General features: G+C 40.9%; 1 protein-coding gene across 1 annotated transcript; it reads right to left on the bottom strand.

Annotated features, from left to right (window-relative positions):
- Positions 1 to 23,769: 23,769 nt before the first annotated feature.
- galnt9 (polypeptide N-acetylgalactosaminyltransferase 9) lies at positions 23,770 to 143,243 on the bottom strand. The gene is made up of 11 exons (XM_079567852.1): positions 142,864 to 143,243; positions 126,677 to 126,857; positions 105,850 to 106,016; positions 93,759 to 93,933; positions 79,092 to 79,289; positions 69,234 to 69,351; positions 39,743 to 39,928; positions 37,854 to 37,991; positions 34,613 to 34,708; positions 25,554 to 25,721; positions 23,770 to 24,693 (listed from the first exon to the last, which is right to left on the bottom strand). Exons 1-11 carry the CDS (start codon positions 143,102 to 143,104, stop codon positions 24,547 to 24,549), a joined length of 1,815 nt encoding a protein of 604 aa, XP_079423978.1. The 5' UTR covers positions 143,105 to 143,243; the 3' UTR covers positions 23,770 to 24,546.
- Positions 143,244 to 144,179: the final 936 nt, after the last annotated feature.

Genomic DNA, 144,179 nt, shown 5'->3' with positions numbered 1-144,179 from the left:
GCAAGGACACCAGGACTGTGTTGTTTGAAAACTTAAAGGAACAAACTGAAATATGTTCTTACCTGAGCTTAGACAACTTGATACATACCTGTCTGGTCTTTCAGGTACGAACATATCACAGTATGGAAAAACGGTGGCCTGTTCCTTTAACCAAGAACCAATTGTTCTGAGTGGCCCAGCAACTGTAGATTATGAACAGTAGTGGAGGCAGGACAATCCCCTGAGGAGATCCTGTGTTAGAGATGGACTCTGGGGACATCTGGCCATTTACAAGCAATTGCTGGATCCTGTTAGCCTGGCTAACGCCAGACTAAAATCACAACTGATACTTAGTCTGGGGACAAAAAAAACTGCCTTTGGGTCCAGACCACCCAGTTGAGATTCACTGGTCTACAGTATTTGGTGTCTGAACTGCAACGGATACATATCATGAACATATAACTTAACACAGAAAGGCCCGCCTTGCCTGTGAATCAAACTGCAAATAAATAAACTTAAAATCTTATTACCAGTTGGCAACCCCAAAAGACAAAAGTTAAAAGGAAAAAAGACCAGATACGGTTTGTTTACAACATGGACCTAAGTGTTTGCATTCAGGTACCGTATCTCCCTCTTAAATAGGGTCATGCTCTCATCAAAGATAAATGCTAAAACGTGATCCAGTGCACTCGTGTGTATACCCACAGTAATAGTTATTTTCCTACTCTCTCTGTTGTCTGAAGACCATAAGCCCGTTGTGCAATTGATCTCTGAGGCTGAGCCGGTGCATTTCCAAAGCAGATACAGAACACAATCAATTTGAGGCAGGAGCGGCCGGCGCCACCGCAGTTTGTGGGTAACTCAGGCTGCCCCTCTCTGTCTCTGGAGGAAACACACCATAAATCACTTCTATTGGACCATGGCTTCACCACAGCTGGTACCAAGAGGCCAAACCGGGATCAGGAATGCAGCAGTGGAGTTGGCAAATAAACCAGTGGGCAGATGCACTTTTATGACTTTGTTAAATCAAGAAGGATTTCCCAGAATTTACTCCAGGCTTCCTGAATACAAATGACATAAACACGGAATATTGTCGAGGAGAAAGTGCCTGTGCTATAGTCGCTCGCTCCCAACAAAGTTATTGTTATCATGATGCATAACACTTACAAAGCATTCCTTATTTGTTGCATAGGCATAAGTTGTCGACTCAGTCTAACTAGGTTGTACAGTACAGACAATGCTTTCAAATTGCGCAGTTTCTTCCACACACAACAAAAATCAGGCCAAAACAGCGCCTTGCTTTAAGATCCATTAATTTTTCATGAGGCAGCAGACGGCTCTATAGAGGGGTGTGATGTCCTCTTTCACGATGTCCTTGCTACACTTTCTCCTATGCTGACTTCAGGTAATAAATTGGCCGGTCTCTGTGTTTTGATGACCGCACACGGGACGATAATAATCTTTGGCACTGTGCTGCGTTGTTGATTAATTGTTGATTTTCCTTCAGAGGAGAACAAAGCGATGCATTTTACAACATTGTCCGTGATTACTGTGATTTACTGCCTGATTGCGAAGGTTATCTCGGTCTCTGATAAAAGCAGTCCTCTCGTGTGGGAACAACCTTGGACAGATCGCCGCTCAATTTGCAAAGGGGTGCTTTGAAATTACTCTTGAAAGAAACTTAGCTCTGGTTCATCAAGGCAGGCAGAGTACTTCCATGTATTAGCGTAGCGAATATCTATCCTCTATGAAGTACATCAAGGGCGAGGGGAAGTGCCCATGTTTGAGAAGACATGCGTGATTATTTGAAGAGATAAAGCGGCTCATTTGTATTCAGAGGCCGAGGGCTGAGTACATCCCTGCCGGACTGATACTTGCAAATGAAAGCACCCACAGGTCGAATCGATGCTGCACAATCACAGCGTAAAGAGGCACACCAAGGCCGCCAATATTTTTGATAACACCTACTGTTACTCCTATGCAGGGCAATCAGCAACACACACTTATGCAATAGGGGACCTTTTATTCCAATTGAATTCTTCAGGATTAAAAACAATCTCTTTGGCTAATGCACAGACTTTCTTTGTCTCTGCACTTCCTTTGTATTGAAACTTCCGGTCAAGCACAAAGTCTGCTCATTAAGCGGAGAACGAGGGACAATGTTCGCCGCTAAAATCTGATGTTTAGATTGATTGGTAACGCTTTATAATAAGGGAACATAAATTCATGCATGAATTCATCATAATTCGTGCATTAATTCATCATGTGAATCACCTGTGAGTTCATGATGCTTCATGATGAAATACTCATGAATGAAATACAATGAACTCATTAATGATAACGATTAATTTATCATGATCATGATGAATTTTTATGCAGAAGAAATAAACGGTGGCAAGGACCAAAAAGTGTATAAAGTAAAAATTATCTCATGATTAGTTCATCATGAATTCATTATGAATGTGCCCCTTAAAATGAAGCATTGGAGCTTTGATAACTTCTGTTTAAACAAACTAGCAAATAGTTTGGGGGTTCGAATCAAGACTCTCACTTGTGCACACTGTCATTGTGTCCCTAGGCAAGACACTTCACCCACCTTGCCTGTGAGAATGTAGTGTAAGAGTGAACGTGTGGAGGGCCGATGTTGCAAATTGGCAGCCTCGCTTCTGTCAGTCTACCCCACGGCAGCTGTAGCTACAACAGTAGTTTCCTACCACTGAGTATGGAGTGAATGAATAATACAATGTAACCTTAGTTTGCTGACGAAGCCTTTTGGATGAGAGGCGAAACGTTCGAGACTTCCATTACTGAATACAGAAGTTGACTCCACTACCTTCATTGAAAATGCAATGTAAAAGCACTCTTTATATCCAATGCATTATTTTTATGAATTATTCTTTTTATGTTGGTTGGGAACGCAGCTCTAATATATTTATGTTTACAAGTATTCAAAATGTTTGTTTTCTTTTAAATAAATAAATGAACAAAAAAGTCTAATATTTTGATTTAAGCTCTCTTCTGTTTGTAAGTGCTCTCCTAAAACAGGTTCTGTATCTATTAAGTTATCAAAGCTACAACTCTTCATTTTAAGGGGCACATTCATAATGAAATCATGATGACAAAGATTTTATCATGATCATGATAAATTAATCATTATGATTAATGAGTTAATTGCCTGAATTAATGTTGTGAAGAACATCGTGGCCAAGCGCAAGAGCTCCACCGCCGTGGTCATCTTCTACGGATTTCCCATCAACCAGTGCTCCTCATGTGACCAAAACAGTGAAGATGGCGGCCGCGACACAACGATCTTTCACCAAAAGAAAAAAAAAGAGTGGTGCGCACTGAATGGGTGCTGCTGCCGAATGCTCTCTCATCGAATGCAATTTCTCCATCTGTGAGATCAATAAAGTATCATCTTATCTTAATTCATGAGTATTTTATCATGAAGCATCATGACCTCATATTAATTCATCATGAATTATGATGTATTTATGCATGAATTCATTATGAATTATGATTAATTCATGATTAATTCATGTACCCTTAGTATAAAGCGTTACCAAAACGGTTTTATATTGGTGTAGTAATTTTATCTTGACCCATGAAAACCTCCGGAATAAGGTGAATAGGCTTTTGTCTAATAACTATAAATTTGGCAGTTCAAACTGAGTTTGAACTAGTTCTCTTCTTTGAACCCAAACAGAAAATCTACCAATGGTTAACCTGATCATAATTTGTTTGGGATTAGGTTCCCAAACCTGCCATATAGTCACCAAAATTGTCACCACTTTTGGAGACCATGAGGTATAATTGGACCTTTGAGTGACTTTTGGTCACACAAATCTGTGAAAAATCTGAAATTCGACAGTGACCATAGTTACCACCTCACTGGTAACTGACCTCCACTTCCAATTTAAACGATAGGTTGTTTTGAGTGTTTTGATGTCATGTGAACACCACCTATAAGCTAAACGTGAGGTCATTTGTGTTTGGTCTGTGGGGAGTTATAGTGCGCTAGCATTTGAGAAGCTTGTTATTCTCAAAACCGTCAATTTACTGAAAGGTGTAACTGTTACTCTTATCATAAACTCTAGTAATACAAGTTCATAATATTTACATCCACTGACTCATCGACTACTGATAAATAAACATAAACACATTTATTGAGTGTCTCGTAAGTGTCTCTTCAAATCACAAGGTCTCCTTCTCATTGAGCAACAGAACTGTTTCAACGCATTTATAAATTTTAGCGGCATACCAAGACATGTTTCTTTCAGAGCAACCCGTGCTTATAGCTAGTTAACACTGCAGTACACGACACAGACACAAAGCAAACAGGATCCTGAAGAATAAATCTATGAATAAATATTGTAGTTTACCGCTGAGATGAGTCACATCTGTGGAGGATTGTTTGAAGCTCTCATTTCCATTTCTCTGTGAGCGACTCTGATTGGCATTTAGACAAAGCTCTCAGGACTGAGAGGAGGACTGACATTTCAGATGCTGTTTATGGGGATCGTTGTGTGTGAAGCGATACGTTAACTCGGCGTTAACACAGCAGCAGTACGTTCTGTTTATATGTTTAGTGTAATTGTGGAAAAACAAACCTGTCACATGAAGAAGGACTTACAAAAAATGATTTTAAAAAATGATAACAATGTTTTTCCCCCTCAAATCTCCCCAGAAAACCCCCACATCATAAGAAAATAATAAACTAAACTAAGAAAGAGTAAGTTTTCCCAAAGCTCTGTTTCCAAATCAATCATTTCTGGACAACTTAAGAGTTCAGTGACAACAAGAAGTGTATTTGAAGGAATGCAATCTGAATCATTTGCGTTTTTCCGACCCAGTGCTCGTGTAAATTTGTTAATACATGTCTCATTATCAGTCGTCTGTGTCGTGATGATCATGCGTGACGTGAGAGGTGCGGGCCAACACACCTGAGCTCCGGCGTGTGGCACAGTTGTGTTTCTGAGACAATTCAATTACAGTTTCTGCCATCTTCGCACCACCTCTGTATGACCTGCACCAGCGCATTCTGCTGACAGTCGACCAATGGAGAGCAATGCCGACCGTGGTCTATGCGGGACTCAAACTGACTGAAACGAACAGAGGTTAATGGGACGGTTACAAGCAGCTCATTCCGATCTTCTCCACCTTTTTACTGTGCTTTCGGTGCTATACATGCGGAAAATTAGCCACAGTACGATTTCACAGAGCACAAAAGAACATTCAAATTGCAGGTCTTACCTCGATTTGCAGAGGAGGAGGTCGGAGGAGCACTTTGAATCGAGCCGTCACTGCTGGATCTTTCTCATAACCTGTAATTATATCTGCAGATTGTGCTATGGTTCACCAGGATAATGTCAGAGATTACAAGCTTACAGTAATCTTGCTTTTTCTCTCAGAGTGAAGCACCACTTGCATCGGGGCCGCCTACATTTCAAATATCACTTTTCCTTTTGTTGCAAATCTTGCTTAATCCATGTTTAGATCCCTAATTTGATTAAAAAGTAAAATACAAGCGTGCGCCAAAACTTACCACAGAAAAGTGAGCTGTTTGACTGAATCACAAACTCACATTTCAACCGAAAACTGAACACATTTTTTACAAAGTGTCAGCAACGGCTTAGGAAACTCCGTAAGCTTTAAGTGCACCAGTCAGTTTGGTTTGGATCCCTCAGCGCCATTGAGTGGATCTATTCTTCACTGTGCACCGTTGAAGGCGATGCTGCGCCACAAGTGAGGTTCCTAATACACTAATTAAGTTATTATCTATATTAAAGCTGCTTTGTGCAACTTTTTATGTGAAAAAAAAGTTGATATTTGTGCGTATTTGACCTGGTAGTGACCCAGCGGCTGTATGAGTGGTCAGCAAGGCGCCTTTATTTTCCATCACAGTGGTCTCTAATTGTTTGGAAGATTTTCACTGCTGACGGAGCCTCTCACCAGAAAACGTACAACCTAGAGTTCAGTTCATATAGGTTCACAATCATTTCGACAGTCCAACATCGGTCCATATGAAAGAGTTTGTAGAATCCAGGTACATAACTTGATGTTCAAGAGGTGAAGTTTTCACAGCAGTTTCAAAACAGTATAAAAAAGGGGGAGCGAGCATGCCATCAGGACCCTATTACAGTAAATTCCATATGAGACCGAAGCAAATGATGGGAAGGCTAATATTTCAGACTACGAGCTTACATACCAGGTGAATGGTTGCGTTGCGCTCTCCAGACGAGCTATTACGGGACACCGAGCATCCGACCCTGCCCAGCCTCCGGACCAGCGCTAGCAAGCTAAAAATAATGACCATCTATTAACGACCACCCAATCATTACAGCACAAACGCCATGGCACTAGCTTACCAGCGATGCATCATGGAAGTTGACTCCGACTCCAGCACGACTTGAACAACATGTAAACAACTCGTCCACTGCACACCTAGCCCGAGTGCTGCAGAAAGGGCTCCTTTTATAGCACCCCCTACATCTGATAACTGATAACTAATTAACTGAAGGCTCTTATCCCCCAACTTACTACACATACAAATTGTATAATGCACCTTTAAGCATTTATCCTTTTCTTTGAGGATCCAGAAGAGCAGTAATTGTTTTATTCATTATAATGCACCGTATTTGTATCATGCCTTTGGACACTGAAAACCACATTCAGCCACACCTTCCATGGGGCTGACCGACAGATGTGGCTTCCAATTTGTGCCAATGGCCTCTTGAACAGCCTCATTCATTCACCACAGTAATACTTTGGCTCGGTGAGTGCAGTGTCTTGCCCTTCTGACCTGGCATCGAACCAACACAAAACATATGGGCTAAGAGTTAACTTATTGTTTTTCATGCCATCAAATACACTTCAGTAAGAATGCCGATGTGAGTCTCAGTTACAGTGCTTAGTTGAACTGTCACATCCCACACATGGCTTTTGAAAGTGAGGTTAAACTCCTGCATGTCACTATATGGGTATGAATAATATAAATGCTTTTACATGTGCACTGGCATGACTCTACATCTCTTGATAGCCTCTCCGCAGCACACATTTGAGCGATGCATACACACACTGATTATGCGTTTTATGTAAATTCAAACGGCGCATACGTAAAACTCCCACAAACTCAACCATTCTTTTTGAACTACCCACACTTTCATCTGCTTTTGAGAAGAAAAAAAACAACAACTTCCATTTGATCTCTGAATCTGTTTTTACATAATATTTTATATCTCTTCTACGTAAACCCATCTTTTATATTTTATAACGATATAAAGATCATCTGTGCTCATTTCTTTAGGTTTTCACTGCTGATTGAGCAGTATCCATGGTTACATACTGTATATATTCTCTTCCGAAAACCTACCAGAAATCCTAAAATACCTGACATAAAATTGATCCTGAAGCACCATAGGAGCCACCGGGATGGAAAGTAAAGGCGCTAAGCTAACAATTCAGTCGCTGGGTCACCGAAAGGTCAAATACACAGTAATATCAACTTTTACGAAATGCTGATACAAACTTTTGACGGGTGCTGTATTTCAAGTGCCCCTATACATAAGCATCAATATTGTACATACTTTTCATACACATGTTTTAGTTAAAGTGCCCATTAACAGAAACACACACAACTTCAAAGTCTTCTTGACACTTGCTCTCCTTTAAAACGCTTCGTTTCATGAAATTAACAATCACTGAGGTCAGCACATGCCAAACAGTATTAAAAGTCAAAAGTGGATTTGCTACAATAGAGTTTTTAAATAAGCGCAAACGTATTAGTGAATATTTGAATCTATTTTATTTTAGCCTTAAAGGGGCTAGATGCAAGTTGGCCATTTTATACTTAGGTCATACGTGTAACTGTACCTTCTATATTAAGCTCGTGCATGACGGCACTTCGGACCCGAAGTAACAACTTTTTGAGTGACAGTGCAGGATTTTAGAGGCAGTTGTGGTGAACAGGTCTGGGCTCATTCTACACATTAGGACATTGTTGGAGCAAATAGGGGGAGGAAAAAACATCATTTTAACATTTTTAAACTCCGTATAGTCCCTTTCACAGAGAGGATTTTTTTTGTATATATACCTATCCTTATAGTACTTCACAAATTTCTTTCACGGAGTGGCAAGTTTTTGTCTAATCAATGGCCTGTGTAGGCATGTGTGCAGTACTTTGATTTGGTTGTCCTGCCTCATGTTCATTACGGGAGCCATTCAAGAAAAATTGGGCAAAAAGCCAAAACAAACCACTGGTGAAGAGTGGACAGCAGGGATCATGCAAAAGCGCAGTTTATGGCACATGAAGAGGAAAGCTCTTTACAAACTTCTGTGTCATGGGGACTGACATTCAACGGGCACTCCCTTGTTCTCCCCCATGTACCCTACCACTAAAAACATGCACAATATGCTTATCTTTATACCTTTGAGTCATTTACAATCCAATAACTCCAAAAGTAACCCACAAACTTTTATAATTATTATCCAATCGACCACTTTGCATGAAAAAAGGCTACTGCAGAACTTCAGTGTTTGAAGGACACCTTGCCGTAACCACTAACCTTAAATACTGCTCTGTGTACAGCTGCTCCCATTAGGTCATTACCCTGTTTAGTGGAATAGTACCATCAGAGTGATCGCAGATGCTTTGGTAGAGGACAGCGGAGCAGAAACACTGGGTGACCTTGTGGAGAACATTAGCATAAAGCTGCCCTGTGGGTCTTATATAATGGCCGTGGTGAGGTGTGTATGAAAGTACTCACTTCTATAACCTTGTACTACAGTAACCCGGTGACAAAGAGGCGCCGGCACTGCCCATTCTGAGTGATCTGCAGTCGTAATAGGAGAGCATAATATTTTGACAGGTGCAAATTTATAACACCTTATGCCTGACCATGTGTTATTATTTTTATCTCCCAATCATTTTTGTCAAAGCCGAAGTGAGGTTACTGAAGAGTCATCTGGAAAAGTTTGGAGAGTAAGAGAGAAACTCCATTACAATGTATTTGACAGTGAAGTTGCTCCGAGCATCTCAGCCCGTGTATCTATACGTTAAAGACTTTTAGCTTCATAGGCAGGTAAAAACCATCAAATAAATGCATGTATTGGAGAAGCCTTGCATCACATGTACGATTGGTTGGAATATAAAAAGGCTATACAAAAGAATAGATGAGGCACCAAGCAGGGGTGTCTCTACGAGGTGGCCGAGGGAGGCACGGGCCACCTTTGAAATCTGATTGGCAGTATTTACATTTTGCCTGTATTACCAAGCAATAGCAAATATAGAAACATTTCCATATACACAAACCAATGTGAGTTCACTAGAGTGAAATGTACATGTTCAAAATCCCAAGAGAAATTTGGCTTAAAGATTTCTTTTTTTCAAGTGGTGGAACCAAATTTGTTATGTCCTCCTTTGGTATATTGTAAACTCAGACATTTGTGGAAATAATACTGTGCATCTAATTATAAAGTATTCACATACATTTTATTGACATTGCAGGTTAGTTATCTAGCTTTTCTGTGACCCTGAAACGTGACCAGTTGTAAAATGTGCTTAGAGACTCATATCTGTGAAGTATTGGGATGCCTCAAAGGATTGAGTTTGAACCTCAGCTAACATGTTAATTTTCCGGTCTCACTCTGTCATTATTTATAATGAAAAGAATCAGTTATTGGGCTTTTAAGTTAAAGACAAGGGCCATGATGCCAACTTAGTGACACCTGTTGTGACAAGTTTAGTTAAAGTTAAGCTAGTAACCAAGCCGGCGCCATTCTGCCTGGCTCCCTGCTGGGTGACCAGACCGGTTTCTTCCTGTACCCCAGATGGACGACAGCCTGATGCATTACCATGCAAAGCGCCTTTTGGTGGCCTGCAACTGTATTACCATTTCTATGTGTATGCTGTGCTTCCCGTGTGGTGTGCCTTTGGTGTCTTTGGTGTGCTCACCTATGAAAGATGATGCCAAAGCTGAGCCGGGCAGAGCTTACCATGAACTCGCGGCATGTGTAACCCTCTCCGCAATGCATTGTGTAATAAACTTCACATGTTGACTAGAAAAACATCTCTTAAGCTTTATTAAGTAAGAAAATCCACAACACACCCCTGGACACCACTGTGAAAACATCAAGTTGGTATCAGTTGAGCAAAACAACCAATATTCCTGATGCTGTAATTGTAGATATTTTACAGCATATTACGATTTTGTTGCTCTAAACTGGAGACATTGTAACACAGGAGCAGTGGTAAACAAGCCTGCTGCATTGGTGTGCAGAGCTTGATGCTTTTGCAAACCAAGGCACGAGTTGATCAATAACAGATACACAATATTTATGCGCAGTCCAGGTGCCTGTGAGTTGCTCTGTGTTTTCTGACTCAAATCTCCCAACACATAACATGTACAGCGCATACATGCTTCATTCTGCAAAGTGTTTTTTTTTTTTGCTCTCATCTGCTTCTGTCATGAATTATTTACTGCAGTCAGATCGTACTCGCTCATTCCATTTTCATGCTCTGGTTCCGTGTAGAAGGCCAAAACAACTCAGTAATAAGTTGGCGAGTTCAGCTGTAAAGTACTCCCAAAATGTACTTGGAAAGTTTAATGCTTTACCTTTAGAGAAAAACATTTAACCGGGTTTGCAGCTAGCACCAGTAAAGACTGAGACAAATTGGAAAGTTGATTTTCAATTAACAATAAAAAAAATGGAGAGAAAAAGGCAGGGGAAATCAGAAGTAGAAAAATACAAATTCAAGTAGGCCTAAAACAAAACAAACCCTACTATATTTTTTCCACAGCGTCAGTCATGCAATAATGGTCACCAAATCAACATGACGCACGTGACACAATGTGCTTTAATCCCATCTAAACTTACTTGTCAACAAATGAGCGTACCTCTGCCTGCCGCCTGGGGGCTGCTCTCTGTACTGTGTTGTTTGAAATACTGGGGCGCACTGAACATTTGGGATTGCTTCAGTCCAACGCAGCAGGACTGGGACCACGCTGAGCTCCAACTCTTCACATCTCAAAGGCAGCCGCGAGCTTTGTCTGAACAAGCAAGGCAATTTGACTTCTCACGAAAAAATACATCTATATATAATTCAACCAATCTCCGAGGTCTAAACTCAACACAGAAATGTGCACAGAAACATTTTTGGAGAAAGGGCAAATCAAGTCATATTTTAGAGAGAGGGAAAAAAGAATGGAATTGTGTGGCAACCCCCCCCAAACAATAGGCACCTCCGTCGTAGGAGTAGAAGTAGTCATAGTAGTAATTGTGAAAGGTTAGCGCTCCTGCCTCAAAAGGTCCTTGGTTTGATTCCAGTGTTTGCATGTTCCCAACGGTTTCTTTGGTTGAGAACCGTTGACAACATGGGGTATACATGATTTTCTCATAGAAATCATAGAAATCCCGAAAATAAAAATGACTGTCAAAACACTTTTCCTGCAATGTATATTGGCCATAAGGAATAATGCCCGACCAGGTGTCCAATACTAGAAATAAATGGACAACGCAGAGGCGAAGTCTATTTATTTCTGATTATGGACACCTCGGAGGGCATTATCCCGCTTAAATACCATGGTCTCATAAACTCATTGGGGCCTGTTTACTTTTTTATTTTTTTGTCCTGGGCAGGAGTTATCTCACTAGCTAGTTTGTTGCAAATGCCCATATATGGTCATGTTTGAAGCAGCCAGAGGGGAAAAACAAAGAAAAAAGAACTGAACTGTCTCCCATTTCTCCACCATTACTTACAAATGCTGAATTTTGAATATATTTTTCTGCTATATAAAGTACAGAGACATGGAGAGGCGCAAAGGGGTTCAACAGCCCATTAAAAAAAAAAAAAGATGGACAATGCTTACTAGGAAGTATGCTAACCGATGCTAACGTTAACGAAGCGATACTAACGAGTGCCGTTTTTCACTTCTACTGAACAATTTGCTGAAAAAAAAAACATCCATAAAGACCCGAGTTTGGCTTGGCATTACTGGTGTGTGATAAATGTTTATATAGTCCAACAGAAAAGAGTGAAAAATTGTGATTTCTATGAGAAGTTTTCTTCCCCCTCGGCTAGGCCATGCCCCCTTGTTTGACACGTTGCCGTCTGTGTCTATAGAACGTGATTTAAAGAAGAACTAAGTAACTTGTTTACCTCAATAAATCCTTTTCGTAGTCCCTCTGGGGGTAATACAAGTGTTAATGGGATGATTGGGGGGTCTTTCATCTCCCCCTGGTGTCTCAATTGCAAATTCCCCAATACACACTAATGGAATCGCGAAGAAGCTAACAGGCTAATGGGCAAAGCTAACTGCAGCTAGCGCCACTTAAACAGTATTTACAGCCAAGTTTCTGTGAAAAAAATTACCTCCATTGTGTAATTGGATGAACAATATCCCTCTCTCCCTTTGCCTTTACTGTCAGCGTAGTATTTACTTTCACACGGACAATTAATGAGTATAAAACCGCAACATACTACGACACCTGCAGTGGTGTTTATGGCCTCTAGGGGGATGAGTTACTTCATTCTGCTTTAACTGTTGCCGGACTATATTGGTGTAGATTAACACTTTTTAACGTACACCCTGCAGCCAACCAGAATCGAGTATTCACCCAGACTATGGTATGAATTGTATTACTTTACGGTATATAATTTTGATAGAACTACAGTGCTTCCCAGGCAGCACAGGTTTTGGTTCACTCACTGGTCAAAACGTCATTGCGTGGGCTATAGATATAGTTAGCGAAATAGTGCATCATTTATTGCCGTTCTTAAAAGCTCTCCTCCTCCTCAGTCTGGTACATGTGCACATGGCAGCACCTCCGTTCTTTTGCAGGCAGAGCTTCACCGGGCCTAATTGTGTCTTGGAGCTAGTGCACGGCTCATCTCTGGAGAGCTCATTATAACATCCACAAGCAGCTCGGGCAGTGCAGCCGCGCTCCTCTCATCCCGTCAGCTTGTACAACATAACCGTCGAAAATCACCACTGCCCCTCTGCGCTATTGACGAGAATAAAGCAATTATTGTTGATTAGGAAATGTCTCTGTGCACCAAAAGACAGAGACATGAAGAAAAACTGTATACAGAGGATTTTGATCTTGCCGCTTGATGTTGACGCTAAGTGACATGTTTTGTCAGTTTCAAAGTGCTTGGAAAGTTTGGTTGAATTGACACAAATTAAAAATGCCCAAAAGCAAAAGTGGGTCTGATCCATTTGAGCAGATGTACAGTGACAGGACTTTGCCACTCATCTTTGCGTCTTGGTTAAGATCTCCAGCGCTGTGTTGAAAATGATATAATAAAAGCTGGTCACAGAGGTGCCAGGGAAACACAGGACCAGACAGTAGCAGTGAAAGCAACGATGTTCAGACTTCCCTGTCCCCAGGCACTCCCTCCACAATCCTGTTTTCAAACAAAAAGGAGCGTGTTACTTTCCAAAACTGTTCTGTATATGAAAAAAAAGTTACTTCTGGTAGCATCAAAGTGTCTGCCCCAAAAAAAGAGAAAAAAGAAAAGAAATGAAAAATCAACATTGTGTACATTATCCATCCATCACTCCAAGCCTCCATGGCCAGATCATGAGGCAGCAGTCTCAGCAGAGATGCCCACACTTCCCTATAAGTAAGTAAGAAAGTAAGTGCTTTATTTATCATTGTTCAATTGTACAGTAGCCCCGGACCCTAACACAGAGCATGCAGACGCTGAAGACTCCTCATTGGTAACTTTCACTTAAGTTGCGCGCACTGTAAACACTATGGGGAAACTAGCAAATAATACCTGTGGATTATTATTCTTCGTTTTTTAGACGACTCCTAGCAATAGGACTTTTTGCTAGCCACACAAGATGAAGTGAGGAAGCGGCCATGTGTTTATGGAGTTTTAATGAGGCTAAACCATTGGTTACACAGACGTAAGGAGGACGCGATGCTTCTCAGGGCTACGGGTGAGTCCATGTTTACACCATGGTTCACATCTGTCTGGATTCAGTGCTGTTGTTAACTTACTAGCGGGACATAACTCCTTTATGCTCTCATATCATAGTGTTGAGGGCAAATGCACTGTTAGGTCATCTGCTGTTTAGTAGTCCACTGTTTAAATTATGTTTTGGAGCTGTTTGACTGCTGTCTAGAGTAAACTTTTGCTCCTTGTTGTAGGTAAGATAAGGTAAGATATAAGACTTGTCGGTAACACTGGTGTCGTGGGTGTTTGCTGATATGTGACTACATGCTTCTTTTTAGTCTATCAAGATGTGGTAAATGCGTTTAGTAGATCTGATTGTAAAAATATGAATAAAAAACATAAACACCTTGTGCAATAGCCCCACCTAGAGTTTACATCACCAGCCGTCCCTGCTGCCTTCAGTGCTCCTCTGAAATGGTGCACCGCCTCTTGGGTTTGTCCCTGATCCAGAGCGTGGTGTCCCGCACTGGTCAGCTCCTCCATCTCCTCCTCTCTCTTCCTCCTGCGCAGCTCTCTCCGCACCACAACAGTCGCCATCACCCAGTTCACCGTCTTCTCCTCGCTGGTCCCTTTTCTGTAGGTTTTTTTGTAGGTTTCAAATGTCTTTAGCTCATAAGGTAGCTGTTTGCTTACTTTTTAAAAAACCCTTCATGGCAAATACGGACTCTGCAGTAAAAAATCCACTGATTCTCACAGAAACACAGCAAAGATGTACAAAAGTATCCAGTCATACAATATGGAACTCAGAAACTTAGCAATTATCAGAAAAAGACCGTTGTACCAAGAGAGAGATTCAAGTAAATATTCTCTTAGTATCTCATGACATTCCCAGGCCGAGAGACATGCCCGAAACACCTCCCCAGGGAAACATCCAGGAGGCATCCGAAACGTACGCTGGAGCCACCAGTTGACTCCTCTCACAGTGCAGGAGCAACAGCTCTACTCCGAGCTCCTTCTGGATTACTGAGCTCCTCACCCTACCTCTACGGGAGCATCCAGCCACCCTGTATAATTCCTGCAATGAGCGTTTGTGAGGCAAATCTATTACAGGCTGGTTGGACAAAAAGTGGAAACGTTTTTGCAAAAGAAGCACTAGAGAGAGACAATGAACTATTCTCACTTATGTTAAATCACTATTGGAGCAATTGAATGTCTTGTCTTTGCTTGGGAGAAGCCGAAGAAACCATTCCCATAAACATAGCAATTTTATGTACTGCAGAATTGTATTGTCCAGAATCCAGACTGTATTATGCTGATTTACACTCGCCGTTACCACCGGGGAAGTTGTTCAAAAATGCTTGGCACATTGTAGCACAGCAGTAAAGTAATATCAAGACCATACGACAGCAACTATGTTATTTCAAGGAAAGACTGATGTATGTGACAACTTTTCACACACACTGAATTTATGTGTAGGTTTAACAATTTTACAATTTTGTTCCATTATTAAAAGCATTGGCTGCGTCAAATTCCACAAGAACAAATGTAGAGTTGTCCTGAAGAAGATGGACTATTAAATAGGTGAAATACTGTGTTGAGAAACCATCTTTTTGTCTCTCAAGAAGGACGAATAAAAGCGAAGTTATAAATCTGGAGAAAAATTACCCACTCACCGTTCACATAAAGTCGCGCCACTCTCCAGGAGTTATGGGAAGGCGTTTTTACAACACCATTGATGTGTTTGAATAAAGACGACTAAAGGTCATGGTTATGATTGAAACCAGAAACCTAAACTTATTCAAGACAAGAGTTGGAATAATATGTTTGTGTAAATAAATATGACATAAGGGCCACGTAGTTGACGGATGTTTGCATACGGCTACTAAATGATAGGTTAGTTATAGTTCATATTAGTAACGACAGAGACATTATTCTGTAGAAAGAGACAGACAAGTTATGCTTCATATTAGGATTTCTCAGCCTATTATGGACACTGCATCAACTTTTTTGATGGAATACCTCATTTTGTATGTGATATGAATAAATGATTTTTATTTTGAACATGTGGCAACAGAATTCACCTCTACAAAAGATTTAAGCAAAAAGGGTGTTAAAATCAAAAAGAACTAAAGCAAACTTGAGCGTGAACTCTCTTTCAAAGCCAAATTTACAAACACACTTGTCCAAAAAGGAGCGGGAAGAAGTGTGAGTCTTGGTCAGGTTGAAATAAAGCTTGAGCGTAAATTCAACCGGGAAGTACCTGCAGCGTTTATTGCCTCATCTCTGACTACACCTCACCAATCATGTTTTAATTTCAAGCCACACCTCCGTGACTGCCCATCACTGCAGCAACACGTTCTTGTTTAACCCAGCTATTGCCCAGGATTCCCCTCTCAAGCCCCTCGTTCACCACCTCAGCGGCTTCCTGGCGTGCTGCAACCCTCCTCCGCCCCCCCTCCACCTGGCATCATCTCTACTCTGCTCGTCGTCCACTGGCCACCTCGGACCTCATCCTCTACCACCACCAGTGTCCAGACTCTACTGCGTTCATTCATAACGCCCATGTATTTAATATCTAATGATTCATGTCCAAAAAAACTCTTCTAATGCGGCTTTGTTTCTGAATCTTTTCAGATTGAAATGTGAATTATGTATAAAAAAGTCTGGCGACATATGGGGATATTTTGACTGCAGGCCTGTACAGGCGCATCGTCAAATCTTCTCTGTGCGTTCCGCCTTTTCCAAACTTTGCTCATTAAAACTTTTGCACTTTTTACACTTATATTGAGTTGGCTATCTGTCCACATCCCCAGACTGCAGTAATTGCTGTCAGGTTGTGCTCACACAAATATACCGCCGTCTGCTGTCCTCGCTCATAGAAATAAATATATATGTGTGAGAAAGCAACACCCATTGTTGAAATTTATAGGGGAATTTGCATATGTGTGCAATTACACCACCAAACCACTGATAAGTTTTTTTGGTGTGCTTTTGTAAAATTTTACAGATTCTGTGCTCCAAAGGATTAAGTTACGATCACAATCTGCTAGGGCTGCTTATAGAAAAAATAATAATCACGATTATTTTAGTAATAATTGAAATCATGATTAATCAAATGAAACGATTTATTTTATTTATTCATTTTTATTATTATTTTTAAAAAACAACTATGGACTACATTTTCTTTGGACAAAAAAAGCATTTTTTTTTTTTACATGCTCACGTTTCTAACCTAATCCTATAGGGATACCTGCCCCCTGCTGGCCATATATTTCTATATATTTCTATGGCCAGCCCTCACACCTGTCCAACAGAGCCGCGCGGCCTGATGACATCATCACACAGCGCTAATGTTTTTTATGTCAAACCAAAGCCTGAGCCTTTAGCTTGTGAAATGCGAAGGGAACAGAAACAATCATCTCAGTGGCATGAAGTAATAAGAGTTTGTTTGAGCTCCGTTGATCTGCTCCTGAAGAAGAGTTTTAGACTTTGCTACTAAACAAAACCTGCCTGAGCAAAGGATGCTGAGGCTTTTAAAGCAGCTGTTCTTCTGTCAGCACAAGGTGAGCTCTTAACAGTGGCGTTATCTCAAGAATTAGGTATAAAAAATATTAGTACGATATTATTTACAGTTCTGTCACGCTGCGCTGGTATTTCAGCTGATCAGACGCCTCACACAAACCACGCAGGACGGACTTTTTGCGCTTTGGATGGATGAATAATCGTTTGTTCTCGATTATGCTATTTTTGTGATCGTCTAGTCAGTGTAATAATCGAAATCATAATTGAATTTAGATTAATTGCACAGCCCTACAATCTGCAAACATTTTGGTAATGTTAAAGAATTAAGTGGATGTAAAATGTATTGGCAGCTAACGGTCCAGATTGCACTCTACTCAAGCATCCTCAAAACATAAGTAGTTTTTCAGCACTTTCACTCATGAGGTTAAGATAGTAATTTTGGATTTTTTAAATTAAGACACTTCTGTATTTGCTTTATTCCTCTTTAAATGGGAGCACGGGAACAGGTGGCTGTTGAAAGGTTCACCACTAATGTAACATTATAATCAGTAAATTAGAAGCAAATGGAAAAAAGTGTAAAAACTGCAGTATGTGTATTACTGGTGCATGGCATGCAGGCTTGGCGTCTTGTGTGTTTGGTATAAAACAGTTTGGTCACAACCAGAGGTGGATTTGCCTGGCCAGCCAGACACTTCTCTTTTCTGTTCAAAAGAAGAACCGTCTTTTCCCAATTTTACCACTATTGGTCCTCCCATGTAGCTGTCACCACATTAAAGATGGCGTGCACAGCTACTGATACATTGTTTTCTTCTGCACTTCTGTCTGTTCTAAATGAGAAACAGCCTTGCACTGGCAGACATGCCATCCCTTCCTTGTTTATTGTTTACTGAAAAGGCTTCATGCAGCTTGTTTCTGTGTCATATCCGCCATTTCTCTAATTGATTGTTTCCATCTGTCAATCACGGCCACTGGGAAATCGCTGAGCTCACGCTCGCTCCCAGACTACATGTCTTGTAGCATCTTTATGGAAGTAGTTTGTAGTTTGACTGGCCAGGCAAGAGGTACATAGTTAAATTACACATATGCACTTCTGCAAGTACATTTTTCATACAGTACTTTTATTTGTTCTTAAGAAATAATTAAATGAAATATCTGTACTCTTATTTGAGTAACAAAAATAAAATAATTATGTCACAACTGAAACATGAATCAAACTTTTATGCTTAAACAGTTACTCAGTTCTCACAGTGTAGTACAATTTTCTTTCCTTTTTCGTTTTTACTCTTGCTTGAGTAAGTGTTTGGGCCACTACTTTTTCCAACTACTTGAGTAGAAGTATTATAAAGTAACATTACTTAATTGGGCTACCCACCTCTGGTCTCAACCTGCCCTGTTTTAGACTTGTTTTGGTGATACACGCTGAAAACTAAATGTTTCAGGAGGTGGTTCTTGGAACCACTGCTCTAAACTATTGACTAAACTGAATATGGCTTCATTAATTAAATACGGTCATTTTGCTGTTCCTATCAGAGGATGGGATGGGGATTGTCAGGACCATCCCAGTGAAAAATTGAGTCACCTCTTCTGTCCTGGCTGCGCTCCAAGAGTAAAGAGTGGATTGTCAGCATCACAATGAACTTGAGTGAGGGGTGCCCCACTTTTGCGATGAATGCTGTGTCCTTGTAGATCCAGTCACATTTTGTCCCCCCTCCTTCAAAAGCTCTGTCCCATCACTCAGAGCCCCGGGGCACACTGACCTGCCGGAAGATGACACCTCTAATGCGGGCTGACCTCCCCCTCACCCACTGCAGGGGCGCACCAGCTTTTGTCGTAGGTACAGGCAGAGAGAGGCCGCTTTTGATGCCTTTGTAACATGATTCATCTGCAGGACACTGTGGGGGCTATACACAGTGTTTATGTAACTCAAATATTATAAAAGATTGGAGTCATGACTTTACTCAACCTACATTGTTGAAGCTGCCTGAGTGGTGTCCGTTTTGTGATCTGGATAATACTGCATCAAGTGGCTAACAAGCTTATGGAGAATGGAGAGTGATGTTGGAGCATGTAATAACTGATACAAACGGGACCATAGTCAATGAACAATAGTAGTTCTTTCGCAAAAACAGCCAGCACAGTGTAGGCTCTCAATATAACTCTTGAGCTCTTGCTACATTTTCTTGTACACACACAAGTTATCTATTCTCGAAATCCAATTAAGAAGAAGCAAATACACATCATTTTTTAAAATATTCTTCTTCTGTCATGGTTCCTTGCCCACCCAAAAAAGCAAAATGTAGGGCTGAAACAGAGTCATACGCAGATAGAAGACTGACTCCCATTGCCGAACACTTTCATCACAACCACGTCCAATCTTATTGCTTTTATACACTGCTGGTCAACAGGTGTTTCGCCCAAACCTCTGAGTCGTTTCTCTATTCTGGAGAACATATTGCAAAAAAGTAATACTTTCCTGTTTGTGCTATTTCCAGACAGAGCAGCGAAGCATTGCTTTGCCGTGTGTTTGTGAACCTTGTCGGAGGCAGAATGAGACATTCCTCTGGTGGACAGGAGCAGGATTCATTTGGAGGGCACGCACATGATGCACACTCATATGAAATGATTACGGTCAAAGAAGCATGACGTGGTGCGAGAGCGGGCAATCTCTGAGCTCAAACCACCCGGAAACCAAATTAAAACGGGCCGCTGGAAACGCACCAGTCAGGCAGCACGGCTAACCCCCAGTAAAAGAGCTTTTCACTTTTCATTGCATCCTAAAGCACGGAATATTGGGGTGTTAGGAAAGTGTAGAAATAGATTGGACACACGAGGCAGCTTCTTGTGAATGTGCAAGTGTGTTCAATGCAAGAGGCAGATATATCCTTTTCCAATATGTGTCTATGCCGAGGAGAACACAGTTTTATATGCAGTAGTACCGTGCAATCTAAAAATAACCACCTAATGTAAATGTCAGTTTCCTAGATACTCAAAGTAACTAAACAATAACATATCTTACTCGTTCCCCTCCCATGCCCAAAGAAACAAGGGCATTATGCAGTGGTCAGAGCGGCACCTAATCCACCATGGGGCCACAGAGGCTCAGTTGGTATATAAGAGCGTCCGTCTCTGGTTCCTAAGGTCAGCAGTCCTGTTGTTGTGTCCTTGGGCGAGACGCTTCACCCACCTTCCCTGTGTATGATTGTCATGTGTCAGTTAGTGGCTGGTCAGAGGAATCAATGACAGATTTCCTGCCTCTCTTCTGTCTACCCCAAGGCAGCTGAGGTTACGATAGTAGCTTAACACCACCAAGCATGTGAATGGATAATAAACAATGTAGCCCCCCACCCTACTTCATATCCACCGACAGATGCGATAAAGTTACTGGGAGTGATTGTATTGTACCCTAAACCGGTGTATTTCCCATGCCTTTAAAAGCAAAAGTATGTTGCAGATAGTGAATACATTTTTATACGGCGTGTCACGTAAAACAATGCACCTGCTCTTGAAAAAGTTTATAGCTTTTGATTTTGCACATAAAAGCCTGTCAGATGTCTCCCACTCATTCGTCCGTGCTGTTGAGCTGAACACAGATAAAAATGATAGAAATATAAAAGTTTCTCCGAGTGCAATAATTGGAAAGCTTTCAGAACTTTGTGTGGACACATATACAGTGGGTGGGAAGAACAATTACTGTGTGCAAGGCCAGAAACCTCAGCGCGGCTCGAGGTGATAGTGGGTGCACGGACAACAAAGAACTAGCCTTGGCAAACTGACGGCTAGGGAAGAAAATTCATGTTACGCGATAAAAAAACAATAAACATTAGACCTACAGGGGGGACATGGTGTTCCTGCTATAATGGGACATTGTTATAACCCAGTGCCAGCCTAGTAACTTATTGTGATGGTCCTGTATATGCTGCAAAACACTTTATGGAGTCTGTTTAAACCTGTGATTATCTTGTGTTTTCTCCCCCTGTGTCAAGTCAAACAGAAAAACAGTATAATATATAGATACTACTTATATAGATATGATGGAATAATGCATCACAAGTTTTGTTTTCATTGTGTTCCAACTCATGTTCTGTCACTGCAGTTTTCATGTCAATCTAATCATTGATCATCTGTCTGTTTTTGCTCTTTCCACTTTTTCGGTGGCCACAGCTTTTTTGTTTGCATTGTTTTTGTATGCATTTTGTTCACACCGTTCAAATATGCCAAGATGCATCGTCAATAGAATAGTGTGGTTATCCTGATGTCTGTACTTCTATCCACTCGATGTTAATGTGTTTTTATCGCAACTTGCATAGAGACACACACTCTTTGTATGTCATTTATGTAATTGAAATACTCAGAGAAAAATTCCCTCTATTCTGACTGGCCTGTAATCGTCACATGACAAGCCAATCAGTCCACATAAATACAGGTGCATCTGTGGCACATGTTCTCGTCACCTAGGTGTAAGCAATTAATATGTCTTTCTGCTTGGGAGTTAAGTAAGCTGTGCGGACTTTTTTTCTTGTTTCTAAGTTTTGTTTTTATGTAATGTTATGTTTTCTCACAAAAAAACAAAGAATTAAGCAGGAATGTACTGACAAAATATCTATACAATCTAATTCTGCCTTGTTTTCAAAGCTCAATTAATCAGGTTATAAATATTGAAAAATTCCTTGTTAAAAACCAAGACAGCTTGTTGCCAGAAAGTGAGAAAATGCATAAAATCAATGGAGACCAAAAATGATCAAAATCGGATTTCTGGAGTTCTCCGATTAGTGAAGAGAAATGCAAACAGCATAATCTGATATACTTTTCTAAAAAAGATGTAATCATTCTTTCTGACCTTTCACAATTCTGTATAAATTAACCCGGAAAATAAAGCAAAGAGGCCAAACTAATGTCGCAGAGATGGAAAGATATAGATACAACAACATTAAAAAAACAATAACAACAACAAAAAACTCAAAAGTTATCTGTGAAATAAATCCCATTTTTGTTTAAAGTGAAAACCCAGTGTGCAGCTGATAGTCAAGTGGTTATTGCTCCTTCCTCAGAGTTGCGGGTTCAAGTCCCAGGTCAAAATATTTACTAAATTCTCTACAGCTCTTCCCTTATATCCTGATTACAAGTTAAAGTTTGTGCTATTTGTATGTGTATGTGTATTGCACAATTGACGAGGTCTGAACTCTGGACCTTAGAGTTCCTAAACCTGTGCTGCCTCCACTGGGCTCCTGCACAGGAGGGCAATGATACATGGGGTACATCCGAAACGAGATCTCAGCCCAAACTCGATGTGTTTCCAGATAGGGCTGTCAGTGGGGAAGGAGGTTGGGAAAGGAGCCTCAATGCTTCCTATCATATCTCCTTAAGCACAGGGACCTCTGATGTTTCCTCACCGGTGATTAGGAGCCATGTGCCATCCCTTAATCACTGCGCCGCATGAAACGGCTGTTGGTGATGTCACTTCCTGTTGTTTGTCGTTGGGTGAGGACAGTCGGACTGTCCAAACAGCTCTGAAGCTCTAGTTCCTAACTGCATAGGGATCTAACAGTTGACCTTATCACGTAACAAGGGGTTAGGAGCTAGGATCAGGACATAGGTGCTATTATTTGAGGAATTCGCTTTGATTCCAAGTCCAAATATGGAGGTGCAATCACTTTCAATCATCACCTGGTTCTGCAGGTGGGTCTGAAGGGCGGGGTGGGGAGATACTTCTGTTGATCTAAAAATCCCAAAGTGCTCTGGCTCATGTAGAACACAGAGTTTTGGATAATCAGATTCCTGAGGATCCAAGCCTCGTGGAAGACCCAGGACGAGCTGGCCTGGTGTCGCCTCAGGGTCCCCCCAGAACAGCTGGATGGATGGATGGATAGATTCCTGAGGTGAATATAAACGCATCAAATCTGATTATTGGGTTATCTGATTGCTCCAGTTATCTGATGTTTCCGGTCATGTAAACGTATAGGCAGAGCAATAATTCCCTTTTTCTAACTGTACCAGATTTCGCCTGCAGTGTCTCCCTTTAAAACTATAATATTTCATTCACAAATTTGAATCATGTATAGTATATTATAGAGATTTCTGCAGTCGATATTTGAAATATAGCAACATTGTGGGAGGCAGACTGTACTTGTGATTGACACGTGAGCACATTACACTAATAAACATCTACATTAATGGAGAGACTTAAGTGCGCAAGTGTGGGAGGTAAGAACACGTGATAAAACATGAACAACCCTATATTTTAAAGAGCTATTGCATTCAAATGAATGAAGAAAATCAGAATAGGACCAACCAAATTTGCAGCAGAAACCCAAGACTCATCCTGAACAGTAGAAGAAAACCCCACAAAAATCTCATCATAAAAATGTTTATTATCCTAACTGTTATCAGAGGACAGATATCAATTGTTCACTTTTTACAATATATTACTATCATTAGACTGTTTTATTATACATTGTTTTAAATAATTATTTTCAAATAACTTTGTACATGCTTGCGGGAGTCACATTCCCTGGTCTGATGGAGCAGAAACATGAGAAAAAAGGCACTCGATTGCTCTGGTATTCGTGAGCAATACAGTCCAAAGTAACACTGAGTCGGAGTGTGGTTCGTGTGGGCGTGGGGTGAAAATCTCCACCATCACCGGACGAGAAGCCCCTTGGAAACCTAATACAGTTCTTCGCTAGGGCAGCACAATATGTCCAAAGCAATTTCCCAAATCATAGCCCAAAATAGTCACTTTGACATGGCGATCAACGGCAATTATTATTATTATTTTTTTATCTGCTCACAAAACAAGACACACACGTACTTTCTTTCTCTTCATTTTGTTTTTGCTAAGAAAATGGACCACAACCCATTTTCAGACTCTTCACAATGTCGTCTCATTATTTTGTACATGTAGCTTGCAGTCTAAGCTGTGGGTCATTTGAAATAGTGGTTGTACGCCGCACCTGCTTGAGCTTCAAATGCTTCTTAAGACGTCGGAGAGCTCTGTGGCCTGAGGGAAGCTTAGTGCGTGTGTGTAGAGTGAGATACCACACGCTAACAGCGGCGGCAGGACCCCCGCAGTGTGCAATCCAACTGCAACATTGAGCCCACAGCAGCGTTCCGGCGGCTCACACGGGCTCATCTGCGCCTCTTTGTCAGTGCCGCGGGTGCTTAATCCAGTTTCGGATCATCCACTTCTGGCCCGAGCAGCGCTGGACCACCAGGCGCAGGCCGAAGTTGGCATCTTTGGACATTTCCACCTCCAGGCACCGACCAGTGTCCCGGCTGATGATGGGGCCGTTCTGCAAACAGTGTGCAAGCAGAGAATAAGAATGAGAGAGCTTCACAGAGTCAAGTCAAATAAGATCAGAAGGATAAGGCTGTTGTGTATTACTGCTTATGTGTATATATTAACAAAATAAGACCTGCATTACTGCTACTTTACGTATTTCCTTCATGTCATGCAGTGCAATCTTTTCTGAATCTAGACTCTTTGCACACATTGTCTTTGTTTTAGGTACACAATGATTACACACATTCATCTCAATGCCCTTCACAGCCGTCTCCATTGATTTACATTTGCTCCAACAGGAGCAGATTGTCTTGTAACTCCTGGATGTGGAATTTGTAATGCATCAAGCTTATGCACGAGGTAAATGTAAACGATAAGTCCCTGCAATAACTGAACTCTATGAGAAAACACCGGATTTTAGGGATTCTTTGGGATCCGTTCATTTCAAAGATCCATTCATAAAACGGTATCTTTTTAATATAACATTTTAATAACGCCAGCCTGATAACTCACTATATCTAAGATTTGATCGATAAAAGGCACACTTTTTGATTTAAAAAATCTAAAATTACCATGGGACTTTCAGTTTAGTGGAAAAAGCTTTCACTTGAGTCACCTGCTCCGTTGTTGGGCTGATTCTTGTGTTCGGGGGAGTTCTGGGTAAAATTGACTGAAAGCAATTTTAGGTTGAGGTGGCGCAAGATTAAAAAACAAAAAGAATGTTCACCAACAAAAGCTATTATACAAAAACTTGAGCTTGAGCTTAACAGTTTACTCAAGCTTAAAGTTTTGAGGTTATGACCGACTGCGATATTTCCATGCAGTATTACGAGGATCTTTGAAGCTTTGAAAACCTCTCGTGGGACGCACCTGTGTGAAGTCCCATAACCGCTGTGAGACCCGGCTGACAGTCTCACACTTCTTGAGGCTTGGGGTGCGTCCTCTGCCGTCGTCGATCAGGCATTTGGTGTCCGGGAGGAAAGTGGTGGATCCCAGAGGTCCCAGCTGCAGCAGCCCCTCAGTGGAGTAACGGGCCAGCTACAACAGAGATCACACACACAGACAGGGCATCACAATCGCGTCGAAATGCAGTACCTGCAGGGAAAAGATTTTACTATTGCTTCCAAATTTTGTAAATTCAGACATATGTGTAAGAAGAACAAACAATTCTCTCCCTAAAAGTGGTGAAACATGCTCATAAACTCATCCCTGTGAAGAACTGGGCTGTAGGAATGACTTCGTATCAATTAACAGTTTAAACTTTTCTAATGTTATTGTGTATAAAAAAAGTGTACAATTCCTTTAATATATTTTGCAAGATTTGAAATGTATTTCGATTGAATGCAAGTGAACAAAAACGTATTATTCAGTCTGTTTTTATTTTATTGATACATATGGCATCTCTGGAATCACCCATATGGTCATGTTTGAAAACAGTTAAGGGGAAAACAATTTGGAGAAAAATCTAAACTTTCTCTAATTATTCAAAAACTGCTTTAATGAATGCTGAATTATGAATATAGTTTTCTGCTAAATAAAGATACAAAGACATGGAGAGGAGCAAAGTGGTTAAGCAGCCCATAAATAACGAGAATACTAACATGATGCTTCCTGTTAGCATCATGCTAGTGCTGGCTACGGCTGCCGTTTTTTCTGCTTCTACTGAACAATCTGCTGTGAATAAACATCCATATGGACCCGATTCAGACTTGACTTTATTTGTCTGTGATAAATAAGTTATATTAATTTTCACCAGAAAATGGCTAAAAAGAGTGAAAAATTGTGTTTTCCAAAAGATTCTGTTTTCCCCCTCAGCGAGGGCCCCCCCCCCCCCACCCCCACCCCTTCTATGGCGCAATGCCGTCTGTATCTATAGATAGATTTCCATTGACGTCTCTCGCATAGTTCCATATGGCGCCATCTTGTGTGTCAAGGGTCTAATTGTCTGTGTTACGGATCATTGATAATATGGTGAAGAAATAGTGCTCACACCTGTGTTGTGTGGGGCTGATCCCGACACGACGAAGAGAAAACGTCTCAATATCCCAAAAGTAATTCATCACTAAGGAACAGAAACAGAAAAACTTTCGTACGAGAGATTTAAACTATGGCCGCCTACCGCTCGTCCCGGGTGTCGAGTCTGACTTTATGGGGCAGCCTGTGCTCATTCTGCTCGGTGTCTGAGTCTCATGTCTTGGCTGATGTTCCCTGGTTTAGCCATGGTCTGTCACCTTTTATCTAACAGTTAAATTAGAAATAGTGGCATGAAACAGATTTGACAACGGGGCTAGCTGGAAGCATGAAAGTCTACGATGAACTCAGACTGGTATTATTTCATGCTGCTGCCATACGAAACCAGGGTACAGTTAGCAGCTAGCAGAGAAATGAGACTTGGACAAATCACGGAGGAAGCTCAGGTCCGTCCCCGTAAAGTGAGACCCGGCGAGAGCGAGCGGCGGCCGGGGAGAGTGTGAGGAGAAGGCTGGGGAGGCGAGTGCGCGGCGGCCGGGGAAGAGCGCGAGTCGGCCGCTGCTACTCTCTTCGTTCATCAGGAGGTAAACGCAGCACAGATTGGCACTGATACACGTTTTAAATACAGCCCTATCTGGACAAGTTTCAGTGCACGCTAGGGCCTACGTCTTTTACTGTTATGATTACCGTGCATGTGTACATCATGATGATTATGTTAGCCTACCCATCACATGGCTCATTGTGAGTGATAAAAGCCCAATAGCGACAACAGAACGCCCATAGTAGACACAATTATTCATTAAATGTGCTTTGTATCGAGAAATGGAATCCCATCTATAGAGAAAATAGCTACCGTTACTGTGTCAACTAAACAACCATACAACACGGTACCAGCCACAAAAATATAAATAATTTTGTATTTCTACTTCAATGTCAGCAATGGAAAAAGTTTAGTACATTTTTTCCGTCTTCCCATATTCAAGTAGCAACATTTTTGACTGGAAGTCATTTCTCTTTGTCATTACTACTTTGTCTACCATTTTCTCTTTTGTCGCGGCTTGTAGTGCTCGACCAATATCTCACAGTGAACTTTAGTGACTCTGAATACCAGGTGAGCCACTGAGGTCAGAACCCTTTTACTTATTTAAACTTTTAACAAATCAACTGAGTAAATTATCTTTCCCCCTTGGAATATGAGACTGGTTGTATAGGGGATTAGTGTAGGCCATCACATGGAGAGTTTCAATACTTGCTAGTGACAGTGCTTTCCCTAAACCCGAACTCGATCCTCGCTGGCTAATCCCGCACATGAAAGACCCAACGCAGATCTGTATCTGTTACGTAAGGATACAGTAGAGATAGCATTTATTATTTATTGACACCAGCGATCCTCTCTGAAAGATGATATGCAGAAGATAGAGAGGTCTACTGTACAGCCCGGCTCGGCGTATACTGCTTCAGGCCTGCATCTTATTCACTGTACTGGAAATCAATGTAACACAATGCTTCTCAATCTGTTGACTTATAAACAATGTCTTCTTTACTGTGTAATTCATTGGATACAATACATATTTTATTAAGATGTCAACGGTGGAATAGATTCTGTAAAAGCTCTTTGAGTGCTGATACGTGGAGTATCAGGTTTAGAGCGATAACAAGTACTCACAAATACTACGACTACTGCCAAGTCTACTATGAAATATTTAATATTACTAGCAGAGGTCGGAGTAAGTCACTGAATGCAAGTCTCGAGTCAAGTCCAAGTCGTGAAGGTCCAAGTCCCAAGCAAGTCCAAGCAAAGTCCCAAAGGCCCGTGTTTCTTCTTTTCAAAATGTGTTTAATCTACTTGAAAATATGCAACAAGTGCTTTCTCAAGATATAGTGATTTTGAAAAATTAGGCTAAAATCAAACTTTTTAAAATCGAATGAATAAATAAGATAAATATAAAATTATAAAAATTATAAAATTTACTGTCAGTTGTTCCCCTGCACAAACCCCTGTATACTCGGACTCACTCCTGCTCAAAGTGGATTCCATAACAGCCTTCAGTCCCGCTGTCACTGGGCTCTGTGTGGCTGCGGAAACCAGCTACTAAATGCTGCAACTTTTGTGTTTGTAAAACATCGAAAGTCCCCCAAGATTTTTGTCAATGGATCCAGATCTTACCGCATCGTAGTTCAGGAGGCCGCCTGTCAGCGCTGTAGCTACAGTCCATTTTTTTGAACAGTTTCTTGTCCTCAATAAACGTCTTTGAATCTTCACCTCTTCACTCACTTTAGAAAATGTTTAATGCATCCAAAGAAACACACATTTCTTGCTGCCGTTTCACGCTGTATTGATTAGAAGCACTGTGTCAGGAAGCAGAAAAAGCATGTGGCTAATTATAGATGTGCTGGTTTTACGAATACATTTAACGAATCCTCTCTTTCAACAGTTACACACAAATAATAACTAAAAAGTCACAGCAAGTCATTGAAAGTCATTGACCTCAAGTCCAAGTTAAGTCTCAAGTCACAAACAGCAAGTCCTAAGTCAAGTCAAGTCTTTTTGGAGCTTTGGTCGAGTAAGTCTCAAGTCCCGAAAATTGCGAAAAAGTAATTTGCCTCGAGTCTCCCACCTCTGATTACTAGTGCAGAGATCTCCAACCAGTAGCTCTCCAGCTATTTCTAGATACCCCACAAAAGGCGTTCGACATTTCTACATACACTTGAGGAGACAACATTTGGGTTAATAACTTAATATTGTAAATTATTCACCTCAATCCGCCCTGCAGGGTAATAAAGGCTGTTAGTAAGACAGCAGTGAAATGTTTATATCATGTCCCAGATTAATACTAATGTCATAACTGTGCAGAGTGCTACTCATTTCAAATCAATGTGGCACATAAAAAATAACATGCTACATAAATGTTTAGTATTTATCATAAGGATAAGGTGGTTCATACAGAGCTTTGCATTGCCACAGTGGGTCTGTTCGGGTCATAATGCTCTCCGCTGATTTATGCATGGCGTCAACTGGAACTGGCCGCAAACCCCACATAATCCCCTCTAAGACCTGTTTACAGCCTTGTCTGACAGCCTCCTTCAGCCTAATATATTTACAATGAGACTGCAGCAAATGATTAAGAAATGATTGGGCCAGGCCATTAATGCCGTGCCTTTGAAGCTGCCTAGACGCTGTGTTCCTTCACGTCTTTGTTAAAGTTTTGGAGAGGCTTCTGTTTGAAGGTCAAAGTCGTCACAGGTTTTCTAATTAGCTGCTGATTGAGCCTCGCTGCGGTCAGGGAAACCTCTGATTTGCCTCTAATAATATCTACATTACTCTCTTTGTGTGGCAATCTCCACAAAGAATACAGATTGGTCTTTATTCCATAGCTATGTGTTTTAGAAGGGTGTGACATAGTTAAAATGGTCAGTCTGGAAACAGCTATTAAAGTAATTAAAGTTAAAATGACAATAAAAACAATAAATCTAGAATGTTCAGCAGTCTGGTTTTAACATACGGTATAAAAAACGCTAAATAGGTAGATGGCGCGGCTACAAAATGGATGTCATTGTGCTCGGATACGAAGTACTGGCTCTAGTCGGAAATAGAGAAGCGAACAGTGACTGAACATACTTCTAACCAGTTATTTCAGTGTCTGAACGGCCTTTCTCAAGTGCACAATTAGATTTGTACGTGACCAATCCACTTGCCATTATCCCAGACTTCTGTTTGCTTGTCATACCTGAGCAGCAGGCCTCCCCACTTTGTGTGTTGAATTGTTAGATGACGATGAGACATTGCTAAGATTTAGATTTCCCTTGGGAGAGCCAGCATAAAGCAAAGCAATCCCTCAGACACACTATCAAGATTTACAACCCGCAATTACATATTTCTCCATAAGTAAAGTGAACATCGCTAAAAGGAATGCAAAATCACAACATTGGACTAAATTCAATTGATTCTGCTCGCCATAAAGCTGGGCATCGCTGTAATCTAATGACAGAAAGCAAGGAATTCATCTTCATTTGTTTATTTCCTTGGGGGATTTGAGATTAACAGACTCCGCTTTGGATTACTGGACCTTTTTTTTTTTTTTTTTTTTTTCACCAGTGGAAGAAGCCGATGCGCCCCCTCCCTTCATTTGACAGGTAACGAAACATGACAATTGCCGGCAGCACACGTGGTCATGAGGAGAGGAGAAAAATGTAAAGTCAAATGAATCATGAATAATATTTGCATGTTTTGTCTTTGGGGTTGCCTTTAGTTTTGTGTGTTTATACGCACGCCCACTAAGATAGATGCATTCTTCCTCCCACCTACAGCGCTGCTCGTTCGTGTCTATTTAGGTAAAGGTTATGCTGAGCAGGCAGTACGCTTTTGCATATTCATATAATTACATCAGCACTCACATGGGACCAACACAGATTGTTAGTGCATACAAAAGACCCACAGGAGATGTCTCTAGATGTACAATAAAAATAAAAAACAACTAGATGTATGCTAAAGTGCAGTTTTAAAATCACATTTAAGAATTACAATCTACAAACATTCTTTTATAACTCTGTAGGTTGTCTAATAACAGGCTTGTAGTTTTGAAGTTTAACAAACCTTTTGCACGAATACAACATGCTACTCCACCTATCCTGATTCGGAGAGAAACTATAATAACATGCATGAAAATAGATTAAACATATTCAACCTATAATCCAGCAGTTTTTTATGTTCAAGTTCACAATGGGCTATCGTGTGTGATATCGAACTTGTGTTGCGCTCAAGTCACCAAACGCACTTCACAAGGAATGATCTTTCATACCCTCCATACTTGGTGGTTATAAGCGATGTATGTAGCCACTACTGCCTTATTGGGGTTGACTGACAGGAGCAGGGCTAGCACTAGTCTGCGCCATCAGACTCTGAGACCACCACCAACTGCAGACTCCCATCCAGGTACTAACCAGGCCCTTCCAAGATCAGATGAGTTTGAGCAACGCGATGTAAGGCACCGTTAAAGAACATTTCTGATATACTGTATAATCACTCTAAATGGCACAGGCTTTATAACTATATTCAAATCAAACTTCCTTGACAATATAAGAAATCCATGAAGGTAATTAGTCTGTGGCTTATTGCGGTGATAAGTATATAGTATAAAAGCTTCAATTTCATGTTCTAATCACTAGGATACATTATATAAATCTCTTTTTATCTATATTTCATATGTACTATGTTACTATGTCTTGATATTTCTTTTCAATTTCAAATGTATCTGCTGAAGCATCTGTGTACAAGTTGAAATCTACCAGAACAAATTGAATTTCCTTTATTCACTGCTTTTGACAGATTTTCTAACTCTGTATAATCTATACATGCTTTTCAGTCATGTGACATTTGTTGTTTTGGTGGCCATTTTGAATACCGAAGTACAGGGACGTGCACAGATAGAGCCCAGGTGGTGCTCAAGCACCTGCCCCTTTGCCCTCTGCTCTTTAAGTGCCCCTCTCAAGACCTGTTTTTTTTTCTCCCCAATATTAAGTATTATTTATTTTATTGTTCTTAGATATTTGCCCTATTAAGCCAACATGTGCTGAAAATACAGTTTTAATGTTCAACAACTTCATATCGCGCTTCATTCCTCCTCTGCCTCTCGAGCCGCGGCGGCGCTGACGCTCCTGATCAATAAAGGGCAGCTTTGGTGTCCCCGCGTTTCCCCCTGTTTGAGAAGATGGTACAGCCCATCTCTGTGAGACGCGGGAGTAAAGTAAACTGAGTAAATTCAATAACTTTATGAACGAGCCAGCGCGACATGACTGGATTATTAAGGGGAAAGGAAACGAGAGGGCCGTCGGGGCGAGACTGTCAGCGCTGCGCGTGTCGAGGCCGTCCGGACAAAGTCCGCGGTAAGAAGTCAATCACTTTAGCGGTTCTGTTTGTCGCGCTATAAAATGTTCTTAAAATGAGCTGTATTATTCAGACTAAGTCAGGGCTGAGCGTAGACCAGGGCCAGAGCAGTGTGAGCTGAAGTAAGGGAGAGGAGGAGGAGAGAGAAGGGAGAGGAGGTGCCTGCGTTCTGGACACTGTGCATCTGTGTGAGGAGCACAGGAACATGAACAGCCCAGGATTATTGTTATTTATATAACATGGACAAAAATATCCATGTCATGATATTGACAAACCAGATGTTTTAGGTGTAGGCTTTAGTACCTTTGCATCATTTGTTTGTGCTAGACTTAAAGCCACACCGTGTAGAATTTTCCCAATAAATACAATTGAAATACAAGCATTTATTTTATGACCATTATTTTCATCATTGAAAAATACCTCAGAATTGTACAAACAAACATCTATGAGGCTAACCCCGCCTAAGATATGGCTTACTGGGAGTGGGTACGTCTCCAGCTCGTCTCCATGGAGATGTGAATAAAGGCAGTAGAATTTGAGATTTAAACAGGTTAGTTTCTCATCCAAATCCATTCTTTTATTACACACGGCAGTAACAGCATTATTTGTGTTCGAGCTGGTCATTAGGAGCATGTTTTGTTTTGCCACAACAATATAGTCCAAAATGTTACGCAGTGTGCCTTTAAGTGCAGAGCCTTGTGATAGTCCTACATTGTCCTTTAAAGTCTATGTAGTTTACTATTAGGTCCACATAGTAGGACATTTTATGTTGCTGTGTTAATCAATGGTGTGTTAGTGTCACTAATTACAGAAAAATCACTTTTTTGTCTTTTTTGGGGGGGGCGGGGGGTGGGGGGGTCGTGCCCTTTTGTCTTGGTTGAGCACCTGCCCCTCAAAATGTCTGTGCACGCCACTGCCGAAGTAGAATTTTGCAGTACTACAAATTGTAACAATATCTCTACTCAGGATGAAAATGAAAGACAACTGATTGACAGTGACATTTTTATGTACTCGTAATCATTGCTCAAGAAGATAACAGTAAAAACACGGCCCCAGAGAGCGCACGTTTATGTGAAGAAACCGGTGAGTCAGTGTTTAAGCTGCTCAAGACGTTAGCATGCTACCGGTTAGCATTTAGCTTCAACAACTCCGCTCTGACCTCTGCAAGAGAAAGCCCTGAACCACAAACATCTAGCCTTGGATACAACATGTGAAAGAGGTCGGAGCTGAGCTGTCACTCTAGTATTTCCTCAGTGTTCATAGATGTGAGCAGCACATGTGTTTATTGTGTTGAAACCACGACTGAAGCAACTGTCGCTCTCTGGGGTCGTGTTTCTTACTGTTATCTTCTTGAGCAATGATTACGAGTACATAAAAATGCCACTGTCAATCTGTTGTCTTTCATTTTCATCCTGAGTAAAGACATTGTTACATGTTGTAGTACTGCTTAATTCTACTTCGGTATTGAAAATGGCCGCCGGAACTATGTGTGATGTCATTGGAAACGCCTGTTTATATTGTGGTTCACTGCACTGCATCTGCCATCTTACCTTAATATGTTATGTGCATGTTCGTTTCACTGACTCTGCAATCAATACTCTATGCATGCGTGACTAATAGTGCCCACTGTGTCCATATTATTCAAAGCTGCACATAAAACCACAAATGTAAAATAATAATAAATGGCATTCATTTTCCCTGCCACCAAGTTGATAGATACTTAAAAGCTATGCAATTTGAAATAAGTATCCTCATCCTCTTAAGGCTTTATCTTAGTATGTGAGAAATCGATTTGTCCACAGCCACTTAGACATATCTTTGTCCATCTGGTGCCACTTACGAGACAACGCAAGACAATTGCACTTCTGAGGGGACTTAGAAGAAGAAGCAATTTCTGTAATAGGTTGGAATATGGTCAACGGCATATTCCTGGTAATGTATGCGGTGTCAAACAGGGCAGCAACGTGCATTATCCCTGCTTTTTCTTCACATTGCCATTACTGTGCTGTTAAGTAAAGTCTGACCACTGTTTTCAAATAATTGCCTTTAAAAGCTGAAGAACACTTTGTTGTACCTGTGACGACATGCCGTGGCAGGGGTACAGAATGGCCTTGTCGTCATCCTCTGAGCCCTGGTCCAGACAGTACCCACTGGCCTTGCTGTTCCTCACCTGAAGAGACAAAGAGAAACATTTAGTTTATGTCTGTGAAGAAAGTAAGTAAGTAATAGTAATAGTGTTCAGGTGTTAGTCCTGAGCCACTGTGACTGAGCCGCGCCGCCACTGTGGGTCAACCTGATCTGCATGTTTTTGGAGGTCGAGGAAACTGTAACACCCGGAGGAAACCAGGCTGGCTGCCTTCAGTACTCCTCTGATCCTTTGAAACAGTGCAGTGCCTCCTGGGTTTGTCCCTGTTTCAGAGCATGGCGTCCTGCACCGGGCAGCTCCACCTCCTCTTCCTCCTTCCTCCTGTGCAGCTCCCTCTGCTCCACAACAGTCTTTCACCATCTTCTGGGAACAGCTTAGCAGTTAATCTGTTTTATTCTCCAGTGAACGTCCATTTGCCAGAACAATAGAAGGCATGTGTTGCTCAGCTGTGAGTCACTCCCGGATACCTCCATTTTGTTTCCTGTAGAGCCTCCACGGTTCTGCAGGTGTGGGGGGCTCTTGGTTCCTCTTCATTGTCTCAGAAGTAGAAATTTGTAGGTCTCGAATTCGTTTAGCTGATAAGCTAACTGTTTACTTTTTAAAAAGCTGCTTTCTTCAGGACCATTATGGACTCTTTGCAGTAAAAAAAAAAAAGTCCCCCAAAAATCCACCAATCCCCACAAAAACATGGCAAAGAGGCACAAAAGTATCCAGTATAACAATGTGGAACACAGAAACCACAGATGCAGTTTGCAGAAAAAGGAAAAAAAAAGCAAAACAAATGCAGCTGTACCCAGAGAGAGGGAGGTTGCTGCATAAGTGCAAGCCCATATTGTTTTATTTTCTTTGTTTATCAAGAAAAGTTGGGGCTGAGACCAACAGTTTAATTTGTCTGTTGCTGGGTGACAATGGGCATATATATATATATATATATATATATATATATATACATTTACCTACATACATATTTTTTCAAAATTAAAATATAACATGAGAAAAGAATTGTAACATATCTCTGCCGATATATTGCCTGTGTTCTACCTTGTGCTTCCTTCCTCATACGCACATGCCTCGCCCCTAATAGTCTGATCCTCACGCAGAGTCCACTCCTCTGCCTCCCGCCTCCCCGTGGTGATGTGTGCAGCGACCATGAGTCCGGCTTTACGCCTGATTTGAATGTGCACCGCTCTGTTTCCAGGTTGTGACACATCGTTCATGCTGTGTTGTCAGGGAAGGCTTCACTCCGCTGCTTGGGTCAACATGGCTGACCACTGAGCTGATGTGGGGAGACAGGCCACAGCCACTTCCTCACGGTGGCACTGAGGAACGGCTAACTGTTCTGTTAGTAAACATGTCAGAAATCATAGCATGGCAACAAGAATCTGTGAGCAGGCTGTTTTGTCAGTGTTTGTCTGTGTGCCTCGACTAACATGAAAATATAGTAAAAGGCACCAAGGAGTTTGTGATTTTAAGTTCATGACGTATCTTGATATATCACAAAATTACTGAGGTCTTCTATCTGACGGAAATTTACACTATTTTAATAAAATGCTTTTTGGACATGGTTACTGATTTTGCTCTGCCCTATTTTGTTTAGCCTCGCAGTCTGTGAACAGATTTTGTGGGTATTCCGCCAACTGAGCAAAGTGCCAAGTTAGAGCTTCTTTATCTTCTTTTTCTTCTTCTCCAATCAGTCAATTTCAACATACACTTATATAGGAGGGGGGGAATCTTTTCTTACTAATCAAATTATAAAACAACGAACATAAAGGTCTAAGGCTTTAAATGTTGACACGTCGGTAAAAGGCTGGATTAGTCAGGCATTACCCTTGCAACTTGGAGCCAAATTTGCCAGGAACGAAGTAACTACTCCTGACTTGTTTACCAATCAAAACCCACAGCGGCTTTAAGTGGCTTTCTTCTGCATAATCCATTAGTCGCTGCCACAGTGAGAGAGCAAACACAGAGTAAGACAAATTCCCTCCGCTCTGATAGATCTCTCCTTTCATTTGTATACATTCTGACACTACATTTACAGCGCATATTGATTCCCCTCTATTTTTCCTTTGTCAGGATTGATATACGTAAAGCAGCACATTTCAGCATTCTCCCCGTGTGACTTGGGATCGTGTTCAATTCTTCGCCCTGTCATAATCCTATTCCTTCTCCCCATCGAGGCGGGAGCAGCACAGCAGCAAATAATCAAGTCGGAATGGAAAACTAATAAGTCTTTAATTAAAACTCATTATGAGGAAATCGCATCTAATCCTATGGTGATATTGCACTGACGCTTTACCAGACATTTTTGATTTTGAAGAAATTGGCTTTTATTATTGATGTGTGTATTTTCTTCTGCGCGTTTGATAAGCTGTCACTGTCTTTGACGAGCTAGTGAAAATGTGATTTGTAGTCATTACAATAAAGAGTGGAGCTGCAACGCTAAACAAGCTGGACCACATCGACATCCATTATTCGAAAGAAACTTAAATTGCATACCTGAGTCCAAGATAATCACAAGTATACAATTATAGACAATCCAAGGACAGGCATGTGAGTATTATAATCAAATTTGTAGTTATTTGTTAAAGCAGAACTAAGTAACTCATAACCCTAGAGGCCATACGCACCACTGCAGGTGTCGTAGCATGTCTAGGTTTTTTACTCATTAATTGTCTGTGAGAGTAAATTCTACGCTGGAGAGAGAGATATTGAACATCCAATTACACAATGGAGATCATTTTTCTCACTCAAACTTGGCTGTAAATACTATTTTAAGTGGTGCTAGCCCACAGTTTGCTTTGTCCATTAGCATGTTTGCTTCTTCTTTGTGATTCCATTAGTGTGTATTGGTGGCTCTGACCCGGAGGCAGGGAAAGTTGCAATTGTGGTTTTCTGGCCAGAGGCACCAGTGGGAGAAGAAAGACCCCGAATCATCCCATTAACACTTTTGTTACCCCCAGAGGGACTATGAAAAGGATGTATTAAAATAAACAAGTTACTTACTACTTAAACATACATTTAAACTTACCCATACTATAGTTTTTGTATTGTTATTGTAACTATAGTATGTTTATTGTCACTATAATACGTGAAAAATACATTTTAAAATCCTGGGAAATAAAGGTGTGACTTGCGTACTTTTATAATAAGCTGATGTGTGACCTCTGACCTCTCCATATGTGATGGTGTTATTGTAGATCCTCATCTCAGGATAGACGTGATCCAGGTACCAACGGAAACTCCGGCACTGCAGTCGCTTCCTCAGGGCCAGGCGCTCGGACACGTCCCCAAAATCGACACCCGGGTTCTGCCAAAAAACATGACAGGGGGTCATGCTAGTATCTTAAAGTCAGAAGCTGTAATCAAGTGTTTAATTTCAAGTTTCCTTGTTTGTGACCATCCCACCAAAGTCCCATTACTATGATCACTATCATTAGTTCAATTAATGCAACGGCTATGCTTAGTAATATACTTCGACTAGTACTATCGATTAATCATTTTCTTGGTTAAAGAAAGATTTTACAAAAAAAGACAGACTTATTTTGAATAAAAAAGAGTATTGAGTTCATCTGGAGAGAGATGGCGTTGGGGTGGAGCCTGGACGTGATCTGCACTGAACTCATCCTAATCAGCTCTTTAATTATGAGCGCTCACGGCTGGGGCTCTGCGGAGGTGGCTCCCAGATCGATAGGGAAATGCCTGAAGACTGCCCTGCCTGGCACTAAGGCCGAGTTCACATATATTATCATTTGTCGTATTTCATTAGATCTGATGCGTAGTACAATGGTAATTGTTGTACAGTATTTATAAAGTAAAAGGCTTTTGGAAATGGAAAACTGCACTGAAAACGCATCAAATGTATCATATGCTTTTTCTCCTCCCTTTGCACTGAGGAAAGAGTCGAGCAAAGCTATTAAAGATTCTCAACTTGTGGATTATAAAGCTGTTTGGAGGAACTATTTGAATGGTCTACTTCACAACCATACACTCCTTCTACCAGTTCAAAGCGCAAATGAGTGGGTTGAGAAATAAAATAGCAAAAAATGCTGATTAGTCGATAATAACTAAAAGTAAGCTTGGTGTAAGATTTTCCAGCTCTGAAAGTGGGAGCAAAATGCAGCATCACCATCAGATGACACAAACAAATGCATTTAATTTCAGAATCTGTTGTTGTTAGATTTTGGGCCCGGGGCTTGTGCTGTGCTGAATCATGAGCTTCCCCCAAAGCCACTGAAGTAATTTTCTCTTAGTGGTTCCAACAGACAATAACAAGACTCTCTTACTGTGTGTATGGGTGAGATGGGAGCCAGGGAAAAAAGGTAGATAGAATAATTGTTGTGTTAGCTTTTTGTACAGAAAACAAGATAACTCCACGCCGCAGGACAGCTGGGTAATAGCCAGCCATGCCACTGTGCAGGTAATTACACTGGAGATGGGATGGCACCTGATTGGTTTTTAGTCAATGCTAAGAACGAAATTTGCTCCGATATGATCATCCCGCAGCTCGAAACAATACTTACCTATCCCTGGTTAGTTCTATCTACTAGTGTTCAGTGAAACATTGTGATGATTGTGAGCAAATTTAAGGGGAGCAACAGGCAGCAGCAGCTCTACTGTGTTAAAGCCTTCAATAGCGTGGGCCATCATTTAGTTAGAGAAATCCATAGCTGAGGTCCTTCAATGACAATCATGTCATTTTTCACGCTTCTACAACCAATTACAATTCAATGTGAAACTCCTTAGGAAGCGGAAGCACTGTTTATTATTGTGCGGGCCATCTCTGCTGAACCTTAAAAGCAATCAAACTTAAGTGCAATATGAAATGGGCTGATTAGGCCCAGCCAGACACTGATGTGGAGCACCTCAGTCTGTTTGAAGAGACTGCCGCTGTGTTCAGCCTTCACTCTGCCAGACTGAAGGTCAAGTGGGACAGAATCTGAATTTTGAATTTCTATTGACTTCTGTCTCTGGAGACCACAGACACATTTCTGAATGAGCAAGTGGAGCGTGGGCTGAAAGGAGCAGGAGGTGCAGATCTTCAAATAAGTGTAAACTTACGTTCATAGGAATGTTCCAGGCCATGTAGACGTGGGATTTGTATTCATCCATCCAGACCTCAGCGGCCCGCAGGGCATTGCGTTTGGCGTAGTAATCAATGTCATTGTTGTAGGGCTTCTTAGTGCGCTCAATGTGGGCCACTCGGGCACAGGGCAACACCTCCATACTGCCTCCACACTGCCACACCTGGGACAGAAGAGAAAACAGCTGTCAAAAACTGACACTGAAGCACATTTTGTTTGCAAGACAAAGTGAAGGCAGCATTTATAAAACAGTTTAACATTTCGTGACGGAAACAAAATCACTGAAGTCGTTAGTTAATTTTTGCAGAGCAGCGATTTGGGCATTAGCGTCAGATTCCCATTTGTGTTATCGGGGCTTATGAGGATTTGCTGCGTCTTATCAGAGCCTGATACTGTGGCATTTACCTTATTCCGGTAAACACCTTCTGGAGCTGCCTGTACATTGTGTTTGTTTTGTGGATGCCTTTTTCTAAAATAAACACTTTTCAGTGGGGGAAGCTTAATACTGTATACTTAAGCAAACCGCTCACATTTTCACTTTGTGTCAGCTGCTAAAAACAAATTAAAGAGAGTTGAAGCCTGCGGTTAAATATGCAGCTCATTACCGCTGATCAACTTTTGGAGAAAGTTCAAGAGCTCGACCTTTGGTTCAGGGTCACTGCCTCCTTTCAATGATTAAAATGTAAGAATCCATCAAGCGTGACCAACTATGACTTTACATGCTACAAAACAGCCATCACAGCGTAGTTACTATAGATCAATAGGCCCGGTAATGTACACTAGATTTATGTTTATGACATCAGATAGTTTGTACAATTGTAGTATTCCAGCAAATACTAATAGGTAGTGATGCACCAATCCAGCTTTTTTCCCACCAATACCGATACTTGGATTTGAGTATCAGCCGATATCCGATATTTACCGATACCTAGAGACTTTCTTAAAAGTGGCTTTTTCTGAGTGAAAAATTGAATTGACTGTTTTCTCCATTTTAAGATCTATAAAGTCATATTTTATTGTCATGATGTTACAGATCAAATGGATTGATCTGATCATTACAAATATGTACTTGGCTTCAGCAGTGGTTAGTTTATTTTATTAGGCTTCTTTAGGTATTTCTATCATAGTTTCTGACCCAGCCTTGATTAGTTTTCATTAGCATGCACCTGCTAGCTTTAGCATGCTTTTACTAGCGTGGCATTTTTTGCGCGGCGATCAAAAATACATTTGCGAAGGTTAAATCAAACGATTGAATTCTCCAGCTTTAACACGATATACAGCATGCCCATTTTAAACTTAGATTTAGGTGGTAAATGTTGTGTTTTTAAGGCATTGAGAGCCAAAACTGGTATTAGTTCAGTATCAGATATTTGTAGCCGATACCCGATATTGTATTTTTCCAGTATTGGCTCCGAATAATAGGGCTGTGCGATATGAGAATAATAGTGACATTTGATAACTGTCTGCTAAAACATTATTGTGATATTTTACCAAAACATTTCAACACTCTTTTTGTTTGAGGCTGTTATCAAAAAATGTGTCATTCTCAGTAAGAACGAAGAAATATTGTATATATGTATTGAGGCTTCTTGTAGTACTGTTAATGTTGTGATATTCATAATTTGGTGATACATTGTCCTAACTGCTTTATGAAGTACAACAACTTTAGGAAGTCACTACATAATGATTAAATTGAATAAATGTAACTCAACATCAGTACAGCAACTATATAGCACGCTATACAGAGCTGCCACAAATATAATTGAAGTTGTCCGTCAGTGCGAGGCTTGTGTGATAAACAGCCTCTTATAGTCCTAATAGTCATAAATACAAGAGTCCTCGCAGAGCGGCCAATGACAAGCAGAAACTCCGATCTCTGCGTGTTTGGAGTGTGCAGATATATAAAGTCTCTGGCAGGAACGAGTTGACAGCTTGAAATACATCCGTCAAGGCAGAACGTATTGATTTTAGTGGCACTTCACTGTGGTGCTCAAAGTGAGAAAAAACGGTGCCAGCGCTTTCCCCCCGAAGCGTAAAAAAAGTTGCATTTTACACCCAGCTGATGTCCATGTGCAGCACTCAAAATGTAAAGCTCAGGGAGTCATTTGAATTCAGTGGCATATGTCAGTGCTGACTTTCTGCCACACAGAAAGGCTGTGACCGAGAGGACGCTGTAATCCAAATATGGTCATTTCCTTTGTGTGAGACAGCAGCGGCTAAAGAGAAATATACACTCCTTTACAACATCTCCACTTTAGCAGCTCCAACAGCACACTTCACAGGCTTGGACATAACAACATTTTTTAAATATAGGTATTTTTTTTCAGAGGGATTTTTAAATATATAATTCCTGACAAGTATATTGTGCTTTGAACCCCCCCAAAAAAGCAAGGAGGAACTAGTTTATTTATGTACAATAGATTCCCCTCTGGGGCCAGGACTCCCCTGAAAAAGAGATTCTTAATCTCAGTGGGACTATCCTGGTTAAATAAAGGTCAATAAAAATAATAAAATAAAAATGTAACGACTAAACAAGATCCAAAATCCCTCTGAGCAAATCCTTGTCACTAATAAGAAATGGAATATGTCCTGGTTCGATGTCCTTTAGCTCCAGTTCAGTTTTTGTCTGTATAGGCGGCTCGTGCTGCAGATGTGTAGATTCATAATTTAAAAAAAGTTTGTGACGAGAAGATGAATTTAGTAAAACCGAAAATTATCATTATTTCAGTAATATTGTTTCATTATTCACTGACTCAATGTTTCTCATAGAAACTCATATACACACAGTATACGTATCATATATATACTTTAATAATCCACATAGGAAATCCATCATATACACACACAAACAGTCACAAAAGCAGCTTGACCTTACAGACATTACATAGAAATACATCACTACTGAAAAAAATCTGTCTTATTATTATTGCATGATGGTCTATTCACTTGACTATATTGAGTGCATTGATACATAAAGGGCGGCTTCTTGAGTGTCTTCACCCTGAAGTGTAAAGGTCTTTACTGTTGAATGGAATAATAGTTTCCTTATGTCTGATCCGTTGTAGCAACATTGCTCACTGATGTTAAAGAGACTCGCTCTCAAACGAGCATTTCTCTTCATTTCCATGTTGCTGATGTGGTGGAGTACATTTTAGCCAAGAGTCCTGTGTTATTCCACCTGGACTGTATCTGTAGAGAGGAGAGAGCTCAGGCTTAAACACCTCCATTGACTGAGTGACCCCTCATCTTCACTGCTCCTGATCCACACTGACCCAGGACTAAAAATCCATTATCTCTTCAGAGCACGCCTTGCTGTGTTGTTGCTACAGCCAATGACTCGCTCAGCTCTGCCACAACACCCCGCCGCAGCTAAAAGGAAATTTCTGCATTCAATCTCGAAAGGTCTACATTTATAAAAGTCTTACTGGTATCTTTTCACAATCAATCGATTCTGTGTGAGACTGTGCACTCCCTGTTTCGACATACATTTGGGACACGCTTGGTTAATTGAAAATGTCTAATCGCAGTTAACACATTGCTTAGCCGTTAAAGTTAATTGAAGTGCTTTTTTTTTCAACCGCCATTAGCAGAAGGTCAGAATCCTTTCGCTAACTACGCTTGTGACAGGCTTTGATGTAACACAATGAGCTGCGGCCATGAGGAAATAAGTACAGATGTGTGGGGGGGAAATGTGCTGTTTGTCAATTCAGTTAAAGAGAGGATCCAAACATTTTTCCTATGAGCCCCTTTTACAAAATAAAACTGTGAAGAAGTACTTGAATTGTGAGTAACGGTTTGACTTTGGAGGAGCGCACCGTGGACAGTAAATAACCAAGACAAAATACATAAATAAATGAATACTATTATAGGTCACCGATTATAGGTAAATTGGTTGTAGAAAGACAAAATGCATTTAATGTCATGATTAAAGCTTTTAACCATGTTATAGAGTCTATACCATGTTTTTTTGTTCCCTCATTAAAAAACATGGGACATTTGATCTGTATTTCCTGGATTTTGTGGCGTAATAGATAAAGTCTGGAAGTGTCACCTGCATTTTCAAAGTCCATAAACCAGTTCTGAGCAGCAAAAACAACACTACTTTGTAGGGGTGAAACAATGCATTGTACGAAAGTGACGGTGCATGTTTTAGTCTATATTTCTTATTATTTAAGCTCTGTTGCACGTGCCATGTGTGTATGTGCTCATCCAAACAGACCGCGCAAGTGAAGATGAGTCTGCAAAACTATGTCCAAGTGAAGATGAACCTGACAAACTTGTTGAACTTTGGAGAAGTGCACCGTGGACGGTAAATAACCAACACAAATAATTGAATACTATTATATGCTCACAGATGATGTTCAACATAACTTGATAAAATTGGTTGTAGAAAGACAAAATGCATCTATAAATGTGTCATGATACTCGAGTTGTTTCGCCAACGCAGTGATCAAATTTGACGTTTATTTAGAAATATGGCATCTACCATGGACTGGAGTTCTGCCAATAGCAAAGAGATACATTGACCTAATTCAACAATATTAATCCCATAAAGGAAATGTTACATTTTGTCTTCCAAAGATGCAGTAAATATTAGACATATTTTACATAATATCGTTGCTGTTCCAAAATATGTTTGGATATTAATGGATGTACAGGCTATTTCTGTTTGTCATAATGTGAGCTGAGTGACCCAAATGTAAAGTCATTAATAGTCCTCTGTCTGAGATTCATGCACACTGAAAAAGGAAGCGAAGAAATCACATCTGGAACGGTGCTCAACTACGAACACTGTCTTCACACCAACTGTTTGTTATGTGATCCCCCATCGCCTCACAGCCACAGCTACAGGAGGAGAGTGTCTCTGCACATCCGAGGTGTGATTTGTTTGCAAAGTCACAAAAACAACTTCCACTGGATCCATCTCAAGTTTTCCAGTTTGAGATCGTGCACACTTGTTACAATGCAGGGCAATGACCAACGAACTGTTCACCACGAGAATCACAAAATCAACAATCTTCCACTCACTAAACTGGGACAAAACCAGAACTGGAGCCTATCTTTGCCAGGTCTAAACCAAGACAGAATCTGTGTCTCAATGAGGCGTAAACAAAGACAGAACCAGGACTAAACCAAGACTAATCCAGGACTAATTAATACGGTTTAAGTGCATGGCAATGGACCATGTCGTAGGGAAATTTATGAGCAACTGACCAATAAGCCATGATTGTGCATGATCTAGCTTTATAGGCCTAAATTAGGTCTTGTAGGCATGTCTATAAGCTATAAGCAGCTCAAATCGCTCAAATCATTTCGTTATATTACTTTAGGAGTTAGACAAGGATAGACTCGCATAACACCAGAGAAAGTGTGAACTTAAATGCGGATGTGACCCTTTTGGTGCATATGAAAAAATGATGATATGGAGAATAACAGGTGGTGCTCTGCAGACTGCTGGCCTGTTCAGTATGCCCCTAGCTCTTTACTGTAACTCGCAGAAAAAAACAAAAAACAATCCACCAACTGTTCCCATTTCTCGTAAACACAATATAGGAGCCAGTGCTCATTGGGGAAAACATATTATTATCACGCTGTGAGCATCTTCGCTAATGATCAAATCTCATGTGTTCCTTCATTGGAAAGTAATTGTGTAGTTTGTCATCTGAATAAATTTGAATGTGATTATAACACGCAGAAATACAAGAAAGGGGTGATGAAGGAGGATATGTCCTTCGTTCACATATGATAAAACCAAAGATAAGGACAAGAACACATTTAAATGGGACATATAATGCAATAGTCTATAAGTTTTTTGTTCCCTCAGCAAAAAACATGCGCCATTGATGTTTTCCTGCTGAATTTGGTGATGTCTATTGTAGAGGTATTTGATCTGTATTTTAGTGGCGTAGATAAACTCTGGAAGTGTCACCTGCATTTTCAAAGGCCATAAACCAGTTCTGAGCAGCAAAAACAACACTACTTTGTTCTGATCATCTATATAACTTATAGGTTTGGGTTATTCTTCGTTAGAAATCTATTGTGGCAAAAATTCTCAGAAGTGGTCGACGACATGTCAGTAAGGGAGATAAAAGATTAGATGAGATAAGACTTTATTGAACTCACAATGGAGAAATTCTCTTGTTACAGGACCTCTCAAGAACACTCAGGGGGATGCAAATAAGACAATGTGCAATCAAGTAATCACAACTATAGGTATCTTACAGAGGGAGGAAAAAGTGAGTGGAAGTTCTTATATTGGTTTTCCTAAATTGGTCGTAAAATGTGGTCTGATCTTAATTAAAATCACAAGAATGAGTGTCTGCTTTAAGTAACACCTAGACAATTACATTATCATATTTTAGCACGTGGATTAGAACATTTAGCACGTTGTCCAGGCCCTGAGGCAGCAAAGCACCCGCACACCACAATGCTCCCTCCACCATCCTTAGAATAGAATAGAAAACTTTATTGTCTACCATACAGTGATGGCAGAAGATAAGGAGCCGAGTCTTGGGTATCCGTACCCCATACTTCACAGTGGGGATAAGGTTTTGATGTCAGTGTGCTGTTCCATTTTTCCTCCACACATCACATTGTGTGTTCCTTTACAATTAAACAACAATTAAACTTGTGCAGCAATGTTTTTTTTAGACAGCAGTGGCTTCCTCCGTGGCGTTCTCCCCTGAACCCCATTCTTGTTCAATGTTATGTGTCAGCAGAGGTAATGGCATGTGCCAGTGATTTCTGAAAGTCTTTAGCCGACACTCTAGGGTTCTTTTTTACCTCACTGAGTATTCTGCGCTGTGGAGTCATCTTTACAGGACGGCCACTCCATGGAAGCAGTGCTGAGCAGCAGTGCTTAACTTTCTCCATTTATAAACAATTTGTCTAACCATGGATTTATGAATGTCAAGACTTAGAGACGGTTTTGTAACTTATTCCAGCTTTATACAAATCAACTATTCTTGATCATAGGTCTTCAGAGAGCTCTTTGAAGTGAGGGCATGGTGGACATCAGACAATGCTTTTCAACAGTAGACAATTTTTAACTAGTGTGTGCTTTTCCTCCCTGTCCTGTGAATGTTTACATGTTATGCCCATTAAAAATATGATAACATGTAATTGTTTGGGTGGTATTAGTTTAATCCGACACTGTTTACTCATTCTTGTGATTTTAATAAAGATCAGTGGTTTTGCATAGAAATTATTGCACATTAGTTACTTGCAATTAGTGATGTGACGTTCATGATCGACCGGCTCTTTTGAACGGTTCTTTAAGGTGAATAGATCTCAGTTGATCTTTTTTTAAGTAAATTTCACCCAGAACCTCGCCCGAACGAACACAAGAATCAGCCCAACAATGGAGCAGGTGATACAACTGAAAGCTAAATGCGCTGTAAAGGATTTGTCAGTTTTGACAGTTGCAGCCTCTTTTTACTAGTTGTGTCACAAGAAGTGCAAATATCAGTCCCATTGTCATTTTAGATTTTGTATTTGATTTATTTGATTTAAAGAAAAAAGTGTGCCTTCATAGATATTGCGAGTTATCTGGCTGGTGTTATTAAAATTTTACATTAAAAAGAGCCAGTCTTTTGAACGGCTCTTTGCAATGAATGGATCCCCAAGACTCAGCTCCCAGTAAAGAGCCATAAATCCCACCACTACTTGCAATCTAATCTACATCTCAAACGAGATTATTTATATGTGCTTGAGTCCCACACAATGGTGCATTTTGGTGAACACTATCTGGCAGTGACCCTTGGTAAAATTACAGGCTGAATCGTTAAGAGGCAGCACTTAACATGGAGCACTTTGATGTAGTGCTAATGTGATTGCTAATTTAATTTAATTGTCTCTGTACATGCAGTTAGTTAATTGCAGCAGGGCCATTTGCGTGATAAGCTGTGGGAGGGGAGGGCGCCAGAAAACATGAGCCATAAAAAGCATAAAGGCCATTTACGGCAGTAAACAGGTTTCCATCAGCGCAGTTACACAATATACAATCAATAAGACGGCAGAGACAGCACAGACTTGACAGGTGCGAATAGGCTGTGTACTGACAGCTGATGTGCTCAAACAGATTAAGGCCTTTGTTATCGCCCTATAATCCTGTTTGATTCCAACGGATGTCATTGTTACAGCACGGCTGCACAGTCGCTACTTTATTGGTTGCTGCTATAAAATCACAAAAGCTGCAGTCATTTCGGTCATGTGACATTATATATACAACAAAATATTCTGTCCCCATTGAGTGTTGTATAAAACCTGCTAACCATGTATAGTTCAGACTTCACTTTTCTTTCAAATGTTCGTGCTTTTATATCATAAACCACATAAATGACCACATAAATCATAAAGTGTTAACTAAGGAGAATATAAGAACCTGCTTACCATCGCTCACCCTATATTTTATAATGTTAAATACACCTGAACCCTATTGTTAAATGATATCGACTTTGCAAGATAAAACTTTATGTGCATAGTGCCTTTATTGAGTATTTACTGGGTGTACAAGGAATATAATGCAACCTTTATACACACTATTAAAAATGCCCTTTAATGGTGCAGTGCCACGATACAGAAATAAACCCGGTTTGAATAACAACTGAAGAACTTTAAACCCAACTTCGTCTCGTAGTTTATTTTTATTCAGTGCTTCAGAAGTTAAAATTGTCTGCAGGGCCCATCAATAAAGATGCATGTATAATGATGTGTCTTTTTAGTCTTTGCCAAACTCTACATCATTTAATACTGAAAACATGATCCCCAAGTAGATCAGACAGAATCACTTTATTTTAATTAGTCCTGCCTCTGCTTTGATCACTTTTGTATGAGGCACTTTGTATTATTTAAGTACTGTACACAGAGATTCAGATTCCCCAATGTGTGCTATAGCTGCGCTCTTGAGCAAGACACTTCTTTTTCGGTGAATAAAACTTGGATAGTGCTGTTACTCTAACTCTAGAAACTTTGCATCGAAGATACTGCATTAAAAGTTTAACATCGGGTCCGAGACAATTACCGTGAGGACGAGTGACGTTTAAACAAAAAGAACAAGGATTTTTTTTTTTTTTTTTTCAGCAGGTGTCAAGTGGAACGCTGTAGCCTCTCTGCTTCACCGAGTGCTATTAATTTACTGCCAATCTGGCGCCCCGATAAGGCCTTTACACAAAATGTCATAACCCACTGTCATTTGTTTCACTGCGTGCAGCACTGGAGACAATTACTAAACTGTCCACCGCCGAGACACTTACAATCAGCTATACAAGCCACTCTGGAGGGTCGAAATATGCTGTGGATATTTGTTATTCAGGACAATGATGCCTGGAGGAAGCGGCTTATATAAACTGTCATGGCAGCCAACAAATCTCTGAGTGAAGCTTGACAAATCCTTGCGCTTCAAAGACACACATCAAACGCGCAGTCGTCATTTTGCACATTTTTTATTTTTCGCTAAATTTCCACATCGTCACTGCGCCCACTGTTCATCCACAATTTTGTTCCTGACAGTTACCCAAGGAAACGGCTTGTACCACAAACATAAGTGGCTAGCACACGGTCAGTGAGAAAAAAAAATCAATTACATTTTTTTTCTTTCTTTTTTTTTTTTAAGACAATTTGTCCAGCGTTTTGAGATAGAATAAATTGAATCCCTTTTCAGTGGTATCATGGCTCCAGATATTGGCAACGTGACACACATAGTTTTGATGAATAAAAACATGAATCAAGATCCTTTGAGTGCTAGGGTTTAGTTTCCAACATACACGTACAGCTGAAATATCTGTAAACATTACGAGATTTGTTTTGTCTTCCATAAGTATCTTGTAAAGTCAGACATTTGTGGGGAAAACACTGTAGATAATAATTAGACAGCGTTTGTTTCAATTTCATGAACTTGTAGGTTAGTTTTCTTGTAGTTTTCTAGCATTCTTGTGAAAGTCACCCAGAAAAGTGACCCTGCAAGTTATGAAATGTGCTTATAAACATGTCCCTGTGAAGAATTGGGATGTGACAAATATGCTAGGAAGATTAAGGATGAGTTTGTTTTCCCCCGGCATTTCAATTTAGTGGCTCCCTCTTCATTGTTTGAAATGAAAAAATCAGGTGGAGGCCCTTTAAAGCAGATCTAAGTAAGTCATGCCCCTAGAGGCCACAAGCACCACTGCAGGTGTTGTAGCATGTTACGTTTTTTTACTCATCCATGAAAGTAAACGCTGACAGAAAAGACAAAAGGAAAGAGAGACATTGTACATCCAATTACACAATGGAGATCATTTTTTCACTCAAACTTTGGCTGTGAATACTGTTTAAGTGGCGCTAGCCCGCAGTTAGCTTTGCCCATTAGCCTTTTAGCTTCTTCTTTGTGATTCTTTAGTGTGTATTGGGGCCTCCGACCTGGAGGCAGGGAAGTTGCAATTGTAGTTTACTGCAAGGGGGAGATGAACGACCCCCCAATCATCCCATCAACTGTTGTATTACCCCCAGAGGGACAACGAAAACAATTTATTATGGAAAGCAAGTTACTTAGTTCTTGTTCAGGATTGTTTCAAATTAGCTTGATAAATATAATGTTTGGCAAAAAATACATTCAGGCTTCAAAGTCAGCCCTTTCAGTGTCCAACCCCTAACCAGGAGCAGATGACAGTTTAATGCACTGCAGGACTTTAGAGTGCGACAAAGACCATGATTCAAAGTTGTACAATAATCACACTGACAGCACACACTGGGAGTCTTCACAAAGTTCGGTTGATACATGCTTTAATCGTGAAGTTGTCAACAGTCATTTTTGGTGTAGGCCCCACTACCCACTGAAAGTGGTCCTGCAACCCACCCACTTTTGTGTTTCGACCTACTCGTTGAGAATCACTGATCTAAAAGACACAATGATGGCAAATGACACTCAATCACTCGCAATCAAGTCAACGCCCACGACCATCATGTCAACAACCAACCGGACCAAAAGTCTTACCACAGCTCCCTCTCTCAGATCTTAATCATGTGTCTATTGATCTGCTACTTTGTTGATATCATTCTAATCCATTTTGACAACAGCCTGCGCTCCTGCTGGGCTCTTGATTGCAGATCATAGTGCACGTGCCGGAATCAGCAGCTGTCATGCACACGAGGAACAGAGCTAACAAGGCTCTACTCACTGTTCTCTTAGGTGTTAATTAGAGCCATGCTCATGGTGCTGAAGCAGATGGGCTCTTTCCTTTAAAATGCTTTTCTTTTTTCTTTCCCCCGTCATGGTTTGATGCCGGTCCCTGTCCTGGGGAAGTAAAGAGAGCGAAGGGCATTGAAACTTTGACAAGGTTTCAGCAAGCTGGTGTGGGATGCTTTCCAGAATCGCATGCATCTGCTGTGCGTTTGGATGTTTTAGGGGGTCTGTCTGTGTCAAACAACATTGCAACCTTAAAGGAATAGGCCACCGTTTTTATATACTAAGATATGTTCTTACCTCACTTTAGTCGAGTTAATATATCCCCGTCTGGTCATTGTCCGCGCGCTCTGTCACGCAAACGGAGCACATACGCAGCCTCTCCCATATGTGACATAGCTCCGAAAAAGCTCACGATAGAAGCTACCAAGCTCTTCCACGTGTTCCCTATTTAAATAAAGTTACGTGAAGTGTTTTCATGCGAAGTATATTTACACAGAAATGTAACGTGTCGATTTTATAAGCAAATAAAAAGGGGGACTATATTGTGAGGCGTAATGATACGAGGAGTAAAACGTCCGCGCAGTAACTCCTAAAGGTTATTGACGGAAGTGAGCGGGGGGAAGTCTTTAGGAGTTACTACGCGGACGCTGTGCTCCTCGTATCATTACGCCTCACAATATAGTCCCCCTTTTTATTTGCTTATAAAATCGACACGTTACATTTCAGTGTAAATATACTTCGCATGAAAACACTTCACGTAACTTTATTTAAATAGGGAACACGTGGAAGAGCTTGGTAGCTTCTATCGTGAGCTTTTTCGGAGCTATGTCACATATGGGAGAGGCTGCGTATGTGCTCCGTTTGCGTGACAGAGCGCGCGGACAATGACCAGACGGGGATATATTAACTCGACTAAAGTGAGGTAAGAACATATCTTAGTATATAAAAACGGTGGCCTATTCCTTTAAGAGAAAATGGGGAAAGTTAAACCAGCAGTCGTTCCTAGCCTTTTCTATTCTATAAGCTAGTCTAGATTTCCATCTCAAAGCACAACGGGCAGAACTGACACATGGAGAAAGCAATCAGAGAAACGCATGACCCATCACAAAACCCCCCACAAAAACATAGCGGATAAGAAATTGTTTGAAACAGGGAGAATGAAAATCAAAAATACTTACTTAATACAAACTTATACAGCATGGACTTTTAGAAAAGAAACCAGTCACATCACCAGGCTAACGGAGCAGCATGAGTTTACTTTGCCACCAAAAACACTGTTTATGTGTTTAGAGATTCAAAATGCACACAAAAGCTTGAAAGATTTCACCACCCAGACATAAACCAAAATGCATTCGTTGTATTTCACTAAAAATAAGCAAACCTTCACAGAATATTATAAATAATCTTAAATAGGCATTATTACAGCCAGTTTAGAGCAAGCAAACTGGATTTTCTTTGTTCTAATTCGTGTTATTTGTAACCTCCCACAAGAGACTACCTGCACTTGCGATAATGACTTGGGATTGCTTTGTTGTGTCTGGGGAATTTAACCTGCTCTGTTTTTTTTTTTATACTGAAACACCCTCCGGTATAAAAGTATCATTTGCAGCACACTATAATTTCCACCAAAGCCACACCTGGGTACCACTATAAAACAAAAACAAAAAACAAGCCACAGATTGCTGATAAAACCTACACGAGCCTCGTAAATGAACAGTTAGGGAGATTATTTGGTCTCGCGCAGTGCTGTAGATGAGGTGATTATTAGCTATTTTTAATCAGGGGACATAGAGAGCAAAAGAGTGTGCTGAAGTAACCTTTGGATGCGTTTCAAATGAATCACCGGGTGCCGCTATCAGTGTCTCTTCTCAAATATGAGAAAGAGGCATTTCAGGAGACATACATGGTTTTGAATACAGCTATAAAGTAAAGTTTTGTAAAAGTTGACACTGGTATATGCATGCACTGACCAGAACATGAGTGACACTAAAATGGTCTTTTACTCCATAACAATCTACAGTCCACAACCTTTTACCCCTAGGTCCTGCTATATCTACCGTAAGGGCACTTTTTTTCATAGGTTGGCTGGCTGACTTATACTCTGGCGCGACTTATATATCAAAATATATAATTTCACATGCTTGTTATTTTCACACTGGCAGTCTCTAGAGGGCACTCAAGGCTTGTGTACTAGTATCTGCTACTCCTGTACCACTGAAGATTTAAAAAAGCAGCAGCAGAAAGAAAGCTTGGAGTGAGAAAACTTGTACGGGACTGGCAAAAAGCGAGGTTACTCTTACTGCAATGAAGAAAACAAAAAAAGCTAATCGTGGGCTAAAAGCTTGAACAACGTGATTCCGGGAGAGGCTTGTCAATGACGCAGTTACGCCTAAATGGACAGTAGCCACGGCTGGTGCGACTTACAGTATAGTTTTTCCTTCCTTCTTAAACCCTGGAGCAACTTATATATGTTTTATCCTTCTTCTTTATGCATTTTTTGGCTGGTGCAACTTAAACTTATAGTCCAGAAAATATGGTACATCCACTGAGTATGGAGCTCTGGTTGCGCTCAGTTATTCTCAGCACAGCTCTATTGTTTTTTTGTTTTAACTTTCAACTTGCTTCTTCAACAATGGTTACAATCCCATCAAGTCTCAGCTAAAAACAAGCTTTTCATTGCCATTGTATGTCCTTCGTTGGCCCAGCTGAACTCCTTCCAATAATGTTTCAGTCTGTTGGTGTTAAAAATGTCCAATTCACTGCTATAACATTATGCTCCGTGTTTTCCCCCCTGAAATTAGGCAATTTGGCAGTGAAAGTGTCTTCTCATAGCCGCGGTCATAAAAATGGCAGCTCCAGCCTTATAATGCTCATACTACAATTCTGAGATATGAATTTTTGTTCGGGTCCGTATGCTCAATGTCACTCTGCTCTCTCTCTTTCACCCCATTTCCTGTCTGTCCGCAGTGTCCCTGTGAAAGGAATACATAAAAAGCAAGGCCAAGAACATTTTTTGTTGTTTTTCCTTCCATAAACAGGCTGTGTCAGAGTAGTTAAGTGCATGATAATATGCTTTTAATCACTCGCAAAACACCATTATTTCCAATTAGCCTCGCTTAAGCTGCATTCGATTTGTTTGCCAATGTGACTTTCAAGTGCATGGATTTACAAAAAACGGTGCCCTGCCCGTTTCATAAAATCATTATTACTAAATGAGCATTCATATGTAAAAGTTATTCTCCTCAGTTTGACTTCTCTGGAACACATTCCCTGACGTCTACAGCGGAGGAAGCATTTTAACCCTATATATGGACTGAGTAGCTTATAGGGAGTTTCAAAGTTATCCTTATCTGCTTCCTTTGCCTCCAGTCTTCTGCTGCTATCTTCTTTCCTATACACTTCCTAAAGCTTTAAAAACAGGACAGCCCCTCCCCTCACTCCAACACTGGATACGATCTACTCCCGACGGTCCGACTTTTCATTTCATGCCTCTTCTGTGGAGCATACATCTATAAAACGCAGGAAGTTGATGCAGAGACTGATATCGAGGCCCCTTTTAACTGGTCCTGTCAAAAACTGACTCCAGCCCCAGCCCCTGTGTTCTTTGATGTGCCCGCGCGCTTCGTTTTGCTTGTGCAGCCAAAATGCTTCGCGCAATCACTCTGCAAGTTCTCCATCCCTGTCAGGGCATCTAATATCTCCAACAGAGGCAATTACGTGCCAAGATTAAGTAATGTTGAGATAACGAAGGCGATGAAATGACCTTACTTTACTTTTTTCTTGAGGCATCCCTGGAGGAAACAAGGCGTGCTTTTCTGTTGTATTTAATCACCAAAATGATGCACAACTTTGCTTGCAATTTTAATTAGGCTTTCAAACACTGACTAAATTAACTGGGGAAAATGGAAAAAAGCTGTCTAATTACATGTGCAACAACAGGTTGTCATGTTTTTCAAGAGATGTGCCCTATTTCTTTGTCAAGCAGCAACGATGCACAATGCAGTCTACAATGCGGAATCTGCTGCTCAGAAATGTGTTCAAATTGACTTGGAATTATGCATTGCAACCAAATCTGTCATGCTTCGTAGTTTGGCCACGATGGATAACATGCCGGTTCACTCGTGCTAGTTCTCAGCTTGGATAACTACAAATCATTGTGATATGAAGGGTTAGAGATATCCTGTTAAGAACTTATGTCAAATCTGGTCTTGTTCTTGTGGGATTTCAATGCTGCTATGTTGGCAACACTGACACAGAAACACCGAAATGGGACTTAAACTGATGGTGACTGCACTTATTTAAAGGTGGGGTATTGTGTTTTTTTCAGGCACATACCACTCTATAGCATACTCAAATAACTATGCTACCCAAAACTGTTTGGAAAATGCAGCAAACATCAAAAACAACTCAAAATAATTTTCCCTCATAGCAATACTGTCCTGACGCTGTGATTTTGCCTCCGTGCCTGCCTGGCACATCCATGAGCACTCCCCCTTCAGTATGTCAGTATTTCTTCTTCTTTTAATGCGTATATAATGAGTACAAGCAACATAAGCCAAAACAAAACAAAAGTATTTAAAATAGATAAATTAAAAGCTAAGTCTGCAGGGGCCGGTGCTGTGGGCTGAACTGAGGAAGAGAACATGAGAGGGGACGAACGGGGACGAGAGTTTAGGATTAAATGATATAGCATCAAAACAACTATTATCAGTTATTTCGTGTCAGTGACACGTCAATGACAAAGTTTTTGTTTTATTTTTTTCTTCTTGACAAAGGCTTGTTTGGAGCCGATAAGTGTGGAAGAAACCAGCATATTTAAAGATTTTAAGATTCATCAGCCCAGCACAATAAAGGCTTTTTAAATATAAATAGAGAATTATGATGTGGGAGGAGTGCCTTGTTTTTGTTTTTCTTCTGAGTTCCACCAGACTTTGGGGTCCCAAGGCAAATTGAGTTGTATGTATACCTCAATTCTTCATAATTACATGCAACTACAGATTTGATCCTTGAGAAGTGCTACATGTCATCGTTAAGCGGCAAACGTGTGCAATGCAAACTTGGCAATCTGTCACATCCATAAATCTCTAGTACAACACCACGAGTCTTAAATTATATATATGCTCCCAGCAGACTGACACGTAGCCTATGCAAATCCTGAACATGCTTTAAAATAGTGGCAGATTGAAAGCAGCGCCCATAGGGTACGTTTCATGGACAGACGGCATATTATGCAGCCTGACTATTCAAGGCCATATGTGGGCAATAAGTCAACATTAGTGGCAGTAATTTCAATAAAACAATGCCTGATGTGCGTTGACTATACTGAACATTACCAGGCTGCGTACATCCTGCCTGTCGGTGTGTTAGATGGATGTGGGTGAACATACAGAGCATGCAGTGAGTAAAGTTGAGTCCATTAAGCTCTTTGCCAATTGATTCAGCCACTAAATAATGCAGCGGTTGAATAAGACAAATGCCCGATCAATATCTACAGCTTTAGTAATCTTAACATATTAAGCATATCAGGCAGGAGAACAACATCTCAACATGTCTCATAATGTAGATAGTACTCACTGACCACATGCAGTGAGCAGTAAATGGCGGTTACCTTTGTCATACTTAAAGGCCCTATGCATGATTTTTTTTTTTATTACCATGGTTCCCTGATTTTGTTTTATTATCTGGTGCCACCAGAAAATCCAATTGGTAGCTCTGGTCCAAAGTCATTCCTAAATTTCCTCACATCTGCAGCATCCCAAATCCTGACAGGGATGTGCTTATAGGCACGTTTTTTACAACTTGCAGGGTCACTTTTTAGTGTCACAGTGTTACAGACTTGCTAAAAAAAATCAAGAATTAAAGGTATAAAATGTATTAAAGGGGGGGAATGGTTTGGCAGTCATGAAACTATATAAATCCAACAAAAGGGTAGCCAAGTAATGAGAAAATAAAGGTACTTTTGGACGAATAGGGTGCTAAAGGCTGAACCCAGTGTGCGGACCCTTCGTTGCCATGGAAACATTATTAAAGTGGCGCAGGATGGAGGGGAAAAAAACATCATAAACCGCATTTAGTTAATGGTTTAGTGCACGTCTGTCTCCATGGCGACTGAACACACTGCTGGGATTTTATCTATTAAGAGAAAGGACCTGGAACAAGTGGTTCTGATCAGCCACTAATGGAGTTTTAAATAGTGTGGAGAGGGGCAACACACTGGTTCACCTGGGTCACTGCTGATGCAAGAGAGCCAGGCTTGAAGTGATTTACTAGATCTCGAAGTTGCCCAATATCAAGGATTAATCATCAATAATCCAGCAAGTGGGTAGCATTGTCCACAGTATAAAACATGATTGAATCTGAACTGGTGGAATGAGTCTGCAATAAAAATGTGAGATTTTTTGATACAATATAAAGTTACTTGAACTATCAGCATCCCCTAGTAAATGGTAAATGGTCTCAACTTATATAGCGCTTTTCCACCTACATTAGGCACTCAAAGCGCTTTACAGCAAGGATCCACTCACTCATTCATACTCTCATTCATACACCAATGTACGCAGACACGGGGGGCAATGTGGGTGAAGTGTCTTGCCCAAGGACATGACAGTGTGCACCTTCAGGAGGTAGTGACAAAATGTTATCTGAGAGATAACTGAGTAAGCATCTGCGTTTTATGGAAGACAGCTACAGAGCTCAGCACAGATCCTTTCAAAACCTGATCTCGACTGTGATCAGGCAGGCATTCGACCAAGACACAACCAATATGGCTGAAACACCAGGCTAAAATCGCTCCAATGGTCTGTGCGGTACAAGCTCCCGACAGCACTTCTGCGTCTGTAGTCAACAAATCCTATTATTGTGAATTTTAATTGCAGAATGCCACCAGATTTGCGCCTCTCCATGAGATGATTCAGTTTGTTGGCCCGCCTCACATATGGTCAGCGCCCGGCGTAATTTGCTGCTTGATGGCCACAGACTCTGAGCTGAATTTTGAAGCAGCCAGAGAGAGGCCGGTGTGTGCAGATGGCCCGGGCCTGGTGCTGCTCCATAACGAGGCGGGTGCCCTTTTTGAAGGTGACTGTGGGAGCTGTGAGAGCTGTGAGAGCCGCAGCCTGGAGGGGACCCACAAACGGGATAATATGTAGTATAAGTGGTAATGGAAAGTTAAAGCTTTGTACTTTTGCTGAAAGATTAGTGCCATGGGCTGAGTATGCCACACACACAACATCAAATTATAACATTGTTCTCTGGGGGGAAATAACATACCAAGAGTAGTACAATATATGACTTCTATCATGCAATTTTGAGTAATCAAATTTTTTATTTGTTTTTTTCTGAACTGGGTTGGTCCAACCGACCATGCCATCACATCGCATTTGCTGCATTTCAAATCCACTTTGTTATTTCTGGTTATTCCAGCTGTAGGAGCTGAAAATACATATTTATGGAAAGGGCTGTTATTGTATTTTTTATTTTTTTATTGTCAGTATATTCTTAGTGGGGTGCTTTGCATGTGGCATCTGCCCCAAGCCACAAGTCTCTTAGCAGCGCCCCTGCAGAAACACAAACTTCCAAGCAGACTTTCACAACTGCTGTCTCCCTCATTTCACTCTTTTCACTGAGCTATGGCTGAAAACGGGGGCTTAAGAAAACAACATTGACTGTTGAGAATGTCTGGGAGCAAGTTCTGTACTGTTTCATGAGAACAGAGCTGAGGTATTTTGACGAAATAGGTTGCGGTGAGCGGCGCTTGCGTCTGACACCCAGGGTTTATTTTTAGTTCATGAAAAACTATCGGCTTGATGACGTCACTGGTCCGGGATTATGAGGCAGATTGACCAATCCCCATCACGCACATGCCTGCTTCTGAAGTACTATGATCTATAATTCACAAAGTGGTAACGCTTTATATCAAGGTGTGCTCATTAAGTATTAATAAGGTAGTAATAAGCATTAATGAGTCATTTTAGCTTGTTCGAGAAAAGTATTATTCTTCCCTATGAATTATTGTTAACAAGTTAACTTTATATAAGTTACTGGAAACTTTTAAAACTTTAGACGTGGATAAATCATACATTCTTTCGCTCCAATGGCCTAAAGCTGTGTAATTTGAATTACATCCATTTTGTGTCTAAACTGAGAAGTCAGAGGGCTTAAGCTGAAGACTTAAGGATTAAAGGCTGCTATGGAAACCTGGCCTGTTACAAAGCTACTGTGTGACAAATTGCTTGTACACTATTCAAAACGACCTCATTTCTTCTTGCAAATTGTTTCAAATGAACACAAGCAAATATAAACACAGCACAACTCAAACACACCTATGCATCCATGCTAAATGATGCTTTAGTAGAAACGTTTTTCAAAGAGTGGGCATCTGGACAGAGCTTATATAAAACTTAAGATGAGAGGTGGAAAGACATAATTTCTAAACAACCCAGTAGAGGTTATGATTTTTTAAAAACAACCTTTCCTACATGTTAAAGAATGCAAATCTATTCACCAATTGTGATGCAAGACCTAAAATCCACAGCTACGTTTCTCCTATTCCCTCCGTGCTTCTGCAGATGTTTGAAGCTTTTGTGATATATTTATTTTGTTGTGAGCTTGTATCAGAGAGGCATGAGCTTTTAACAGATTTATCTAAAATCAACACCTGAGTACATCTGCTGAGCGCTGGAGGCTGCACCTGTTACTGAACAAAGCAGTACCCGGTTCATTGTTCACACCATCTGGAAAATAAGGGCTTCTTTTTCCTTTACCGGAAATTAAAAATGTATGATTCGTTCTGATGCGCAGTTATACTTAGAAGAAAACTTGGCAAGTAGGACAATGGGATTAGAGAAGTGAATCTAACTTTCGAGAGGAGCAATCAAAATTGTTCAAGGATGGGAACTTCGGAAACAGCTGATGTTGAACAGGCTCAGTGGGGCTGGAAGCATCTGTCTTCACCACAGTCCTTCTGCTGCTGGGGTTGACTGAATGTAATGAAGCAATGAATTACGTTTTTTCTTATGTGTAAGGAAGGCAACACTATTTCCATCATCGTGTCAAGCCAGACCATGTGACTCTGACTTGGATAAAAGCTCAGGGGCTTTATATACATCATTTTGTCTTTTTTTTTTAATCCAGTTATTTATGCATGCTTATGCTTAATAGCTCAACATTAATAGCTGAGACACAGCTATTAATGTTGAGATTAATAGCTGTGTCTCGGACAGGATGACATTGATCTGTGGGGTTCCCCAGGGGTCGATTCTGGGGCCCCTCTTGTTCCATTAGGCCAACTAATATCCAGCAACAATGTGTCCTATCACAATTATGCAGACGATACTCAGATCTATGTTTCACTGACAGTGGGTGAACATGGGCCTGTAGATACATTGTGTCATTGTGTCAAACAGATTAGTATGTGGATGCAAAACAACTTCCTCCAGTTAAACACAGATAAAACTGAGATCATTGTCTTTGGCCCATAAAAACACAGAGATTGTCATTGGTAATCTTGAAGCTCTTTCATTGGAACCTAAAAGTCAAGTTAGAAATCTAGGGGTAATCATAGTCTCAGACCTGAATTTTAAAAGTCATATTAAGTAAATGACATCAGCAGCCTATTATCCCCTAAAAAACATTGCTAAAATAAAAAAACATAGTGTCTAAACCAGACTTGGAGAGATGCATTCATGCTTTTGTCTCCGGCCTGCACACTGGCCTTTCTAAACAGCTGCAGTATATTGAAAATACCACTGCTCAAGTCCTGACCAGAACCTGGAAATACACCCATATTAGTCCAGTGCTCCGGTCTCTGCACTGGCTTCCTGTCGCTAAGAGAATAGACTGTAAAATTGATCTGCTTGTGTTCACGCCTCTTCATTGTGAAGCACCAAAGTATATAGCTGACATGTTACAGCCGTATGAACCACCTTGGGCCTTAGTATCCTCAGGGGGGGTCTCCTGGTGGTTCCCAGAGTCACCACTAAACACAGTGAGGCTGTGTTTGAGTTTCACGCAGCAAAGGTCTGAAACAGCCTCTGTGAGGACGTGAGACAGGCCTCAACCCTGACTATGTTTAAAAACAGACTGAAAACATGGTTATTTACTGCTGCCTATGACCCTTGAATGTATTTTAACCAATTTTAATATATAATTTTAATATACACATATTTGTATTTTTATATTTTTGGGAATTGTATTGATTGATCTTTGCTTTTCATTGTGTTTTCATTGTGTTTTTCGGAGTTGCCTTGTGCATGAAATGTGCTGGATAAATACATTTGCCTCCCCTTTCCTTTCATTTGCCCCATTGCCCTCAATACGGAGAGATTATATGGCTGCAGGCATCTCTACAACTCAAGTGACTACAAACACACAACTTCAGATGTAGGGAAATAACAAACCTTTTGGTTCATTACTTAAGAAATTATGTTCCCTGTTGAAGATAACAAATGTGACAAAGACCACCTAGGGACGTGCGGATTCTTAGATGAGGAAAATTGTGATAGTCTCCTGATGATTCTGCTGTTAACCAGCTGCCATGTTGTGTTTGGCACACACACACACACACACACACACACACACACACACACACACACACACACACACACACACACACACACACACACACACACACACACACACACACACACACACACACACACACACACACACAAAACAAATCTCTCACATTTCAATTTAGCAAAAAAGAAGTAACTTTATTAGTTTGTTGCTCTGATGGATTGTAATTTCTATTGTTACACGGGGTAAGTGTAGTGAAAAGTACGTAGCTGCTACACAGGGCTTGGATTATCTATTTGTATTGAAGAGAATAAGCTTGATTGTCATCGCAACAACTACTGACAAAATACTTTAAATTCCCATTTAGAGCAAAAGATACTATAATGGCACAATGCGAAAAAGCCTTGATCTAATAAAAGCTTTCTATTACTGGCACTGGGATGAATAGTGTGAGTGATCAGAATTTTGGTGGAAACAACAAAGACGCAATCCCCAGGTAAAATCGATTTTGTCCCTGTGGTAAAATCTTTTCCCTGATTCACGGTCAGGCACCAAACTGGAGGACTGGCCTATTTGTACATGTATCGACTGGAAATATTTGCTTAGAATTTTCATTGCAGCTGGTGACCTTGTTCTGAATACTGAATATGTGCTTGTGTGCCACGCTTTAACACGGTCCGACTGAGTAACTCCTTTGTTAATAAGTCCATGAAACTCAATGAGGAGCTTCGATTATGAAATTAAATTGTTTTATTTTGTCCTGCGTCTGCGTCGTGTCCTTTCCATTCACTTCAACATTGTTTGCATCTGGAAAGAAAATGTGCAGAAGAATCCAGCAATACGAGACAACAATCCAAAACCTTTTTTCCGATGATCGATGCATCTTGTGTTTATCTTTGAATTGTTTTGTCTGATTTGTCAAATGCAGGCTGCGAAAAAAGAATTTGCTTTCTATTATTAAACTGTCACATTCAGTAACGCATGTCACAGCGGTAATACAAAACGTTTGCCACAAAAGATTGAACACATGACTGATTGTCATTTCTCCTGGCATTTCCCAGAGGTTTTAGAGGCAATTACAAAAATAAATAGAAAGTTAATACTGAGCTGGAGACGAACAAGCGGGGAGCAGAAATTGTGGGATGACCTCTGAGAGATTTGATGTAGTGTTTTATTTGACGACACAGTAAAAAAAAAATATAGAGAGAGTGCAGCTCTGAAATGAAGGGCAATGCGCTGGGCGGCTCCCGCGCTCTATCAGCCAAGACTGGGAGCAAGTGGTGAGTGTGGAGGGCTATTAGGAGATAAACTCATATTGACACTGGTGGTATAGGATTCATCACGGCTGTCCCTGGCCTTTTGTCTGTTTGCTGAGAGCGGCTGCAGCGAGGCACTGTGTCCTCAAATAGACTGTGAGTGCAGTCTGATTTATAAAAACGATGAGATCAAGATAAAGAAAGCGAAGCAGGTAGTCGGGGGATTTTAGAAGGTCCCTTTCTTGCATGGGAGTTGCCGCTGCGAACCCTTCTCATGAAAATGTGCTTGGAGGTTTCTGTTGCAACCAGGTGGATACTATGACTAGGAAGTTGGTTATGTGTGTCTTGTTTAGGGCAGGGTAGTGTTCAGTTGGTAGGTATATTGTTGTAGGTGTAATGTTTTTAAGCTGTCTCCACATGTGCAGCTGTGAGCCCAAGACAAATTTCCCACAAGGGACAATAAAGTTTAATCTAATCGAATCTAATATTCAGTTTTGTGTGAAGATTTTGTAAACATGACCTTGCTTTCAACAACACATGATATTGCATCTCCGAAGCTGAAAGTGATAGCAACAACCCGTTCTTGCTTTGAAAAGAGCTCCGTCATTCTGGGGAGCTGAGAAACATGAGAAAATTGGTCACAAGTCTGTGCACCTCAGGTCGTATTTTGAATGTTTTATGTTGCAGACTAGGAATGCACCGCTACATGCTTGTACTCGTACTCGTACTCATTAATGTGGTCCCGATACCAGTGGCCGATACCACTTGATGTGCAGCCGGCGCTCCTACAGGATGCACAAATAGCAACAAAGTGGAGAATTCTTTAGTGGAAATGCAATATTCCACAGAAATATAGAGATACAGCATGAAATGCAACGAAATTGAGCTGCAGCAAAACAATCAAAATGCTGTAGGTTACTGGCTAAGTTAAACAAACGGGAAAATCCACACAGAGCTGTAGTGATAAGCAACCATCTCAATACTATTGTTCAATAAAAATAGATAAATGAATAAAGCACGGGCATTGAGGAGCTTTTGGAAGTGGGCTGTTCTGTCTATGATGGACAGTGCAATAAAAATTCTAAATTATATTGGATGAAAAGTTTAAAAAAATGAAATGGCATATGTTCAAAACTTCTCTTAAAAGTGTAGCCTACTTTACTCAAGGAAATGTAAATGAGTAAATTAACTAATTACCAACCAATCTGCTGTGAAAAAGTCAGTCTATAAACCATCTATTCACTTCAAAAGTATGTTGAAGAAAGTGCCTTGTACTCTAACCCTATCGGTTTTAGAAATAGTGGTATCGGTGCATCCCTATTGCAGACTTTTGCTTATAATTTCAAAACCATAAGAGATAGAGACCGTTTTTTGGAATCTGCTGATTTTTGTCTTTCAAACAAGCTCCTTCTGAAGTACCTACTAAACACAAATGTCCTAAATAAATGCCTCTAATCAAGCGCCCCCCGCTGTCACATACACAGGATTATAGACAAGGATGATAAAAATCCGCCAAAAATATTGGAGGTGCATATTGGCATCGGCCTTAGAAAATCCTTTATCAGTCGACCTCTACCATCTTGTGTGATCCTGTAGCTTAAAGAGACTAGATGCAAGTTAGTCATTTTATACTCGCTACTGCCACCTCAGGTCTTATGCGTAACTGCACCTTCTATATTAAGCTCGTGCATGACGGCACTACGGACCCGAACACCTTTCTGAGTGACAGTGCAGGATTTTAGAGGCAGTTGTGGTGAACAGGTCTGGGCTCATTCTACACATTAGGACATGGCTGGAACATGTAGGGGGAGGAAAATACATAGTTTTAAAGGGGGGGGTATTATGCAAAATCATGGTATTATGTCATTCCCTGATTAAAAACATGCCTGAAGTGTTACCTTGGCACATTCACATATTTTTGAGTAATCTGTAAAAACTCTGATGGCGGCCATTTTAGGGATAGGTTTGCCTGAGTCCTCCTAGGAACGCCCCCACCTCCTGGAGACGCCTCCGAGCTTTCGTCACCAGCCGAGTAACCAACCACTGCTCCTCAGCAGAGCCCCTCCCCACTGATGCCACAGACAGCGTGTGGAGGGGGCGTGTCGGAAAGGGTCAGAGGTTCTTAAAGAGACAGAGGCCTATTTCAAGACATTTGCTACAGCCATTTTGAGAGAGCAATTTTATACAAGGCAGTTATTCTAATTTACTGCATTTACAGACCAACAGAAGGTTTCGTCATCATTTTAGTGTGGTATAGACTGGTGCTATGTGATTGAAAAAAGCATAATACCCCCTCTTTAACATTTTGAAACTCTGTATAGTCCCTTTAAGCCATATCAATATAACAATAAACAGAAACTTCTCATGTCAAGCTATTTCTGACTGTAACCCATTTCTTGCTCCAACACACATTTTGGCATCAGAAAAGATGATAGAAAAATGCAAAGGGCTTATTGGCGACTACGAATCCCCCTTATTCCAAATATATTCCGTTTTCATCTCAAAATGGCTGCCTTACCTCATTTCATTTACATCACAAGACAGCGGCCCACTAAATTATGCACAGAATGATACCATTTACCGCAAACAAACGTCTGCTTTTATGTCGCAAGCAAACCTTTCTCCCGTTGGTAAGTAACAAAAGCCTCTCTCGCTTCAGTCAATTATAACTCCAGCGTAACCTTTCGGTATGAACCCTGCTTTTCATCAGGCCCCCACTCTCCTTTCCGGCCCATTGTGAGCTGGCCCGGGCTAATTGTTAAACATGTCCATGTCAATCAAACCCAGCCTTGAATGGCAACTGCTCACCCATCACCAACAACAAGCTTTGCCTCTGGACCTCAGTAGCCTTACACAGGAGTAATTGCATTTTCCAGAACCCATCTCCATTCCATTAGTGAAATATGAATGGATAAAGCTGCTTGTTGACCGCAGACCTATATTCAAAGCTGTACTCAATAGCTTTATCTCTGGCATGTGTTTAATATCAAATGTGTTGACTATTTTTTCGCCAAACTGGGGTTCTTGAGTGTGGTTTAAAAAAGGAGACAGACGGAAAGACCACATCGTATCATGTAGTTCAGTAGAGTCCCTTTCAAGTTGATTCAGGGACTGCAGTTAAATTGATCGCCACAAAGCCGGTCAATCTCGCCTGCATGGTTTGTTGGCTGCATATAAGTGGAGAGTGAAAGGATTACACAGCGTAACCTTGGAGAGCAGTTATAGAGCTGTTGTCGAATGTATAAGTAAAGAAACTAAAGTTAAAGCTTGGCCTGGTCTTTATCGGCATCGGCCTTAGGAAAACCCATATCAGTCGGCCTCTAGTATGTTATTTCATGTTTTAAAAGTATATTTGTAAAGTTTTTTGAGGGAGATTGCCACTTGCTTCCATCACACTCACTAAATTTTTAGTATGAGAAAATGAAGTGCATCTAAATCTAGTCTCCTTTTGATACAATAAGATGATTTTTTTTTTTGATTGCTTTTTGACGGTTCTTTATTGTGTTTCCATCACGTTTTTTTGTGTGGTATTGTTGCTTTTCTGGCATGTTTTTGTTGCTCTTTTGTTGCTTCTTTGTTGCTTTTTTGTGGCTTCCTTTTTTTTTTTTTCAGCCTCGGTTTCGACACTGTTTTGACACTTTGTTCAAGACATTTTTAGATTTAGGAAACTGGAGAAAATGTGCTTGGTTCAGGTGGGGGTTAAGATTGTTTAAAGGAAATGGAACGCACTGTGTTGAAATGGTTTAGTAAAGTATTGCATGAATACTGTTATCACCATTTTTTTCATCTCATGTTTGTGCATATTCACCAACAATTCTTCACTATCCATTATAGTCACCATTAGGGATGGGACGATAATGAAATTTGGGGTCACGATTATCTTGGCCAAAATAATTGCGATTAACGCTAATATCAGGATATTTGCCTATGGTTAAAAAAAATCACTGAAACTGCAGAAATGATGGGGATTGGGCAATAATTAAATATTCCTCTTCATTGTCTGCTGTAAATGTTATATTGAGTGAGACATAAAGTATTTAAAGGCACACTGTGTAACATTTTGGACTATACTGTTGTCATCAAAACAAAACATGCAGCAAATGAGCAGCTCGACACAGAAAATGCTATTTCTGCAGTGGGTATGAGGAACTAACCTACTGAAACTTAAATACTGCTGACTTTAGTCACATCTCCATGGAGACGAACCCACTCCTGGTAAAGTTACCGGCACTGGTTGTCTGATGGATTTAGCGATTATCTTCTAGCACGATAATCAAGATAATCAAAAAATGTCGCGATCGATTAATTGCTGCATTTATCGCGATTAATAATATTATTGTTTAACGTCCCGTCCCAACCTTTTCTTGCAACGTGTGTTTGGTGGCTGAAAGAAAGTTTAAGAAAGCCGACTCTAACAAAGAAAATTGACATAACAAACTTATTGCTTCAAGGCAGGAACAGTGCAGTGTCTAAATAGTTTTTTTTTCTCTTTACTGAAATGAGAAAGAATGGCATAGAAAGTTGTCCTGAACAATAGACTGATTATGGTATGAAAGGACACAGTTAAAACAAAGACAGTGATCTAAGAGTCTGGCTCTCATCCACTGGATGAGTGCCTACTCTGAGTCAACCAAAGCTCAGAGCAACAAAGCAGAAGAAATGCTCAAAAGAAAACCTTATTCTATTTAAATATACAGTACATGTTTGTTTGTTATTTCACCATGTTTGATTTCTAACCATGCGGGAAATTGGGCAAAGTTTCACTCAGACATAAAGCGGTGGCTCAAATTTCTGATCAAAGGCCATAAATGCTGACGTCTTCAGACCGACTCTGCAGCAATTCATAAAATCAATTTTAAGGTTTTCATTTAAATACTTTTCATTATGGTGCGCCCACTCTTCTGCCCCATCGAGCCATTGTGCGCCACAGAGATGGATGTGACGACATTATGTGATGAAGCAGGCTCTTTGAAGCATTTCTCATTCCAATAAGCCGAGGAGTGCGTTCAGACCAGAATGGTTCCAGTCGGCTGGAGAGAACATTTTCTGAATTTCAACTCACACCAATTCTTCTTCAGTCCCGGCGCTCTCCTGAAGCGTTAAATTTTACTCAAAGCAGTAGCAAAGGAGATTTACATTTTGCGTATACAGGCATTGGCACCGTTGGGTTGGCTGAAGATTTGCATTTAAAGGATTTTTCCCTCCCCTTCCCCATCTAAGCAATTCTAAGTTTGCAAAGTTTAATCATGTCTTGTGTTGACGCCCCTGGGTTTTGTATCTTAAGCTGTTTCCCCCCGGGCTGGAAACAGAAGCCGACCTCATCATAAGCCGCTCCTGAGTCTGAATATAGATTTCTACAATCGTTCGTGCCAAGGCCGCTCATCGAAAAATTACCTCTTCAAATATTGGATTTGTAATTATGGCTTTTGTGTGGCCTTTTCTGGTGAATAAATGCTCAAAGAGAAAAATAGAAACTCCAGCTCCAAAGGAAAGGCTTGTTACAAAGAAGCACATTCCCTCTCCGCATTTCTCGGCTGCTGCTTAGATCATCCACTGTTACCTTTGGTCATTGATTGACTGCGGAATTCTTCCGCAGTCAATTATTGGTTTTCATGTTCTTTATTATTATTCCTCTTCCATCTTTTTCCCGATTTTCTCCAGCTTTCAGCACCTTCATGCTTTGTGCAATTTATGCAAGTTATGCATCAAAACGTTCCGCATGTTGAGGAGAAGGGTGCTATTACTTTTGGGACTTCTGCAATTTACGGATTTTCCGCAATCGGCCAAAATGTCGGAGATTTTTCCCATTGACTTATAATGGGGCTGCAGCAAATCCATGCTTTTCTGCACTTTTTTCTGCATTTTATGCAATTTCTGCACTTTGTGCATGTTCAGCTTCTGCAACTTGTGGGTTTTGAGGAAAAAATTGCCTTCTGCAGTTTTCCAGTTTTTTTATACGAGAGTTTGAAATTTTTGCATTCGTGTGTATGGGGTATCCAGCCAATCGGGAGACTCCAGGCCTTTCAGCCATTTGTGCAGCTTCTGCCAATCAAGCACTGAGGCCGACACCATTTCAGCAGTTTGACCAGTTTATGGAATTTAAAAAGTTTATGCAATATTAACAATTTATGCAAATTAACCAGTTTATGCATTTTCAACCGTTTATGCAACTTAAGAGTTAATGCCATTTAGGATTTATGAATTTTAAAGAGTTTATGCAATTTACATAATTTATGCAAATTAACCCATTCATGCATTTTACCACTTTATGCAGTTTATACAGTTTATGCAACATGACATTTTATGCATTTTACCAGTTTATGCAGTTTATACAGTTTATGCAAATTAGATTAGATTAAGCAATTTATGCAATTTGAACAGTTTATGCAATTTCTGCATTCGCTTCCCGCAATTCCGCAGTCAATCGCAATGGCGCAGCCATTGCATTTCTAGTTTTCATTGTTACAGTTTATTGTTAAGACCCAGGAACATAAAGGGGCTTCATCTGTGACCCTAAAGCGGTGATGCATAGTACTCACCCTCATTCCGAGCTCGATGTTCTCGCCTCCATAGACCTCCATGCCGGGGTCCAACAGTCCAATCTGCCCAAAGTAGTCCCGGTCCACCACGAAAGAGCAGCCAATCATAGCCGGAGTTCTGGAGGGAAACGCAGAGAAATAACAATGTCATGAGCCAATGTGCATGTTTAATAAGCAATGATGGCGTTAAATTTCCAAAAAAGGTTGTTGGCCTGCCGTATGATCAGGATGCCTTGAAAGGGCGAATAAAAGGAACAATTGCCTTACATTTTCTGTTATAAAAGTTAGTTTTGTTCAAATGAGTACAATTTTCAGAGGGGTGGAGGAGGGTCGCAGCACGCTGGGAAACGGGCGAGGCAGTGAACGCGGGAGCTTAAGAATCCTGGGCAATGATTGGTTGAAGCGGGAACGTGCTGCTGCGGTAATAGGCTGTCACGGAGGTGTGGCTTGAGATGAAGCCATGATTGGATGATTGGTGTCGTCGGAGATTATGCAATTTGGTCTTCCAGGTTGAATTTACGCCTCATTTCTCTACATCTAGCCCAACTTAATACCAAGGGATCTCCAGCCAAAGCAGCTCCTCAAAGCTTTCTACAATTCTACATAACTTTCCTTTGGTTGTGAATGAATTACGCAAACATTTAGGAAACTACAGTAGAAGCCCCTGACCTACGTGTTATATACATCCAGCAACTTGAACGATTTCAGTTACTAGTATGGCTGACAATGTAGATATAAACATCCCATCAATCCTCCTAAATATCAGCCTGGCCAATTCACTTCCAGCTTTTAAATTCAATCAATCAACTTGCTGGAGCTGGAGGGTCGGCTTTTATTTGTCTCCTACTCTTTTCCTCAACTCACATTTGGTCGTCTGCTTTGTTTTAAAGTGCTCATAAATAAAGTTTGGATTATTCAAAAGGAGCTATGTATTTGTTTTAATTCAGACTGTGGAATTGAACTCACAAGCTCGCCTGACAATTCCTTATCCCAACTTTCAACGGACAGATAGACACATTATGATGACAACAGTCAACCCAGTTTTGCCGCAAGACATGCAGTGTTCCCTCCCATAAGCGAGAAGTGCTACTTGTTAAAGAAAATGGTCCTATTTAGTTCCGCTCCCTTCGGGCCTGTTTTTGATGACCATTATCTCTCAGCTTAAAGTGCTCTAGATAGAAGCCACCCCACAAGAAGCCCATAAAGAGGCTTCAGTACAAGTTCTTTCATCCAAATTGGCCAATCAGAAAGCTTTATTCTCCTCCCTCTGAAATCATGCCTGAGGTTATGCAAGTCCACACACTGGAGGTGGTTGTTCAGTTCTGTGCGAGATATTACTGTATTGTTTCATTGGCCGTACATAATGAGAGGGCAGTGAGGCGTCTGTGCGAGAGGTTTGACCAAACACAGTGCATAACGTTGGTTTTAATAAAGGCTCTTCATCAGTTACAAGTGCTGATGTTGAAAAACCAATATGCTGCTTTACAGCCAGACAGTTGGAATAGTAGACCAGTTAGGGAAAACCAGACAAGCTTCATTTAATCAAGATGTGTCTAAATTGATCACCGATTGCAATTATGGGTCTGGGGGCCTTTTAATTGATAGGTCTATACTGTTTGGAGCAACAGTTTTGGAGTTCAGAGGAATAAATACAAATAGAAAGCATTGTCTATCTAGGCTACTCATAAACTATATTCACAGAAAGGGCATGTTCATTAGTTTTAAATAACAATATTTATGTTATTGATATTTTTCTTGTTATAAAGTATACTTGTTGTAAAGTATATTGTAAAAGCACTAATGTAAAAAAGATGCAACCTTATAAGTTTGTGACATTGTATAACATTTTTGTCAGATAGTGACACTGAAAGACAACCGGTATGGTAAAAAATCCCTCTTTTTCTGATTTTCATCCAAATCTGTCCAAGTCTAACGAGCCATAAGATAAAACAAGTGGATATTACTGCAAAGCATCTAAACTATAGCTAAAGTGTTCTCCAAACAATGGTATAAAGTTTACATTTTCTTGTTTTATTCAAGGTTTTCTGCAGTATAGTATGGTAGTGGTGACTTCTTTTTACTATGTATTCCCGTTATTATGCGAATTCACTACACTTTTTCTTTTTCTTCCTACATTTGCTAACATTTTTGTTCATTTTGATCATAATGTTTGTATATAGCCCTTAATCGAGAGCTATATAGCCTGGAAAACAAAGTTATATTAAAGCTACTTAATAAAAGTAAAATCATATGCCATATTTCAGAGATAAAGTGCCAGACATTTACTTCCTTGATTACTATAGTTTTGCCATATAGGACCCTCATTCATCACAGCATTTACGAGGAGTTTATATGACACTTTTACGCGGCCACAACTTGGGTCTATTATAATTTTACTGCTGCATTTTGTCTAAGAATAGATCCCAGAGAGGCATAAGCACCAACAAACAGTTCCTTTGCTCCCCTGCAGTCTCCCCCATGCTGGCACTGCCTCCTATAGCTGTGTGTGTTTAAATCCTAGCGGTGACAGGAGGTGTTGTGTTGTTTGCACAGATAGACACAGCCCACAGTGCTCGCTCACCTCATCACTCTCCTGTCGGCTCTGCTGTCTGGGTGCCGCTAACTTCAGTGCAGTTTGAAGAGTCGCCTTTGGAGAAGTCCCCTCAGACACTTTTAAAGAAGATTGCTCTGAATGTAAACACTCTTTATATGTGTTTAAGTCAAGAGGAAGCTCCAATCAGTCGGAGTAGATGAGCAAGTGGTCAGACGTCAAGGGGAAATTGGAGAGTTTTGTGTCTCCAAATAAAGTGATATAATCTGTTTAACCAGTGCTAGGTTCTCCTAATGAAGATCCTGGGACAAGAGCTTAAGATGGGTCCTCGGGCATGGCACTGTGGTTTAACAGCTACTGCCTCAGACATGATGCCCAGTGATCAAATGCAGCAAAAATGTTTAAAAAGCTACTTCTAAATGGTATTAAAAGTGAATGTCTGAGTCTAAAGTATTACAGATTTAATAGATTGTGTATGATTGACCTTCTAGGCCTGCATTTTGATGTGAAATAAGTAACAGGATTACACATGGACCACTGAGAGGAGCTCAACAACAAGGTACCTGACAATAGCTGGATTGATTTTGGAGTGTAGATTTTATTAGCACAGTGATTAATCTGGAACGGCTGGTTTCAATTGTTCAGGAAGAGGACGGACTTTTCGAGGTGTGCATTTGCTGCTGATTGGATCAAGCAAACTTTGTATTTGTCAAACACTGCTATGTCTCAAACTGCAGCTTAACAACAAATCACTAAAGCAAAACACATTTCTTGCATGTGTTTGCACACATTGTGATGTTAATTAGTATGGATAAAAGTGCTTGTTGTTGTCGGCTGTGTAAAACTCGCCTTTTCACAGCAGTTCTGCCGCGGGATCAGTCCGAATCACCAGGGTATTGGAGACGATTATTGGAGATTGGACTCTTTCAAGATGTATATGAGTTTGTGAAACAACAAATCTCAAGGGAATTTATCTTGCAGTGCAAGGTTACTGTGAAGGGGCTTTCAGGTCCAATCAGGAGAGGAGGTGTACTTGTTTACTTTTAAAATGTATCTCTCTCTCTCTCTCTCTCTCTCTCTCTCTCTCCATATTTTGCAATTTTACTTCTTCTTTAATAGCTTGACAACAGAGTCCCTGACCTTCCAGTCCAAGTTAAGTCCAAGTCCCTGACCTACAAAACCAAGTCAAGTCCGAGTCTGTGACCCCGCAAGTCCAAGTCAAGTCCAAGTCTCTGACCGCAAGTCCAAGTTAAGTCCAAATCCCATGGTTTCTATGTTTTACACTAATTCAAATCACGGTACAATAAAACTATTTTAAAATAAATTAACACCTGTAAATTTTAAACAACTATCAGACAAATACAGCCCAGGGCTTCTACACACAAATAATCAACATTACAATATTTCTATGAAGCATAAGGCCATTCACAGTCAATCCCAATGCAATGGTAAATTAGGAAATAATATGAATTATTTACCACTGTCTACAGCTGTAGCCAAAGGCAGACCCTGTGTCATTCATTCAACTATTCCTCCCACACCCCTACATTTCTTAGTTCAGTTTCGTAAAAGTAACATCAGTATAAATGAGTTAACACAGCTGTATTCTGTCACAAACATGTCTGCAGTATTAGCTTCAGAATGTTACTGAAGTGCCCTGTATCATACAGTAAAACTCCACTGTGGATAATAACTTCCATTCATACCTTGACCTTGACGCAGGTTTACAGATGTGTTGACATGAACAAAAGCGTGTGTAATAAGTGCGCGAGGGACTCGTAGTGTTCACGAGTCTCAGACCACGAGTCCGAGTCAAGTCTCGAGTGTTTAGGGGACAAGTCCAAGTCGAGTCGCATGTCTCTAAAAATAGCGACTTACGTAAGTCCGACTCGAGTCCGAGTCTGACCTGTGAGTCCCCATCTCTGCTTGACAATAAAACACACTTCCAAAATGTTACATATAAAGATAATCAATGTATTTCCGACTAATAATGTACTGAAACTACAACTAAAGCTATTGCTACTATAAGCTACAGAACCAAACACTGTTATACAAGAAATATAGATTAATTAAGTAGTAAAATAATTGTTATTCCACCTTTAGAGTTTGTAACCCTAAATACTGTATTTATTTCAGTGCCGCAGACAGGATTTGGCTTTGAACCAGCATTTTGATTACTACTACTATCACTATGGTAAAGTGTCCCTCCGCGGTTCACTTCATGTCCTTAGGTACTGCATGTATTTTTAGAGTGCAGATGGCCGGCCTGCAGGGAGAGTGCGTCCTTGTACCCCTAAACTGACATCCAGCTCAGCAGCTTTGAAATGTGACGCCTATAACACTTTTATTTAAGATTGCTCTCAGTGACCTGTGTTATTGCCAGCAAGAGTGCCAAAGACTCTTCAGTATTAGACAGCCCTCATTCAGACTGTGACCTTGCAGACATTTTAATAGGTGGCATACAGTAAGTTTGAGCGCACATAAAGTATTGGCATTTAAATTAAATGTTCTGTAAAAGCCTGCGGACACTTCTGAATACAGCAATAAGTAAAACTGCTCACGTGGCTGAGTTATAATAGCTGAGTGTAGCTTTTTCAGTAAATTGCTGCTTCGATAACAGAAATTATGACACTAAAGGTCTATGCACAACTAATAACACTCATATCTCATCTACTTTATGTAAAAAGAGTCAACATCCCAATTTTTCTCACAGAAAAAAACACAATCTTGTATAACACACAGCCACTATAGTTTTATTTATTTATTTCCATGCAGACCACACCATCTCTGCTATGCCCGATCCTGTCAGAGGCTAAGCAGAGAAGGGCCTGGTTGGTACTTGGATGGGAGACCGTTTGGGAACACCAGTAGGCCTGGGTGAATGTAGTGAGTGAGTGAGTGAGTGGTTGGTGGTGGGCCGAGGGGTAGATGGCGCAGACTGTTGCCTCACTTCCGTCAGTCTACCCCAGGGCAGCTGTGGCTACAATAGTAGCTTACCACCACCGAGTATGGAGTGAATGGATAATGCAATGTAAAGCGTCTTTGAGTGTCCAGAAAAGTGCTATATAAAACCAATGCATGACCACATCTTGTTCACTATATTTTTAATAGAAAGTGGCATATTGATCCAAAGCCTCCTATTCAAAGATTCTCTCTCTTGACTCTCGCTATGACGTGCGTTGCAAATCGGCCCTGTTCCTTTACCACCCTTCTCCCCTCACTATCCATGATAAACAAACAAGTTCTTCAGGGGCCGACGGTCCTAAAAGGGACTCTAGAGCGTCAGTTTTGGGTCAGTGTGAATCCAACCAGCACTTTGGGCCGAACTAAACCTTCGAACCGGGGCATTGTCTGCATAGGTTTCCTCCGGGTACTCCGGTTTCCCCTACCACTAAAAACATGTACAATAGATCCCCTCTGGGGCCAGGACTCCCCTGAAAAAGAGATTCTTAATCTCATTGGGACTATCATTAGTTAAATAAAGGTCAAATAAAAATAAAAATAAACAGCACTCTGGGGCGGAGCGGGTGTGGTGTGAAGGCCGAACTCGAGCCAAAATGGTTTGCTTTCATTCCTGTTTTTTGAGCAAAAAAAGGATTGAATACACACTGCATGACAGGACGTTTGAATTACTACTCTGACGAGGCAAAATGGATCAACTTTACATCAAGGCCCCCTTTCTCGGCCTGCTGGGCAGAAAAGCTTTCCTCTCTGAAAAACCTTTCCTGTGCCGATTTAAGTGCATTTCTTCTCAGTCTTGCACATCAGCCTTTCTGTATTTTACCACGACTGAGAAATGACCTGGGGCGACAGTGGCACAGATACTAGAGTGGGTTGTCTTATGACCAGAGGGTCGGCGGTTCAAATCCCACAGGTGCACACTGTCATTGTGTCCTTGGGCACCATGGCTCTTCGAAAAGTTTCATGAGAGGTTTTTCAAACATGTGGGAATGACTCAAAACACATATGTTTTGGGTGATGGATGAACATCATAGGTAGAAGGGTACAAAGCTCTGGAAAGTTGTTTTTGCATATTCATTTGGCATAGGATACTTTTTCGGACAGAACAAAGCGACCGGCGTGTGATGACGTGGAGCTGCACTGTTGTCACTGTGGCTGTCACTCAACAGTGCACTGATTTCTGATTTCAGTGATTGCCAGCGCGCATGTCCCTCTTTGCACTTCTGTATTGTTCAGTGTGTCCAGAGCGCTGTACAGGGAAGTCCATCAGAGCTGTGAATGCTTTTGTTGTAGTTGATGGGCACAAACCTCAGAGAAACAAGTGGGCCAATGATTTCCAATAGAAATCCTCCCAGCTGCCACACTTCAGCCAGCCCTCGAGGCGATCTGTCCATACGCACAGTCCAGTCGATGCCAAAACTCCAAACAGCATTGTGTCACTGTGGTTTGTATTTTTTCCCCATCTCGCACCTGTATGTCAATACTCAATATGTCACATTTGCTACTGTGAACAAAGAAAGATGCATCAAGGTATGAAAAAAAATGTGCAACTGCGACAAAAGATAAACAAAACCTGCGAGTCTTACATGTCGTTGTAAACTCATAGTTGTTCACAAAGTCCAGATGAAGGCTTTTGGAAAACATTTGATCAACACAAACAAATCCTCTGCCAAGGCACTGGGCTAGATCACAATGTTACGAAAGACATGTCGCAGTTGTATCCAGGTAGCACAAAGCGCCAACACCGTAGAAGAAGAAACAGCTCAAATAAACATTAAGCCTTTGACGAGGGAACAACATTATGACATAGTTGTTGCAAGCTCAAAAAAGTCAATTTTTTATGATTTGTCTCCTTTAATTTGATTTGCTGAAGCACTTTCCATCTTGTAATTGGCCTGTAATGTAGTTTCTACCAGCGAGAAGTAACCAGGAAAGTCACCCTGATCACTGCTGACCCCTGCCATCCTCTGCATTCACAATTCCAACTGCTCCCCTCAGGCAGAAGATACAAGGTCGCATTTGCAAATAAAAACCCTCACAAAAAATCATTCATCCCATCCGTAGAATCAGTAATAGTGTAGATTTGTAGGTATTGGTATTGAGTGTAAATTGGTTTGTTTTTTAATGATGTTGATGAATGACTAATCCACATTGCTTTTAAAACCTTTGTTTGTGCCTGGACTACTGAAAGCCAACACAAACATGCAGAAACAGCCGCTTGATCTATATCTCTTAAATAGTTGAGACCCAAACACTAATCTTAATCATTTTGTCCTCTTTGCTGCCGACCTTTTCCAACACAGCAATAAAATAAAACACACATTTATTAAAGCGCTGAAGTTGACGATATTTTCCCCCACACCTGCCTAAAAATTTATGCGAAGCGGTATAAGCTCTGAGCCATTCTTTTAATTGAATGACATTATTGCGGGGAAAGGCTCATATGCCAGGTTTAATTTAAATTCTGGTCGGATTTCAAGAGCCAATGCACTGAGCCTGCAGCTACATTCGCAATCCAGCAGTGTTTATGAATATGGAAGGGATGAAAACCAATAGAGAAGACGCCTCACGCTGCTAATATGGATTGACCCTGTGTACGGAGCTCCAGTCTTTGCCATTTAAACAAACAAACCCAGACAGAGCTGCAGGGGAAACAGAGGCCAAAGACTGACAGTGCGTCCCATGCCTCTCTGCGCTCCACTGTCAGATATGAATAAAAGCAATTAGGTGCATTTCCATATACTACGTTCCACCGAGAGCAAAGGATGTATAGGAATAATAATGGCCACAGCATTGAAGATGCAAAACATTATTCCCTCTATGTATTTAAATTGTATTCTCGAAATGTTTCATACTATTTGAGCTCAAATTTGAAGATTTTGGGGGTTGGACTCCTATTTGTGGTGATAATTTTTAACCATTATAGATACAGACGGCATCTCGTCATAGAAGGGGGCGTGGCCTCGCCGAGGGGGAAAACTTAATATTTTGGGAAACTAATTTTTTTAGCCATTTTCTGGCGAAATATAAACTTATTCACCACATACAAATAAAGTCTAAATCAGGTCCATATGGATGTTTATTCACAGCAGTTTGTTCAGTAGAAGCGAAAAAAACGGCAGTCGTAGATTGCACTCCCTAGCATCAGCATTAGCACATTAGCATTCTCCGTTATTTATGTATTTCGGCTGTTGAACTTTGCTTCTCTCCATGTCTTTGTATCTTTATTGGATGGAAAACTATATCAATAATTCTGCATTTGTTAAAGTAGTTTTTGAATAATTAGAGAATGTTTAGATTTTTCTCCAAATTGTTTTCCCCCTTAACTGTTTTCAAACAGGCAATTCTGGGCGATTCCAGAGATGCCGTCTGTATCTGTGTGTGTGTTAAATATAACATACATCATTGAGAGATGGGCACAAAATGGGCCAGGCATTAATAATAATGACTCGAATTTCCATACTGTACTGTATTATTCACAGTACTGATAAACTCTTCTGTATTCATAGCTGACGTGCGGCTGAGCCAATCTACACCAACAATTTCTCTGACGACAAATCATCACATTCACACAGACAAAGGCTCAAGGACGCAACAGCACAATGCAGCACAAAATATTTAAATGTGGACTTCAAATGCAATATAAAATCAGGATTGAGTTGTCATAATGCTTTGGTTTGTGTAAAAACAAAACAAGGTTTTAAAAAGTAAAAGAATAAATTATAATAAATGTAGACTGCACAGTATGCTAGTTGTAGGCTGTATCTCAGTAGCGAGCCCTGCATAACTTAAAACAGTTGTTCCATTGCTGTTTTGTGAAATGTTTTAATATTGTTGTTGTTTTATTACGTCCTGGAGGTTTCACCAGCAACGTTTGTATTTTGCCCATGATGTTCAATTCATAACATTCGATTTCTAACTATATATATATATATATAGTGACTGTGATTACCAAAAGAGCTCCTTCTCTTTTTCTTTTAACAACACTCCATCCCATTTAGCTAAAGGCGAAGCTATGACAGTGGATTTAGACATGCTTGACCGACACTATGTTTTGTGAAACATGGTACCAACCAATCAGGAGGAGAATTATTGGTTTACACTTTGCTCACATTAAAACACAGCCCTCTACAGCTGTGTGATCGCGCTCCAAATGACCCACATTCATCCTGAAAATGAGACCGCTTTGTACCAGGGAGATTTATCAGAATGTTTAGGTGGCTGCAGGTCGCTCTGCAGCTTCACCTCAGTTTGATGGTTTGGGCACATGAATAAGTCATACCCCGGGGCTATCCATATTTCATCAAACACTCTCATCTATAATGGAGAAATACGTCACTGCTCACCTGATGGGGGCTGTCTCGTCGCCCTTGTCCAGCCACTCCTGGGGCGGGATGATGTACATGCACCAGAGCCCCCAGTTGTAGCCGTGGGCCGCGTTGGCGTACTGCTGCACTTCAAACGTGTTGTACTTGATGTTGTCGATAGCGGGCAGGATGATGCGTGTGTGGTCCTCCTTCATACGGGTCAGGATGGGTTCAGCCCTGTGGAATTGAAGACGGTAAGACATGAGTCTGGTAGAAAACACGTACGGAAAAATGTATTGCTGTGATACAGCAATAGTGGGCAGTGTACATTTTTAGGGATGTTCAAGTGCATAGGAAAAGGGATTTACACGAGTGGATACAACCTCCACTCCGAATAGTCTACAACCATTATAATAATCCAAAACGGAGCAGCCTTGTATCGAACAGAAAGGTCAGAACCTCATTATGTTCATACATTCCCGTTCTGTGGGGGAAAAAAGTGTATCCACACACATTTGGTGATAAAGACCTAACCAATTCTTTGTAGAATGAGGTTTAGAATAGACTTAGCAGTGGAGTTACTGAAAAGTCAATACTGAGATGTTTCTGATTTGTTGCACAAATAAGACAGAGGCAATAACCATTGATTTGGCTGAAATAAAACCACAAAACAAAGCAGGACAATGTTGTAAACTGTTAAAGATCTAACAAGACAAAGGTGGCAATAGCACTGTCCCAACTCACTCGCTGCAGATGAAGATACAGGTGCAGGCTACAAGCATAATGGTTGTATATATCACGAATACGGCAAATTTATGAACTACAACATTTTACTATAACATAAGCTAAAAGGCTGAGAGGCAGGTCCGCTCCTTTTGTTGATTTTTTTTAGTTCATTGTATAGACACTTGGCAGAGAGTCTATGCACAGTGCTGTTTTAAAATAATTAATTTCACTTTGCACTTTTAAACCAAGTCTAGAAATTGAGAGAAGACTCGTCAACTGTTTCACTAGTGCGAGAATCACACGCATTTCAAAACGTTTGTGAAGAGGTTTGAAAAGCATTTGTTGAGAGGTTTTTTGTGTGATTGGCGAGGATAATGCATTACTTGCAATTTGGTCATTTGTAGCTATTTAAATTGTGATTTAGTTTCAACTGTAATTGTGTAGCCCTGTGCGTTATAAACGTGCCTATGCACCCGAAAACTTATTCATGGTACCAAATAGTTAAAGCAGAACTAAGTAACTCAGTAACTGAGTAACTGGCCATAACCACCACTCCAGGTGTCGTAGCATTTTTTACTCATTAATTGTTCGTGGGAGTAAATACAACTACGCTGACAGAAAAGCTAAAGGGAGAGAGGGATATTGTACATCCAATTACACAATGGAAATACTTTTTTTCACTCAAACTTGGCTGTAAACACTACTTAAGTGGCGCTAGCCCACAGTTAGCTTTGCCCGTTAGCCTGTTAGCTTCTTCTTTGTGATTCCATTAGTGTGTATTGGTGCTCTGACCTGGAGGCAGGAAAGCTACAAAAGTGGTTTTCTGGACAGAGTCACCATTAACACTTGTATTACCCCCAGAGGAGGTACGAAAAGGATTTATTTAGGTTACTTAGTTCTTCTGTTTCACACTGTGTAACCTATAACCTGTTTGAATCTCAAATTCTGCTGCTTTTAGTCACATCTCCAGGGAGACGAGCTGGAGACAGACCCACTCCCGGTAAAGTTACAGTCATGTCTTAGGAGAGTTTAGCCGCTCACAGCAAAGGCACACGTTTGTACATTTATGAGGTATAAATGCTTGTATTTCAATTTTATTTGTTGGGTGAAATTTTATGCGGCTTTAACTGAACCATTTTACTCTTTACCGCTTTACAGAATTCTAATATAACAAGGACAAAACACACATTTATATTTGGAACCAATTCTTGCACAGCTTCTCTGTGGAGGAATTTGCACAGCACTGATCATTTGGACCTATATTATACCACAAACCAACATGTATTATTTACAATGAATTCAACAGGGCAGGGCCAGGAGCAGCTAAGGCGGCCTGTGAGCCTTGCATCAACACTCTGCTCAGGGCACCATTTACCCAGCTTTAAACCGGTCTGTCGAATCAGCATTTAACCAACGCCCAAATGGCAGCTTGGATCTGCTCCCGCCACTGTTTATAATGTCAACTACCTGACATCTCGGAATTTTTAGCAGGACAAAAATAATACGATGTCATCATTTTTATTGCCTGCTAGTCAAAACAAAATCTCAAAATGTGGCACTTATCCCAGAGCGGGGATTGAAGGTAGGTAAAACCCTCTAAATCCAAGCAGTGGAAGGGGAAGCAGGAGATTTAGGGAGCTCCTGGGACCTACTATCCACCTTTAGACTGAACAGGCTGTGGCTCAAGTGGAGGGTTTAAAAGGCCATCTGTGAGAAACCTTTTCAAAATATATAGCACCTCTTGTCATCTTCACATTGATTTGTACACAAAGTCTTTAGGTTTTGTCACATAAAGGTCAGAGTGATGCTAGAAAGTTAAAAAGTGGGAACATATAGGCCTATTACTGAGGAGGGCGGAAGGTGAGGGTATTCAGGATCATAGAACGAGACAAAAGGAGGATATCCGAGGCACTCTGATTGGTAAAAGTCTTTTATTTAACGGGACATCTGCCGTCACATTTCATCGGCCTATTAGTGTTAAAAAAGTAAACAAGAGTAACTAAAACAAATGGGCAAATGATACAGAATATTACCCATAGAGCAGGGGTGTAAACATACTTTCTTGGGCCCTGGGCAAGAAGGTTTCACTATGGGCCCCCCTATTTTATATTCATTCCTCATCCTTGGTTGTATATTTGCAAGAAATTTAAGAACATAAAATAAAAAGTGATTGATTTTTCTGGAATCACTGGGAGCCCACAAACATTTTTTAGTTGTTAGTTTGTGACCGCACCTTTGTCCTTCTTCCAACCCAAATGAACCAACATCTTGATTAGACATACTGAATAAGCTCAGTGTTTTCTCTGTTCAGATCAAACTCTTGGATAATCAATGTAATGAAATACTAACAAAGTATTTCAACAGTTTTATCCAGCTTCCTGAGTGCACTTCAGGTTGCAGTGGTAAAATAAATTGACTTTGAGTGCAAGTGCCCCTCAGTCACTGAAATGCTTTTCCGGTGATGCCACATGAAATCTCTCTGCTATTTTAAACCTTGGCCGAGAGCAGTGGGCTTCAAATCCATATGGCACAGAAGGAAGTGAGTGCCACCAGCGACAGTTGTCTAATCTCCTCTGTGTGAGTTGATCTCCCAATCTTCAAAGCAAACTTTTATCCCCACTCCCCCCTTTCCCCCGATTCCCCTTGATACACTTCTAAATTTAACCCAAAAGCTGCAATTATATAATGACAAATGTTTTAGAGGAGGATTTATTGCTCTTTGATGGTTAGCCGAATTATCTGTTCAAGAGTGGCTCATTTTATATTGGTTTAGACACCTTAGCCTTGGTACTTGTTGTACAATGTAACTTATTGTAATAGCAGCATCAAGGAGAGAACCCTGGGAATGTTTTTAAACATTGATATATGAAATGCCAGCAGAGGGCGAAATCCGTCCTCTCATGTTCCGATGATGTGTGGAGCATTGCTAAAATGAAACTTCGAAAAATTACAGGTACTAGATTGTTGGCGTGAATGAAGCAGTAAGCCACTCCAGGCAGGTTTTTGATGAGGATAGAACTTTATGGGCCCGATCTTTCACCTGGTGCAGGGACAGCTTTGCTCCAAACATCATCTTGCATGTGTCACAGTCACTATATGACTGTGCCACAAGCAAGAGGGCGTTGTTTATTAAAAAAGAGACATTGACTGAGGCGTGGTTTATTACAAGCTTTATTTCTTCCTTTAACGCTTTTATAAGCTCAGGTCAAACTAAAAACTGTATTCATCCCTCCAGTGTCTCGAGGGAAAGAGATGTACAGCCAGTCCTGCTGTGGCCCAGGTCTATGTCTATGGTCAGTGCTCGGCCGAAACGTGAAAACAAATAAAAGCACGTTCTGTCAGTCTACCCCAGCTGAAACTGAAGGTACATACGCATCTTAAAACCACTGTGTGGAGTGAATGACGAACAAATCTTCGACACTATGTGAAGCTTTTTGGTGTGAAAAGCGCTAAACAAATAAAGTTCCATTCTATGTGTTTACCCCCACTTCCCCACCACTGTGGAAAGAGGCTGGTTGGAGGAAAAAGGCTGTTCTACATAACATCGCCATTGGCAATGAGCCAGGTCTGGAGCTGGAAGAGCTCACATTGCGCCCCTTCTAGGCAGAAAAGGTTGCACCATAATCTGTGTTAGCAACACATGATTGGGCCTTATAACTTGGTTATAAGATCCTTTAAGAACCCAAAATATTATCAGAGAACTAATCCCACAAATTCTGATTAAAACCACCCAATCCTACTGTGTTTTCTTTTTCATTATATGTATAAAGCTAACACTTGTGTCGCCTGTTCTGCTGTTATGCCGTTTCTTGGGTTTGTTCACCGTACATCTGCGTAAATTTGCTTGAAAACAAAACAAACACAGAAAAGTTCCAGCTCTGTTCACAAATGAGATCCGTTCAAACCATTTATGTTGAAGAGCTGTATCTAAGATCCAATTTGGTCATGAACTGGGCATCAATAAAATGTTTAGAGTTTGCGCTCTACGCCCGACTTTCCTTTTGTCTCTGCCCTTTCTGATACCATCTTCAAAAAAGAAAGTCGAACCAATTTATCAAGCTCCGTGATACATAAAAGAGAGGAGCGCCCATATGCTCTGATATATGCCTGATTTGAAACGCTTACTCAAAGATAGAGGGAGAGTGCAGTCAAGTTTAAAGCCGTGCAAAATTTATGGAAGATGATTTCTTTATATTACGCACTCTTCAGAAAGTCATGGCTCCCTAAATCAAATGTAACTTTCAATCTCACATCTGCCCTCAGCCACATTTAGAAATTCCCTTTCATCCCATACAATGAAAAACATCTGAACCCATCTTTTTTCATATGATTTCCGTACCTCTTAAGTTCTTCTTCTAATATTCATTTTACTTTGAAAGGTGTCTGACGAGCCTGTTACTTAACTGGCTGAGTCACGCTGTCGCCGTATTACTGAGGACAATTTGAGCGAAGGCCATTGTGTTTGATGTGGACGGTGCCAAAGACTTAGCTTTAACCTTCAGACTCTATCAGTGTTTAATCAGCCCCCTGCTGAGATGGAGGTGGCACCGCGGCTCGTCCTGCAGCTTTCCTATTACGCTAACCTTGTGCAGTCGCAAATCGTAAAATTAAAATGCAGATTGAGGTGCATCTACATATTGTTAGTCTTAAAGAGTACCTATTGAACATGTATTTTTCCGTGTGATTCATTCATGCCTCATTCATTTGGAAAATGTTGGTATATTTGTTCACAGACCCGCACAAATCCTTTGTGTGAGGCTCAAGCTGGTTGCATGATGTGCATGTTATTATTAAAGATTTTCGATCACTTAATAAGATAAGATCCTCTGATAGAAAGAATAGTTTTGTAATAGCTCTTCCAAGGTCGTGTCAATGTGTCCATCTTCAGACTATATACTAGCAAATGTGTATACGAAAGGTTTCTTAATTTAAAGCTGATTCTTTCAATATTGAGCAACTAAAAGATTACAAACATACTTCTTGTCCAGTCCATTTAATGCTTATTTAACAATATGTAGAAAGAAAATACTGTATTTTACAATATATAACTGTTACGGGCCCCGGTCCTTTTTGTTGTTTAGGCTCTGTATTTGCACTCTGTTCGTGATCCCTGGAGCACGATTGGTGGACTTCTTCCATGCCTCACCAGGATTGGATGGAACCGCCTCTCCCCGGATTGGCCAGGCCTGCTTCTGCTCCTCCAATCTGAGACTTCGACACCTGTGCGCCCCCCAATAAAACTGCTTGTTCATCGCTGGCTCTCAAGGGCGGCTGGATTCAGTTGGGGTCCAGTGCTCCACCCACTCTGTTGTGTCTTTCGTTAAGTCGTCACCCGGCTAGCCAATTTTATGTGACTTTAGCTTTGTTAAAGGATGCAAGTTGGTCATTTTAAACTCACTACTGCCACCTCAGGTCAACTGCAGTGTCTATATTAAGCTTGTGCATGACGGCAATTCGGACTTTTCGGACAATTCGGACAACATTTTGATTCTACATTAGGACATGGTTGGAACATGTTTGTAGCGGAAAATACGTCATTTTAACATTTTTAAACTCTGTATAATCCCTTTAAAACACTTGTTTCATTACTAGTTCCTTTATTGTGAATTCTGGTACTTTTGTTAAAGGAGCTGTGTTAGTTGTTTTCAGTTGATTAGAGTTCATTGTTTTGTTATCTCATTTTATGGAAATTGTTTCCCCTAATCATTATATCCTTTTGGGACACCTTTTGTTCATCATTTACTTGTTTTGTTCAAATTAAATTTACAATTTTTATTCCATTTTGCATCTTGGTGTCAGTGTTGCTTTCTTTCCCCTTGTATCTGATGTCGTAACAATAGCAAATGACATTCTTTTTTGGGTTGCAGCTTGTCATTCTATAGCAGGGGTCCCCAACTAAATCAGCTTGAGGTACCCTCGTGATAGTGGGTCTCAAAGCCGTACCAGCTGAGAACCACTGATTTAAAGCACCTTGGAGGTGGAAAAAATGTTTTATAAATACAGGTAATCAATATCACGTTTTTGTTTGTTTTCAAGTGCAAATAATTGAGCAGGTAACATTTATCTCAGTGCATGTGGGTGTAACGCAGAATCCAAGACTTACATAATAAACAGCTGATCTTTTTGTTGAACTGACAGAACAGAAAAGTGTCAACAAAAACAACCCTGTTATATTTATAGCAGTGAACATTGTCTTTCTGGTTGCATAACATGGCAAAACATAATTGAAAAAAAATAAAAAAAAATTGGAAGAATAAATTGTGTTGGTCTGAAAAAACAAGTAACATAAATGATATATTACTACAACAGAGAATACTGATGTAGAATGCACAAAATATTACAAGTGACATGGTGCTTTTTGGTGCGCTTGAGAAGCCATTTACAGATCCGGCTGCCTCAGTCACTGCCGAGATGCAGTGATAAGATAGAGACGTGTTAAAGGAGGACACATCTGGTAGTGACACTCTCTCCCCCCTTTCCCTGTATCTGCCGTTTCATCTGCGCTTCACTGTGAAAGGGTTATTCTTTCATATCACATCAAATCCATATTCAAATAGGATTTTCTCTCTCCTCACAGCCGCTATCAGACAGCTTCCAGAACCGCTCAATACACGTCATGTCGATTCTCATCAGGGCGGGAGGCTTATTTTTTAACTCTTCATTCCCCATTATTTGTCTTTGGATAATGGCAGATGGCCCTATGGAGCTGCTTGTCATGTCTAACACATACAATATTTGGCCAAATTCAACCAATAGAAAAGGAAATCCTACACTGGGTAAATACACTTAGCAATAAATATGACTGGATTTCGTCAGCTCTGCAGAATAGCCGAGAGTCCAGGCACTTCCCAATTTTTGGAGAGCCATGCTGACATATTATTATTGTCCAAATGGCAATAATGTCCAATGTAAAGATTGGCGTTAATCTCTAAGTCAATGTCAAATTAAACTCTTTTTTTTTTTATTTGAGGCAGTTCATGTTACATGTTTACCAGAAATACATATGATACGACACAATGTAGCCAAATGACTTGATAATAAAGTTGATAAAGATAATAAATAAATATTGACCTGTAAATTTGAGATGATGTGTTTTGCTTTGAACAGAAATTCAGAATTTCTACTAATAAATTCTGTTTTTAAGGTGGTAGCCTCCAGCAACAACCCTTCAGGTATTTGTGCAGAATGGTAATGCGCTTTTGGGTCTAATTAGAAAAAGGGATGTGTGAGCACAGAGACGGTGGTGACATTTTCATGAAATTATTTTCATCATGTGGCAGATATGATTCAAAAGCCACAGCGGCACATATCTGTTATAGTTATCAGTATATCAGGGCACTCTCAGACTGATACAAAAGTGATCCTACAGCAGATGCCTTAAACAGACCTGATTTACAGGTTTACACATGCAATGGTTTTATAAGTGAGATAAACACAGCTGTGGCTGCTCCATATGTTAATTGCAAGATGAACAAAAAAGCCCAATGCGGACCAGAAAATCACAATAATAATATGTTATGTTCACATTTCCACGAACTGTAAAAAAACAAAAAACAAAAAAAACTGTGGGGTTTTACATTTCCCAAAAGCCACATCCCCATGGAGCCAAATGGATACATTTTACTCAATATAAATTTCAGAGTCTGTGTACACTGGTATATGAGTTTTTCAGTGAGTGGTTCCTTGAGGTAGTAAAACACGACATGAGCATATTATTATTATCATTATTATATAGCTATTGTATTTTTTTATCTACCACATCATTTGTCAAAAAAGTACTAAAAGCTGTTGTTTACTTCAATCGTACATGTTTGAGAGAACCTGTATTATAACATCTCTGGCTGTGTCTCGCTTTGAGCCAGAAACACTTGGTTTTATCTGTGTTACTGATGTATCTCCTTAGATTACATGAACCTCTTCAAAGTTATGGTACAGATATGCTGGTGCTAGAACAGAGCTATAGAGGAAGCTGTGTGGATGTAATGAGGGAGGTCATGATTTTAGCTGAGAAGACGATGCAGAGACAGGTTTGGATAACGGCAAATAACTTACAGTGACGACTTTTAAATAGTACGGCCATGAGAACAAAAATAAGAAGTAACATTCCCTGCCACTTACAGTATCTGCTGAATTGGCTGTACAGAACTCAAAATGGTTATTATATGCAATGACTAGGAATAGATGAATGGAGTCTTTGGTAACCCAATGCTGATCAGTGATCACAATCGAATATAGTGTAGAGATAATTTATTTATAAGCCTATGGCTCGGTCTTATTCATTTTTCCATTTTAATTCCCTCATGCAATTATTATCCTTCCCCACTAGGTCACATAGCAGCAGAGCATTCAACATTGATCAGCGCCGCCTTGTGATGCATGTATTTCACCAAGACTTCCCTGAAAATGACAACCTTATCTCCAGCGCACACTCAGCAGGGAGCTCCCGTCGTCTACTCCAATCATTAATCCTTAATAACGTGATCGGAGCTGGCCTCGGGTTTCAAAAGCCACATAAATATCAATGTCTCCCTGTGCATCTGCGCGCTCAAGAGCTGAGCGCCGTGGAAGCTAATTACAACACGCTCCTATTTCCTGCTATTAATCCTAGTTATTTACCGGCGCACACAGGGAAACAGATGAGGCGGAATGGGCATCAGCTAAAGCTGCGATGGATTACAGAGGTGGCGAGTAAGGCGAATGCAATGACATTACGTTTTTGAATTCCAGATTACAGTGAACAGATCGCAAATTTTGTGTTTCAAGTAAAATACTCTCTTATGGCTACTCTGTAACGCATACACAGAGAATCAAAATAACGTTACTCTCAAATCTCTGGGCGCAAAAAGACACAAGATCAACACAATATCACATGCATATGAACACAATAAGGAGGCAGCAGAGGAACGGAAGGGGAGAGTTCAGCTTCCTTTCTTTCTTTCTTGCACTCTATAGTTTTACTTGATTTACTCCATTGGATTGCCAGTGCTCAATCATCTACCCAGGCTACAGACAGTAACAAAGAGTACTGTTAACTACCAGAAATGTCATATTGCATGTATAACTGCATGAACCCAACTGCATGATTAATTATAGGCATTTTAAAATAGCAATATCTTTTATCATGTGTTTTGTTGCCTTACCCAACTCTGACATATCGCGAACATTTAGCTGATGTAACCCAGGCTAAATGCTCGGCAACAATTTCATATCCTGAACATTAGCATAACAGCAAATGCAAATCTGATCGTATCACTCCTCTGGCCCACGGAGCCGACTTCTCAACTCACCATGAAGTGGCATGCTGCGAGGGTATAGGCAGCAGCTGTCGAGTGCGCTGGACAGTGTGATACAATTATGCTTGCTTTAACGCTAATGCTGTCCAGCAATACTTTTGTGCCATGAATGTCGAGCGGACGCTTGCTCGAGAATCACAGCACAGAGCGGCTCGAGGCGGCAGCATTGTCTCTATGGCTCACAGTGTGCAAGGTCATTCCCCGCAAAGTCCGCGGGCACCATCCATCTCACTTATCACCGTACGTGCCACACCGAATAATCATATTGTGATAAATAGCAGGCCTCTTCCACTGTAACAAATAGATACAGCGGGGCACAGAGCTGGAGTGAATCTATTTGAATAAAACGGGGATGTATAAAGGAATATGTCGCCACCTTCATCACAATAAGCAAAGCTATGTGGTAAATCGACATCTTTGGAGAGTGTGGGGGAAAAAAAGTAAATTACACTAGAATAGCCTAGGTATTAATGACAAAAGAGGCAGAGGATAAATGCTCATAATACTCTCTGACAGCAAATACGTATTCATTCTTTTTTTTCTAAATAGCAAGGATGGAAAACATATGTTAAAAATAAACACATTAACAGATCGGCTAGCTCGAATCGAGTCTCCACTCTCCAAAGTATGGATAGTGGTGCCTCATTTGCCTTTTATGCTTCCCAATTATTGAACATACTACCTGTCCTGAAACTCGTTGCCTTGAAACCTCACTTGTTCTCAAGCTTGACTCACTTTAAGTCAAGCTCATAAATAGTTTCAAGAAGGTCATTTACCGGTATACACTGTATACATGCGTTTCCAATGTAATCACGCATTGTTCCGGCAGCCATTTTGCATACCGAAATAGAATTATGCAGTACTACAACATGTCACAATATCTCTACTCAGGATGAAAAGGATGAAAGACAATTGATTGATTGCATTTTTATGTACTCATAATCATTGCTCAAGAAGATAACAGTTAAAACACAGCCCCAGAGACGCACGTTTATGTGATATAACCAGCAAATGTGGCACAGATGTAGCAGCTACAGGTACAGCAGGATTTACTAAAGATCTGCTTCACTCCTCAGACACAAATTAACACATTAAAGAGGAAACAGAAAACCTTTCTCTCTAATTTTTACAGTTTGTCATGTCAACAGTGTCAGTCTGAGCCAGTGTTTAAGCTGCTCAAGACGTTATGCTACCGGTTAACATTTAGCTTCAACCAACACAATAATGCCACACATGTGAGCCACATGTGTGGCTAAATGCTAACTGGTAGCATGCTAAAGTCTTGAGCGGCTTAAACACTGTTTTCTTCACATAAACGTGCATCTCTGAGCAATGATCACGAGTAAATAAAAATGTCACTGTCAATCAATTGTCTTTCATTTTCATCCTTAATAGAGCTATTGTTACATGTTGTGGTACTGCATAATTCTACTTCGGTATTCAAAATGGCCACCATAACAACAAAAGTCACATTGAAAAGCAAGTATCTGTAAGGTGGCAGGGGCATATCAATCAATCAAAGTTTATTTATATAGCACCTTACAACAACACAAGGATGACCAAAGTGCTTCACAGAAAGATAAAACAACTTTAAAAAATCATTTAATACTAGATATAAATAAGTGCAATCTAAGTCTTAAAAGCTAGTTTGAAAAGATGTGTCTTTAATCTAGACTTAAAGAGGGACAGATCTGTGAGAACATGCAGACAGAGGGGCAGGCTGTTCCACAGTTTAGTCACTACAACCCTGAAGGAGCGATCGCCCCACTGTTTGTACCGGGACCTGGGCACGTCCAGGTCCAGGGCACGTTTGATATCTCAAATAGTGCTTACAAAGAATTCCCACTCATTAGTAACAACAGTATTTTCCGGATAAATAGGAGCCTGCAAACCCGCAGAAAACAAGTCATCTCTACAGGAGCTTACAGCATGCACGGAGAATAGACATTACTGGTGCGTGAATTAATAATAATTTACATAATTAAAGGTCCTTGAGCTTGATTTATAATATGAGCTGCATTCATCCCGCTTTAGTAATTGAGGCAATCACTCTCCCCAATTTACAGGTGTTGACTGAACTTGTCCTGTCGTGAATATCTAAACCTTGTTACCAGTTTAATACATCTCCATTACTGGCTCTCTGCAGACGACACACCTTGAGCCTGCACTGGGCAGACAGACCTGCTGCACCGAGGAGGATTCCTGTATCATCACCTCTCTGTGCATTAGCCATGATAATTGATACCCCAGTGAGATCTGTTCTCCATCTGCTCAGCCTCAAAAATAGATGTGCCTTCGCTGCTCCCGCATAACCCGCTCACCTCAGCCGTGTTCTGCACTCGCCGCCTCCTTACTCTTCGTCACGCAGACAGCAGATTCACTTTGGAGTCTGTTCACCTGTGAGTTACATACTCCTGCTACATTGACCACACATTTCTCAAGCTTTCTTTGATTCCTTTGTATTGTAACACACATTTGCCTTGAGTATAGAGCAGACCTGGGCAAAGTACGGCCCGCGGGCCACATCCGGCCCGCGAGATGATTCAGTCCGGCCCATAACTTGTAGGACATAAAATCATAAGCATGTCAAGCTCATTCCTGTGCGGAGTTATGATTTTTTTTTTTATTACCAGAATGCTCACTCCAGCCACTAGGGGGCAGAGTAAATAAGATTAAAAGTAAAGAATTCCACAGGTGTCCAACAAAGGGCACTGGCATAATAAGATATAAGGATATAAACAACACATTGTAGACAAGTGGGAAATGGACAGTCTGCCCCTGGGCAGCTGTGGCTACAATAGTAGCTTACTACCACGTAGTGCGGAGTGAATGAATATTGACTACAATGTAGCAGAGACTTGTGACACAGGCTTGTAAAGTGTAAGCCGTTTTAATGAGGCTACAGTCCTGCCAGACTCATCATTATAGATTTATTGAAAAAAAGTCCTCAATGTATTTTCCCAATCAAAACATTTTATTTTTATTTTGGAGCTTTTGTTTATGGACCCCGGCGATACACTCCCGATATATTATACTTATATCCCGATATAAGTTTGAGTTATTGTTGGTGCGGCCCTCCGACTCAATTCAGGCTCCTCATGTGGCCCCTTATGAAAATGAACTGCCCACCCCTGGTATAGAGGGTACAATATTGTTTTTGTTCTGAACAGAAGAAATAATACAAGTGAAACCACCACACATCACCAGTTCAGTTCACATTCAATTCCAAACATCGTTAAATGCACACAATATTCTTATAGAAAGCGTATATGCTCCCCCACCCCACCCCAAAATTTCCTCTGATTCCCCTCCACCTCCACTCACTGCCTCTCGTGCCTTCAGGCTGCTCCCTCTGCTCTCCATCTCCACACACTGACAGGATGACAACCACAAATTAGCTGCCAATTACCCCAATCTGAGTGACTTGTTTGCTGGTAAACTTAAGCAGCAGGCAGACATTGGGCTGAGACTCCCACAAGTAATTCCATATCACAAAATAAGAACCGAGCCCTCGAGTAAAATAGCAACGCAGTTTCAACATTTTGGTTTCTCTTTTTTAATAACGCTCTTTTATTTGGTGTCTTTCGGTCTGTGAGACATCTTTTCCATAACCGGCTTTGCTGTTTATTTAATAGGACACAGAGGGGGGAGCTTATTAAAGATACATCATTGGTAATAATAAGGGTCACTCTGCAGGACTGCGCTGCCTCCATCAAAATGCTGAAGGCGGCCCACACTGCATTATACATGACAAGGCTTTATAAGATTCTCCCGAGGCATAACACTGTGACCACCAGTCCAAGACGCTGCTGCATATTTGACTGTGACAAACGCAATAACTTTGAATCAGAACAAGGACAATAGTATGTTTCTATCCTTTGGCATGTCCCGCTCTCTGTGTGTTGCTTTATCGGTGAGGCAGGTTGTCGGTCTCACAGGCTCCTCAGGGCGTGTTCGCACTTGAAGTGAACACGTTTGATAAAAGAAATTAGTTTTTTTCTGAGAAGCAACTTGAAACTAATCGTTGTTTGTTAGTGACTGGTTCCAGGAATATGTTGTGTAAATTTTGTGGCTGTGTGTGGTAGGGGTGGATCATATCGTATCGCAACTCGTTATTGTGATATAGAATTTTTTTGATATCGTTGTCATTTTTTATATCGTTGTGGACATGATATAATTTATGTTACACTCAGTTCCATCAGAGCAGCATGAAAAGTGATTGCAGAACACGGGGGCAGGTGCTTATAAAGTAACATTAAATGAAGGATGTAAACTGGTTGAGGAGATCATATTTGCGAGGAAATTAGTATGCCGTTAACAAAAAAAAAATGTAAGGCTGGGATTTTGAAGTAATTTGTCCATTGTCAATTATATCATCAAATATATTGTTATCGTGATATTTCTTTTTTATATCGTGATATAGATTTTAGGCCACATCCCTAGTGTGTGGTTGAATTACACCCCCACTTTGTGACGCTATCGTGACAGGGAAAACCTCCTTTCTAGTGTTGTGTTTACGGACATTGAGGAAAAAAAGAGGCCACCAGGTAGTGTCAGCAATGTACTGCACTGATATGAAGAATTAAGACTTAAGGAAGTTAGGAATGAATTTGGACCACAGCTTTCAATTTAAAAGGCTAACATGGTTTGAAAATGGCAAGGCTTTCCACCCGTGATATTTTCTTACCAGCCGGTGTTGAACTCGACGTGGGCATCGAAGAAGCCAACGACAGCAGCGGTGGCAGCGTTCCAGCCGTGGATCCTGGCTCGTATCAGCCCCTCACGTTTGCTGTTCCTCACAATCTTCACCAAACCTGGGTAACGCTTGTTCACATACTGGTCCAGGTTGAACTTAAGCTCCACTGAAAGAAAAAACACAGAGAAATTAGATTTTAAGCAGCAACTTAGGGTGTGTTTGGTCCTTTGATTATCACTGGTGAAAGAACTGCAGAGTACGGTTTGCATCTATTTAGTCTCTATGCTCAAATTTGTGGGAAATCCTCATGATAATGCAGTCTTTAGATACAGCTCTCAAAGGTCTACTCCATAGCCTCCTGCTGTATCTTTTCCACTGCACTCTGCTCTTCCAGCATCATTGCGACTAGATTATCACATCTTTCTTGGTTTGCGCTCACAAAGGCTGCGGCTGTCATCACTGGAAACAAAGTTGCTCTCCTAAACAGTCAGCTGCACAAATTGCTGTCTATGTCGGTTGGGAGGATAGATGAGAGCTGCTCCGCCGGGTTACTGCTGAGCGATCCACTTTCTCCACACGGATTATAATAAGGAAAACTGGTGGCGTCTGTACCTAGCTCCTCCTGACTTAGGGCTCGCCACATAAATCAGTCATGGCAGAGAAAGGAAGTGAAAGATGGCAGAGTAATCCGCTGTCTGTGAGTGAGGAGACAGAGAGAGCCTGGATTGTCTGCCGCAGATCGGGATCTAAAGAACGGGGGGAGTGCGGAGGAGGGATGGGAGAGAAAGGAGGAATACTATGGGTGTCAACTCAAGTGATCCAAAAATTACCACAGATTACATAACACTTTTGACATAGCATTATGTTGCATCTTCTTTTTTCACCATTTTGACAATTTAGCCTAGAATTTGAGAGGATATGGAGATTTTTCATTGCCGAAAGCTCAATCCACTCGGAAAAGTTTTTTTGTGTGCCTGTACACAGAGTAAAACTTTGGAACAAACTGGATATACAACTCAAGGAATGTGAAACTATTCATACATTCAAACTGTTATATAAACATAGAGTCTGGTCAAAATATATAGAGGAGGGTCTTTAATTTGAATTTAATTTACTGTTGTACTCTGTCTCATAGTGTTAACACGTGCCTGTCGTTTCCTCACCATTGTTGATACGTCCTGTCTTTACCATTGTTAGTTTTGTTCATTCTCTTTACAGTTGCTGGTATAACTGTTGTTACAATGTACAAACTATTTGTTACATGTAGTAACATCACCATGATATAACATCTGTATACATTTTCGTGTGAAGCTCAAAATGTCAATTACAAATTGAGAATTGGGGATGGGATTAAATAAATTGACTCTGTGCATAACTTCGAATCATAACAACGCTGCCCAAGAAGTTACTTCCTGTTTCAATCCAGCATGCTAAAATAAGAGCACACAGTTCATCTGATTGATTAGTTCAGCAGGTTCTTGCAACATTACAAGAATATAATTAAATCAAATGCGCACATTTGAAGTGCTTTGTCCGTTAAAAGTTAAAAGAGTTGAACTAATGAACTGCTGAACTAATGAATAAGATGGTGCTTTTGTTTTGGGGTGCTGGATCGAAAACATGAAGTAACTTCTTGGGCAATGTTGTTTTGAGTTCAAGTCATGCACTGAGTCCGTTGTCTTCTTCCCACTCCTTTTGTCAGAATTGTTCATTTTGTTAACTTATGTACTGTTGTTAATCTTTAATCTATTATTTGTGCTGATGCCTAAAATAAACTAATAATGAATTAAATGAAAATTAAATAACTTTGGTAAAACTTGACTCTCTTATAAAGCTTCCCTTTGCCTTTCCACTGCCTTTCCTGCTGCTCTTTCAGGATAATCATATAAATAAAACCATAGCTTGCTGTTGTAGCCTGAGGTTTTCTATTTTCTAGCTCCGAGTAAATAATGCTGTAATACAGGTCAGGAGCATCTTCCATCCATCGCCCTCCAAGGCGTGTGTGTGTTCAGAGAAATGGTGGCTCTAGAGGTTATTATAGGGATTGTATGTTTCTGTGCTAGCCTTGTGACTAAATTGCCACTGTTCAATATGTCCATGTCATTCCTCAATTCAAGTAGTGTCAAAACTGAACCCGCACATGCTCAGATACTTTGCATACTGTACATGCAGGGATGGTACGAAAAGTTACTGTGGTAGCGTATACAAGAACATCTTACTTTTAAAATGGCATCAATCTATTTTTACATTTACAAGTTACAGTTTAATATCTTCCTGCTAATAAACCCGAACAGAGCAGAGAAAACACATGCCAGACTAATTTCGGATTAATATTTAATTTGTCCGGTAATTATAGCTGGGACAATTTGTACAATCAAAGTGTGATGCTCTTATCAAATTTATGAAACTAGAAGAAAACGGTGAGCAGAAGAGAATGCACGTTAACACTGCAAATTAAGTAAAGTAATTAAAATACAGTCTGCTATTAGTGGAGATTTAAATATCGCCGACTGGACTGGGTTGATTTAGTTGAGGACGTTTCGCTTTTATCTTCAGAAGCTTCTTCTCGCTCTTGTCAAAATGCCTGATTGGTCCCTTAAAGGCGCTACTCTGTTTTTGCAAATGCATTCTTATCAGCACAGTTAACAACACAGAAAAATGATTGACTGACTTAGTGTGTGGAGACAGGAAGAGCATTTTGTGGACCACAGTCTGGTCTGTGGAGAGGGATGGGGTGCATTGGAGGCAGTGACCCTTCGAGTAAACAGGTCGACGCATTTGACACTGAATTAAAAAGTGCAGAGTCATTCCAACTCGGATTCTGCCTTTCAAGAGCGGTATTTTTTCCGCTGTGTTTAACATTGAATCTTCTCTCAAACTGTGCCAAGGTTATAGATCACAATCACCTTTTTATATTGCCCATAGGGGTAGCCTGTGCAGCTCAAGTTTTGTACAGCCTATAGATATGATGCATCGGTTTTCAAAGTTGCACAGGGAAGATAACGCAATCTACATTCAACAACGGCAGAAGCGGTAAACAAAATGGCCATGTGTGATTACCAGGAGCCCGTACCTTCAAAAGAACAAATCAATGTGCGATACAATTCAAGAGAGGCCTGCTTCTATTCAGAGTTTATGAACAAAAGAGTATTGGCTGGGTATAGATTTGTGCTGTCTTTTATAAAAGTGCAGCTATTTCTTACTAGTCTTAAAAGTTAAGACATCGAAATCAAATTTACACCATTCTACGCAAACACTGGAGGCAAGGTGGGTGAAGTAAATTACCCAAGGACATCATCAGGAACTGGGATTTGAACCTCTGACCTTCCGATCATGAGACGACCCGCTCTACCAACTGTGCCACCGACGCCCCAAAGGAAAATCCATATATCCTGAACTCTCATTGTCAGAAACAGTTCCTCCAGCAGCGATGACCTTCACAGGCGTTCCACGGTTGTCGTTTTGGCCCTGAGTTCGCTCAGCTTTTTCATCATCCCAATAATACCCTGCAGATACAATATGATAAAAGCTATTAGAGCGTCATAATTAGAGGTCCTGGCTGAAGAAAGGAGAAAATTTACGAGAGCGCCTGTGATCCGGGCAAATAAAAAGTTGGACTATTTCCACGGGTGAAGAGTTATGGAGCGGGGAACACATTTTAAAGGACTGGCACAGCAACATAGCACATGATAAATAAGTACAGCACTGGCCACGGCTTTAAATAACCAGCAGAAATCCTACGGCACGGCGGCTGATTACAGTCAGCTCAGAGGGGCCTTGTATTGTTGTTTGTTGCCTTACTATGCACCTACATGCCGCTATGCTTGGATTTCGTCCTCCCACGTGGTGCTTGTGTGTGCCCAGTATATAGCAGAATGTGATTTAAAGATGAGCTATGGGCTGTTGGGGACCGCGCCAGCCCCAGAGCAAGCAGTTTGTGTTTTGTTTTGTGTGTCGACAAAGCCCTGGTATTCATTCAAAAATACCCAGGTTGAAGAAACAGGGATTTGTAATGCTGTGCAAAAAGTGGTAGGTGGATTTCTGAAGGAGACAGCTGTGAAAAATCCCTATTCATGTACGTGACTGTAAAAAAAGAGATAAAAAATCCCTATTCATGTACGTGACTGTAAAAAAAGAGATAAAACCAGTGGCACTCGAAGAGTATAGACCTCTGCCAAGGCTCCTGTCCTTATCACAATGGTTAAGATAATGTGCCCAGATTTAGATTTGGAAATGATCTATGGCAAGGAGGAAAAAAAAAAAAAAAAATCTGTCCCCATAACCAGTGTTGTTCATGTTTTTAGTGGTAAGGGAAACAGGCCAGACGATAACAGGGAGAACACGCAAACTCCACCCAGTAAGGCCCCGTCCAGCACAGACATCGAAGCCTGGACCTGTGCCACTGTGTTGCCCTTTCTGCCCGACCAAACTGTTCCGATCTGGGGTTGCTGCTGTTGGTCAGGTCCAGGTTCAGCAATGCTATGTGCTTTAAGCATGAGATCAGCGGACTACATGAACATTCTTAATGACCATACTGAACTTTTTTATCAATGAATTTCTTCTACCCTGATAGCACGGGGCATATTCCAAGATGGCAGGATAGATACAGACGGCATTGCGACATACAAGGGGGCGTGGCCTCGCCGAGAGGGAAGGGAGTATTGGGAAGCACACATTTTCACTCTTTTAAGCCAACTTCTGGCAGAAAATAAACTTACCATATCGAGAGCTTGGTATGTTATGCCATAGTCATCTGAAATGTTTATGTTACGTTAGCATACTGTATGCCTATTCAGCCCGTTTTCTTCATTAGGCCTTTTTTCACTGGTGCGTCTTATACTCCGGAGCGACTTATATAGGTTTTTTTCTTCTTCATTACGCATATTTTGGCTAGTGCGTCTTATAGTCCAGAAAATGCGGTATTTATCACACACCAATAAAGTCAAGTCTCAATCCGGTCCATATGGATGTTTTTCACAGCAAATTGTTTAGTAGATGCAAAAAACGGCAGTCATAGCTATTTTTAGGATGGTGGGGGTCACACTCTCCCATCACCAATGCAGGATCTTGGTGAGAAATCAATGCAACGCTTCAACATTTGACATCGCAAAAGCTTATTGAAACAATGCCACAGTGAATGCGTGCTGTAATCAAAGCTAAAGGCGGTCCATTAGCGCGTGCTCTAAAAATAATCCACACTTAAATGAATCAGCTTCCCCCAAGGCCCATTATTGGCCTCCCCATGTAATTCAAAATAAATTCAAAATTTTTCAAACAATCAAAGCAAGCATTGGTATTTTTCATACCTGACCTTAACTTCTCGACTTTACGGATTTAAATACAGGCTCCACGCTGTTGCAGCCTGAGATCCTGTTCCCCTTCGCATTTGGACAAAGCCCTGGCACATTCAAATCCTCAGACAGGTTCAGAAATGCAACATAGATTTATTTGTCCAGCACGACCCACAGTGGCTACATTTGTCAGGCCCAGGATTTATGGACTTGTCTGGGGCTCTAATACAGAACCAGGCCTGAAATCAATGGCGTTTATAGATCACAACAAACAGAGCGGTGAAGTTACCTATTGGCCCGACCACCACAAGCAGTGAAACAGTCGATAAATATTCCTATTTCTGCAGTCAAATATAAAATGCTAATCATGAAATTTTTGTGCCACTGTGACTTTTATGAGGATTTTGTTTTCTTTACATGTTTTGGACTATTCCAATGTGTTCTGAACAGGTGTTGAGGTTGGTCAATAAACACCTGTCATTAAATGTGTTCGTAGTACAATAGCGAAACACATCAGTTAATGCACTGAAATGTTGAGTAAATATTGTACACAAAGCCCTTGGCTGTAATAGGTAGAGCTGGCGCCATGAGTTGGCAGAGACCAGAGCACATTGGGAATACAGTGTCCAGCAGTGTGTCAGCAGTATAAAGGTTACACACTCGCCGAAATAGCTCTGCGGTAAATTGGTTCATATTTTCCTCTCCTTCACCTCCGACCCAGAGTTAAACAGTGTTTCAGGAGTGTCCATTTAAAATTCCGCTTGGGTCATACTCGCCTTGATTCGCACTGAATTATTAAAAGATCATTTCGGAGAACAAACAGAAGGGATTCGGTCTTCAACACAACAGACCTTCAGTACTTGAATTATAAAACAGGACGACTGTTGCCAAATATTTTCTGAGTCACAGAGAAAGTAGCACTGTAGTCGCAGTTGTAATAGCGATGGGAGTTGGCCATGCCTTTGACATGACTTTTTCCTGGTGTGGACAGCATTTTGAAGACTTTTCACGTAATCAAACTTATCATTCTCATTTATTATGACAGTCATCACTTAACATGAATATCTATGAAACTGAAATGTGCAGAAGTAGTAGAGTTGAACTAGTATGAACAATCTTCCATCCATCCATCCATCCATCCATCCATCCATCCATCCATCCATCCATGCAAGCCATTATGGTGCCCTAAGCAGACTTTTTTAATGGTGCCAGTGGAAAGGTGGAAGGTGGCTTTAAAGGTACAAAATGCAACTTTTTTTGTGGAAAAGAAAGTTGATGTTTGTGTGCATTTGATTTTCTAGTGACCCAGTTGCTGTATGAGTGGTCAGCCTTTACTATCCATCACAGTGGTCTCTTGGACGCTCCAGGATCAATTGTTTGGAAGGTTTTCACTTTTCTCTCACCAGAAAACCTACAAAACAATTGATCCTGGGGGGTTGTAAAGTACAGGCGCCATTCTGACTACTGATACAGCGACTGGGTCACTATAAAATCTTTTTTCTGCATAAAAAGTTGCATAATGCACCTTTAAATATTGAATTAAAAAAAAATGACTTTGTACTCTGTTAGTACTTTTATTATTTTTTATTGACAGAGTTACAAGACAATGTCATTGAGTCGGCCCAAATGGTTCAGTCTGTGAGTCTGGCATAAAAAAACAAACAGTTAATTTACCAAAACAGTCTCCGCTTTGAATTTATGAAAAAAAAAAAACGTTTGGGACTTTTGATATACTCCACAGATGATACTTGTGAAACTTAAATTGTGAGGATTTGTCCAAGGACACGCCTTTATATTTTGATGGCACTAAAATAGCTCTGTTAATAAAAAAACTTTTACACAAAGAAAAAAATACGTTTTTGTTTTTTTTCAATTGCACATATCTGTTTTTATCAGGAGGCAGACTGTTCACAACCTTGATACACAGTACACAAAAGTCTCAGGCCTAGCCATCGACAGGCTGCCCTGAGGCACTGGTTGAGTGATGGGTCAAATGCAGAGGTCAGATATATCTCATTGGAGGAGCACAAAGGCTATGAGAAAACACAGAAACACAATAGGGTATGTTGCTGTAGATAGAGCGAGCAAGTCGCATTTGTTTGTGTGGCTGACTGAGAATGTGACTCAGCCTATTTTAGCCTTGTTGTTCTGTGGAATAGTACAATTAGCTTGTGGCACGTTCTAATTGAGGTGATAATGGGAGATCCCGCACCCAGCTCTGCACGGTCAAATGGAACAAATCGAGAGGGCCGAGCTGCAGTCACACTCCCAATGTGTCTTGGAAAGTGTCAGACGGATTTCCTGTTGCGTTTAGCAGCCTTACGCCGATTTGATATGTGCTGCGTTTAAAGACGTTCAGCCCCGTTTGACGTGAATATTACAAACTGTTCAAAGCTGTATTCTGTTTCCATGATATGAGCCATTACTTTATCAATTTGGTTGTGGTGAATTGAATTGTGAAGGCCTCATTAAGCCTCTCTGTTCAGCTAACATGATGAAATACAGAATGAGTGTCACCTTGTACAACACACGCCACATCAGCAGTAGCTGCAGTTTCTCTATTTATATTTATATGCTACTTACTCAAGTGTACCTGAGCATAAGATGAGAGTGATCACTTCAACCAAATAAATCAGAAAACGTAAATATGTATAGGAGGTTTTGGTTCAGCCGACTGTGCACAACAAGGAAAGGGAATTTACTTGTATAGCTGCTTCATTTACTCCATAAGTGGTGGTATTCACATGGCGGTGTTGAAATGGTAAATGGAAGTAGCATGATAAGTGGCAAGGGATAATGCATTTTCAAGCCCTGTTCTCATTTTAGTAAGAAAATACTTGGCATGGTTCCTGGTAAATTACTACTCAGATAAAAAGTAGAATGAAAGCTGTGTGTCCTGTTTCTGTGACTACTTAATGTTGCCATATTGAGCACGAAATGCAGTAAAGTTAAGGGCTACCAAGATTTGTTATGAATAGTGTTCAGTGTCATTGCTCAGTCTCATGATGTCTAAAATGATATATACTTAAATACGTCTACTGAAATATTAAATACATAAATAGAACTGGCAATGCATTTCTGTTTTGGTAAGCTATTATATCAGTCATGTAATGGCTACTAAAATAAAAACTAAAGAAAAAAAGAAAAAAAGAAAGAACGTTTTTTTTGTTTTTTTTGTTTGGACGGTATCCACCACTGGATAACACAGCCATTTTACAACATACAGTGTGATCTATATATATATATATATAGATAGATAGATATAGATAGATATAGATAGATAGACACGTTAAAAACAACTTTAAAGCCTGGTTTCTAATTTTCCTAAACTTTCTACAGCTAGATATTCCTCCTGGGTTACAATTAAAGAAACCAGGCTGGTTATCATAAGGAGCATTTACAAATCTTGTATATTAATGAGGGTCGGACTTTGATTGACAGACCGTTATCATTAGAGCTAATGGCGCGGGTGCGGCTACGATTGAACTACGCGCCCCGTGAGGGCCGAGTCTACAGTGATGATCCCTTTTTAGGAACATGCTCTGTCACAGCAGGGTAGGAGGAGTCTGTAAATCTGCCATGATTTCCCCCCTCGAACGTAGTCATTGTGGCAAACAGGGAGGAGTGAGGAGGAGCCTATTCTTTTAACGGTCTGTGATTTTAACTCAGAAAATAAGCGGGCAAAATGAGGCGTTATTCCTGTTAAAATGATGACATCACCACATGACTAGTCGACTCAACTTCGACTATTTTTGACAAAGAAGTCTTACAAAAATCAGAAGTCGTTCATGCACTCATACATACAGGTATGCAAAACATCATCGCACACATTTTCCGGACACTCTCTCTAAGCAGGGCTGTGGCTGTTGCTTAGCCATCACCTATACCGCCTGTTGCTTGAACACAGCTCTCAGGCACTAATAAATGTCAACGTCTGTTTGAGCTGAGAAATGTGTTGCACTGACAGCGGGCAGCTTCCTGTTACTGAGTCACCATTACTGTCTACGTGCCTGTCGTGTGTTGTTGAGCGTGCATCAGAATGTGTGCGTCTCTCTGTGAACGAGACTGGTTTAAATGAGAGCAGACAGTCAGACATGCAGAAAAGGTCAACAGTCCAGTCTGCATGTTAATAGTGTAATGTGTGAAGGAGCCCTCACATCTGCACGCTCCGCCATTGGTGTGAGCGAACCTGGAGACAGAGGTCATCCACTGACCTCAAAGCAGGTCCTGATTGACACTGGTATTTTTGGTCTAATTCAGGATTCAGGACCAGACTCACTGATCACCACACTGAATAGGATTGGTGTAATGTGGAATTGAATGGATTTAGCCGTGACTAAAATCATCTGGATAACAAGTAAAATCTATTTTTAGTTCAACTTTTCAACATGTTGTAACGTTTCTTCATCAAAAACCTACCCAGACCATCTCTGATTTTTTTGCATAATAAATAGAACAAGTCCATAAATCACCAAACCCGTTCTGAGCAGTTCTGCTTTCAAAGAGTGTACATTTTAATCATGTGTCATTCCCACTTCTGCCATAAAGGAATATTCATAAGCCACAATTAAGCTTTTTGTTATTATATGTTAGAAAATGTATCTCAGAAAAATGTCATCTGAGAGTTTTCATCATTCTAATAAAGAAACCCTGGATAAAATGAAGATGTGTCTTGTTGTTCAAAGCAGAAGTAATTGGGATCAGCAGTGAAGTTTTCTGCCTGAGGAGACACCGTCAAAAATTAGAGAAATTTGTGGGAGGTAATTAGCAGAATTGACTTGTTATCCAGCATGTTTTCCCCCCATCATGTATTTATTTATTTTTGTATTGCCCAAAAATCCTTCACTGCTATTGTATTAATACTTCTTCATGCAAAGCAGGAACGTCACGTCACATAGAGATTTTTTTTTCTTTCTATCTACTTTTCTTTTTGTGTGAATACAAGCCAGTGTTTTTTTGGCCAGACTAATGGACCACTGTCTGTAAATCACAGTGTCCCTCAGAGTTCAGTAAAAGATTTCACAGATTGACGCAAAGCCTTTTGTTGCCAGCTCTTTGCTTAATGATAGACCTTTAGAGTCCCAGCAGGGAGTGCCGCTACGCCAGTGGTGACTGCACTCTCTTCTGTAGCACAGTGTTATTTCAGCGTCCTCTGTGATGGTCCACGGTGAGGGGGACGTCTGTAACTGTGTGCAGGTGTGGGACGTCGTGTACCTAATACATAACCAAGAACAAGCTGGAACACGGTCCAGCAACTTGTGATCTGGTACTTGTGATCTGGCACTCTTTGGCTCGTTTTGGACTATCATTTGCAGGTTCAATGATGCAGGGTTTGTTCAGTTGTGGCAAAGTAATATGTATTTCAAATAAACAAGCCATTATACAGTTGATTATGCGCAATGTCTCTCATCACCTCCGCTCTTACAGCTGTACTACACTGTGTATTTGTGGCTCCTAAACGGTTGTGTGTGCTTTGTAGTAAGGTTTTGGGCATATAGCAAATACAAGCTCAAATTGATCTACGAAGTGTTCAGAGGCACAGTATGTAATGTTTAACGGGCTTCAGACGTTGATATATTATCGGGATTGAAATGGCGACTGGAACATCTCAAAAACTGCACTACCAATTTGAATACATTTTGGACCGTGACAGTCAAAGGTACTTGTGCATAAACTGTTTAACTAATTTCTTACTTTCAAAAGAACTCCTGCATATATATATATATACAGTATATATATATATCCCGATTGTTTACCTCAGTTAATTTAATATCCGTTTCCGGCATGTGAACAACTTTGACGAACAAGTGAAACAGCTTTTTTTGTGGTTTTGCCGCATTATATTAAAGGAATGTGCAGTGATTTTTTTTTCAACAACAATATATATTTTCAGTTATTTTATTTCTGTATCGCGTTGGATTATCGTCTCTTTTGCCTTTTCAATTCCCTGAGACGACAGTGTCACCCCCAATAAACATCGTAAAGCATTAGGGCCATTAGCACCGTCAGCTGTTGTAGACGTCACCGTGCGAAAACCCCCGACCCCCATCACCATGGAGACAAGAGATAACAGCGGTGCAAGTCTCCTCCCGTGCCCCTCTCTGGTTTTATAATCCGCTTTAAAGGCAGGTGTGTAAGTCCGCCCTTGGGGGTCCTATCTGTCTATAAATGTTCTTCATATAGATGCTCCTTTGAGGCTCCACATCACACCGTCACCTGTTTACACGCTCCCGCTACAAAGAGCACCTGAGCAGAGGAGGAGACTGATCCCCCTGGTATCTTTAAGCCATCTTTCACTTCAGACAGCACCAAGAGATGCACGACATGACTTGAACTTGCAGCTGGGTTCGCTTAATAGGGTTTCAAATTTCCTAAGATATTGACATGAAGCTCCAAAGATGAAAACGAATGGCAAAATATGTGGCTCTTAAAATAAACTGGGTCAGTCCTTCACATGCATTCAAATGGGTCCAGAAACATCAATACTAAGTTGCTCTACATCACATCTATTTGTCTTTCATTTGGTTTATGAAATAATTCAGAGATGTGAGGTGTTTGATGGCAGAGTAGTTAGCCTTCCTTCCTTCCTTCCTTCCTTCCTTCCTTCCTTCCTTCCTTCTTTCCTTCCTTCCTTCCTTCCTTCCTTCCTTCCTTCCTTCCTTCCTTCCTTCCTTCCTTCCTTCCTTCCTTCCTTCCTTCCTTCCTTCCTTCCTTCCTTCCTTCCTTCCTTCCTTCCTTCCTTCCTTCCTTCCTTCCTCTCACTGCCAGTGTAAAGGTATGTGAGATCTCACCACTGTCGCTGTTGTCGTCGACCAGTATGATCTCTTTGAGCAGATGAGCTGGAGTGTGGTTGACGACACTGTGCACCGAGCGCAGGATCACAGACAGAGCCTCGTTCACAAAGATGAAGACCACAGAGAGCTGAGGCAGGTCCTCCGGGTAGGTCAGCAGCTTACACCTGCACAGGTAAACAACACAGGGTTATCAACTTCAGGCAAAAAAAAGTATGTGGGTGTGGGCGTGGCGGTCGGAGGCGCTGATGGCCACATTGCCAGCGCCTCGCTTCTATCACTCTACCCCAGAGACAGCTGTGGTTACATTAGTACTGTAGGTTACCACCACACAGTATGAATATTGACTACAGTGTGGCGCTTTGAGAAATCAGGCTTGTAATTTAAGTGTAAGCCATTAATATCAACTCGCAATCATGTCCGTACCTCCAAATAGATTTTTTTGCAATGTCATTTAAAGGGTGTGAAATAATACAAAGTCATAGTCTGTTGAATAACTATATTCTTGTTAGATCTGAAAATGTTTGACGAGTTTTTACTCTATTGAGCTTAAATCCCAAGGCCGTTTCCCACCGGACCATGGCCTTCTGTGCGGCAGAGAACTAGATGAAAACATCTGTTAGATTTCCATTTGTTCAAGCTGACATTCTGTTCTGAAATTTCTTGTTGGAAAAAGCCGCATTGATACATATTCATCTGGTGAACATAAGAGAAGACACAATAAAATAGCTGTATTTCTCTCTTTAAATAAAAATCAACTATGAGTCATGGACATTTTGATAATATTTTACAATACAAAAGATTGTGATTCCCAACACAGGGGTCAAGAACCAAATGAGGGTCCCCTATGGTAAAGAGAGAGTAAAAGAGAAATTATAATGAAAACATAGGCTGGTGTATTGAGTATTGTCTGTCAGGGCATGTGCAATATTGGGTTTTTTGCAAAACAGTCGATGCATTTCCGTTACTGTTATCTATATTGTCCTTTGTTGTCCACTCTTGATGTTATTGTTTGTTCTAACATGATGTGATCACTGTTCTAGTCCTCGTCTCTCTGTACATAGTCTGTATATAGTGTCTCTGTATGTTTTTACTAACTTGTGTGTAAAACCAACCTGCCAGGGGGTCTGCAAATGGAAATTAGCCCAAGGCTATAATCTGGCATATTTACATTTGTGAAAATGTTCATTAATATGTATTGTCCCTCCTTTTCAAATAAATAACAGTAATTGCTCTATTTATTACCATGGGAATGAATGTGAATGCCTTTGATTTTCCTTAAATACACTAGTTAAATACAACTAAGTTATGCTGTATTGGGATCCATGATGTATTCACTGTACTAAGAGTTTAAGTTTCAATATAAGTGATGCTGAAGCTTTGTGTCCATACTATGAGTGCATCATCAAATTATCAGGAAATTGAAAACATGTTTGAATTATTATGACACCATGACAGTGTTCTTTCCATTCGAGACTTTTTGCTAACTTTCTATGGCTTGGCTGACTCACTTTTGTTCCAAACGAAAATAGCATCACTCTTAGATTTCATTTGGGCCTATTTCTGTTTTATGGAGAGCCGCAGACCTCGAGATTCATTGACTGCTGCTGCTATGGGACTAAAATTACATTTGCACCTAAAAAGTACATCCCCACTGTAGAGTCAGGGAAAGAATATATGTAGATCATTCTTGCTTTTGACAGCTTCAGGTATACCACTGCACTGCATTCATTTAAAATCACATTGCCGACATAGATTGCATGGTATGGGGCTAGATTGAAAGCAACAGGATCCGTAGAGAATATGCAGAGACAGGGAAAGTTTATGGAGAAATAGGACCTGTCTCGGCTTCATCTGAAGTGACAAGTGCCTCTGAACGCGACGACAACACGGCCGTCAGTCACTGAGTCCAATGGGGATTTTGACACCGCTTCACTACATGCATAATAACACATTTGTGTCTGTATTATTTATTGTAAATGACAATCTCATTATCAGTTCCTTAAAACAGTAAATAAAAAACAGACCATGGGCTGTTCTGTGTGGAGTTTGCCCGTTCTCCCCCGTAAAAGCGGGTTGATCTGATCTGCAGGATGAAGTATAGGCTAGGCTAAACATACAATCTTTCACATCTGAAGGCATAAACCTAAACGTATTGCTTATTGATACAACAAATGTATGACTTGCACATAATTGCAACATTCTTACTCAAAAATGTATTTCTCTCTGTTCAAGCTATAGTCAGAAACATTACATTCATTTACATTGAAAACATTGTATCCACCTTATTCCGCCCACTTTTGCCACTTTTTGCGTTGTCTCAACACTTCCGTTGTCCAGACACTTCCGGTCGAGCACGAAGCCCGTTCATTTTAACGGAGAACGAGGGAAAATATTCTCCGCTCAAATCTGATGTTTAGTCGATTGATTTGTGTAAAATGTCCAATGTTCATTTGCACCGACATGTCAACACTGCACCGTTTCTCTGCACGGCCTGAAAACGGCTTTGTTTTCGTGTAGTGACTGATTTTATCTGGACTTCTCCAGCCCCATGTTAACACATTGGAGAAAAGGGGCGGGCACAATTCATGGCGGCGCCCACGCGAGCCTCTGGAATAAGGTGAATAAGACTGAGCTGACTAGAGCTTATTATTAGGTTATTATGCAATCAAATGAAAAAAAAAAAAAAAGATTATCGACAATCCATTACCATCACTACCATTATTCTCCAGAAGAATAAAATAAATTGTGAAGTGTTGAAAGCTCCATGCTTCATCAAACTAACTTTCAGATGTATCATTAAAGGCCCTATACCTGATTTTTTCATTTCAAACAATGAAAGAGGAAGCCACTGAATTGAAATGTCGGTGGGGATACATCCTCATCCCTAATCTTCCTAACATATTTGTAGCATCCCAATTCTTAACAAGGCAAGGCAAGTTTATTTGTTGAGCACAATTCATACACAAGGCAATTCAAAGTGCTTCACAGTTGCATAAATATAAGAAAACAAATGCAATCAATAAAAACATCAACATAGAATTAATCAATTACAGTAAGAGGTAAGAGTGTAGATAAAATACTTTCAGTTATATGCATTTTTAAGTCTTGTTTGGACTCGCTCTGTCTTGAGCACTATTTTTAACAGGGACATGTTTATAGGCACATTTCCCTACTTGCAGGGTCACATTTCAGGGTCACTTTCACATGCTTTATAATTAGATCTACAGTGTTTTCCCCACAAATGTCTGAGTTTACAATATACTTAAGGAAGACAAAACAAATGTCATTCCATAACTAGAGAAGAAATCAGGTATAGCTCCTTTAAGCACCTGAGCTGCTCGGTAAACCTCTGAACCCTCACCTGAACCGAGCACATTTTCCCCAGTTTGGCTTTACCCAATCCAAAAGCTTCTTGAAAGAAAGTGTCAAAAAGTGAGGATGAAAACAAAACAAAAAAACAACAACAAAAAAAGCAAGAAAAGATCAACAAACATGACAAAGGCTGAAAAAGTGGCAAACATGTGAGGGGAAAAAAGGGACGACAACGTGGCAACAACGCAAGGAGCAAAGAATGCAAAAGATCCATTTATATCGGTTTTGTAGGTCTTGTTACCCTGGCCTATTGGCTGTGAACTCTCCAGTCAAGAAGCTTTAAGATTTGGGTAAAGCCAAAAAAAATCTGCTTGGTTATGGCAAGGGTTTTAATTTATACAGAGACATAACAGCAGCAGAGTCACCAGAGGTTCCATCAATAACAACTGTACAGTTCCTCACTACAAGACTTCATTAAGTCAGTCTGTTTTTACGTATAAAAGTGTAAAGTTGTCGAACTCACTGCCCACTGAATTGAACCATATCTAGATTCAAAATGTTCACCTCTCGGGTAAAGTTTTGAGTTGCCTTGTGTACCAAATGCGCGGTATAAAAAAAGTTGCCTTGCCTTGCCTTAAAGGGACTATATGGAGTTTAAAAATGTTAAAATTAAGTATTTTCCACCCCCTACATGTTCAAGCAAAGTCCTAATGTGTAGAATGAGCCCAGACCGGTTCACCACAACTGCCTCTAAAATCCTGCACTGTCACTCAAACAGTTGTTACTTTGGGTCCGAAGTGCCGTCATGCACGAGCTTAATATACAAGCTGCAGTTACGCACACAACCTGAGGTGGCAGTAGTGAGCATAAAATGGCCAACTTGCATCTAGCCCCATTAAGTCTTGGCTTAAAACAAAACAGAACAATACCCATTTGTAAATAGCACAAGGTTTTTAAAAAAAAATGGAGAATGTACAAATGGGGGGGACTGGAGATGAATATTCGCACTATGTGTGTGCTATGTTGAAGTGCAATGTCCCTATATCAAATGAACACATAAATAATAAATATGTTCAGCAGGTGTTGATATTTTGAACAATAGAGGGAGGGGAAATATCCTTGTCGTAGCATTGTCTTGCAGACTCTCCACGTACGGTATGTTCAGCATGCCAAGTGCGCTGTCTAGGTATAAACAAATAACTACACAATTGTCAGCAACGATGTAGCCCATTCTCACGACGCTAAGTCATTCTGGCACTGCTGTATGCGGGGATATTTATTATGCACGCGGTAAATCCATACTCATTGTCAGATGGTAAATATTGTATCACCGCTTAAGGCTGACTATTGCAGTGAGTGTCAAATGTCTGCCGTATGAAAAATGTTGAATAATTTAACAAGTTTAAGCAGATATTGCGCTTTTTCATCTAATGCGGTACAAAAACGAAATATTGAGCGTGGGTTTGGTTTCAGGGTGTTCATCTTGTTTTAAGTAGTTGAGGATTTATTTACTAATTGGAGCTGGAGTATTTAGCTTGTTTAGTGACATTTCTGACTGGTTTGCGAACAGTTTTTCCATACAGAGTTATGTTCTTACCTGAGTCTGGTTTGTGTGCCTGCCCGTGGAAGATCTTGGTTGCCTCTAACTTCACCCCGTTTGGAGCTATAGGAATATACTGGGAGAGGCCAAATGCTAACAACATCTTTGGTCCTTTTGCATGACTAAGCGCACACAGAAAGACCAGACAGGTATGTTTCAATTTGTCTAAGCTCAGGTAAGAACATCTCTCAGTATGGAAAAATGGTGGCATGTTCCTTGAAAACAAATCAAATTTAGATTGATATTCTGAATTTGAGTCACTTAAACTAATATACAATAGATATTCATGTATAATGTATCATTTAAATTGATATTCTGCAGTGCACAATAGACTGATGTCATTGTTTTGCGTCGCTCTGTTGCAAGGTCGCACCACACAGAGTTTATTCTTTATAAAACGTCTTGTCTATCGCCCACCTTTGTGCATTACTTGCTGCAATTTCCACATGTCGTCTTTAAGCTTTGAGTATTTCCTGATTCATGTTAAAAAAAAGCATATTTTTCCAACACACACACTAACATATTCCAAAGGCGTTTGTATGGATGTTGACAAAATTACTACCAGCATCCAGTGAATCTCCGTTTTGCTCCCAATTAATCCTAAACTCCGCGCGGTTTGACAAACGCTTCTCACTCGCCTCTGCTTCCCCGTATCCACAGATTCAGCCGCGAGTCATTTCCACATAATGAGGTGTCGCTAATAATTGCTGTGGATGAATTATTAACAGGGGATTTTTGGCGGCGACGCGTTTCATTGTTCTCCACGCAACAAGAACGACGGGCGCGAACCGATCTCCGCACAAGTCAAATCCGTTTTAGTCGGCGCTTGTTAGATCGTCGCGGCTTTTGATCAGCACGAGGGAGGTGAGGTGACAGGCTGCAGATGTTTACGTAACAGGCAATTGACAAATGTGATAATTAGACAATATTTTCGACTTGTGTCCTCCATGTAAAGACAACAGAGCCAGGTGGTTACATGTACTCGAGCGCTTGAGTAACTTTGTGTTGCAACTGCTTGGAGTAGTTTGATCTCACTGTTCTTTTGCTTCTACTTGAGTATCGTTATTTCAAAGTAGAGTTGCTTGAGTAGGACAGTAAAAAAAAGTGACTCATTCCACTGTGGCTAAATCTGCTTCATCATACGTCATACATAACCTTTTTGGCTACTCTACCCTCCTCTAAAAGACAAAACCGATAAAGGGAACACAATTATTACAACTCTCTGCAATGTTTTAATTCAAATCTGAATATGCTGAGTAACACGTACGGCACTCGACATATGAAAATGACTAGAAATGTTTAAAATCAATTTTCAGATGAACTCATTTGAACCAAATAACAGCTTTTCGTTTTGCCATTTACACATCGAAATGTTTCTGTTTCATCTCTTGCGGGTGCACATGAGGACAGATTTGTACTCCCTAAAACAGTGTTAATGTTAGTGAGGTGTTATTGCCACCCACTGCATTATTCTGAAAACCATAAAGTCACTGAAAATTGTGTCAGAAAAGGTGTTAAGTAACATACAGTGAGTGGCAATTGTGAGTCACAGCAAAAAGGTTTCTGTGTTTTCTGGATCTATTGTAAACCTGTAATAATGTGTGCTGTACATGACTGGGTTGGTCACGTTTGAATCACAAACACATCTTTGATCACAAGGATGTAGCTTTTTTAGAGCTTGAAAGCCTCACCTCAGTGTGAATGCAATTATTAGAGATGCACCGATTTTTTGATGCCGATACTGCGGTTTGAGTATCTGCCGATATCCGATATTTACTGATACTGAGACTTTCTTAAAAGTGGCTTTCTCTGAGTGAAAAATGTAATTGACTCTGCTCCATTGTAAGATCAATAAAGCCATATTGCATTGTCATGTTACAGATCAATTATAAATTATAGCTATTGATCTGACCAAGCCTTGATTAGTTTTTTAATTAGCATTAGCGGTTGCTCCCGCTAGCTTTAGCATGCTATTGCTAACCAAAGAAATGTGCGCGGCAATCAAAATACATTTGCAAAGGTTAAAACTAACTCAGCGATTGAATTCTCCAGGTTGTTAGCTTTACAATGATATACAGCATGCTCACATTCACTTAGATTTAGGGGGTAAAAGTTGTGTTTTTAAGGTGTTGAGAGCCAAAACCGATATCCAATACCAGCATCGGATCGATGCATCCCAGTAATTATGAGATAAATGTGACAGCAATGCAATCAGTAGACTTTCCTATAGGCTTTTCATCGTGTAAGCAACAGAACCACACTTGTATGGAGTCAGTTTCGGAGTTACACCTTGCTCGCTATGTCGCAACTTTTCTCGAGTTGGTTTCAAAGTCATGAGTTCAAATGCGTGCCCTTGACTTTCAGACTGTGTGATGTTTATCTGCACATGCTGTGATCTGTCTGACCTCCACCTGTGAATCGCTGCATCATGTGGAGTTAACTGCGTCGAGAAGGCCAAAGGCCACGGGACAGAGGGAGCAGCGAAGGGGCAGCTGAGAGGAGCAGGTGGGGACGCTGTTTGAACCTAAAGCTCTACACCCGTAACCTCCGCTTCTACAGTTTTGACAGAGCGTCCCCGTGTTCATCGTGTGGGCGTCTCCAAGCGCGGCATGTGTTAGCGGGTTCTCACCTTTCAACAATGAGAATTGGCAAGAGACGCACTGGCAATTATGTGGGACTGCACAACAGATGGCCGATTATTCACTGCTGAATTAACATCGTACGCAAAGTGCATGTTGAAAATAAATTGTAACTGTAAAACATCTCACTGCAAGTCTATAAACCGCTAGATCAAACAACCCCTAAACTTATAGCATGCTGTCATTTATTTAACTAGTTCTAATTATTTGAATTTGTAGGTTTATCTTTGCATAGGTTTCCTTTCGTTTCCCCATACCACTAAAACATGTACAATAGGTTAATCCTCCAGCCAGGTGCTTGTGACCATTAGCTTGGCTCCACAATATGAAGGGAAACAACATTGTGACTTTTATATTAGGGTAAATATAGAAAGTCTATATTTCAAGGGACAGTGTATTTATGGAAAGAGCAAGTCTAAACTTATGGGTTTATCTTGCTGATATCCAGAAAAGAGAAAGGGAGAGAGGGATATTGTACATCCAATTACACAATAGAGATTTTTTTTTTCGCTCAAACTTGGCTGTAAATACTGTTTAAGTGGCGCTAGTCCGCAGTTAGCTTTGCCCGTTAGCCTGTTAGCTTCTTCTTCATGATTCCATTAATGTGTATTGGTGGCTCCGACCCGGAGGCAGCAAAGTTGCAAGCGTGGTTTTCAGGCCAGAGGCACCAGGGGAAGATGAAAGACCCCCCCCCCCCCCCCCCCAATCATCCCATTAACACTTGTACCCACAGAGGGACTACGAAAAGGATTTATTAAGGTTATGAGTTAGTGCTGCTTTAATGTTATAACATCACATTACATGCTCTGCATCATTTCTACGCTAGGCCTTTCCACAAAACTAAGGTGCTTCTCTTGCCTGATACTTAATATTCTTTGCTTGATTGAGGACATCAATCTTGTTCGTAAACCAATATGTGATGAGAAATCCAATGCTTCAAATATTGCACAGATACCATGTATGCATGAGAATGAGTGACATTCCTTTGTAGGTGTATAGCACAACCGTCAGGAGCTACGGAGAAAGCTTTGTCTTACAAGCAGCTATCAATCACCCGCTCCAGAACATCTCTCCTGTATTAGACAGTAGAGGTAATAAGGTCAAACCAAACACAAGGGAGGCACTAAACGCATTATATACTGTTTTTGTTGATCAGCACAAGCCGTGTTTGTCATCTTTGGTTCATTTACCTTTGTCAATGTTTTTTTTGGAGATCCTTTTCCACTGAGTTTTTGCAGATTGTTTTCAGCAAATTCATAGCTTATTTGATGTGCAAAAAGATAGCGCATAAATATGACTTTATGTTTTGTTATTTTGTCGAGGCATTAAACAAAGTACTCATCTAGTCAATGTTTGCAGGAAGGAGCAACAGAAAAGACTCATCCTGAAGCTAACCATTCATTCTTACATTCACTAGCAGGTATTAAGTGATGCACCATTCTCACAAAGTTCCTGTTTCTGCATTTTTATTTGATGTAGGATACACGCATGCATAAGAAGGAACTGTCTTTGGTGCCAGGTGTATTGTGTATTGTGTCAGACTTCATGAGCAACGATCAATCACCTCCAGGATCCCAGCCCACATGTATTAGACAGTATAATGAAATATATACTGTACCTGGCCATAAAGATTCAGTTTATTATGGAGCACCGTGTGTATGCCTAGCTATACTCTAAACCCCACGCTCTCTCACTTTCCATACAGGCCTGTTTTGATTGATAACCCCTCCACTGTATCATTCGAGCTCTTCCTTGTGCATTTCCTCTCACTGGTTTCTCTATGTGCTCTCTCAATCAGCGCTGCCAGGTCTATAAATGCACTGATAGAAGCGAGTGAGTACACGGGGTATCTCAGGTGCTTCCTCTGAAAAGGGATGCGGCCTGATATTACTGTACTCTGTCACATGTGCTCAATAGGACTGTAGCGCCGGGATCTATAGACATTGTAATGAATGTGACTGGAAATGTCAAAGGGGCGAAGCAACCTCATCACTTCTGCCAGAAAGAGGTGTCAAGGAGGATTTCGGGATGGTGGAAAGGGATATTGTGGTTCCATTCGCCTCCTTCCTGGGTTTTATTGGAAGAAGTCTTGGTGTAAAGTTAAGGTTCGTCTAGGAGGAAGGACGCAACCACTAAAGCCATAAGAATCAAATTAGATCAAATTAGGTTCACTAATTCACAAACATCGACCAAGATTTCAACCAAGAGTTTTAAAGAGGAAGGAAGGAAGGAAGGAAGGAAGGAAGGAAGGAAGGAAGGAAGGAAGGAAGGAAGGAAGGAAGGAAGGAAGGAAGGAAGGAAGGAAGGAAGGAAGGAAGGAAGGAAGAGGGAAGGAACGAATGGAACGAAAGGAACGAAAGGAACGAAAGAAAGAAAGAAAGGATGGAAGAAAGAAAGATAGAACGAAAGAAAGGAAAGAAAGAAAGGAAAACATTAAAAAGGAAGAAAGGACAGGAAGGAAGGAAGGAAGGAAGGAAGGAAGGAAGGAAGGAAGGAAGGAAGGAAGGAAGGACCTTTGGTCAGAGACCTGAACCCCTAAATTAAAATTAAAAAAATACAGTCAAATTGATTATGAAGGACATTTATATTACAAACAATGCTACAGTGGTTAAAGGAATAGGCCACCGTTTTTACATACTGACATATGTTCTTACCTCACTTTAGTCGTGTTAATATATCCCCGTCTAGTCTTTGTCCGTGCGCTCTGCCAGGCAAACGGAGCACATACGCAGCCTCTCCCACATGTCACATAGCTCCAAAAAAGCTCACGATAGAAGCTACCAAGCTCTTCCACGTGTTCCCTATTTAAATAAAGTTACCTGAAGTGTTTTCATGCGAAGTATATTTACACAGAAATGTAACATGTCGATTTTATAAGCAAATAAAAAGGGGTACTATATTGTGAGGCGTAATGATACGAGTAGCAAAACGTCCGCGCAGTAACTCCTAAAGACTTCCCCCGCTCACTTCCGTCAATAACCTTTAGGAGTTACTGCGCGGACGTTTTACTCCTCGTATCATTACGCCTCACAATATAGTCCCCCTTTTTATTTGCTTATAACATCGACATGCTACATTTCTGTGTAAATATACTTCGCATGAAAACATTTCACGTAACTTTATTTAAATAGGGAACACGTGGAAGAGCTTGGTAGCTTCTAGCGTGAGCTTTTTTGGAGCTATGTGACATGTGGGAGAGGCTGCGTATGTGCTCCGTTTGCCTGGCAGAGCGCACGGACAAAGACCAGACGGGGATATATTAACACGACTAAAGTGAGGTAAGAACATATGTCTGTATGTAAAAACGGTGGCCTATTCCTTTAAGGCTGCAGCACTTGTGTACTTGCCAACCTGTGTGAGTATATTTTTATCTCTATTTATTGTTTTATCTACTAATTTAGTGGTGTTCTACTTTGTATTATTACATTTGTTGTATTGTTTTTTATGATCTCCGGCAGCACTATGGAAACATTTTTGTTGTTTAAATAAAGTGGATTAACAAGTCTCTTCACTTCCCAAACCAAACCGAGATATATCCTGTTTGTCTATCAAACATCAGGGCTTTTCATAATAGCACATGAGGTAGAGCCGGGCCCAATTCTGTTTAAATTTAAATTCTTCAATTGGCCCACTGATCCCCCCCCCCATCTTCCTCCTTAAATGTGTACCTGTCTGCAGCAGTGTGGGGTCCTTGTAAAGCTGTATCAGGATGAGCGATCGACTCAACTGTGCATAATGGCTCTGAGCACTTTGGCTAGCGCTCATAATCTGACCTGGAACAAGCTATGACAGAAACAGAGCGTCCGATTAAGACGTATTCCTCTCACAACCCAATCCACCTTTCCTTTTAGTACAGTCTTTCATTCCTGACTCTCTCGCCTCCCTCTGCCGGCCGCATTCATCCGCTGCAAAAAAAAAAATTCCCATTAACCTCGCATAACCCCAGACAAGAGCATGCAACACCAAAGCAACTTTCCAATCTGCGCGGAGTCCTCTCAGAAAGATAATAGTTTGCCTTGTCATTTCTCCCCTCTATTCGGGAGATAAACTCGGAGGAAAAGAAAGTGCAACAGACTGCAGCAGGAGCCTGAGCACCGGGGAGACCTTGTGATCCCATTTTGCCGCACCGGACCGCTACGGGTGATGAGGTAAGCTTGTCTGTTTTGCTTTCTTTGCACTGTTCTCCGCTTATTACTCCCACGGTCAGACAAAGACACGGAAAGCAATATGTGCAGTAGCCTATATATTGTTCAAAGATCTCGTGAAAAGTAATGTTCTTTTTGTAGGTTCAGGTGTCAATCTCACCTCCAACCCACGGCTTATGAGGGAGAAACACTTTGCCGGTTTAAAGACAAACTACAGTGTTTTGCTACATTTGTACAAAAGTCATCTCAAAGGCAATGTGGTTAGGTTAATGCCACCCCCTAGTTTGGTGATGTTATACTCAACACAAGGCAACACAACTCAGAAAAAAGATGTGTACCGGCAAATATCAGCGCTGGGAAGAGAGTTTGACCATGAACAGGATAAGAACAGGTTTGATGAAAATGTACACTGCCAAAACACAGAAGAGCTTCAAGGATATCTCTGTGTGACATACAGTATATATTGTCAAGGCCATGGGAACCTATGGTGCTGAGGGTGCTGCAGCACCCCCTGGTGGATAGTTTGCACTTTGCAGGCAATATTAAAAGTGCACTATGCAACTTTTTGTGTTTAAAAAGAAGTTCATATTAGCGCATATTTGACCTTTCAATGACCCAGCGGTTGTATAGGTGGTTAGCTTAGCGCCTTTACCTTTACTTTCACGATTCTGGTCTTTAGGAAATAAATGTATATGTAACCATGGACACGGTTCTATCAACAGTGAAAAACTAAAAAACAATTAATCCTGGGCGACACAGTAGCGCAGTTAGCGCTCTAGCTTCAAAGCTAGAAGGTCTGGGTTTGAAACTTGGACAGGACCTTTCTGTGTGGAGTTTGCATGTTCTCCCCGTGTTTCCTCCATAGACATAACAATAATAGACTCCGTCTCCTCACTCCTCCCATAATAACAACGTTCGAGGAGGAAATCATGGCAGATTTACAGACTCCATACCCTGCTGTGACAGAGCATGCTCCTAAAAAGGGCATAAGGGCGGGATCTTCACTAAAGATTCGGCCCTCGCGTGACGTGTACTTCAATCGAAATTTCCCCCACTCCATTAGCTCTAATGCTAACAGCCTGTCAATCAAAGTCCGGCCCTCATTCGTATACAAGATTTCGAAAATGTTTCTTAAGAAAACCAGCCTGGTTGTTTAAATTGTAACTAACCCAGTGTTATCACAGGAGAAATATCTAGCTGTAGAAAGTTCCAAAAACTGAGAAACCAGGCTTTACCGTTGCTTAGAACGTGTGTCAAGTGCAATGCTAACTAATGGAAAACTAGCCCACATATGGAGATACTGCAGCAATGGCGGGCAATAGCGGCCCCTAGCGTCACGGTCATATAGCAGTGCAACCAGCAGCCATTGGTTTCCTCTGGGTATTATGGTTTCCCCTACCACTAAAAACATGTGCAATAAGTGAATCCTTCAGCCAGGTGTTTCTGACCATCAGCCTGGCTCCACATATGGAGATGGGTCCCCCTGGCGCAGCACTGCCGCAGCCCACTGCTCCCTACGGGTCGTCCAAGCGGCGTCGAAGAATGGGTCAAATGGAGAGGACAAATTTTGTTGTACAGTTGAAAATGACAAATACCTTTACCTTTACCTCCTACAGGCCACTGATGGTAAGCAAAGGTGCTATGCTAACCACTCAATCCAGACTCTAAGAACCCCCTGACCAAAAATCTTCCTACAGCTCTGTATACAGTAGTGCAAACTGGTGTTTTGAGAGCGGAAGACATAAATATGTGGGATTACAGAAACATGCGTAAAATGAAACAAAACACCATGTTATTCAAAAAGATATAACAATCCAATTTTATTAAAACCACAAATGTTTGAGATTAATTACTGAACTTAATTTTCTGCAGATAATTATATATACGTGTACAGTATATTCAATGGATGTGTTCTAATAATATACATTAAGGGGGCAATTTACCAAGCTTTAGCTCATGTGCAAAATGAGTAGCTTGTGCAACAGTCGATCAGCAGCAGAAGTCAATTACTAATTTTTTAACTCACGCAGAATTCTCTCATTTTCAGATTCGGGGCCCTAAAACAGCGATAAGCCCAAATACAAATGATACATTCAGTGCAGCATGCCCACAGAGAGTCATATTCCAGCTTGCACCCCCCTAAAGTGTTTTTTTGAATTACAGTAACTATCATTAAGTGCCAAATCCTGTTCTGTAGTGTCTTTGTTTGTGCACATGAATGCTTTTTCTCTGCACAGCCCAGTGAGCTGCGATGGTTGCCTGATCCTCCCAAGGACAGGCAGTGGGTAGAGATGGAAGAATATAGAGCCTCCTTAAGTCCATGTGTGTGTGTGAGAGTCAAGACCGTCACTCCAAACGTCAAGGACATAAGCCGAATACAGGCCGCGCTCACAGAGGAGGGATTACTGAGGAGTGTGACTGTAATTATTATCAGTCACTTTAGCCGCACAGAGCGAGACAGAGGACTTTTGAGGTGCTTTCTGAGACAGCGGGGGTTATTGGGCAGTCATTTCAAAGGCGCACCCTGTTCTAAAACAATAAGGTAACACAAAAACGTGACTCGGTTCTATGTGATTTATTCCAAAGCCCATAAAAATCATCCACATTCAGCAGTTTGTATTAGGCGTATTTGTCACTTTCTTTAATGTTTTCTCACAAAAACTGCATTAAAAACATGGCAGTAGACTTCAGAGGCAGCAGCAATCTCTCTGAAGACTGTAACGCGCTATTGCAACTATGAAACTTAACGTGTGCATATTTCTCTAATACAAATCTGCTCAAGTGCTTCTTGCTGCGCTGCCAAGCTTCCCCAGGAAACGTAACCAAATTTAAAGTATGCCGCCAACTCTCTTATCATCCACTAGACAACATTTCTGAATTGCCTGGCTCTATTCTTTCAATTACATCCTTGTCGAACAACTCCACAAGTTGCAAAAGAGCACTAGACTAAAATCACTGCAAACATAAACAGTGCTCCGCCTGCCAACGCACAGCACAGCCAGAGGTGATGCTAACCTGGCAACACATCAGCAGCAGGATTCTTACCGCGGTTTCTTTGTTGAATTTATGATATTTTAGAGGTGGTTGACAACTATCCTGCGGTTAAACATTTCGCCCTGTCTAAAGCAACACAAGAGGGACATTGTAGTTGTCTTTTCAGCCACAACAATGCAACATGTAAGTGCTTTTCCATGAAGACGTCAGTGATTGTTCAGCTCTTCACCCTACTTGAGGGTTTTGTCATTTGGCACAAAACTTTCCTCAGCATTGTGGGTGCAAAGACTATATAAAAATATAAATAACCCAGATTTTAAATGTTTTGACCGTTGAAATCGGTAAAGAATATTCAATGTAGGGTCCATTTTCCAACAAGACAATACGAAAAGTTTGGAAACCTCTAGACCAGGGGGTCAAACTCATTTTGGGTCGTGGGACGAAATTCAGCCCCCACGGCGGGTCGGGGGCCGCATATAATAGAGAACATTTTCCCAATAAATGAATAATAATGAGCTGTGATTTGGTCAAAGCCCAACTTGACTGTAGCTTCATTAATAACAACGGCTTGCACTTGTATTGCACTTTACAAGCCTGTGCCACAAGTTCATCAAAGTACTACATAGTAGTCCTTATTCATTCACTCCGCACTCGGTGGTGGTAAGCTGTTATTGAAGCCACCGCTGCCCTGGGGCAGACTGTTCACTCACCACGTGGCTATATCATGTGCTGTTGTATCCTGAGCTCTTATTATGTCAGTGCCCTCTGCTGGACACGTGTGGAACTCTTTCCTTTTTTTAAATGTAATGCCCCCGTGGCTAGAATGAGCATTCTGGTTGTTCTTAAAAAAAATCATAACTCCACACAGGAATGGACTAAACCGACATGAAAGGAATGTCCCCCCAGAGGACCACATTACGTTCTATTACTAGTGAAAACTTTGGCTACTTTTAACAAGATGGATAGAAAATGACAAATCCCACAACAAAAGCCTGAGCTCAGTAGTGCTGTGCTGCTTGTACTTCAGAAAAAATAATGCTTCTCTTTCTTTGAACTCCCAAAACTAAAAGCGCTCCTTTCACACTTGCCATCCTTCTTCAAAGTGTTGTTATTGCTACGTAAACAAGAAAAAAGAAGAATATGGTTAGCACTTTTTTTTTTTTTTTCTGGTATTGATTTTTAGTTTGTGTGGAGCAGTGTCCTCGGGCTGTATCAGACCCATTGGTATCGGGCTTATCTTTGGCCATGGACCGTTGTTGGATGGAGCAGATCCATCTTGGCCAAGTCACTACTGGTCTGTCGAGGGGCTAACACATAGGCGCGCACACTATCATTGGCCGCGCACTCCCTCGCCTAGCTCTTTAGTGTATTAAAGGGGATAATTGATGAAGTTCAGAAGCACGTCTCGGACACTCCCATCCCGGCACATGTCGGTGTAACAGTTCATCTTGCTCAACGGCCACTCCTCCATCCCATTAATCCAAGTCCGCGCTTTACTGCCTATCTGTGCTCGTGTGCTTCAAAAAAGAGATGTGGGACGCAACAACAAATAGTCCCAGAGCAGTGGAAATTGTTGCATTTCTTTTAACGTATTTATCAACTGCCAACTTGAGTGAATTGCTTATTTAAATGAGACCAAATAAATGGATAAAAGTGTAAAAAATAAAAGGAAAAAACTGAAAGCGAGAAACAGAGGCGAAAAGCAGAAATACCAACAATTTTCACCGTTGCTTAAAGAAGAACTAAGTAGCTTGTTAACCTTTATAAATCCTTTTCGTAGTAATGCACCCTTGTTCCTTCCCTGCTCCGATCCAGCGGCGCAATACACACTAATGGAATCACGAAGAAGAAGCTAACAGGCTAACAGGCAAAGCTAACTGCGGGCTAGCGCCACTTTAACAGTATTTACAATCAAGTTTGAGGGAAAATAGTATCCCCATTGTGTAATTGGATGTACAATATCCCTCTCTCCCTTTGTCTTTTCTGTCAGCGTAGTATTTACTCTCACGGACAATTAATGCGTAAAAAAAAAAAAACGCAACATGCTACGACACCTGCAGTGGCGCTCATGACCTCTAGGGGCATGAGTTACTTAGTTCTGCTTTAAATTCAACTATAAAATCCTTTCACAATCCGCTTTTGTCTTTTGCAGCCCCCCAGTTGAATTAGTCAAATTACCACAAGACAAAAAAAAAAGCGACTTCCCTCAAATCTTTGCATTTCCTGCGGCTGATTTAATTAATGCGCCCGTTCCCTTTTAGCCCCGTCTCTTCGTTTCCTCTATTTTGTGGGCAGGGGAAAAGAAAAAGTGCCTCTGAACAAAATGAAATGGACGGTTATCCCACTAAAGCCCTGGGAAAGCTCTCTCGGTCATCAAATTGTCTGGCTGTGTCTTTGCCGGTTTCACATTGTTCCACTGACAATGTGTGATAGAAAACGCCACTAGCAGCCATGATTAGCCCCTCCGCCCCAATCTGTCTCCCACTGCTGCCACTGAATCACATCTGTGCAGCTAAATATAACATTTACAGGAAGAAGACCATTAAGCCCGCTGGCACAAGGTCCACTGGGTCTCCTTTAGAGACATTGAACCTAATAGTAAGTAATACAAAATGTCTTTTATCACTAAATTACAGAATGGTGCTCACGATATCACTAGTATCTTGTTCATGCTCTTTCATGTCGGGGATTAGGCGTGTTGAAAATCATTTTCTCTTGTGTGAATCCCCAGGACTGGAGATTTGGGATGGCTTATGTAGTTCACAAGGCCTGCTGTGGCAAAATAATGTGCATTTACCAATTTATATCTAAAGACGAGTAAACAATATTACATAATTTTACCACAAATACAATAAAGAGTTCATCCATATGGCTCACTGTTTCTGATCAACATAAAACTTGAGTTGTATAATTTACTGCAAAATGAAAAGTCCAGCCTGCGCTATTTTACTCTAGTTTCAAGTAGACGTCGACGATATTTGGATATTTTACACTATTGGCATAATCGGCTGATCTAACGCCGATAAAATGCCAATATCTCCAGAACCGAAAGTGGTAGAGACTTCCAGTTTTTTTTTTACCTTGCTTTAAAATGATGAAAATCTGAGACAAGTGTATACACCATGGATCGCATGTTATATATTTCATGTTGCAGACTTTTGCTTATAATTTCTGAGCCATAAGAGATTTACTGTTTTTTGTTTATGCCCCTAATAAAGCGCCCTCTGCTGTCACAGTTCAACACTGTCACATTTTACAGTTTCGAAGCATCATACACAGGGACATTTGGAAAAAAAATCATCAAAAATATTGGCTGTACATATTGCGTTGGCCAATCAAAATCGCTAAAAATCTGTGTCGGCCTTCGAGAAACCCATATCGGTCGACCTCTAGTTTCAAGGATCACTTTTACAGAGTAACATTGTATAAGAAGACAGCAGTATATACCATGTCTTGTATTGTTAATAGCAACATAAAGCTGGCTTTATTGAACACCAAGGGCATTATACTCATCATGTTTCCGACTCTGTAATTCAGGCGTGAGCGACTTTACAGGAGTCTGTCTGTCCCATATCACTGCGGGAAATTAAGACCATAAAACAACATATGTACATGAATGTCCCCCAGTGGAATTCATTATGTTTATACTGGGGGTATTTGCATTTCTAGCTTGCTTTTCAAGTAATATAACCTCTTAACCCCCACCTGAACTAAGCTCATTCTCTCCAGTTCAACTTTACCCAAATCTAAAAGGTTACAGCCTATAGGCCAGTGTAACGCCTCATTTTAAAGCCAAGACCCACAAAACTCATCTCAACTTTTAACAGGTGGTTAAAGGGATATTTTAGGATTTTTGATATAGGGCCTCTTTTCCTATTATCCAGAGTGTTGTTGATTTCTGGAGATTTTTTTCATTTTTTTTTTCATTCATGCAGTTATATTATAACTATATTTGAAGAGTTTAGTTCTAGGCTAGTGCATGTCTATGGTAACTAGTAGCCTCCATTAAAAACAGTCTAACCCAAGCACAGTGCATGAAGCAAATCACTTATTACGCCAGACTACCCATGTAAATGTCTGTGTTGACTGAATTATGTTTTAAATATAATCATTTTGCATTTAAAAGAACTTATATTTGAGCAGCATCAGATTCCTGGTTGTAAGCTACGCAGTGGCGGAGTGATCTGCTCGGTTAACGGATCTACAGTAGTTTGTTTACCTGCGGCCGGCATTACCACACGTGGAATTCACAAAGGAGCTTTCAACAAATCAGATATGGCAACGTTTGGAGGACGACCTGATGATTTTGAGGAGGTTTTTAATGCAGGCAACTAGTTACCATAGACCTGCGCTATGTACTATCCTAGTACTAGCTTAGCACCGCTAAACTCTTCAAATATAAGGACTGCATGAATTAGAAAAACAAAATCTCCAGAAATCAGCAACACTCTGGATAACTAGGAAATGAGGCCCCTTGTCAAAAATCCTGAAATATCACTTTAAGAGCTTAAACATGAGAGGAATTTTGTGCTTGTGCATCGTATAAATTAGCAAGTCATCTTTTCTGGTTCACAGAATTCAGTCTGCCTTTCAGAGAAATTCTGAAGGTATTTTCATCAAGCTGGGATTATGTTTACATTGTATAGAACTATTCAACATACACTGCACAACACCTCATTCCCTTTCATCCTTCAATGTCCTGTCCAATAAAGCCTCAGGGTTGGATCTGAACATGCTTGCTACTTACTATAATTTGAAAATCACACATTATCTAAATAGCATACAGTACAGCACAGTCAGTTTCTTTTTATTACACTTTCCAGCACAATTTTAAAACTGAGCGTTTTCATCAACTCTTAAACATGATTTGATTTTTGAATTTTTCCCATTTTATCTCCACCTCTGCTGTGTTCATCCTCTGTGCAAATCGTGACAAAATGAGCATAAGCAGATTACAGATCAAAACGTGTATATTTTCATTTGATGCTGTCCTCACACCAACCCAACAGTGATGCACTTTTGACCCAGCCTGAGCTGAATAATCCTACCATCCAGAGTTTAACTTTACAGCTTAATCATTCGTGACGCACCCCTCGATTTGCTGGCACTGCAGATGAGCCGGAAAAACATACCACTGCGCTTCAATATGAAGACGGCATTGTGGGTTTAACGAATAATAATGCCACTTTCCTGGCACTGGGTCTTGTCGCACAATATGTGCCTTTGACAAAAATAGACTCAATCGACTGCTGCAGGGGTTGAACTGGCAAGTGTTTCTGTCGTTCTCACGTTTTGTGCTAAAACAGGTGTCGGAGACAAAGAAGGTAGAATGCAGAATTAATTAAGAGGAAACGCTTTTTGGGAATGTTTGTGTTCTTATTTATTGTTTCTTATCATTCTTATCCCTAGGTAGTACAATTATAAATTAGTTTACTCCTTTCTCAAATGTTGCTGAATTGAAAAGAAAAAGTGTTAAGAACAGGAACCGATCCTACAATGTTTGATTTATAAAACTAGCGCCCTACGAGCTGAGCTAAACCTCTGTGGGCCGAAACGAGGTCCCAGCACGCCCCTGTGTAAGAGTTTTCCATTGTTGCAAAGTTATGCAAAAGGTTTGGACTTGTGTAGGTAAAAGGTTGGTCGAGAATACAACAAGGCAGAGCTGATACTTCCGCGAAATCAGATCAATAAGCCATTACAATCTAATTGGAACCAGGTTTTAGGGTAAATAACAAATAACAGGATGGAGCTAATGGCAGGTCAAACTCCGCCACACTGGAGGGGAATAAATGCAAGTTTTCCAGCCAAAAAGACAAGGGGAACTCTCTTCAATGAGAGGTGAAACGTCTTCTGTCTTTTGAAAACCTTGGGTGGTGCAAGACATTTTAAAAAGAGTTGCCATGATAACACTAAGGGGATCATTAATCAAGACAAATAGCGAGTGCAAGCTGGAAGATTACATATAACTATTTGTGGGCCTGCCGCACCTAATTTGAAATGTGCGCGTATTACATGGCCCCCAAACCTGATATGTCAAAAACTCTGCTGCTGATCCACTTTTGCACGTGCTATACTCATTTTGCACGTGAGCAAACTCTCGGTAAATGAAGACGTGCAATGAAGTACACACTTACTTCTTGGGCCTGTAGTCTGGGATGCTTCTGTCCAGAGAGATACGGTCGCTGAGCTGGGCGTTGTACCCATACTCCTCGTACTTTCCCTCAGCGTCGTGACTGTCTTCTCCCAGAGTGGCAGCGGCTCCCCCTTGTCCCAGACCCCCTGGACCCTCCACCAACCCCATGGGCTTAGCGAGACCTGAGTGGGAAAAGCGGAGACAGAACAGTCAAAAAAAACAAAAAACAAAGCCAGACCATGCTCTCGCACACACATATATAGACCCTAAAGAGAAGCAGACAGGTGAGAAGAGAGGCCACAGAGAGGGGCAGGAGGCTGACAGCTGAAGAAGAGCCGCCATGACACCTTTGAGGCGCTTTCACACGACATCATTACACTGTCTGTCAATGAGGGAGCTGCAAAATACTCAGAGACGTCTAAAAGATGTCTCGGGGAGGGAAAGAGGAAATATGCACTCTTTTTTTTTTTATCACTCACTCTGTTGGACCGTTAAAATGAATACAATTCTCCAAGTCTATCAATTATCACATTTCTTACTATGAAACCATTCTTGCTTTTTCCAGCTTTGATAACATGCTAGCATTTTCACAGTGGACAGGAGTGGACTATAACTCAAGTGCTGCTTTTTTTAAAATTTGGTTCACATCTAGAGCAGCCTGCAAAAGTGGGTCTTTCTCTCTTCCCTGATTCAGCAGATGGACGCACAGACAGACAGTAAACAGTGTTCAGCTCTCTCTCTCTTCACCCTTCAGGAAACGCGCACTAATCACCACATTTGGATGGTCGTTGTCCTCTGGTGCTACTGAAGATCTGTAATTGGGACTGAGTTGTGCAAACTGGATGTTCCCTCGTGTGGGATTAGTGATGCCCCACGCCCACAATCGTTGCTGCAAAGGTGGCATTGTGACAAGCACTCCAGACTCCTGGCACTGTGGTGGCCACTATGACATGCAACATGGGCAACTACTGTGCCCACAACTATTGCTACCAATACTAACTGTAAATATCATAGTAGGCACTGACTGAAGAATATAAAACGAGCACAGATGCCCCCTATACTAAACTTACTGTACAGCTGCTGCTACTACCATAGAGTGAATATTATGTTCAATCAACGCACTAAAAAAAAAAAGCTTCTCGTATTATGTGGGGTTTACTACTGGGTCAGACCAGTGGCAGCACAATGGATGGGTTAAATGCAGAAGACATATTTCCCCAACACATGAAGAAATACAAATGCACGTTACATACCACATTACTGAAACTATAACAACACTAATATGAAGAAGTATGGAATAGAGATGCCCCATACCCGCTGTCCATTTGGTTGTGCTTAGGTTCACAACAGGGGACGCTGTCTGGACCATTGCGGCTGCTGTCAAATAAAAGCTCCCCCCCCTCCAGCACAGACTCAGAGCACTCAGCCTCCGCTTGGTCTTGGAAATAGGACAATGGCTGCCAGCTTTGTTTTTTTGGCCCTTCCAGTGTCTCCACTTCCTCTGTCTTGATTGGAAGGAAATGCCATTATGGTCAGAGGATATGCTTAAAATTAGCCTTGGAAATTTGATTTGCCCTTGCTTTATCAGTGGCTTTCTGACTTTCCAAAGGCAAAATTGAAATGATGAAAATCAGAGCACTATAAAAAACTCTGTGCCATTGACATTTTTTTGATAATATACTGCGATGAGTTTAGTTATACTTTCATTGACTGATACTGATTGGGGATGTTTACATTGAAAAGACGATAAATTATAGATTATATAGATTATATAATATAGTGTTAGATATCTGATTTAAGATGTAAATTTATCTTATTCATATTTAACTAAAAAAAAGGACAATGCTGCAAAAACAGCATAAGGACTTGTTAACAACTTTCATTCAAAGAAAAAAAACATATATCACAATATCCTTCCGGCAGCACATTTTTCCCCCTGTACTTAGTAGGTTAGACCATCAGAGCATCCCTGAAATGGCCACTGTCTGGTTAAAAATGTATGCGCTCATATTCATGAGTCACTTTGTGTAAAAGCTTCACAAAGTGCAGATGTTGCAGAAGACGCTAAAGGCCAAGGACAAGCACCAGCAGCCACAACAATATTGTACACAGTCAGTAATAATACTCTCTGAAAGCTAGAACTATGCTATTATTAAAAACTACACTATATGAGGAAGAGCAACACAAATCATGTAAATTGTCAAACACTACATCTGATTATGCAATAGCATTATATTCTTTAGGTGTACCCAAAATGTTTCTTAAAGGGTCAAAAGTGGAATTAGTATTAGGCGAAGGGCCAAATGAATAATCTTCTGCATAAAACATTAAAGGTCCTATATCATGCAAAATCGACTTTTTGGAGCTTTTAGCCATGTTGTTATGCTATTTCCTTATCAAAAACACCCCCAGAGTGATTTGTGGCTTCATTCACGCAGCTCTCCGCAATCCTCCTGAATCCTGCTCTCTGAGCAGCTGCGCCGCCCTCTCCGGTTGAACGACTGAGTGTTCAGTTGTGTCGTAACAGCGGAACGGAAGTGCTCAGCGTCTGCAATGTAATGCCTTACAGCGTGATTTTAATTTGTAAAATCAACAAAGAGAATTCTTTTTTTTTTTTTTTTATAATTAAAAAAATTAAAAGGATGTGCCCGAGGTGCTTCCAGGTCAGCTGAGGCCAAAAGAAACACATCCCCTGAGCGTCTGAACAGATCAGTCATGTTTGCGCTGCAGCTGTGAAGATGGAGCTCGTTGCAACTTATTCTGGACATCTGTTCTTTATTCTTACCTAACGATAATGTCACAGAGAAAAAGAAGCGCGTTTGGCTACGAGGACGGGAGTTTATTCAACCTTTTTCAAGGAGAGGCCACTCGTCTAGCTGTTTTTTTTCTCCGGGATTCAGCGACTATCACCAAAATATTGTTTTTCTGTGACTGTCACTGATGGATGTTTGGTGAACCTTCACCAGAATCAAAGTGGATTAACTTTTATAACCAACGCAAGTCCCACAATGTAAACAGCGATGGAGCAGAGGGTGAGTCAATCCAAACGCGGGTTAGCTTGTGTGTTAGCATATTAGCATGAGTGTTAGCCATTTATGAAGCTGTGTTGCAGATGTCAACTCCGTATAACTGCATCGTGAAGTAACTTCACTTATTGTTGTTTATTTATATTACGGTAAAGTTGTATGTGCTGAGAGAGGGGGCGGAGTTAACTGAATCGAAGCGTTGTGTCTTCCGGGTTCGAAAAATACCTCCAGAAAACACTTATATTTATCACAAAAATGAGTGCTCCATAGTGGTAGAGGTACAATATATCATATACATGCCTATACTTAACTTTGGAATGGCTAAAATAGCATGATATAGATCCTTTAAAGGCAACAATGAACAGATCTATGAAAAATATATTTATATATAATATTTAACTCTTGATAACAAACTGTTGTGGGTGTCCAGAGCACTTGACTGTACATATGGACACCTGTTTAAAATTTCGGTTATACGTAATCTAAACCACGCCTTAACCAGGCCTACATTAGAACTAGATGAGGTTCTATACTTCATTGTAACATATCATTATACATACATAGCCTTAGCATAATTATGTGGTACAGCTCCCAACTTCTTGTACCTTGGAATCGTCTTGGCAGCAGAGCTCCTCTCGTGAGATCCATTCTCCACAGTGAACTTCAGCATGTCCATCATCTCACTATGAGGCTATTACAGGCCAACATCTGCTTCTCCCACTCAAACCTCCTTCTCCATCTGAGCTTGAGGCGGACACGCTGCACCCTCTTCCCCCTGCTCCCAATCTGAATATGATTGTGTCTGTCTGTCAGAGCCCTTCACCAGCGTCACTGTGTCCAAAGACATCGGACGTGCTCCTGACCACGCATAAAGCTGGCCTGTAATAGAGCGGCGTATTCAGATAAGTGCATGAGCTTGATTTTTAGATTTGCTTGTGGAGGGAACTGTGGTGCATCAATCTGTCTGAAAGGAATAGGCCACCGTTTTAAAATACTGAGATATGTTCTTACCTTAGCTTAGACGAGTTGATGCGTACCTATCTGGTCTTTATGCATGCCCTCAGTCACGTAAACAGAGCACAGACGAGGAACTATAATGTAAGTAGTAGTTGTATAATAATACAGCAATATAACTCCCCTTTTTATCGGCTTAGAAAATCGACATGTTTAATTTTTTTTCACTATACTTGGATTGTGTATAGGCTCATGTAACCAATGCTTAAATAGGGAAAATGTGGAAGAGCTTCGTTGCTTCTAACTTCACCTCTGTTTGGATCCATCGATGAAAAGAGGAGAAGCTAAATGCTAACGGCGTCTGTGCTTTGTTTACGTGACTGAGGGCACGCGTAAAGACCAGACAGGTGCGATCAATTCATCTAAGCAAAGGTAAGAACATATCTTAGTATTTAGAAACGGTAGATGTATCGAGTTTTTTTGCATTAAATTGTCTCTGTAGATCTTGGCATACATTGCATATTGTATTGTACTTACTCTCTTTGTTTAGGAGAACTTTTCATGACCAGATCTTTTTAGTGCCATAATAATATTAAGCCATTCTTTCTTTATCATACCCAAACAACTTTAGGTTTACAAGAGTTAGCAGTCGGGTAGAGGAAAACTTGATTTTAATGACTAATGATAACTCAAACATATACTACAGTCTTGATGGTATGCAGCTGATGTCACATCATGTCAACAACCCAAAAGCCAACATTAACTTATGAAATGTATTATTATTGGTTTTGGCATTCTCTATAGAAATACTATATCACAAAACCTTTGTTAGTGTTTGGAAAATGGTTCACCAACACTAAAAGAGTCTATATATGTCACCACAATATGTTGCTTTTAGCCTTTGGAAGGGATTCTCGAATTCAAAGTTGACCTTATTTTTGAATCAATAATTAAAGAACAGAAGTGTATTTGTGGCCAAAGTGAGGGAGGGGGAGATCTAAATATTGATGCTGAGTAGAGATCACTGGTGTCCCACTGAGGAAGAGCAAGCAACATGTTTTAGAGACATTTCAACCCTGCAGAGACCAAAACAAATGCAAAGCCTGAGTGACAAGGGATGGCGTTAATTTAGCGCAGCGACTGTGAAGGCAACGCAAAGGCATGTCAGTACCGTAACAGCTCAGATTCAGAAATGAGAGCAATGCTGCTGAATCAAACAGTTGGATGTTGTCCTTGTGAATATTTTAAGCCATGCTGGTCTTTCTTTTTTAAATCTGGTTTAGCTCAAGGTAAAAGGAAGAGCAATGTGGATCGATGAAAATACAATGTTCTCTATTTGAAATACTGATGTGTTTAAAGAGTGACTGAAGATTCAAAACAGGACAGTTTCTTCTAGAATTAACTTGCTATTCTAAAAACATAAGAATACATTTCTGGAGGGGCAGGGGGCAGTCTTAGAATCATTGTCCTCATTTAAAGGCTCATCTCACAAGAGCGAGTTGCGGAGACTTTGTGGAGACTGCCGTGACTGACAGTCTCCGTAAAGTCTCGGCTACTCGGAATGATTGCGTGCATGTAAAGGTTCTACTTCACCAGCCTGGAGACTAGTTGGAGACTAGAGTTGCCGCTAGTCACGCAGATGTCTCCGAGACATCCCCTCACAATAAGGCAAGTCTCTAGGTAGTCTTGGTGAAAACAAGTTTGATTTCAGTTGAGTCTCTGCATGGTCTTGGACAGGTCTATGCGGACACCAGCAGTTGTGTCGCAAATACTATTTGTTGTCCTCAACCTGAGACATTTCTGTGACATCCCCGCAATTTGTCTGAGACCCACCCGACACCAAAGAGATCTCAAAGAGTTGTATGGAGTCTCTTTGAGATCTCCTTGGTATCCGGGTCTCGGGTATTCGCAACACAACGGCTTGAGACCGCATAGACCTCTCAGAGACCATACATAGACCTCTCAGAGACCATGCATAGACCACTCAGAGACCATGCATAGACCACTCAGAGACCATGCGTAGACCATACAGAGACCATACATAGACCACTCAGAGACCATGCTTAGACCACTCAGAGACCATGCATAGACCACTCAGAGACCATGCGTAGACCATACAGAGACCATGCGTAGACCACTCAGAGACCATGCTTAGACCACACAGAGACCATGCGTAGACCACTCAGAGACCATGCTTAGACCACACAGAGACCATGCTTAGACCACACAGAGACCATGCGTAGAGCTCTCAGAGACTATGTAGAGACCTCTTGGAGATTTTTTCAAGTCTTCGCTGAAATCGAACCTGCTTGTTTTCACCAAGACTAACTGGAGACACGCCTTATCTCCAGGGGACGTCTTGGACACATCTTTGTGACCAGTTGCAACTCAAGTCTCCAACTAGTCTAGTCTAGGCCGGTGAGATAGGCTCTTTATGCTTTTAAATTGCCCCTATAAATGTGTTGTTAGAAGCACACATTTTAGCACTTTTTTTTCCTTCAGAAATGCGTAAATGGGACTATTATGAGTTACAAATCAATAACACTAGCTTTGTATGCATTCGCACATTTGGTCACTTGTGGTCGTTAAAGCATGTAAGGCAGCAAATGGATGTGTGGGATGCCGTACAGAATGGAGCTATTCACTGTTTTACCGTCACATCTGTGTATCTTTTCTATCTTTTATGGATGGCTGGATTTTGCAGATTGGGTGCCGCATTCACTCACAATGACAGTAGTGCCAATAGGGAGTCGAAGGCGATTTGAATACAGCCTGCTCTGTTAATATGGACTCTGGAAAATAGCGCCGTTTTTGCACCAGCTTGTTTCTATGGCGGCTTAAACCAACACAACATTAGCCTTTATGAGGGCTTTTAAGCATCTGCATTCGTGTCCCCATTGAGAGGCGTCCCTATTCTAAACTAACAAAATTCCTTTTCAAAAACATACATATATTCAAAGTGGACCCAGCCTTTTCAACTACAGCATAATTGCTTAAAGAATACTTTAAATACTTGAATAAACATTTTGGGGTGTTGAGACACTATATTAACACTAAACAACCCAGTACAGATGACGACTAAGAACTATTGACTCCTTTACGACTGAGAGCTTACACAAACATACCCCAGTTACTTCTCTTGTTGATTCACTTTACTACTGCTACTAATACTCCAACTACTACTACTCCACTGATGCTACTACCATGATCATTGCAATCTGCTCAGCTAGTTTGGTAAATGTCAAACAAAATGTTATTAAGGATTAACCACGCCTCAGGGCAGAATATCCAATAACTTAACAACTCCTCGATTTGTTATTCATTGGACTAAAGCCGCAGGAAAGCCAACACACTCATTTTAAAGTATAAAATATTCAAATTCAAACTTCCAAAGCACTCCATGACAAGCTCACGTCAACTCATTTGCGCTGCTTCTATTCATTATTTCTGTTTGGGCTTGTGGGTGGTTGGGGTCCATCCCGGCAACTATGCAGGGTCTTAGGCGGTCAATTAGCCACGGGACTGACACGTAGACACAAGCATTCGCTCTCACATGAAGCAACAATGGGACGATCTGAATATGCATGTACAGTATGTGACAAAAAATGAAAGAAACAAAGAGAGAAGATTTCATTCAGATATTGAAATTTGCTGCTCCCAGAATCAACTTGTCATTTCTCTAATCTTGAGGCCAACTATTACCAACTGACAACTCACATCTAAAACTGAGAAACAACAGCATTTAACAATTCATATGCAAGTTTAAGTGTTTATCACTTTTCAGCTGGGTCCTTTGTCTCCTGTGTTGTCATAACGTCCTTTGTAATGTAAATTAACATCATGTAAGATATATACATTTGTGACCCATCACGGAAATGGAGGACACAACTCGGTTTTGGGGCATTTTCAGTTGGACATAGATTCAGAAAGTGTAGTCTCCAAGCTTTCTGGCAACGGTACTTAATGGCTTTGCACAATGGCTGGAATGGAATAGTTGCAAAAAGAAAATAATGGCGACAGCCTCTGCAAATAGCAACATGATTTGGTGTCTATGGGAACTTAAATATAATCTACCAAGTTTTTACAAGTTCTGAAATGCTCAAATTTTATGCAACTGTGAAGGACTTTGAATTGCCTTGTGCTCTACAAATAAACTTGCCTTGCCTTGTGATTCTTGTATTAGTTGAGCAATTCCTATTTCCGGGGTTTACACAGTCAGAAGCCAGTAAATGTAATGCAAATGTAATGTTTTAATGCCATTTTAATGCCAAAAAACATACTTTAATGCCACAAACCCAGAAAAGAATCAGGGCATATTTCATTTCTGAAGATTTACATACATTTCATCAAACAGAGGAAGGAGAATTGGACAAAACAGCCAACTTTTGAGCTAAAAAATAAATAAAATGCGGTAAATTTCAGCCCAAACTGCAACAAATATGTATTGGGCAATCATTTTGGCAGTGTTAATGAACTTAAACAGTAAAAAAAAAGTTGATCAGTGTCATAATTATCTGAGAAAGTTTGATTTAATACCAGTTTGAATCCACTTTGATGCTTTATAATGGCCTTGATTTTGTCACAATTAATTTACTGACTTTTAATGCCCCGAACCTGATCTCAGTCTTATCTTAAATGGCCTTTTGGATCTGTGGACAAATCTCTTCTAACCACTGAACCACACTGCCTGCCTCGCTGTGACAATCCTGCAAAACTGACAACCTCCTCTCATAGCGACAGCGTCACCATTCACCTTTTAGTCAATCAGCGGCCACAACAAAACAAATTACACTCGAATCAAAACCATCAAAATTGCCCTGGCGAACACGCACATGTGCAATCAGGAAGGCAGAGGGCCAACGAAACATCAGACACATCTTTAATTATCAGGCCCGGCAATCGACCGAGCGCCGCATGACTGTAGGCCAGAGATGTAAATGTGAGGGATGCTCGCTTCATCTCAATTTGCCATTATTGTCTGTGTGTGAATGCTGATTGTCAGGTGAGCGCCAGAATTCATTAAAATGATTCCTCAAGGCAGTCCCGAATTGATTCTTATCTGTTTGTGAAATGGCTTTGTCGAAACGGCGGCTCATCTGCATATCATTATTGGAATATATTTCATTTAATCATTCCAGGGGTCCGCTCTTCACTCTCCTGCAGCGTGTTGTTGTTTTGCGATGATGGCACATTTGACAAAAACAACACATAGATGCATATCGGTGTACAGACGGTACATCAAGTGGATGCGGGGGAGAAGAGGAGGGAGGGTGTATGACATTTCTCATCAAGTCAGTGGCCTGCGGGTTTAGCATGCAAACAGCGCAGGCGTCTGGGCCGTAATGGGTATTATAGATAAAGGGGCGTATCTGGCATGGAGCGTAGAGGCCGCCATTCCCGTCAGCCCCAACACATGAAGAGGAGAGGGGTGACGTGCATGATGGATGAGAAGAGACACTCAGCCACCTCAGACGTTTACAAGACAGGGACACAGCAAAGACACTTGAATTATGCAGTTATTGTAATATTTCTTTCTTTATGTAACTGTTGTAATTGTACTGTGCATTTCTTTCACTCCTGTTTAACGAGTAAAACTTTAACTTTCTACAAATGCCAGTGTTGTACATCATGTATGGGTGCCTGCTTAGAAATTTTCTAAAGTATTTGTACATTTCTAAGAGTACTTTAACAGGCATTTGATCTCAGATGATAATATTATTCCTAAAAATCGTCTTGCTGGAGGTTCTATGATGGAGGGCTGGTTTTGGCACCCAGGCCTGTCGTTGCATACTCCTGCTATTGGCAACTTAAAAGGTTGATACTGTATACACAATTAGACATATCCCCTTTTCTTCTTTGCTTGTTTTGTAATTTCTTCATGCATCTTTCCAAAATACTTTTTTATTCATGTTATTGATTTTCTGATTATTTAAAGGGATATTTTAGGATTTTTGACATAGGGCCTCATTTCAGAGTTTAGTGGTGCTAGGCTAGTGCTTGGCTAGTGCATGTCTATGGTAACAAGTAGCCTGCATTAAAAACAGTCTGACCTAAAATGACTACCAGTCTACCGATATAAATGTCTGTGTTGACTGAAAATAACTCATATTTGAGCAGCATCAGCTTCCTGGTTGTAAGCTACGCGGTGGCGGAGTGATCTGCTAGGTTACCGTATCTACAGTAGTTTGTTTACCTGCAGCCGGCGTTACTACACGTGGAATTCACAAAGGAGCTTTAGGCAAATCAGATATGGCAACGTTTGGAGGACTACCTGATGATTCTGAAGAGGTTTTTAATGCAGGCTACTAGCTACCATAGACATGCGCTAGCCTAGCACCAGCCTAGCACTAGCCTAGCACCACTGAACTCTTCACATATAAGGACTGCATGAATAAAAAATAAAAAATCTCCAGAAATCAACTATTACTATTTTTTACACTTTTTAGTCATTTTGTTAAGTCAAAGATGACCCTTCTGTTATACTGTCAAATGATCTTTCAAATCCCAGTGTTAAAAACAAGTGTTTTGTTAAAAAGGGAACAAAAACAAATCCTGTTTACTGTTTTCATTCAGTCTGATCTCAAATGGTAAGTAGTTTGTATTTGCAGAGTCTGATGCACTATGTTGTCAAAACATTGCTTCATAAAGCAGCTAACAGGCTTATAGGAGCACCTTATTTGATTAAACCAACACTCCAGGACTGACAGGGGGAAAGCAATGCTGATACCAAAGTCATTACAGGTGAACAGGAGGAATATATTAGAAATGTAGTCATTAATATGCAAATCTGGTATCACATATTCTAAATTATTTTAAAATTCGTAAAAGATAATGTCTGTTTCATTAAATTACATGATTTGACTGATATGATTAGTGATGTTTTTGGCACTATAGACAAAATACATTGTACAGTAATGTGTGATTTTATAATCTACACTGAACATGGATGGAAAAAAATAAAACACTGCATCCTGTGTCTCGTCTTATTTCAAATCAGGATACACTTAATCCTCACTAATCCTTCTCATTCTTCTCTTATTGCATGAGCTGCTTGACCGTGCTCCATACAACCATAAAAGCTGAACTCTTTGACTTATTTATGCCTTTCGAATGTAATTACCACGACTCCCACACAACACCACTGGTAAAGGCCATAAACAACTCTACGAATGGCCAATTACTCCATATCGCTGCTGGACCTGGTAATGGTTATTGGCACATGGCGTCCTCCCGTTGCCACAACTATTCCCCATGGCCATAGCACACAATTTGTCGCCAGAGCACGATTTATAAATGAGGGTTAGTGACCTGCGAGACGGGCATATGATTAAGTATGTCATTAAACTAACTCTAGAGACGGATCGCACTGATATTGTGAGAGCCGCCGAGTGTTTTAAGCATGTGCTCGAACAGGTACATGTTGCTACTCGAGAAAATGACACAGTGATGTCTTTTCATGTGTCAAAGGCAGATTGTGATAACTCATTTTGAGCTTGTTATGTCTATGACTACAGCACATGAGGTTCAGTTATAGTCATTTTCACCAGGTCACGGTGGTGGCTTTGTACACACAGGCCAATGTCTGCAACATGTTTCAAATGTGGATTCTAAACCTGAAATGCATTTATTTCACATTCAGTGCACATACATGAACATGTGCAACAATCCAGAACTGTTTGTGCCAGTCCCAGGAAAAATAAAGATAATTCCTTCTTGCCACCAATGTATGACCCAGGTGTTTGTTTTTCAATCCTATATAGTCCTAAGGCTTGGGATGGTCATGGCACTGATCTGTGACCTCTTGTGAGCTCCACAGTGTATAGCAAAACATTGCAGGTTGAATTTCGCCTGACAAAATATCACAAGTGATATTTAGTCTGGAGACCACCAATTTATTTTCTCGTAGGAGAGGTGTGGGTTATACGATCGTCCATAGCCGTTTATTGGGCGCTACGAATGTCTATCATATGCGTCTGCACGTAGCCACAGCCAATTGTATCATCGTACCCAATGATGTATGACGTTCCCACTGTAAAATTTCGAGCTAAACTATTTAGAACACGGTCTAAAGCTTGATCAAAAGACGGCGTTGCATCTGCTGCTGTCATGTTGGATCCGTAAATAAACTCTTTCCTTTTTTTATCCGTGCGTCATCATCTTGTCATTCCCTCCTCATTCTATGATTGGTCCCCAAATCCATGTGAAGATTTCGGCCATGGTCCCCAGGCTACTGTCCAGTTCGAAATGATTCGAGCGCACACAGCAGCATGGGTATTCCCAGGCTCAGTTGAATTAGTAAATCATAAAGAATATTATTATTTTGGCTTGTGCAGTATCTTTTGCAAACATACAGTATCACATGTCTGTACGAAAACTCTTTGTACATTAAACCTGCTAACCTTAGTTTAGAGTAGAGGTCTGCTGATATGGGTTTTCCTAGGGCTGATGCTGATTTTTGGGATGCCGATTTGCACGGCTGATCTCTTTGGCCAAGATGTTCCAAAATGGCTTGTGTATGATGCTTCTAAACTGTAAAATGTGTTGGTTGTGAACTGTGACAGCAGGGGTTGATTCATTCAAGACATTCCTGCTTGGTCGATACTTCGGCAGATTCCAAAATAAAAACTCTAATCTCTATCTCTTATGGTTCTGAAATTATAAGCAAATGTCTGCAACATTAAATATATAAACTTGTGTCCGATTTTCAGTTCCCCTGAGGCCTAGGAAGTTGTGGGATGGTTCATTTTAAACCAATTTAAAAACAGGAAGTCTCTATCACTTTCAGTTCCGGAGATATCAGCCTTTTATCGGCAGTGGATCGCCTATATTGTAAAATATCCAAATATTGTCCGCTCGACATTTAATTTAGACCTCAACAAGCAAGTTCTGTAAGACATGTGACTCTTTCAATAGTTAAGCAATTCATATTTCACTCCTCTGTCAAATGGTAATATTCCTGAATATCAAGTCAATCATTAATCGCAATAGCAAAACTTGTCAGAAAGATTGCAATTAGATGCTGTTTTTTCTCCAAACATTATCTAACCTTAATTTGCGATGAGTATTTTGTGAACAAATACACATAATTGTTCAAAATCTCCCGTGTAATATGTTTTGGAGAAAATGCAATTCATTAGTTCCAGTTTCATTTCCTAAACATCATCTTGTGTGTCTTGTTTCGCGCTGAGAGGGTTTAACTCTCCTGTCCCTCTGTTAATTGGAGACAGGCGAGTGTGCCAGCTCTGCACTTAGTCTCACGGCTTGTTCATGCCCTTCACTCATAATGCTCTGCCACTCTCGTCCTCTGAGTAAGACGTGCGAAATGGTGTCCAACCTACTTCCACACGCACATTTCAAATAGGTTACATTTAATGCATTTATGAAATACTTTACATTCCATTTGGCCATGGCTTTCTCGTCAGTGCTGGAGTGTGTTTGTGCTCACACAAGGAATACAAGAAACCAAGGACATGCATGGCACATTTTGACAGGTTATGCCAGCTGGTTGGATGCCAGGTACCAAGAATGGGCCAAACCCAATCCCTAAGAAAAGCTGCAGACAGCCAACAGAATGTAATGTTTTTATAGGAATTCTTGAAAACAGCCTCAGTATTTTTAGTAACAGGACGGATCTTTCACTATGTGTTTGGACACGGACAAGAAGAGGATCTAGTCCAAGCAATATTGCTGAGGTGATTACGATTCTCCTCCCATCACATATGAGCGTAACAGCTTCACAAATTCTCTGTGAAAGGTTATCCCCATAAGAAAACATGAATGTAAATTTGTCTAAATGTATTCATTCATTGATCTCTACTGCATATTCCTATTAAGAGGTTGTGGGGATACAACCCAGCTACACATTAAAATGCCAGGAAAATGCTAGTTAGCTGTAAGGCTGATGCAGAGACATACACTGACATGTATTCACTGGGGTAAGTTCAGTACAACAGTTCACTTATGCATGTATTCCTATGGATAGTGGAAGCAAGCAGAGGTTTCCCCAGGAGAACTCACAGTAACACATGCATTCTTTTTTTTTTTTTTTTTTTTTTTGTATACTTTATTGTCCCCGTAGGGAAATTCGTCCTCTGCATTTAACCCATCCTTCGATGCCGCTGGGGCAACCCGTAAGGAGCAGTGGTCGACGGCAGTGCCGCGCCCGGGGACCCATCTCCATGATGTAGAGCCAGGCTGATGGTCAGAATCACCTGGCTGGAGGATTCACCTATTGCACATGTTTTTAGTGGTAGGGGAAACCGGAGTACCCGGAGGAAACCTACGCAGTGCATTATGCACTGCATGCAGTGCATAATGCATATAATGGTAGGTCCAAGCTATAGCATTGTAGTTGGGGAAACTCACCACACTCAGTCATTATGAGGCTGAAAAGTATTAGATACCAACACTCGCTTGTCCACAACTGAATAAATAAAGACTTATTATTCAACTCTATGGTTCATAGGCCACTCCCCGTCGAAATCCGAAGCCAACCAAAAAGCATTAAAATATACAAATAACTAGAATTTATTTCAACAAGTAGTCCTTTAATTAATTGCGCTTTTGTCTGACCCTTTGACCAGACAAAGCTCTCGGCAATTCCACCGAGAACCAAGTTGGGAACCATTGCTATAAGCAAATGTCAACAGGAGGCCATGAACATTGTCGCTAATATCGGCTGTGACTCAAAATAAATCAGTTTTCAGCATAATGTATATTATGTATGTAACACGTTTTGTTGTTTTTTTACCAATAAAATCATATCTAAAGAAAATAATGCTGGTATTCTCTCTCTCTCTGTAGTGTTTACAGGATAAAATGTTTTGCTTTAAAGTTCAATGATGATAATGATCTAAACTTACACTTGTTTTCTCTATAGGGCATTTCTAACTGTCGCGTCTTTCATTGTTTCCCTGACTACGCCAGCATAAACAGGTACAGTACATGCTAATACTACAGCACGGATCCACCAGAGAGCCAACTCAAATACTGTCCCTGTCCCACACACTAATGGTCGCACAGTAAAAACAGTGGCATGACCTTTTTAGAGCATTTTCATTGACGCTTCTTTTAAAAGTCAGCCAGCTTGTTAAACCGGATACTTGTCATTGCCACAATATAGTCTCCAGAGACACAGTGAAGAGAGGAGAGAGTTTGAAACTTTACAAAGCGAGGTCACTAACTGTATGGGCTTTTACAGTATGTTGTACTTTTAGCAGTAAATGTGACGTAATATGTTGTAATACGCTTTCTGACAATGACCTATCAGATTAATTATAACCATAATTTCTGTGCAGCTCTCGACCTCTTCATTAAAAGGGCATTCTGAACCCTTTACAAAAAAACAACAACATTCAGCTTGGTAAATCGGACACAACCTCCCAGGGCACAGCTGAGAGACGGCTCCTGAAGCAGCAGCGGCGGCGTACAGTTAAAAAATAACGAAGAGATTTACAAGACGCCGGTTATGACATGTCGTGGTGGGATGATGAGTCGTTAAAGTAATACAAGCTGGTAAAGTCTGTCAACTCTCACAGCTCGCACGCGCGGGGCTACATATTGCACCGGGATGCCATCACCCTGAATCATAAGCTCGGTCCGCCCAGGCACCAGACTTTTTCGCTCGTTGCAATCTGCCACATGTGAGGAGAGGGGAAGACGCTCCACACTCTGCCACATTAGATAGGGGGGGGGGGCCGACCGGCGATGAACGCACATGAGTCACGGCTTGTTTTCTATGAGAGCGCAAAGCCCCACAGACCACGGCTGTCTTTTTGTGTTACCCGGGCAAGGTTGACACGTATAAGAAAATTACAGCTCGGGGCGGTTCAGTTCAGGGGTGATCAGAGATGGGTTGTAAGTTTCATCATAACATTCTTCTCGCCTTTGACTTGAGTGATTTTATTTGGGAGGGACTCTTCACATGTCTACAGCCACTTTATACTGGTTTCGATTGTTTTGGGTATTGTGTGGAGGCTATCAGGCACTATCTATCTATCTATCTATCTATCTATCTATCTATCTATCTATCTATCTATCTATCTATCTATCTATCTATCTATCTATCTATCTATTCACTAAACGTGCTCATCAATCAAAAAATATTTCCTCATTGGGTCAATACATACTTTATGGTAATTGAGTGCATTTGTTGCAGTTGGCTCCCCTCCCCTGACCCAATCCCAATATTAAAACGGTCGTAACTTACCATTGAGCTGGTTGTAGACCACATCCTCCAGCCTCTCCAGCCTCTGCAGAATGGACTGCCTGTCTACCAAGTTGGAAACTTTGCCATTTCTCCCCCGTAGCCTCTGGTCGGTCAGCCTCCCCAGCTGGATCAGCTCCTCGGATCGGTCCTGAATCCTGCAGTAGACCGAGAACAAGATAATCCCAACGAAGACTAAAATATTCACTGTCAGCAAAGTTTTGATTTTGCGTGCCACAGCCATGGAAGGAGCAGATCGTTTGGCCCGAACGCAGTCAAGCCAAGCAGCTGTCCGAGTGCGGTGGCCTGCCTTGCCACCGTAAACTCTGGGAAGGGGAAGCTTGTGTGTGTGTGTGTGTGTGTGTGTGTGTGTGTGTGTGTGTGTGTGTGTGTGTTTGTTTTTTTCTTCTTCTTCTTCTTCTTCTTCTTGTCTCCAGAGAAGGTCAACCTCGTGGATGACTCGCCCAGCACCGCGGACAGCTCCCGGTGACTGCGCTTAAATTCAACACGGGGCAACCCAGGCGTCACATGGGAAGTTCAAGGTGGAGAGGGGAAGGTTGTGCCACGGCGCTAAACGAGGCTTTACGTGCGGCGGAGAGAGGGGGGGAGCTTCAAACACTCTCTAAAGCCAATCCGCGCTACATATCACAATGGGGAGATGACGCCAGGAAACGGCTTCATCTTTTCAGGCTTGATAAAACGTCAACCCCGGTGTGCCCCTGTATCCGTGTTGAGGGGAGACACGATGGCACGGGAGCATCGCCTCCAGCCGCTGAGGCATTTCTGGGATTCGCAAAAGCTCGCGTCGGTGTCGGTCTCTGCGAAGACAGTCAGCTTATGTCGGTTCACAAACAAGTCGCTGTTATTGCCCGTCTCTCTCTTTCCTCTTCCAACAGTCTCTCTCTCGCACTCTCTGTGTCTTGTCTGCCCCTCTCTCTGACGTTGCGTTCATCCGCGTTTCCTCAGCGCATTGTCATATTCCCCCTTTTTTCCGACGGCGCGCTGGAGCAGATTTGCCCTCGAAACGCAGAGAAATGATGCCGATGCTGGGTGTCCGTGAGCGATATGCCGCCGCCTCCTCCCTCTCCTCTCCTCTCCTCCTCCCAGCCTCTCTCTAGCTCGCAGCAGCGGCAGACTCTATCTCTCCCGCTCTCCGCTGCGTCCTGACGTTTACCGCCTCGATCATGAATATTCACGGGGCTTTACCATCGGGATCAAATAAACAACGGCAAAGGCACACGCGGAAAGGACGGGCAGTTCCGCTCGACCGGGCAGCTTTTTACGCGCGCACATCGGCAAGTGAACTGTGACGGCGCCGC

Source organism: Gobius niger, assembly GCF_951799975.1.
Source record: "Gobius niger genome assembly, chromosome: 1".
In the NCBI taxonomy this organism is placed as follows: Eukaryota; Metazoa; Chordata; class Actinopteri; order Gobiiformes; family Gobiidae; genus Gobius; species Gobius niger.
Note: the sequence above shows the minus strand (reverse complement) of the source record. Positions and strands in the feature narration are given on the sequence as shown.

Coding starts and splice junctions, on each gene's coding strand:
- galnt9 (XM_079567852.1), bottom strand. CDS start 143,104: ATGGCTGTGGCACGCAAAATCAAAACTTTGCTGACAGTGAATATTTTA. Junction 79,290..93,758: donor GTCGAGTTCAACACCGGCTG/GTAAGAAAATAT, acceptor TCAATTCCACAG/GGCTGAACCCATCCTGACCC. Junction 25,722..34,612: donor GCCACGGCATGTCGTCACAG/GTACAACAAAGT, acceptor TCTCTGTTGTAG/CTGGCCCGTTACTCCACTGA.